Here is a 143,273-nt window from a genome sequence, read left to right as displayed (position 1 = left end):
CATGAGAGGGCTTTCCTTCTCATTTGAGCTAAACTTGAGTGCATATCTCCTGCTGAAGAAACTACAGGATATTCTTTAATAGGAAGTAATACAGAGGTTAAAATAGCAGCTTCAGCTCTTAGCAGTTTCAGCGAGCCCAAAATAGCTTGTGCATGTTTCTCTTGTGATAACTTCAGGAAGTGGGGTGATTCCTTCTTCCTCCCTCTCTTTAATATTTTTGGTGAATGCTGTGCTTGAGTGGTGAAATCCTCTTGCCATGAAGAGCAGGCAGTGTGGAGCAGGCTTCTCTCTCTGCGTTTTCCTGGACCCTGACTTAACAAGACCAGAAGTGAGCCCTCAGAAGAAATCGTGTTCCTTGGCTTGTTGTACTGCTTCCTACAAAACTTGCCAGTAAGTTCCTGCGTGGTGAGGGTGGCCAGCAACTGGAACTGGTTGTCCAGAGAGATTGTGGAGTCTCTGTCCTTGGAGATGGTCTAAAAACAGGACTAGACAAGGCCCAAGCAATCTGCTTTAAGCAGGTTAGCCCTGCTCTGAACTAGATGAGATCCAGCAGTTCCTTCCAGCTGGCTGTATGCTATGTTTCTGCATTACTGGATAAGCATGGCTGCTTTTGTCTGTCCCCAGAACATCTGGGAATAAAAGTGGTCTCAAAACATCCAAAAATGACCTTGAGAAGTCTTTATTCAGACTTTGAAAATTGGAGTGCATAGAGAAGCATAGTGTAGGGAAGTGACTCCCCAAAGTCTCATAGCAGCAGGTCGGTAATAGTGCTGGGAGAGGATCATAAATCTCCTGACTGGCAGACTAGTGCTGGAGTAGCTAAAAGATGTTGTCTTTAAACATAAAACCATCTCCTTTCCCTACTCAACTACTTTCAGATCACTCTGCAACAGAGGCTACTTTTACCCTCTGAAAGATCATTTTCATTTTTTTTGCTTTATCTGTCATTCATAGGAGTTTTTAGTGCTAAAGAACAGTTTATTGCATTGACTTTTTCAGGAAACACCGAGAACATCAGATCTGGAAAAGAATTTGGTGAAATAAAGACAAGAGCTGCAAAGGAAATTTTTAGAAAGTGATGTTATTCCCAGTTTGCTGCATAACAATTAATCTCTTATTTTTAAGAGAGGAAAAGAGCAGAGGAAGCTGTACACTGAATCCAAGTTTGAATCTCTCTTTGTTTTAAAAAAAAATCACTTGAAGAAAACTTTTTAAAATCTGGAAGCTGAGAAGAACATAGATCAGCATTTTAGAGTACTGTGGAAGGAGTTAAGCTGTGAGTTAACTGCATCTGTGTTTCAAATCCAAATGCTATGAACAAGGCACCATTCAGATCTTCAGTTATAAGTTATGCTGAATTCGTTATGCTGTGTTTGTCTGAATTCTGTTGAGAGGAGAAAAAGAAAATCATGGCAGATTAAAAAAAAAATCATTACTCTTGTTTTGGTAGCTGGTTTCTGAAGTGATGAAGCAGGATTCTCCTTGCCCAGCTTCTTTTTTTTTGTCTAGCATTTATGCAGGTCATCTGCTAATTATTAGCAGCTGTGAAACTATGGAGTTACATAAGCATAACTAAAAGTCAGCGGAGCCTTGCATCATTCAGCAGATCTGTCCATCACTTATTCACCACAATAACAGATCAGTTTTGCAACTCACTTGACACAGCTATCTAAATACGAAGAGGGCATCAGCAGGCACGGAAAGCTGGGAAATCCTTTGTCATAAAGTCAGAGAAATCAGATAAGATAATGTGTTATTTTATTGTTGCCACAAGCTGTTGTCCAATTATACATGTGCATTGCTGTTCTGTGAAGAGCTGTGTGTCAGAGTAATACCCTGTAACAGCTGAGCCTGCCAGCTACATAAAGCTGAATTGTCTGGGCAGCTTTGCTTGCAAGATAGGTATGGGTGCTATGCCTGGTGGCAGAGGAAGCAAGACAAGTGTGAGTGCTTGTGAATATATTCCAAATTAGCCATGCTCAGTGATATGGCCGAACACAACAAACTGTCTTAAACCTTAGAAAAGGCGTCTTTACAGTGGGACACATGTAGAGCTGAACTTGGTATTTCTTGGCAAGGGAAATACCTGCAGCGCACATGAGTGTGCTGGCACAGATGGCCCAAGGCTGACAGGCCCAGACTCTGCCCCCAGGTTTATAACACTGGCCCAACACACCACAGGATTTGGTTAGCAGCATGAGTTTCTTTCCACTGAACCTTGAGGGTATATAAAACTTTATCTCCTGTAGTTCTGAGTATTAAATCATAGACTATGTAATGAATTTTCTGATCCAGACCCTGGTTTTGTTTTCAGATATTTTTTTTTGTCTTCTCTTTTGCTGGTTCAAAGATCTCCATAGGCAAGAGGGACTGTGAAAGGGTGAGTGCAGTGTTATCACGCGTGCGAAATACGATCCTTAGAATACTTGGTCTTGGGAACTAGGAAGGTAAAATGAGTTCCAGCAGATACGGTGTCCCTCCAGACCAGTCTGTGTTTCCAGTGGCTCAGAGCTGTGCCCTGGCCCCTTTTTCAAGAAGTGAAAGGAGTTTGCCTGAGCTTCCATTTTTTTTTTCCCCAATTCTTTTCTCTTTTCTTTCCTTTTTTCTTTTTTTTAAAGCAGTGATGTGAACAGTTAAGTTTGAGAGCTGGTGCCCTAGATCAGTGGTGGCTGCTATTTCTCCTGGGAACAACAGATGGTGCCTCATTAGCTCACCTCACCAGCAGGCTCTGAAAATGGTGGGACCTTATAGCTGCCCTCAAATTACCCTGTCCCTGAGGAAAGATGTAGGTGCTTGGAGGCAGCTTGCAATCTCCAGCTGCTGAGGTAGCACTCCAGAGCTATAAGAGGGTGGCATGAATCAGGAACTTTCCTTTTATGAGACATCTAAACAGGATGGTAACTAGTTTTGTAACTAGCATCAGCTAGGTAGCTTTTTAATATAAAGACATGGATGATGAAAAATATTGTGGGGGGAAGGGAAGGATTGCTTATTCTCCCCTCACCTCATACCTGAAGAAATGTTCCTCAGCTAGTAATTCAAGGATACTACTTTGACACTTTTGCATCAATTTGGATTGCAGTTTGGCAAATGTGGACAGCATCAGCCATGCAGTATTAGGCTCTTCAATTTACCCCAACTCATTAGTCCTCCCATGGCCATCACATCAGTCACTGCTCTCCTCGTGTCCCAATTTACCCAACATTGACTGCCCACTTTGCCTAACATTTCCAAAAGTATTTTTTCTGGCATGAAGATGCAAAATAGAGAATTTTCACTCTTACTTTCACATTTGAAGCTACTGAAAACCTTTTTTTAAAGGAAGTATTAAATGTAAACTGTAAAGGATGCTGTGTGTTGCATATGTTGTAAGTAAACAAGCCATGTGTTCATGCACATAAGTGAGTTTGTATGGCATCTCTGTTTGGTCAGATGGTCCTTGTTTTTCACGTGGTCATACATCTTGTCTTTGATTTTAATACCTCTGAGATAGGGAATACATTTGACCAATGCCCAGTAGAATACACTTTCTATTCCAATGGGATGAAATGAAAAATCAAATGATAGCAATGTGGTGGTAAGGAAGGTATGCAAGTATGACTATTTCTGTTTCAGAGAGAATGCTATTCATCTGAGGCCACAGAGGCAACCCCTACCAGTATATCATCGTTCCTGTCTGCACATTGCATTTTCAAACCCCCCTGGACTCATACTACTTTGAAACTGAGAGAAAATATTTCTTAAACATACAACTCTTCTGATCTATAGTTCTGGTGGCATCTTGGAACCTGAAACTCTCAAATGGCAGCGGACAGCCCCAAAACTTTGTTTTAATACTAGGCAGCAACAAACCACAAAGAAATAATTCTCCCTTGGACCTTCCTACTGTATCTTCAAATACAAGTTCTGCATTTGATCTGAATAGGTGGCTTAGGGAGAGACAGAAAATTTGCTTCATGGCACAACTTTAAATAGGTTATTCTTAATTGAATTGACTAGTGTCCCTTGCGTGTAAGTGAACAACTCATGTTCTTGTCTTGTTTAGTTTTAATTTCAAATAAGATGATGCTTTTCAAAGTGAAGCATCTTACTCTGAAGAGTTGCTGCATACTTATACTTACTTGTCCCCTTAAGTGGAACCAGAGCAATATTTATTTCCTCATTTATTGGTTATCCTCTTCCTAGCAGCTCTCTGCAGGATCAGTGTCTCCAAGTTTTATTATAGCTTTTTCTTTTTTTCATTTGTGCGTCCTTAAAAAAAGTGTGCATGCTGACTGGAGTCAAGAGGAAGACACATTAACTTGAGCTGCTATAGGGAACTAGAAAATGAAGTGTTCCATAACTGACAAACAGCTTGAGATGACTGGACAAGTTCCCTCTTTATTCATCTAAAATGTGACAGTTGTTTAGCAGAACATCCCTGATAATGTGAGTGAATTGCAGGGTAAAACCCAGTTGGATGTCGTCATGTGCAGTACTTAAATGAGAACACTGAGGGATTTTGTGCTTCCAAGGGAAAGAACTGTCATTGTTGTCTTCTGGTTTGTGTTATTTTAAAAGTTCCCCAAGAAAGTTTCCTCTTAGGAGGAATAATGGTGTTTATAGTTGTTTACAGTAAGAGTGGTATATGACTGCTCTTTTTTGCTTAGACTGAAAGCTTTTATTCTTCTCACAAATATGTTTGTTCACCGTCCACTCGCTAATCAGTGAGACTGAGGCATTAAAGAAACCATGGTAATGATACCACATGGTATATAATACCACAGCATTTACAGCTTCCAAGGCCTTTGCTCCAGGCCATCTGCTGTATGGACAGAAGCAAGTGCAAATAGAATGGAAAAACCCTGTAAGAAGGGAAAGTAAAAAAAAAAAAAAAATATAGTGTATTTTCACCTTCTTCCCTTTATATAGAGATAAGGAAGGATCCCGCTGCCATTTCTTAGCTAGTTGTGACTTTATGCCCTAGGAAGTGAGAACAGAGACACACATACACAAAATATCACTCTGGACTAGCAAAAGGGCTGGTAGGTGCAACCCTGGGTCCAGTCCTGCCCTTGATGTAAGGTTGCTGTGGGGGATCAGCGCTGAAAAGAGACCAGCAGAGCAGGATTGCTCCAGGCAATGTCAGGACAGCATTTCTTGGGGCTTTCCTCTGAGCTGTTTTCCATTAGGCTTCTGGAGGTGCTCCCTCTGTTCTCTGGTGGATATTGCTGGTTATTTTTGGAAATCACCACCCTGAAGGTAGGATCACTCTTTCTTCTGCTCTAAAGCTCCAGTGCCCTTGACATCTTTCTTCTAAAGTTTTGGTGGGTTGCTGTGATGTGACTGTACTGGGGAGGAAAAAACCCAGAGTATCTGCAGGCATGTTTGATGCAATAAGCCTCAGTTCTGTCCAGTGAAACTGTCACAAATTGCAGTGTCACTTCTCTGTATTTAACCCTGGCATATTCAGGTCCTGGTTTCTTCATTTCTCAACGGAGCACATGAGCCCTGATATGACTGTCACTTTCTGTAATGTGCATCAGTGCAGGATCTCAGACCCTGTCACTGAGGAATCCTGTCTGGTATAAGGGCAAGTAAAAAATAAGGGATTTTTAAAATAGTTCTTAAGGATATAATTATGGAAATAGCCTCATGGACAATCAAAGGTCTTCAAAACCAGAATCCCCAAGAGTGATGTGAAGTGGTAGCTTTGGCGTTAGAAGTTGAGAGAACAGTCCTTGTCCCATTTAGCAGCAAAAAGCCCAAAGTTAAATATGCCACAAAGTTTACTTAAATCCAAACTATTAACATTGTGAAACCTCAAGTAGGTATAAACAGCCTGTATCACAGCTGGTGTAGCCGAGCCCCCGCTGGCAGTGCGTAGAGACAGGGAAGCGGGTGAAGAAACACCTTTAGACTCCCGCAGCGTGTGGGGATGCTTCGAGGCGTTGCCAATGAGAGCCGGGGAGTATCAGCTCACAATTCATCCTGCGTGAGGGACCATGCTGGGATGTGCTGGCTCTGCTGGGACATGGCCCACAGACCAACTGGAAGCATTGGGCTCTACCGAAATGCCCATGACTAATCTTCTCGCCTCCCCCAAGGGGTCCGTGCTGTAGTCTCCCCTTACCCTGGTGCAGCTGTAATTTTTCAGGCCGAGCAGGAGGGCTTTAGGAGGCCCCTGCCACTTTCCTCTGCGCTGTTCTCTTAGGTCCCTGCTGCAGCGCAGCCTCGCAGGGGAGCCAGCCAGCTTCGCTGAGTAGTCTAGAAATTGGACTGTAAGGCATTTCTGCTCTGTTAGCAGCAACCTTTCAGACAGCCATGCTTCAAAATACACAGAGCTGGGCTTTTCTGTTGTGCATAGGTAACACCCTCAGAGCCATAAGCCATATACTTAGCTATAAATTTAATTATTCTGTTCTTCACTGAATACCTGGCTTTTTGCTATTCGGAGAGAAAAGAAGAAACAGAACGCGTGCAGAGTGAGATACAGACAGATGATTACAAGTTCATTCTTGTAATCTTGTGTGGAAGATTATATTCTTGTGTGGAACTTCTGCTAATGAGGGAGACCTGGTTCCAAGCTGTTTCGAGCCAGAATATTGTACTACTGCCTCCACCCTCAATCTCAGCCTGCACATTTGGGGGCTTATCCTGCTTGCCAGTTCTCAAGTGTGTTATGGGAACTTGCATAGCCAAGGCATCAGAAGCCCAGCTCCTTTTATTTGTCTAGCTGTGGGGACAACAGCGTAGAAATAGAGGTGTTGCTTTATGTCCTATGAGTGTGGTCTGCTGATAACTAACTCCGTTTCAGCAGTTGATGAAACCAGGTTTTGATGACTGGCAATATAGGGCACTTTATTTCTAGATCAGCAGTTTATCCCTAAGCCAGGTGCGCTGTGACTAAACATTGCTTTCTATCAGGTTTAGCATAGTCTAAGTGGAATGAGTCAGTAATCCTGGGTCTGCAAGACAAAAGTTCCTCCTCAAAATGGTATTGAATGACTTCCACGCTGAAAGCCATCACAAAGTGGTCAGATTGTGAACGAGAGCTGAAACTGTTCCCTGATGGCTAAGGAGTGATCCTGTGAGACCAGGGCCAACGCTGGGCATAGTGGTGTGAGCAGTCTCAGTTGGATGTGTCCCACGTAGCTACCCCCTACGTGCGAGTGAGATGTAGGATCTCTCAACAGAGCTCAAGTTTTCACTATCTAAGGAAACAGAGACCTTTAGTCTCCAAGGCTGTTATCTGGATGCTTTCTGTGTACCCTGCAATTCCCTGTTACTTTTTTAACTACTGCTCTCCTAATTTGTAGTAATAAACTCTCCTAATTATCTATGCAATTACTATGAATTAAATGACAATGTGGCATGCAGTAGATATACATATTCATATACTGAGCCTTCCTTTCTCCTGTTTATTCTTGGGAGAATATTGTTTTCAATAAATACTAATGAAAGAAAAACACATGATCTGATCTTGTTCACCTTACTCGGGCATAGTTCCAGTCAGTGTGGGATTGCTGGCACTTGTACCTAAGCAAGGAATAAAAGATCTTATCCATTATACAGCAGGCAAGCTGGTTCTATCTTATAATCATCCAGCAAGTATCCACAGACTCTGATCTGTGGCTATATTTGGCATCCAGATATTCCTGATGTGGAATATACCACCCTTGGGAGAAATGCAAGAAGTGGACTAAAGTTCCCACTGACTGGGACTTGTTTTCCCTTTAAAAAAAAAAAGTAAAAGGGCATGAGCTTTGGACAGGATGCCCCTACTATAAAATGGTGCACAGATCTTTTGTCTCCAGTGAAATCATGCCAGTATATACTCCTGTATTCTCCTGCTTGTAGCTAGCTCCCTTTCTACTTCTACCTCATCACAAGTGTTCGGTCCTTCCAGTATCAAGATTCAGAACGTAAAGGGGAAATAAACTAAGCAGAACTAACAGCTTGAAACTGTATGGCCTGTGTCAGATGAAAAATTGCTCTTGTCAATGAATATTGTTTTTGTGGCTTTAAAATATGTGGATATTGTGGTAGGTTATGATTTCTAAGGTGTAGATTTGTTTATCTTTGTGTGTACTATACAAGTACACAAATGCTGATGGGAAGTTTGAATATAAAGTATTATTCAAATTTAAGTGTGATCTTTAAAAACTGTTCATGTTTTCTACTGAAATAACCAAGTATATAAAAATTCTTCATCAAATTGTTCATACCTGAAACTTTGTAAACTTTAAGACTCATGCTAATAGCTAAAGACAAATTGCTCGGTAGTAAATATCTTTTAATATTGCCATCATAGCAATGCTCATGTATTGAAAAAGGTACTTGCAGACTAGGCATGCCACTGGCAAAGTATAACAAACACTGCTTTAGAAAAACAGCTAGGCAGTTTTTACTAGACAAAAAGTGTTGAAAATACTCTTTGGAAAGATAGCATACATTGTTTCTTATGTTGGTGGACCTGTTGAGTAATCCCATATTCTTTGATCAGGTCAAAGAGAAACTGTGTCTCAAGCTTATTATATAAAAAAAGCTACAAACTAAGAAATTAGGTTTTATGTGAAATTAAGCATTGTAAGCAACGATCGGTGCCGTTCCTTTTAATAAAACTTCCTTTTTGGTTCCTGAGACCATATTAAGGTTATTAGAAATATCTACAATGATATGAAGAGACTTCTGCAAAGATAGAGGTCTCCTTTTAGAAATATATCTTATGATATAAATCATAATACATGTGCAGTGCAGAACTTTTCTTCAGGAGTCTGTTAATGTATATTATTGGGGCAAGGAGGACAAGTAACTTTCTGAGAGCAAGGTTTGTCAGTTCAGCAGTTTTCACTGAAGTCAAGAAATACGTAGGCGTTTCTAGGCATATTATGTTTTCTTATTAATGGCTTTTGTTTACATGGCTGTCCTCTGAAAGGGTAACCTGTGGCTAAAACCAAGGGTGATAGCCGGAAATGTAATGTCTTATATGCACGTAGCTGTGTAAAGGGTTTTGTCCCAGAGTTTGGTTGGTTGGTTGTTTTTTCCTGGTTCCAGACAGGACTGGAGCAGTGTGAAAACTCTTCATTTTCCACACACATGTGACTACAGAGAGGGAATTCGCCAGAAAGTTTTTGACCATCAGATTTTGTTCACATCCTGGATGAAGGGCAAGATACATTCTCTGTTTTATCTAGTATGATTCTCCGACCCCCAAGGAATGTGTTAATATTTCATCATTCTGAAGAAATGTAGTGGGCAACATTAAATATTTACATCTCTCTACGAAGTCACACGGATGCCACCAGGATACTTAGCTCTACATCACACATGCTCTAATTCACCCGAAACACCCACTGTTTACTAATCTTCAGCCCCCGTCTGTGCTGATAATGAGCAAGAGGAAATGGAAACAGCAGGGATTATATGCTACTGAGAAGTCCCAGTTTCCATCCCTGGTTCTAATTCTTTCAACAAACTCTTGCCGACTGTGTTCCTGCTTTGAAGTTTGAACACCTCTGTATTAGTGCTTGGCTCTGGTGATTTGGCAAACACATTTGGGGTTGGGTTTTTTTTGTAGTTGCATATTAGCAGCTCCACATGATGGCTTACTTTTGCACTTCCATGTGTTGTGCCCACTTGAGGTCAGGAGGAGTACAGATTGTTTTGTCCAATCGCTGAGATGTTAATTGCTCATATTTGCTGGTGACAGGTACCAGATAGAAAACAGTCCCCACCACATCCCCTGTTCTGTGTGTGTGTGTGTGCGCATAGTCTTAGCCGTATCGGTGAAGGGTGTGAGTTTCCATATAATGAATAAATAGGACCCATTTGTATAAGGCAAGTGGTATGTATGGGTTTTGGATGCTGGGATTCAGCATGCTCTGTTAGTCTGGATCACCGTGTCCAGTATACTCAAACGTGTGGATGTAGGGTAGTGCACGCTTCTATCTAAACAAAAAGCCTCAGAGCCCGTGATTGCCTTTTTATCCCCGTAGCACAGGACAGCAAATTATTTGTGTAAATAGCTTTACAGCTGTGTCTATTAACATCCCTGTGTAGCTTATCTGTCAGGCCACTGTGCAACTTGTTACTGCTGCTGGGGTGGTCCTTTATCCATAAATCAAATGCTGTTTGATCTCATGGCAAGGGAGAGGAAGTCAATTTACGGTCTTAAAAACAACTTGTGCCATCTGCAGGGTTACTAGCCTGGTTACATGTCTCTATTAGGTACCCAGGTGTACATAAGGAAGAGCTTCAGGTATGCTTTCCACTCAGAAGATAGAGACGGTTTTGTCTTGTGTATACACAAGGTGAGATACGCATTAGTTACAAGCAGTTGGCCTATCACGTAAGATTGCTGCCGAAAATCCTGTCGAGGCTTTGGTCCTCTGGAAGGTGCCAGTCAACAGATTCCTCATCTGTGACAAGGATGGAGAAATAAGTGGTTTGTTTACAGAGGACAGAATTTATCAGGCTTCAGATGTTTCCCTTCATGTCTTAATGGTCTGTGGTCAGAGCTGACAGATCCTCTGGTGTCTGTGGTGGCTCAGCAAACCCCACAGCGTGAGAGCTCTGTGGACGTGGCGAGTCCCCCCTCTGTCACACAGCTGCCTTTGCTGTCCCTGCAGTGCCTTCTCTGTGGCCCCGCTGAAGGGCACGCCAAGGTGCTGCTGCACTCTGAACTTGGCTGAAGCAACGCCCTGGGAGGCCGTTTTCCTTGGGCGTAGCTTAAAAGCGGCTGTGGGACTGCTGCGAGTCACCTGCTGGGCGAACAAATTCCTCCCGTCCCAAACAACCCCGAGTATCTGTGAAAGTACGTTTGCCCCACCAGCGACTCCAAGCACAGCTCTGCCACAGTCCAATATACACGGCTAGATCCTCGCAGGGTAGTTGACACATTAAAAGTGACTTTGTAAATGTAGCCCCTTCTCAAAATGGAGCGAAATAACCCGTCTCTCGTGAGGGATTCAGGCTGTCTGAAAGCCCCTGGGCGAGCAGCTGGGGGAGGACAAAGAGGCAGTGTGCTGAGAGCAAACATGGCCACTTCCTGAACTCTTCAACTTCCCCTCGGCGCCTCTGAAGCTCGGGGTCCAGCATATCGTGTCTCTGCACGCTTACCAAGGGGAAAATGCTTAAGCTGCATGCGTCTTGCAGTGCTCTCAAGTGTCTTCCAGTGTAAATAATACCTTGGCCATTTGGCCCAAAACTTTAAATGGCGGCAGAGCAGGTGCATCTGCGTGTTTGCACATGCAGTCCTGCTACAGCCACAGGAGCTCGGATGTGCATGCACAAGTAGGCGTGTGTGCATCCAAAAAGAGTCTGATGCAAAAGCATCCATTTTGTGGACTAGTCTTTTTTCAGTCATGCATGTATTTCCGTTTGTGTGGGTATCCTCTGTGTGTTTACACTTAAAATACTTATATCTCTTTTATTAGAGGTGTGTGATTTGTTCAATACTTAGCTGCTGAAGTTCCTTGAATTGGAAAAGTTTGTGCTGGTCTCACCTTGTCAGCCTGAACGGATCCTCTCCTTTCCCGAGCTTGTCCCTTTATCCAGCAACTTTTTATACTGTGTCTGCCAGCTTCCAGGGGAGGTAGGATTATCCTTGCGCAGTTACTCTTGCATAAGCACAGAACTCGGCAGCCAGCGACCCCGGCGGCGGGCATGTGCTGCTCTGAAATCCTGTTGTTTGTTGTAGCTTCTTTGTCAGAGGTCACTACTCCTGCATCTCTGGGGGTAGGAGGGACCCTCGAAACCATTGCCACTCGACTTCCAGTGGGATCAGTCAGATTACTTTAACCCACCGATAAAAATTGTTGGAGCTAACTTGGCTTGTTTGATAGTAGTAAACTAGGGAGAGGTGGTAGGAAGCCCCAAGGCAGCAGACAGGGAGATAATACTTGGCTGGTGGTCACCAGGAGGCTGCTCACAACACTGATGTCTTCATCTGGCACAGTTTAAATTAAAGATGACATTTTTAGTGGAAACCTCTTAATTTATGTAGAAATTACATAGAATGCATCAACCAATGGGCAAAGAAGCAGCTCCCATTGGATTGCTCTGGGCCTCTCACCGTAAGCTGTGGTTTTGCGTTACAGCCTGGGTAACAGCAGAGCCAGCTTCGTGCTAGCAGTTGTCCCCTGCTGCCTGAGAGTGAGAAAAAGAAAAAAAAACTAATCAACTTTTGATCAATAGATCAGTTCCTCAATACAGTCCATGGCACAGGCTGTGGAACCACTGTGCCAACACAGCTGAGAGCACCGTGGGGCATGGTGGGAGAAATGAGTGGCAGTGGGAGGACAGCCATAAACAAGCGTTGCTGCTGAAAGCTTTGCATCCCAAATGTGCAGCATCACTGTCTGTTTGTTCACTCTTTTCCTGCCTTCAGGTTCTTCACACCCACACTTAGGTGCAGCTAAGTCCAATCAGTGCCCCAGCATGTATGTTTGCAATCAGTCTCCAAGGGAACCCCTCTGGCTATGTAACCCATCCCTCTTCACTCAGTCCTCGCCAGGCTGATCAGTGCCCCAGGCACTGGCTGTTGTTATTTCAGCTCTCTCTAAATAAAGGGACACTTAATTGATCTCTGCCCCTGCCTAATTGAAGGGTGTTTAACATGCTCCACAAGGAGCATCTTCTAGCAGAGCAGTATCTCCTTGCTGACCCTGCTAAGACCGTTCTGCCTCGCCTCTGACATGGTAGTCTTCAAACTTTAGGCTGTGTCAGCATTTCTGGTGTTGGTACCACTTAGGATTAGATTGCCTTTCCAAAATTCATGTGTCTTTAAAAAAAATTCTGCTAAAGCACCACCTATTGACTAGTCCTGTAAACATACTCCTCTAATCCAGGGCTTGACTGTCCTTCCTTCTGTGACATATGTTCAGGCCTGTTTGTCCTGTCACTAGGTGACAATATGTGGATGCACACTGCTACAACTGAGAAGAGAACCTCTACTCTTCTGGAGTCATAAACTATTTTTCATAGAATTCAAACTCCTGTGAAAGCTGTTTGCCATGTTCAAATGAAAAATATTTCTGAAAATTGCAGATAACTGCATCTATTCAAATACATCAACTCATTACCATTCTGAAAATTTGATAAACAAATATCCTTGAACTGAAATTTCCCACGCCTGCTGTGTAATTGCGTTCTCCACTGTTGTATTTGTTTCCTCTTTAAAAGAAGCGGGGGGCACTGACCATACTGTAACAGAATCGCATTCAGCATTTCGTATTAATACAAAGAAATAGTACAAAAAGGTCCATTGACTCATGGAGTGACTCAGAAGGCAATAGAGGAGGGCTCTTTGGCTATGCAGAAATGTCAGTGGTTCAACATGAGAGCAGAAAGTTCTTAAACATGCTGTAAGGGGCAGTTAGTTTCTTCATCTGGTATTAAAAAGTAAGCGAAGCAAATCTAGCAAGGTGCGGTGAGGAAGTGTGGTGTCACATGCCGCTCTACAGGAAATGAGATTGAAGCTGCTGGGGAAGTTCAGAACCGTGTGACCTCCAACGGATTCAAATAGCACAGGTTAGTCCTCTTAAAATGTCTCCTTAACCATCCTACAGTGGTTCTGTGTACATATTTTCAGGTATTTTTGATGGAGGTGGATAAGAAGTGGTCCGTATGGCACTTGTGTTAGCAGGTAGTAAGCGACGTGGGCTTTCAGAGCAGGACCTTATGAGGCAAAAATAGGAAGCTCTTCTGTGCGTTAGCCCGGTTTGTGAGAAGCTTGGAGCCAGCCTTGCTGTACAACAGCAGTGTGGTCCTAAATCACGTTAGAAGTGTGAATGGAATCTCCGTCTTGTTCCGACTTTCATATAATGAGCAACAGGTCTGGATTTTTAATAGAAGTGTTCAGTGTTAATAAATACCAGAAAGTGCTCTTCCAAGCCTGGTTAAAGCTATTGACCATAGTGAGAACTTCATTTTCTTTGTTTTGGCTGAACTGAGTATATAGCTGTTCTGTTTGATTTTATTGGTATAGTCTCTTGTTAAGGTTTTCTTTCATTCCTGGTGATTTCTGGTGAGGAATTCTATCCCAGCTTTTCGGTGCTGGAGGGTTTTGGCTTGGGAACGTGCCATATCAGGAATGAAACGGCACCAGTTTGGTGCTGGAGAACTTGGAGCTCTCAGAGGGAGGCTGTTTAATGGGATGTACATTTTGTAGTAGTCCTACACAAAAACCTATTCATTTTCAAATGAATATTTTTAAATATTACCAGATATTTTTATTTCTATTTTTAAATATTACCAGAGAGTTGTGATTAATTAAGAATTTTGAAGGCAAAGTTGGAGTGAAAGTTAAAGTAAACTTCAGGATGATAAAATGTAGAACATAGTAGTAATGCTTCACAGAATCTGAACTAAAACTAAATCCCAGCGCAGGGCACACGTGGTACTGGGAGAGCGTGGGGGCAAGAGGAGGTAGCGGCTGCGCAGTCTGTGCCGGCAGCTGAAGGCGAAGGTGCTTGCTCCATGCAGAGACTCCCTGGCTCACTAGGCAAGGCCACGGCTTGCCAGGTGGAGGGGCTCGGACAGTGGAAGTGGTCGTGATCTAGCACAAAATGCAGCTGTTGGGGATGACAGATGCTGTACCAAGGGCATGCCAGAGATTAAAATCAGAGATGTGTCAGGCAAGTATTCCTAAAACGGTCTATACTTCTCAAATCTTCTAAAAAATATTTTCCTGAATCTGTAGAAAAACAGACTAAGTTGCACTGCTGTTTTACCCTCCTCGCATCACTTAGTGCATTCATCCTGATCTCAGCATAAAAACATCTACGTAAAATGAATGCAGCGGCTCAGGAAGGACCAGGCTGCGCGAGCGGGGAAGTCCTCACCTCCTCCTGCCCCAGGAGGCGGATGCTGGGTCTGGCTCTGCTGCAGGGCACTGAGGGTCTCAGCAATTTGTAAATAACGGGGCCCTCGTTTTGGCAGTTTACAGCTCTGCAGCTTTCATTAGCTGCAGCCTTGCAAAGCTTGCTCTTGGGTTTTGAGCTTTGGAGTTTCACATGCAGACGGCTCTGGCCTTAGCTGGGCTTTTTGCTTCTGTAAAATGGGCAAGTTTTGCAAAGAGCCAGAGTTCTGCACAAAACTAGCCTTTCTGCTTTATTAGGGTTTATAGCCTTCACCAGAACACTGTGAAACTCAACTCTGTTTAACTAAGGATGTGATTTAAAAGCAATTTAGTAAAATCCCACTGCAGACATCTTCATTTCAGCCTAATCCTACCTTATAGCGGCTCATCTCAAATAGATTAGGAGTTGCTTTAAGATAAATATAATGGCTCATAAAGAATATTTGAGCCTCCACAGAGTGGTTTGCACCAGGTATTTGAAACTGAATTAAAAAATAAATTGATACACTTTCCTAAATAAATAAAGCCTAACACTTTTACTCTGCTACCAGGAGTGAGTACAGACAAGCAGGACTGAAAGAGGAGGGAAAGAGTAGGAGAGGGGGAATTTCTGAATGGGCCCGTTCTACCAGCTTGCATTATGAAAACCAGGGGAGGAATGTTTCTTTCCCTAACAAATTAAAAAGGAAACCTGAAAAAAGAGGAAAGGGAATAAAGACTACAGACTAAACAAAAGGAAATAAATATGGATTGGAATGAGAGAGAAGGAAACCAAAAAAAGAAAATAGTAAAAAATGGAACCACATGGGGACAAATTCTGTGCTCAGGAAAAAAAACCTCCTCTTTTATGGAACTTCAGAAGGAAGGGAGAATGTGTTGTATGTGTTTGCACATATTCATAGCATCTATGGAAGAAAAATTAATTTTTCTGTATGATTTTTAAAAAATTGTTTATTTTGGTTTCTTTCCCTTGGACAGTATTAGTGTAGAAGTTTGTAAGTTTGAGAGCTTCAAAGTTAGATGAAAGCAACTTTAAAGTATCCTTAATTCTGCAAACAGAATAAACCACTCAGAATGCCACTTTAATCACTGGCCAGTTTTGCTCCCCAAAAACTACTCAGCTGCACTGCTCTGTTGACTTTGTGTCCACTGTGCACTTGGATCCACAGTACAGGGTTGTCCTCCTCTCTGCAAGGGAAGAAATAGGAGTTAAGATGTGCAACATCAACTAATGCAAACCTGAACTGCATAGGCCAGCTTCAGAGAGTTTATAGCGGGATCCCCTTGTGGGTCTCATTTTGCCACAGAGTGTATGCAAAGGTTTCATACCAGGGAGAGATTGGAGTCTCGAGACTTTGATCTCTAAATAGAAGTAAATCCATAAAATACTGAATGGTTACTGTTCTTATATTTTATTTTAAATTGACTTGATTGTTAAAGACATTTTGTTCTTTTAATATTAAATACATCAAATGGACAAGGGTATCTTTTGCTGGGACATTATTTGCAGCACGTCACTGTCACGTCTTGCTGGCCATTCCCTCCCCCTTCCCCCCCCCCCACTTGAATGCAAGTTCTGCAAATCATTTCTGTAATTAGCTGTTAAAAGGATCTAGAGGTTGAAGGAGGTCAGTTTTACTTTTGTTTAGTTGATTTGTTTCAGCTTGTGCATGCTTTTTTCTCTAGCCTAAACTATAGAAAACTCCTTATTACAAAGCTGGTTGAACCATGGCTCTTAAGAGGAGCAACTGTAGCAGTGGATAATGCCGTTCAGTCTTACCACCACATCCATCCACACATATTTTTAGGCTTTTCTGCTTTCATTCCACCATTTATATTGGCTTTTACTATGCTATGCTGAAGTCAAGGGAGTTCTCTTACATTTGTTTGAGAACAAATTGAGCCCTTTGGCCTCAGGGACTGATAGGGAGAGCACAGTGAGTGTATTTTCCTGTTCTGATTCCTCTTTAGATGGAGGCAGGCTCCTCTGTACACGCTGCCAGTTTCTCATGCAGAATCTCTACTTACGCAAGGAGAGGCATAATAGATATGTACCTAGGCTCTGTGGTCCCCAACATTTTGGTTTTGCAATTAATAGTTCTTTTTTTTTTCTTCCTTGCAGGAATGTACAACCTGGGAAATGTTATTGCAATCTAATTAACTTCAGCAAGTGGGTTCTGGACCGAATTTGCCAGGCCTCCTATTCTGTGCAAGCATTTCTCCTGCTGGTGACGAGGTACAGAGCCCGTGGCGTTTGCACGGGGCAAGGGATGGAAGTGGGGAGGACTCACTGCCTGAGCAGCAGTATGGGGAAAGACCTCTCTGGCGTGTGTCATCCCTGGCCTGTAACAGTCAGAAGGCGTAGAGCCATCTGCTGTCTTGATTTGCAGTGTGACAATATAGGAGTCATTCTTCTCCAGGGCAGGATTAATGGCAATGCCAGTTTACTGATGTGGTCCAATGTGGCACACCTTTCCTAATGTCAGATGTAGGTGCTTTAGGTTACGTCAGATTTTCTGCCAAATCCACAAGCTTTTAACAGGTGCAGCGGGGTTTTTTCATTCCAGTAGCACAGGGCTAACAGTGGAGGGATTTAAGACTTCACAAGTAGGTCAAGAGACCTAAGGTATGATTTGACCAAGCACTGTGAATTCATAGTTGTCCTGACTTAAAGCAAATGACGTTACACTTGAAAACTGTACAGTGAAGGCTGCAATGTTCAGAGTTTGGTGCTAATGAAGAGAAATAGTATGAAAAGGTCCACTGAGACACACAGTGAATCAGAAAGAAAGAAATAAGTGAGTTTACTTTTAAATTTCTTTTCATTGCAGCAGAGGCTCAATCAGAAAGCATGTGCTGTAGATAGGCTGCAACATGCTGACCTAGAGCTGATGCAGTCCAGCAGATCAAATATTATTTCCTATCTCAAGCACAGTGTGTTGTAAGCCCTGACTGTGGCTTCTTTGTCATTAGCGGATGTCACGGAGGTATGCTGAAACTAATTCAAACGAGGGACAAGCTTAAACAACTTTATTTCACAAAACAGCCAAAACCACACAACAGAAACCAATGAGAAACACAGGTAAACTGAGATCAATCAACACTCTGGTAACGTTTAACATATAACAGGCTCGAGGTGTCAGTTGGGGGATTGTTTCTACACGGCAACACACACAACGATGATCCAAAGTGCGCGCGCACACTCGCTCACGAAGGGGGAAACTCTCTCCCTCATGGGTACCCAGAAGATCGAATCGCTCGCCCGGGGCAGGGGGAGGGCTCACACCACAGGAGCTGAGGGCACTCGGTCCCAGGAAGTTTCCTCAGGCAGCCTCCCAACCCGAAGGGAGAGGTCCCGAGCACAGGCCCCCTGCTCTGAGAAGACCACTCAAAGGGGGTCTCTGGCAGTGCCCCATTTGTACCCTGGGTTGGATCTGCGCTGTGGTCATAACTGGTCATGATCTAGAAGCTTCTCCGAGCCCAGGCGCCTCACTGGTTACGGGCCCTGTCTGGTGACCGAGGGGTCCTGCCTCTCCTGCTCCCCTGCCGAGGTGTGTGCGTGCCTGGGACATGGCAGAGCGCAAAAGGTGCAAAAATGAGGCACGAAAGGCCGGTGATTGCCATGCCAAAAGCCCCGGTCTTTATTGTGGGTGGGGGGAAGCGTACCTGTCACAGTGGGCCAGGTAGGAACTGATGCTGGGAGGGTCCCAGAGGTGCGTGGTGTTTTGGTTCTCTGTAGACATGAGCATGAAACCATTCCGGGCTGCTTCTTGATAGGGTCTATTGCTGGTCCATGTGGGTTGATGCTTTGGTGTCGTTTCAGCCGTGCGCTTGCTTTGGAAACCGCAGTCTGGAGAAATCTGGGTGCTGGGCTTGGGAGATGTGAGAGGGAAGAGTTAGCCCTAGGAGCAGTAAACGTCTCGCTTCACTGGTGGCTCCACAACTCATACCAAGCATGATGAGCTGCTGCCAGGATGAGGGTTGGTGCAAAGCCTAATATTTGGAGAGTTATCCTACATTAGAGGACCAAAAAAGATGGTACTACTGTGTGATCAGTAGCCAAACACACTTGTTTGGACACTGCGGGTTAGAAAGGATGGCCTGTTTGCGGGAGGGAGGCATGCATATAGGGAAAATATGAGTATTTTTAAATTGACATTTATATTTTATTTCAAATTAGTAAATTGGATGCTGCAAAAGAACATACAGTGCAATACTGAGATAAAGATGGTGAATTGTGTCACCCTCGCCCATTTCAATATGATGTGGGATTATGGAATGTCCTAGGAACCAGCAGTAATGATGAGAGATGGACCAAATACAGCCCGTGAGGAAAGACTGGAGGAAATATGATTGCTTAGTCTAAAGAAGAGAAGATCAAAGAGGCATGTAAACAGTTTTCAAGTAGCCATGAAGAAGAAAGGAATAAATTATTCTGCACATCAGTTGTAAATAGGATGAGAAATAGCAAATGAAATCACAGCAAAGGAGGTTTAGATTAGGTACTGGGAAAAGCTTCATTAGCTGTAAGGCTAATGAAGTAGATGACTGAGGGATATCGCAGAATTTCCATCACAGGAGATTTTTAGGGGAGAGGAGATAAATACCTGCCAGGAATGATATAATCGATAGTGACAAAGGGGAAGGGTAGATGCCCTCTTCCAGCCCTGCTGTCTGTTGTTCTGTATTTCAGTCTCCTTGTTGACAGTGACTTTAAATTTTTCTTGTTATTGATGAAAGCTGAATCATTATTTTAATGGCAATAAATGCTTCCATATGTATGGTACCATATATCCTGTACTCCACTTTTCAGGGAGGGAAGGTGACACGCTGTTCCTGAGTTTCCTGAGGAGATTTTGCTCTTCTAATTTGGGAGTCAACAGATAAAATGAGAGCATTATACTGTGCACTGTGGGAAAGTATTGAGTTATCGCTAGCAGTTGGCAAGCTAACTACCAGGCCTGTTCCTGGCATACGAGGGAGACCTGAAAAGGCAGGCTGTGCTGCTTTCTCAGGTGAACAGTTACGGGAAGACAGAAAACTGCTCGTTTTTATCAGGGATCTCAAAACTCTGGTACTAATGGCAAACTTCAAATTCATGCTGGCTGTGAAAAACCAGTCTGGTCTGCATTGAACAGCGTTTCCTAATGGCAAGTTTTGATGGATCAGGGCTTGCCTGAAGCAGCATTTGGCTGCAGAGTTCAGGCTTTGTTCACGTAGCAGCCCTGATGCTGCCATAGCCCTTCTGCGTAGAAGTGGGGCTTTTCCTCTGCATGGTGGTGCCTGGACTGGCCCCACCTGTAACCCAGCCCTCTGTTAGCCACCCTGCTTATAGGGGCCTTGGCAGATGCAGAAGAAAACAGTGATCCTTTGCACGATTATTTGTTTGAGGACTGCCAGTCATCAGGACTGCAGTTTAAGAGAGAAAGTAGACTTCGTGAGAATAATAGTCATATGACCTGATAAAAACAACGCAAAGCTTCCTTTCAGCTGTGGGTTTGATCCAGATACAATGGCTTTCTGAGTTCAGAAGAAATTTTGTTTTTATCTGGAAGCTTGTGGCCTCAGATCTGAAGTGGTTCTTAACTCTCCATTTAATTACCAATTCTGGTTTTGAAAGCAGAGATGTTAGGAGTCATATTTCAGTCTGCCATATGCTAAACTTGGTCTTCAAACTTACTTAAAATAAACCCAGTTTGGTTTTGCCTATGCAAGCTAGCCAAACCGTTCAGCCCGTTTGATCAAGGTTTCAGCTGTATTTACAGGATTCAGCAGCTTCTTGATTCTAACTTTAGCTAGGGTTTAACAACTGTGACAACCACTCTTACTACAAAGAAATCGAGGGGGAAATTGGCTGCCACCCTCCAATACCTGCTGTTTCAGGGCACCTGCACTGAGCAGTCCAGCCTGCGGTGACTGATTTGTTTTCTCCTCTGAGCTTCTGGTAGATTGGCATTAGCAAGGACAAATTTGAGCAGTCCTGTGGAGTAAGAGGACTTGCCAATGAATGTTCTAAAGAGGAAATGCAAGTATTTAATGATGGTATGTGGCTGCTTTTGGTTTTGTGGGTATGGGGTTTTTTTGTGGCAGTGGTATGCCATACATACTTTTTTTTTAGATTAAACAGCACCAAAATACTACTTTTTATGCAAAAACCTGCATTTGGAATACCAGCAGGAGCTCAGCTAGACCTGCTGTCTTGCATGGAGGCAAAAAACCTCCAAAACCAGCAGCTCCCTGGGCTCCCAATGAGCTCCTGCATGGCCTGCTAAAACAGCGGTGCAATGCTGGCTGGGCACCGCTTCCAAAAACCTGGCAGGAACCAGGAGCTGCTGCCCAGCCCCAGAGCAGTTGGCTGGGGTACCTTGTCTCTCCTCAGCAATGACTTGCAGCTTCCACTGGGTTCAGGCAAGATGTGGATTTGTCCTTCTAGTGCGTTCACCTGTCTAGCACGTCTGCCCGGGCCTGACTGACCTGCGCAGTCAGCTACATGTGACCTCATGTGTGATGTCACTACAGTCCCCTGGTAAACCTGTGCCCTCCAGGGCAGGCACCAACATGGCACATTGCCTTTGACTACACTTGCTGCATGGAAACACTTGGTTGTCGAAGGTCATGGAAAATGGTTGGAGGTATAAATATTTAAAATAAAATGCAGATAGCTGAATGGAATCTCTTTCTTTTAATTAACAATGACTTGGGCAAATGCTCTCTTTTAATGTGCGTGGACTCAACCACCTTCGCAAGTAGAAAGCGGGGGGGCTGCAAGTTTCCACAGGGTCCAGCCCAGGTTGCTGCAGAAGGCAATGAGGCTGGGCTGTATTGCTTCTCAGGAAGGCAACGCAGGACGTGCCTCCCCTTTGTGTAAGGGAAGATCGACTAGTTCTTGTGCTAAGCCACAAAAGACTTTGCCCTGCCTATTTTTTTGGCAGAATCCATCAATAATCATTCTTTCCAGCTTCCCTTCTTCACTCGCTAGCTAAGTACTTGCCATGTGCAGCTGTAAAAAGTTGTTTCCAAAGAGAAATAAATTGGAGCAAAGACTTCTGTAATTGGAGACATGGAGGAAAGCAGAAGGGCGTTTTCACTTTGTACTCCTTGGTTGCTTTTGGTTTGATTTGTGCTGTGCTTTAAACTAGTCCCCTTTACAGGACTTTGGGCCCCCTTGCTTGTCCCCACATCAGTGTCCTCCCAGTGTTAGGTCTAGTGGCACCAACTCGCCCCGTGTCCCTCCTGGTGCCAGGTGATGATCAAGGCAGGCAGGAGTCAGTAAGAGAGCCCTGTGCTGGGTCTGCAGCACTATGTCAGTTCAGTAGCAAAGCTAGGAAGACATAAGCCTCTATCAATAGGATTTCAATGCCTAAGTTGGAAAATTTTGGTTTGGATATCAAAGTTAATGATTGCAGTTACAGTTTTTCAGGACATTTTTATTTAAAAGCTTTTCTAATTAAAACCATCAGTTTCTCAAAACCTTTTTTTTTTCCCCTGAGATTGAAGGTGAATTCGGTACAAAATTTAAATTTCAGAAATTAGAAAGTTCTAAAAATATCTTTTAAAAGAAATTTAAAATACCTAAAGCAAATGTAGGATCTGCTGAAATTTGCACTCCTAAGAATAAAAAAGTAGAATTTTTCAATTTTGTTAAATTGAATTTTTTTTAATCTTGGTTGAAATATAAATATCTTCATGTCTCAAAGTTTGATGGGACATAAAATTAGTTTCCCACTTCTTTCTTTTTTTTAATCCCAAACCCACATTATTAAATCCTGTAGTATACCAACATACACAAATTTTAGTGCCTCTCCAGGTACAACAGGGAATCTAAATTCCTAGACTGCGTTAGTCTGTAATATAACATTAGAATTGCTTTGAGTCTAAAAGAACCACAGACTGATGCAAAACAGAACTTGTACCTTGCCATATATTAGATAATTGCCAAGATAAATTGAGAAGGATATTTCATAAATGAAATCTTCAGAAAATATCTTTAATTATAGGGCTTTCAACTGGACAATGAAGACATTAGATTAAGTATGGACACCTTAACTGTGTGCCCTTACTGTGGGTGTTTAAATTGGCATCCTCTGCTGCAGATGTGTACTGTGTACTCAGATGCATATGTGCAAATTTCATAATCCCAATATCAAGGCAGAGTCTTCAGCTGAAGTGCCAGATGTAAAATCTGAACCCTCTGTTTCAATGTCATCTCCCCTATATTTCATATCTATATTTCATAATATCAAATCCTGCTGCAACAGTAGACAAAATTCCAAGATGTATGTAAAATTGGCTTTACAAAGGTATTTTGAGTTGAATTTTTGTTGTAGCTGTACTCTAGTAAATGAAATAAAATGTAATAAAATGTAATTGTGGTTGGTCAATGCTCTCATCTCTGCTTAGCTTATAATGGTATAAATATGAAGAATATTAGCATTGCCTGCATTTTACTCTTTGCATTTTGGCAGCTTTTCCATGAAATAATTGAAACATCTCTTAGCTGTACCTTTCTTTTCCAAGGGACTCTTGACATTTTTTTCTTGCCAAAAGGCAGTGTTGGAAATACTTAACAGAAAAATTCATCCTTGTATTACTCAGGATGTTTTCCAGATTGGACCAAATGGAAATTGTCGGTGATAGGGAACAGTGCATGAGCACCGCGAGTGACTTGCACACATGCAAACTCAGATGCTGAAGGCTAAGGTCTCTCCTGTTATGCATGGAGAGGTATTCAATGCACTGTGGATTAGATTTTTACTGCTTTGCAAAGAGCTGAACTAAATCCAGAGGAAGCAGAATTTCAGATCTGTCCTTCCACCACTCCAGCTCTGAGAGCACAGCCACTAGGGCATCAGGCTCCTTGCCTGGGGATCTCTCTAAACACCAGTCCACCACTTCTACCTCCCTCACGTGGTTTCAACTCACAGGGCTGACCTAAAGCTCATCTCCAGGCTGGCCAAAGAGTGGGGGTGTCCCCAAGCACTCTCCTGCCTTCGCTCCTCCACCCATCCCTCCGGTTGGCCCCTGGCTTGGAGGTGACCTTCTGCAGGGCAGTCACCAAACCACTAATTTGCTCTGGAGCCACTCTTCCCAAGAAACGAGTCTAGAGCAGGAGATCCTCTGCAGGGTTTCTAGATGTATTTCCATTAGGTAGCAGTTTGTTTCATCCAGTAACAACTGGTCTTGGAGGCGGGGAAGTGCTGGTCAGCTCAGAATAAGGCATATGGTGGGTTCAGTATCTCAGGAGGACAAGACAATTCTCTGTCTTTCCTGCTGGTAGTCTGCTTTTGCCCTAGAGCTTCAACTGGCAGCCCTCATCATTTATCATACAGATTCACATTACTACTTTTGGACCATATCTTTCTCTGGTAGAAGACTTTGTAGGTCTGGAGTGAAACTAGAGCAGTTCGTATCAGCTAAGGACAGCTGATACATTTTTTTACTTTTATAAAAAAATTAGACTTTTAAAATTAAGCTTTTCTTGCTGTAGTAATAAAGGCAGTGGATCAACACAGTTAATATGGGTATGTTATAAAATCAATGTTTTTTAAAATAGAGAAAAAGATGGTGTGATATAGTAGATTTTATATATGATACAAAGAAGAAAACAATATAGAGATAATGGCAACCTTCAATCTACTTTACTTAATGGTTATCTGGTCTGTTAGTTTTGTACAAGGCATCTAAAGATAGTTTTTGAGTTGTCTTATTGGATAATTTTTAATAGCACTATTGTATTGCTTCCTCTATCTGTTTCTCTGAAGTAAGTTGCAGACAAAGTTTCTTGCTGGATTCCAACCAGGCAAATAATCTGGTGATGCAGGAACATAACATTTTGGACTTGTTTTTAATGTGGATTAGAACAAGACATCATTTTGCCACTACTGCCAGGATATTTGGTGATCGTGTAAATTCACATGTGAAATAATGTGTTTTCAGTAACACTGTTGCTTTTCTTTGTTGTTTTTAAATGAATCCATTTCAAACCAAAGTATGTATGGTACGATATTTAAGATTAAAATGAATCTCTTATCCTTAATTCACCTTGGGTTTTGGGGTTTTTTTTATATTGCTTTAGACACAGTTTCTAAAGTTTTGTAGACCCTTTTGAAAAGATGATCACCTTTTGGCCACAGTATCTGAGTAGTTTGGGATGAGCTAAGGTTGGCTCCAACATGAAGAAGGGGCAATTGAAGTCCTGGAGTTTGGGGAGGGGAGGGGTTGTTTGCTGAAGCAGACCCTCTGTTTGTTTCAGATTACTTTTTGCCTCCTCTTTTCCCTTCCCTTTATTATTTCCATCCTGATTTTAAAATCTCTTCCACAGATTTGGTTTTATATTGCTGAGAACCTTTAAAAATAATTACTGAAACCATAGCAGCCCATCTGAAAGCTTTCTGAGACACAGTATGAACCACACAGCAGGCCAAACCTCAGAGGGCAGAGGCCCTCTTCCAAGCAAGCAGGAGCGGATGCTGTGAGTTGCTTTGATTGCTTGTGCAAACGGACGCTTTGTTGTCCAACTCCCTGCATGTGCAGATACCCAGCGTATGTTGCCCAGCTTCACATACGTCAGGGTTTTCAGGCTTTGAAAGTGATACTCATTTTTAATTACTGTAAGCTAGTTGTTATATAAATTATGTAAGAGAGTTTAATTTTGTAGCTATTCTCAGAGGAGGATCCATGATAAAATACCAATCATAGTAAATACTAAAAACTCTGAAGTATGCCAAGTAATGGTATATTTTGTGTATATTCATTTATACCTCAGTAAGCTGAAAATTTTCCATTGCTTTATTTGCAAACTTGCATTAATTCCTTTGGGATTGTGAATTATAAAAAAGTAAGTGTTTTGTAACAGCCCAGCAGAGTCTACAAAGAACTTAACTTTCCCTGGCCATGTTACTGCAATAAGCATTTAAATGGCAGATCAAATGCTATTTTATAGCTTTTTGCATCGGAGGTCAGAGAAGGTTTGCGAACACAGGGGATACAAGTCATATGCAGAATGAGTCCTTATTTAGTATCTAGTCAGTTTGTAAGGTCTGACCTGAGTTTCTGTTCAGTTTGTGGTCTGTGAGCAGGGCACAGAGGGAAAGTTACAGGGAGTTTTTCAATAGGTTGTGGTCCTTTGAGACAGATGACAGTGTATCTTGCCGGTTGCTCTCCCCGAGTTCATGAAGCAAGATACCAGCAGTGCTGAACACAAGGGACAGCATCTCTGCAGACTGTGGCTGTGGTCCTTGCTCCACCAGCCACGGTGCTGCGGGAGCCAGTGCCAACCTTGACTGCTGACTGTGACACTCCTCAAATTCATTACTTATGTGCAAATATGATTCAGTGCCTCACACGTGATCTGGTTTAATGACTAACCCTGAGCTACAGTGCAAATGCCTGCACAGCAGAGAACATCAAGGGACTTCGGGGCATGCACTCTTCTTAACCTTTAAGTCTGATCATCCCAAATAATTAAAACACTTCCAGCAAAGCCATAAGGTACAATGGGTCTCATCCAGCCGCCTCTGAAAACTGGCCGGAGCCTTTCCATGAACTCTAATGAGAGTAAAATCAGACTCTCCATCTCCACCCATTTTAGTGGAGGTTTGGAGTCTCGGCACTTTGCAGCCTCAAATCATCCAAAATTAACTTTCAGAATGGAAAATAAGATTTTTGTCTTTTTAATTAAAATCTCTACCAGACCTAGGTGCCTGTTTCTCACAAAACTGATTTATGGGGCTTGCCACACTGAACCGAGGCTTTTATTGACAGTAACCTGGCTCTGAGGTGGTACTCATTTTTCTGAACGGAGCAGGCTGCTTTACATTATGCAGATCTGGGGCTAGGTTTTGTTTTGTTTTTCCCACACTCCAGGCAGATCAGTCTTTGATTGCTCCTCTAATGACAGGTATTCAAGTTACTCTCTAATTCATGTTGACACCTGGCTGTAAAAACTCTAATGCACTCTTGCTTGTGTAGTTGCTCTTTCCCTGCTGACTGCCCAGGCCACTTAACTTTTTCTTTGGGCTTTTGATGTGAAATCTGAACTAATCTCTGTGCACTGTAGTTTTTCAACATTCTTATAGGAATATTGCAATATTTACAAGACAGAGGGATTGGAAATGGTGGTTTAAATTCATTCCACATGTCTGGCCCTTATATGCCTCAGATTTCCCCTTTAGAGGTAGTCGCTATTTTAATATTATTTTATAGATGCTGGCTTTAGTAGACCAGTCACAGTTCACTGTGGGTTTAGGAAGACTTAGTTGATTGTGTTGAAGAAAACACTTCATGTTAAAAAAGCCTATTTGAATGCTGATACCAACAGAATTCTAAACCTATGCCTACTGAGAAGTAAAATAATCTGACAATGTGTGAGATCCTTGATCCTTTTCTGTGTGCCTTCATTATAGTAAAATGCTTTCGACTGCAGCTTCATGTCATCTTGTTGGTCACAAGAGAAAGGTGAATGAAGACAGCTTCAGCAACAGCATTACGCATGTCACAGCGTTATTAATTTATTGCCCTGGGCATGGAGGGGATTCGGTGTGGGGTGTCCCAGAGCTCCCGCGATGTAACCTGTGGCTCCAAACAGGCTCTTTTCATCCCAGCCTCAGGATTTGCAGAGAGAAGCCCCTCTCCTTATAACCACTGCTGTGAAGAGGACCCACAGCATGCCAGCGGGCAACTGTAGTCAGCAGAAGTCCACCAGCAAAATCCCAGGGCTTGCTCACCAAATTTGGTTCCTATGACTTCTTTCCATGCTGGCTGAAAGTTGCAACAGCTCAAGTGTCTAAAAAAACATTCAGACTAATTTATGATACTTTTTGTCCTGTTATGCCATAAAGCAGTGGAGAGAAGGGAAAAAAAATCCTCTAGACTTCTGTCAATTTGATTCAAATGGCAGAATTGCTTTCATGCTACACAAAGCAAACAAGTGGTCAGACCTGTAACATCCTAAAAAAAAAAAAAGCAATATGGCAAAGGTGGGGGATGCTAATGTGAACAAAAGTTATTTTTCCATGGTAACAAGCTGGGGGCTCCGAGGGCCAGCCCATGCCTTTCCGCCTCTGGGTCAGCAGGTGTGGGGTGCGGGAAGCATCCCTTCCTGCTCTCCGCCTGCCTCTGCACCCACTGCCTGCCACCATCAGTCCACGAAGGACCCTGGCCCGTCAGAGAGCTGAGCGGCGCTGCGTTGTGAGGATAAGCTGGTGGAAGAAGTCCTGAAGAACAGGACTTAATGCAATGCTTTTTGTTCTTAATCAACTTAATGCAACTTAATCAACTTAATGCAATGCTTTTTGTTCTGATTTAGGACTGAATAAGCTGGAGGCAATACTCAGAAATCCTTAATTTCTGAATTAGCTTGTTCACCCCACCAACAGCTCCTAGAGCTCAAGTTTTGGGGAGAAAGCTGTGCAGCGAAGCGCATGCTGCTGAACAGCCACATGACACTGAGTGATCAGCTCTGCAGTAATGAGACACTGGAAAAAGCAGCCCCTTCGGGGAGAAGCTCTCAGGCTATGTATTAGGAACAGTATTTTGTGACCACAGAAAGTTCACAAGGAGGAACAGGCGAGGGAATAAGATGGAGAGAGACGTCAGGTCCTTGTTGCCCCGGGTATGTTGTCCTTATAGCCTCTCCAGAGCACCGTAACAGGGGTCCCTTTCTTTAGGGCTGCATGCTGAGGTTGCCTCCAGCCTGGGTGAATCCCTCGCCGGCTGCGTTGGGCAGTGTGCCTATGATAACACGGCCTTGTGCGTCATTTCAAACATGCGGGTTGACTAAAGGCTGCCTTGGATGGTAGGTGATCGAATATTGCAGGCAGCTGTGCTCTGGACAGCTGAAGTAAGAACTCAGGCACAAACGGCTTGGTCCTTAACCATCACTTCTGCCTGGGAGAGAGGGTGAAGCTGTTTGCTATAGGGCTTTTCTTTGTGGAGGGGTTGGGGGAAGGGCTTTTCATTTTTTGGCAGGGAGGCAGGAGTGGGGAGGGAGCTGTAGAGGTTGCAGCGTCTCAAGTTGTGTCCTCCTGTCCTGAGGGCTGGGATACAGCCCAGTAACTGTAGATCTCTGTGGCGTTTGGCCCCGACCTCCTGCTGAGGAATGACACACACGTGCTTGTTTTGAAGCACCAGCAAGACTCCCTCCCGCGGTGCCCGATGCAGGGGCTTGGCTCCAGGCGCCATTTGCAGGGCTGAGGTCCCGCTCCCCAGGGCAGGGTGGCTGTGGTGGGGGGTGTGAGCCAGCTCTCAGAGTCTGAGCAGACAGGAGTATTTCTGTACATCTCCTCTGAAAGCATTGACTGAAAGAAATTATAGGAGCATGGATTAGATGGAAGCAATTTCTGTTTTCAGTGAGTGAGTCAGAAAGATACCTTCTGCTATAGTCTATTTGCTCTTACATTATCAGCTTTTCCCAAGTCAACATCCAAACACTTAAACTGACCAAAAGCTTTGCTGCTTCTTCCAAATAGTGACTATATTGGTGACTGAGGGCAGTCCTCCAAAGCTAGCCATTGCCAGTGATCCTCTGCATATCTTGAAAAATATGTCACTGAAAAGAAAGAAACTTTTTAAAATATTTGGATTAAAACAACATTCTGACACCATAGCGGCCAGTTTCTTAGCTGTAATTTTCCATGGATGCAGCACCACTGGATTTTCGCCATATAACTCCTGGTTGCCTTTGACAGATGAGGTTTGCTGGATGCAACTTGCCATGGGCCATGAGTGCATCTGGCTGTTACTGCTCTTGGCGTCCTGCAGTCATGTGCTGGCTCAGTGGTTTGATAGTTCACTTGCCACTGACACTCCACAGTAACCTGCTTTGTTACTGTTTTCCTGTGATGGTAAGAAGTAGATCGAAAATGTTTAGGGGGTTTTAAGACTCTGGGGAATTGCCCAGTGTGAGCTGCAGCCAGTGCTGCCTGCAGGGTCACTGTGCTTGGCTGGGTGCTCAGGGATGAGGGAGGTGAGCATGAGGGGTGGAGGAAGATGGAGATCCCATAGGGTTGGCAGGGCAGGGGTGCCTGGGATAACAGAGATGTGAAAGCACCTCACGGTATCCTCTCATTTTTTTTCTAACTAGTCTTGTGCTTTGTTTGCTATTGTGGTTATTTATCCTACTGCTCCTCACTAGCTCCCCAGCACCTGCACCTTTCACATAGCTCAGTGACACTGTTGTAAGAGGTAAAGATCAGAACTCTGCAATTTACTGAAAAGGGTATGTCTAAAACAAAACAAAAAATACATCATCTCTCTGCAGGCTAAGTAGGGCTGAAAAAATACTCACTGTGATACTGACTTGACATGTGTTTCTTCCCCAAGAACGGCCGCATGCACTCCTGCCAGAGACCTCCAGGCTCTTGCTTTCCTCCTCTCTCCTTTTTGGCCCCTGACCGCAGCAGGATGGCTTGGGGGATTGCATCCCCCAAGCTGGTCACTGACGAGTTTGTAAAGGTGCAGTTCCCCATGGCAGATCTTCCTGTTATTGCCAGTTCCTGTGTGTCATTCAGGTTGGGCTAAGTCCTATTTTGGGGCCACACAAGCCTCGTCCGCTTTACGCATGTGCCTGTGAATGAAGCCTATGATCCGTCACCGCTCCGAGGGCCATTTGTGGAAAGAGAAAGGAAGCTCTGACTCGGGGTGCAGGCAAGAGCTCTCCAGCATCGCTGGCACTGGCCACTTTCTCTGCCCTGGCATTTTGCGTAGGGAGTGGCATTTTTCAGTCTGAGTGGCAAGTCATACTCATACCACTCATTTCAGGTACTGTGGAGTTTCTTTGAAATGCAAAAAGTCCCAAATAAAGTTGTCTTCCTCTTTCTGGCAGCGGCAGCTCCCCAGAATTTCCCTGAGTCTCATGCATCCAAAGTAACTTCTCTTCTGTTGGTCTCTCTTTTGGCTGTCCGGTTCTCTGCAGGTGGTTTTAAGGGTGAAATGTTAGTGCCTCCTTTCGCTACCACAGTTTCCTCTGGACAGGATAGTATAATTTGCATTCTCACACCCTTGTAATGTCCTTTCTCAGGCCACAAAGTCTTGTAATCCCTGCACCAAAAGGAGTGTCGTTTCAGCCAGAAACCATCCTTAAAAGACCAGTCACTGATGTTAAAGGACCCAGAAATACTGAGAGTAACATTTTAGGTGCCACTTTCTTACTACGGAGCTCCTTGGCTTTGAAAGGTTTATCCCACTTAGGAGGAGGAAAATCCAGGCTCTCCTGCTGAGTATAGGGTGGTTATACAGCAGCCCCCCTGTGTCTCAATTAAAACTTGTATCAGGTTGCTTCAGTGCCTGTCAGGCTTTTCACTCCTCTATGTGCGAGTGACTGAGGCCAGAGCGTCTCCTAAATATTCTTTCTTCCCCCTATAGGGGAATTCCTCTTCAGTATATTCAGGTAGCTTCATGCTGTACTGGGTTTGGTTTGGTGCCCTTGTTGAATTCTTTAGGGGCTTAAAACCATTTATCTGTATATTTAGGTATAGGTTTTTGCATATTTAGAAGCTTTAATAAAAACAGAAGAAGAAAAATACCCGATTTTTTCAGATGGGATTTACTGGCATGGTGTTGCATGGGAGGAGTGTCTTCAGCATCCTCTAAAGCTCTCATTCAGACCTTGCCGCCCTCCCACACTGACTCTCTTAATGCAGACAGCCCCTCTGGCCTTTGGAGGATACGGTGGTGGAACGTGGGACGTGCAGACTCACTAATGACTCGGGTCCACCAAGGAAAGTGGGAGCAGGAGGACTCGAACAAATTTCATGCCATCACGGTCACATTTTTTATCAAAACGGTTTAATAGTTCTGTACTGTTAAAAAATGGCTCATGAAAAAATATTGTGGTCTGTATGAAACTGATTTTAAACGATTTTCCAACTGCTTTGTAATTTGTTTACAGTAGTTGTCCTTTTTGTTTTGCGAGCTACCTTACTAAAGTATGTGGTAGCCTAGCCCAATTTCCTCAAATTCAGATTTTTTAAAATCTTCCCTTCTTTCATTAGCAGGAAGTAATGCATTTTGAAAGAATCAGATCAATACTGGTTTGGAAGTTAGGTCCTTTTGCATAGAGGGCCATTCAGCATTTTAATTGGCGACTTCGGGTTTTTTTCCCCTTAAGTTCTATCAATTCTATTTTATTTCTACAGTTGTTTGTTCCTTCCTCTTTTTTTGCTTGGAAATTAATCATGCAGGAAATGATTAACCACAGTGAGCTGTCTGTCTGCCTCTGACTCAATATGTTTAAGAGGGGGCACCTTAAAGCAGCTCAAAATGGCTGACTAGATGCAAACAGTGCACTTGCAGTCCAGTTGTTCACACTGTCCATCCCACGTTAAACATCACATTTCTTTTTAGCATTTGTAATGCTCCTGAAATGATTTCTGAAGTACCAATTTAAATCTGAAATGCACAGAATTTGTGTTTCACGGAATTCAGTTTAGTGCCACTTTTGCTTATTGCTCTTTATGGATTACTTCACGGAGCAAGGGGCTCTTTGCAGAATGCAACATACACTTTCTCTCTCCTCTATTTTGGTTTTTATCATGATGTGTTGCATATCATAATATTTTAATACCATTTCTGATAGTGACTGCTGGGTGTGCCTGGTAGCTTGCAAAAATCAGAGCTTCGTTATGCAGCCCTGACGGTATGATTTACCTGGGATTAGGCGGGCAGCTCTGGGGCATCTCGTTTGCTAACGGCTGGGGTGGCTTTCTTAAAAGGCAGCTGTGTGCAGGCTGTCTGCATGCCCATCTCGAGAAGGTTGCCCGTGGTCTGCAGGGAGGCTGCCCTGGCACTGGGGTTGTAGCCGAGGCGGTGCAGAGTGAGCACGAGGACTGCGGTGGGGTGCCTGCTCATAGCAATGGCAGCCCCGGACGGGGCTGGGCCTCCGGATGAAATGGCAGCGTGCACGGCGCTGCTGGCGCCTGCCTCGCCGCGGGAGAGCAGCTGCCGCCGCTGCTGCCAGCTGTGGAAATCCTTCTCTCTTGCTGACAATACAGACCTTTGTCTGTATTGGGGCTCAGGGGCCGACGCTGTGGTGTACGTGTGTGGGTTAGTTACAGTAATCCTTTCTGCTGCACCGCCAGTGCTCATCTAGATACAGCATTTCCATATAGCTTCTTAAAAGCTGTGATAATTTACACTACTGCCTAGAAAATATGCAAAGATGTGCGTCCTGGGTTTCAAAGTACCGATATGCCTTCGGCCTTGGTCTTTTGGAATTGCTTCCTTTTCAACACCCTGCAGCACCGAGTGTTATAAGCAACTTGGCTGTTAACAGATTTGGTAGGTAAAATTTATTACTGGGTGGATCGGTTACTATTTCAGGTATTTTATAGTATCAGCTGTTAGCAAATGAACATAATGTCCATTTTTTAAATCCAGCTCTTTCCCACTGACCAAGAGCAAATAATGAACTGAGTCCATTGCTGAAGTGTAGGACAGTAACCAAAGCTTTCTTCTAATTCCAGAGTTACACTTAACATCTTAGGACATCTCTCTGCTCTGCGCAAAACAGTGATCCTGCGAATTAGTCATGAACAAAGCAGCTGCAGCATTCAAGTTCAGCGTTGTGCTGACTCAGCTGCTTTTCTTCTGCAGCCCGAGAGGTGCTGCTCATCCCAGGGGTCATCCCCAGCACTGCGCTGTGCTGTGTGGGCGAGCCCCCAGGTCGCTGCATCTCTTCAGTACATTATTATTCCTACACGCTTATAGGGATCAAATTTAAAAATCCAGAGTGCGCCCTTTTTTTTGCTTACAAAAAGTCAGACAAAGAAATAGATTGTACGAAATCTAACAACCGAACAGCAAGGGTGAGTTAGAGCTTCAAAGACAGAGGTGCCGCTTCTTGCTGCAAAGTTTCAGCTTGAGTTTCTGAAGTTCTCTTTCTCAGCAGCAGGAGCAGAGTCAGAGAGTGACAAAAGTAAGAGTGAAGCAGTGTCGTAACTTGCATTTTAAGCTAAAATTTGACAAACTGGGGTATTTTACTGGCTCTGTAAGTGTATGCATTATACTTTTGTGTGTGGGCATGCAGGTTTCTGAGCCATGCCATATGATCTCTTTTCTGATGGCTCGTAAAGGAAGTGTGTGCTCTAGAACATCATGAGTAAACAGCTCTGCAGGATGCTTGCATTAAACTTCAAGCCAGTTCTGCCCGAGTTTGGCCTATTACAGAAGCTTGTCCTGTGCTTCCAAAATGCCATTTTCCAGACCCCCCTGCTAACTGCCCTGGGGGCTACAGGGCTTGTTCAGCAGTAGCTAAATGCGAAGCTCACCAGTGTGAAGCTGTATACCTAATTTCCACTCCTGTCCTGTTGAGAAAGCCCTTCAGTATCGGAAGAGGTACTAGCTTGTGTGCAGGTGGTGACTACAGGTACATCACAGGATGTTATCCCTCTGGAAGATAGGATAGGGAAAGAGGGGACACCCAGTGCCTTTCTCCCCCTTACCTCCTTGCAAATAATGTGTGCAGGGAAGGTTTTGGAGAGGCTGGATGTGTCTGTGGGTAGTGGCTTCCCGTTAGAGAACTCGGGCTTCGAGCATTACCTCGCTTCCCCTCTGTTCTCCCCCCCATTCTTGAAGAAGCTGATCTAAAACAACCCAGTTAAAAAGAAAAAAAGTGGAACAGACCAGCACAAGCATGCAGAAAGCAATCACTTAACTGACAGGGAGGTAGACAAGTTATGGCATTTGCAAAAATACTGCTTTTTAGAGAAAGCGCTTCATAGACCAGCTGGCTCACTTGCTGCATTCAGGTCTGAGCTGCCTTAAGGAATTAATTTAAAAGTCTGATATCAAACCAAACTTTATTCTGCCTGCTCCAGAAACTTTCCCGTGGCACATGGAGTGCCGAGGAGACTCACGGCGCATTATCCAGACTGCTTTGGCCTCTTATCAAAGCAGTGCAGAGAGCAGAATTTCTCTTTCTCTTTTTAATCAGTTGAAGGAGTTAAAAGCTTGCTGAAATAGTCTAATGGCACAGTTATGCTAGAGACAACTGCAGCTGTGAAAAGACTGTGTTAAGAAACAGGATGGTTGTGGTCTGCTGTAAGAAATAATTTTCCTGTTGACTATTTTTTTAAACAGGAAGCTGAAGAACAAAGCAGCATTAGTCTTGGTGCTTTTAATAGGCTTCAGATTTCAAATATTGCATTTAGGATAAGCAGATTGGGAAGGGATAGGGCTTTGTGCAGAGTTTTATGTAACAACTGAGAGCCAGAAATAAGGAAGACGGGACTATAACTGAATTCAAGCAGATCCTCTGAACGTGAAGCTGATGCTTCTCTGGAGACGCCGTAAGATGCGCAGTAATGCACCAGAGGACTGATGAGAGCACGCCGGTCTGTTTGCAGGACTTTGCGACTGCGTGTGTTTGCACAGCACTGCGTAGGCTTGGCTTCACACAGTTTCCTCTTTGTCAGTCAGTCTGTCTGTCCGCCAGCTTCCCCTCTGCTCTGCTTGCTCTTTCGCAGTAACCGGAAAGAGAAACAGTTTCTGCAGTATGGGAGAAGAAAACCTGCAAACCCTAGAGACAGTGGTAGTGCCTCAGGCCACTTTGAACTCCATGTTTTTTTCGAGATAGTCAGCCAGAGCTAGATGTGTCCGACTCCTTTCCAAGCCCTTTCCTCCCTGAAGTTTTTAGACAAAATCCATAGAAGTCTTATATCAGAAAAGCTTTCTTCTGAGGAAGGTAGCTCAGCAATTCTTTTTTTTTGGGGGGGGGTTTACAGCTGGATTCTAATTCTTTTGAAGCATGAGCATCTGACGAGATAAATCTGTACTTCTAACCATTTTTTTCTCACACACATATCATGGATCATCTCAGAGCCATTACAGACTTTGTAGGTGTTGACTGACCTCAAACCCTCACTGCAAATGCCATTTTGTTCCATTCAGAACATTTTCCTAATGCTCATTTAAACTATAAAGGGTACTGTACCTAGCATGAAGTCGATTTGGCAGATACTGTGCTATTACAGTTCTCCTTGGTTTTATCAAAAACAATTAAGTGACTTCAGAAACTAAGAGCTGTGTTTTCTTGTAAATAACTGCCCTGGGGACCTCAGCCGTTAGCCTGGGGTTGTCTGGAGAATAACCCTTATTCCTGTTCCCACTGTGTTTACCTGTCTTGTGCAAACGTTATATAAATGGTGGCAAATCACTGTTACTAAAGCTGGCTCAGGTGAATGGGCGAGAGCAAAGCACATGCTGAAATGCCATAGCACCATTAGAAAAGCCCTGGAGCCTCCGACAGGCACAGTTCCACTGAGCAGCGTGCCAAAATGCCACAAAAAGCCCTTGTGACTTGAAAAAAATTCCTTGATGCTTGTCCTTTCTTTTTTTTCATTTAATATTTTCGTTGCAATGCAGTTCTACATCTCAAGTGTGACCCTCCTAGGATTGCCCTAGATTGGAAATTCTGCTTGGGGTGGGGAAAAGCGGGAGCCTGGTCTCTGGCAGGGAAGCTCGGGGAAGGCTGAGCTTTGGCAGCCAGGCTTTTCCCTCTGCAGCAGCCTGTGGCTGAGAGGCCGGGCTGGCTGCTTGCTCTTCCTCCTCTGAGAAAGTGCACAGAGCATGACTGTGTGCTGCTCCTGAGGAGGAGGAAGGTGCATTCAGAGGTGATGATGGAGCTTGGAGTCTTCAGAATAAGCAGGGAGAAAGGAAGAAGCATGAGTCTTTCCTAGAGCTCTGCTGTTCCATAATATGTGTGTGTGTGTGTATCTTCCAGAAATTCAAGGGCTTTAAAAGGTCAGTAGCTCTTTCTGAGTATGATCTTAAAGAGATTATGCCTTCTTGAAGTAAGGGTTGATGGTATAGCTATGGGATTATCCTGAAGTAATTCCACAGGAACAAGATTGTTGGATTAAACAGAGTTCAATTTTGTTATTGCATTTTTGTGCATTGCCATCCCAATGCATGGGTTGTGTATGTGTGCAAAACTGAATATGTATGTCTGTGAGTTTGTATGGCAAAGGGAATCACGTAGGGAGCCCCCATTTAAGGATGCAGCTGGTTTCCATCCAATGAAACATGAATTGCTTTTTACAGATTATTTAGACTTAGAAAATGTAGCAGATAAACCTGTTAGCTGCGAGGATGTTTTTTAACTGAGTAGAAATTTGTTTATCAAGATTTATTAATCTCTGGGCCTTGTGTGTTTCTGTGTTGTGCTATGCAGGTTTCTTAGCAAGACCAGACGGAGCTCAGCCTTCCACCATGCCCGTGCCTCCCCCTCCAGCTCCCCCTCCACCCCCAACACTGGCCTTGGTAAGTTTTACAGGAGGTAAATATACCATATACACTGTCCTCTGTTGCTGCTTGTCATACTGAACGGGACGTCCAGAGGCATTGAGGTATGGACGAGGGTATGCATGATATTTGAGGAAAGCTCTCTGAGATTTTGTTTACGGTTGATGATTGATCCTACAAGAGGGACAATCCCTTCCAGTGCCCATATGGATGTCACTAGCCACATTGACTCTCCATCCTTCTCTTCCTCCCGCACTGGTGGTTTGATCTGGTGTAGGGATCCCGGGTGGAGAGGCACAGCTCCTCAACAGCTTGTCTAAGTCAGGGGAATTGAAATCTTGCTCTCCCCTTGCCTTTCTACAGCCACGTACTCCCACCTTCTCCCCTGTTCTACTCTAGTACATGACCTGAGCTGGAAAAAATCAATCCTATTGTTTAAATTTGGTAAGGATAGTTCTTAGCCAGCATAGGTCCCTCAGCTAGCCTGTGGTATCAGAGCACAGGATCCACTGCTGCACAGCATGGTGGGTGAGACTACATCGGACCTGACTTAAGTCAGCTTAAGCTGGAAGAGAGCTTGTGCTGTGTTTGCCCTCCGACAGTCAGTCACCTCACTGACAAGAAAGAAAAGGCTTCTTGAAATGCTGTTGTAAAGTACCAGATATTTTCATAGCAAAACCATAGCTGGTTACACAGCTAGGTTGGACTGTGCCGCTGAAGAGTCTTTCCCTCATTTTCCACCACAAGTAAGATACGGACTCTGTGCTTGGTCCCTCCATGCCAACTCTTGCCACCTTTCAGGAAGTTTCCATAACACTGATCTGGTAAGTTAGAAAGCTTTTCAGGAACCACCATTTCCTAGAAGAAATAACCATATATACATGCATGCATGTGTGTGCATATATGTGTATGCTTGGGTTGGGTTTTTTTGTGGTTCTTCCTTGAAAAACTGTGTCACCAAAACATAAACTGAAAAGAGAGGACCATTGAGACAAACCTCATGCATCTAAAGGTTTTATTGGTTCTATTTGAAGAGGTCTATATTGTTGAAGTGGTGATTGCCATTTTAAAGTATTTCTATCAAAACTGTAATAGTAGATAAAGCTCCATCTTTCTTCTGATTTATCCAGAATTTGTATATTAGGAGTTTTCACTACAACTTTCAAGAATGTCCACCTTTTTGTGTAATCAAATTATGTGTGTAGACTGTTCTTGTTCAGTCTCCAAAATGGCAATTTGCCACAGATGTGCCTTGGCTTTAAAAAAACAGAGACTCTAAATCTTGAGTTAAAAAAAAGTGAATTCACATAGAAGTGTTCTGTTTCCAGTGAACAGTGTGGGTTAGAAAGCAGCAATGTTTGGGGCCTTGAGTCGGTAACAAGGCCGGCTACCTATAACATAATTCACAAAACCAGATGTGGCATGCTACCCACTCCAGTGCTGTTAAAACAGAAATTGAGGTCTCAGGTAACTACCATATGTAGCTAGAAGTTGAGGTTTATTTTGCCTCCTCATTTTTAATTTCATTTTGCAGGCAAATACTGAAAAGCCATCCCTAAGCAGGTCAGAACAAGCAGGGCGAAATGCTCTATTATCTGATATTACCAAAGGAAAAAAGCTAAAGAAGACTGTTACTAATGACAGAAGTGCTCCAATTCTAGACAGTAAGTATGATTGTGCATGTTGGAGTTTCTGTATGTGTGAATGGTTCTACATACCTGAATGCAGAAAATTATTTTATATATCATCAGATGAACTGCCATGAGAGAAGTAGGTAAAATAAAATGCCAGAAGTTGGCATGCATAAAAATAAATTCTGTTCATCATGGATTAAGTCAGCTGAGAAATCAAGTACTGCTTATGAAATGCGGGTGTTAATTTGTTTGCTTACTCTCATAAAGCAGTTCATTTTCTCGTTTGCTTAAATCAGAAAACTATGCAAACCCTACTAGGAGCTCTGCTGAGGAGCTGCAGCAGATCAGGCAAACAAATCCCTGTCAGGCCTGAGGAGAGCACAGAGAATAAAGTGGAATTTCAGATTCTACGTTTGCATATAAACATATGAAATATAACAGTATAAAAATAAAGGCACCGCTGGCATGACCCCATTGGCTTGTTAATGGCTCCAGTACCACTTAAAGCAAAACCAGAGCCAGGAGCCACAGCCCCACCTGTGTGTCACTCTGCTGCACGCAGTTTTGCCGCTCCTGGAGTGACGCAGTGGTGTTATCTTTTTGTCTGAGCCTTGCTGGTCAGCTGCCCAGCAGTGCTCTGGCACAAGGCAGCAGCTCCACTTACCTGAATGGAGACAAGGTCTCCATCCAGCTGTGCTGCTGCTGTGTCTCACTGTACATCCTGGCAAGTGCTGAGAGGAGGCTGGAAAAGCCCATGTAGCAGAAGTATTGGGAAGACGGAACAGAAACAGGAGAAGAGCAAGGAACAAGGGCCTGCTACGTCAGGGGAACAGCATTTATTGCCTAGGAAGGGAAGACACTTCTACAGACTGATTAGCAAATGTGATATAGCTCAGTCCAGGTCTGGCCATGCAATTAAAGGCCGGACTGTGATAGGAAGATGATGAGGAAAGAAGGAAATGCCCAAAGGAGTGTGACCAAGTAAGAATAATAAAAAAAATAGATACAGTCCTGCAGTCAGCCAGGTACTTAAACACTTGAGTATTATCTCTGAAAGCAAAGTTACGTGTTCTAGCTATTGTAATGAGCTGGAGTAAAGCATTTAATAGGGATTAAAGGAGGGGTAAACAGTAAGATTAAAATGATGTGGCCTATTATCTTGTTTACATGAATTAACAAATCATGATGAAAGACTAAACCATAGTAGCAGCATTTCTCCAGAGGTTCACACCCTATGTGAGTCAGAGCTGAACTGAGCTAACATGCTTAAGAAAAGAGAAGGATGATGTGAAACATTCCCCCATGAACATATTCTTCCTTCTTTTTTCTGAGTGGGATTATTAGAAGTGCTTTTCATCCACAGGTTTTAATTACTTTAAATTCAGTGACATTTTTACCCACCCAAAGTTGTGGAAATTGAGATGCCAAGAAATTAAGCAATTGATCCTCAGTCATGTAGCCCGTCATCTGAGAGCTGATCTCCACAGATATCCCAACCTGTGGGCCTGCTCATTTTGCAGTGATGCTCTGAATAGGGCTCTTTCCTGTATTTGTAGATGTGGAAACACTTTTATTTTACTTTTAGCATCTCAGTTGTCACAGCAGAAATATTGACATTAGAGAAATGGGAGAGGAAAGGGGCGGGGGCTGATAAAATAATTCCTGCCTATTGGAAAAATTAGCAGCTAATGATCTTGTCATTGCATTTCTGGACCTACAGGAAAGTAATCAGAAATGAAATCTCTTTCCCCACTAGGCTTTGTTTAAATAAATAGATATGTTGCAACATCATCAATAGTGACAGAGTTCTGTGTGTTCCCAAAAGTGATCACCAGAGACACCTCCAAGAGGAAGGACACCTCTGTCTTCCTCCTTCCTTCCTCATTTCCTGTGAGATTGCCCTTTCTCTCGGTTTGCTTATGGAGAAGTGGAAGGGAAAGATAAGAGAGCAAAGAAGAAACGGGAAGCAGCTACAAAGATGCTAACAAAGACCTCTGATACTCTCAGAGGTCCTGTCCATGCTCAGTTCCAGATTCTCCATAGTGACTGGTTCTCTGCTTTCCAGTCCAGAGCACACTAAAGGAAAGTGATGGCTTAATAAAACACAGTGGCTATGTTTATTGCACCACCTCTTCCATGGTGCAATAGTGGTGGCGATGGTAGCTGTGATGATCCAACCTGAACAAGGGCTTGTGTGTTTTGAAAGCTCGTCCATTTTTCCCCAGCTACAAGCGTTGCTCTAATGACTTTGCAGGACCAGTCTCACTTCTCTGCCTAACATGGGGGATTTTTTTCCCAACAGAACCCAAAGGACCAGGTGGAGGTGGTGGCGGTGGCTTTGGAGGAGGTGGTGGTGGCAGCGGTGGGGGTTTTGGTGGTGGCGGTAGCGGCAGCTTCGGTGGTGGTGGACCACCGGGCCTTGGAGGCCTTTTTCAAGCAGGAATGCCAAAGCTCAGATCTGCTGCAAGTCGAGATGCCGGTAAGAAAGACCTCGCAGTTCCAGTGTGAAAAAGTAAATGAAATGTAATTTTCATCCTGAATGTTGTTTTATTCTTAATACTAGGTTTTATGAGGGAGAAGTGAGACTCCTCTTTCTACCCATCCTCCTAGTTATTGATGAAAACTAAAGATCTCAGCAATGTTGAATTGCTACCTGCAAAGTACAGTCAGGCAGACTAGGTCCTGCCTTAGCTGTGGGTGTGCAGGACCATAGGGGAGCATAAGAGGTTTCCAGGTTAATTCCCCCTTGTGCAACAGGAAAAAGGATATACTTTCCAAATGGAAAGTACATCTGCGTCAGCTCCACGACAGCATGATTTAGCACTTAGGGAGTGCATGAGGCATCCCAGCTGGCTGGTACGCACACTGCAGTTGGAGGCTTGTCTGGGGCACGCACTATATTCCTCTGGCTGGCAAAACAGCTGCCCAAAGCCTCGTGCCCCCTTGAAACGAAGGAGATCTGGGGCGAGTGAGTTTTGTAAGGTTAAGGACGTAGGTTTTCACACTTGTTGAAGGAGGACTGGGCAATGGGGGTTGTAGGGCGTTACGAACTTTATGTATTTTATAGACTAACATAATTTTTCAGCACGTGTGCAAAACAGTCTGTCGGAGCTAGTATTTTCTATTGTGTCACAGTCTATTTTCGGAACTTTTATTAATACAAAAGTTCCTGGCATCACAGAACGGTACTTCTTCAACTGCAAGGCTGGCTGCCTTCTTCCTGAGGGGCACAAGTACCTCCTTGGATAACAGCTACTAGAAAGGGCTGAAAGGAGCCTTTTGCCGGACTGTTGTTGTTAAATGTCATGTAAAAGCTAAGGTTTCTTTGCTTTCACGTTGATGGTATCAAATACTTGCCCGTGACTGTTTCACCCCTCCCCGTGCTATTGCTTGCCGCGTGATGGCTGCCTCAGTTGCGTGACCTTGCGGCCACTTGGGTCTCTCACGAGTCGTCCCTCATAAGCATTATCGGGATGTAACCTGCTACTCTGGAGCGGTTCCCCAGCGCTATCAGAATCGCTGCTCGCTGTTCCTGGGTGCCAAGCCCTGAAGGCTTGCGTGCCCGGTGCCGGGGCCGACCCCCTTAGCGTTTGCAGTGCCTCAGGACGCAGCCCGTTAGGAAAGCGTGGGGCGAAGCCCCTGTCCGATGGATGCTGATGCCCTCTCCTGTCTCCGCAGACGCCGGGGGAGGCCGCCCGCCCGCCCTGCCACCCGGAGGCCGCTCCGCAGCCGCCAAGCCCTTCTCTCCGCCGAGCGGCCCGCCGCGCTTCCCGGGGCCGCCCTCGGGGCCGCGGCCCTCCGCTCCCGAGCCGCAGAGGAGCCGCATGCCGCCGCCGAGGCCCGACGTCGGCTCCAAGCCCGAGGCCGTGCCGCCGCCGGTGCCCAGCACGCCCCGGCCCATCGCCTCCAGCCTGCACAACAGGGCGTCGCCGCCGGTGCCGGGCGTGAGCCGGCAGCCCAGCCTGGGGCCCTCGCCCCCGCCGTTCCCGGGCAGCCGGAGCGCGGGGCCGGCCGCGGCCCCCCGGCAGCCCGGCCCCAGCGCGGCGGCCCCCTTCTCCGGCCGGCCGCCGCTGCCGCCCACCGCGGGCCGGCCGGCGGAGGACAAGCCGCCGCGCCCGCCGCCCCCCGCCGGGCACAGGCCGCCCGCCGCCCGGGAGGCGGCTCTGCCCCGCCGCCGCCGCAGAACAGCAAGCCGCCCGTGCCCTCCGCCCCCCGGCCCACCCTCGGCGCCCCGGCCCCCCCGCCGCCCCCCAGCAGGCCGGGGCCGCCGCCCGTCCCGCCCGTCCCCGGCGGCAGCGACGAGATGCCGCGGTTGCCCCAGAGGAACATCTCGCTGGGGTCCTCCTCGGCGCCCGGCGGCGGGGCGGGCCGCTCCGGACCGCTGCCCCCCCCGCCCAGCGAGAGGCCCCCGCCGCCCGTCAGAGACCCCCCCAGCCGGTCAGGTAGGGAGCCGGGGCGGCGCTGGAGGTGGGGGGAGCCGGGGGGCCGAGGGCCCCGAGCTGGGCGGGGTGGAACAGATGAAGTGGCGGTGCTTTACGGAAAGGGGAGTTTTCCGTCTGCCCGGCGGCGGCGGCGGCCGCGCCACCGTGGAGCGTGACCCGAAATCTTCAGCCGTCCTGCCCTGATAGAGCCCCGCAGGTGCTTCACCTGCTGTGGCCCAGAAGGAGCAGCAGCCTCGGATAGCTTCGGCGGGGCCGTCGCTTCGCGGCCGGGTGCCGTGCCCAGAGGCGCTGGCGGGCGGCGGGGGCAGCGCCTTCCCGCCAGCCGCTGCCAGGCTCCCACCGGCTGTGCGTGGGCGGCCAGCGGTGCTGTGGGCACGAGGGGTTCTGCCGCTGGGAGTGCGGGTTTACGGCGTCACGGTGGCTTACGGGAAGTCACTGTGCATCACCAGCCTGCTCACGTGTGCTTTCGCAGCTCTCAGCGACTTTTCGCTATAATTACTGTAATTGCGAAGGGTTGCAAACAGGAGGTTTCCCCATGATGTTCTTTGATGCAAAGAAGCTGTTTTATCTAGCTTCTGATAGGTGACAGCATTTGCCTTCCTGAGTCAACCGGCGTGAGTTGATGGTGGCGTTCTCGTGAATGGAGGTTTGCAGAACCCGGCCTACTGCGTGTTGGGAGATGCGAACGCTTACAGCCAAATACAAATTATTTTAATAAAAGACCTAGCCAACAGTTGTTAAATGTAATGGCAGTTGTTACAACGTGACTAACTGCTGTTACTTACCGTATGCAGGTTTCAAATAAGACTAAAAATAGAATTGTCTCCTCTGAGTTATTTCATAATATACTTTGTCCTCTGTGACAACTATTGTTCATAACTTTTAAGAATTGCACATCGTAACTTAGCTCTCTTAATACCTGATGGTTCTCCCTTTGGAGATGAGAGAATTTAGGCACAAACAGCCAGGCCCTGTAACATCGGGAAGGGAGAAGCATTGCACAGAAGGCGACGCTGGGAAGCTCCATAGAGTTGCCTTTCATTTCATCCTTTGGAATAAGGATCTGGAATCATCTAAAACCTGCCCAATCCTGGGCAATAGAGATGAATGTCATGGGAGCTCCCACAGGCGACAGCCATCCGTGTTGCTTTCCAGATCCTTGAACCAGCCTGGATCTCCTGTAGCACAGCGCCTGCAGCAGCCATGCAGCTACAGAAAATACTGGCCCCAAAACCGTGCTTTGTGGAGCTGGTTGCCAGCCCAGAGGATGGCACGATGCCAGCACAGCCTGCAGTAAATAAATCAGAGAAATCTTGTCACATTTGACTGGGAGCATAGATCAAAGTTGCAGAGAGTGTCTGCAATTATTCAGACACTTCCAAGAGCTTCCACCAGTGCTTTCCTGGTTGGCTCTTTTCTGAGGCAGACGGTTTTAGCAAATCTGCGCTACCTTTCTGCTGGGTTAATAAGGAGAAGGAAGTTGTAGCAATAAGTTATGAATGTAAATACTCCTGTTCTGCAGTGGTTCAGTATAGATGATGGGGTTTAGGCAGGTTTAGAGAGAGAGCAAGTAAAACTATTCTGAAAGTGGCTAAATGCTTCTCATTCTTAGAAACCATTCCCTGAAGGCAAACTTTAGTAATTTGTAAAAAAAGAAGAAAAAAAGAAAAGAAAAAAAAAAAACCTCCACAAAGTACAGCATGTTTCTTGAAGCATGTTTCAATGCTCGCCACTGGATACACAATATGTGCTGCTCTCTTTTTCCAAATGCACATCTGTAGCTAGATTTCATCAGGACGAGGAAGCATTTCATAAAAATGAACATAATTGTCAGTTGCCCAACCGCACCACCAGAGGCAGTGAGACCTTTGAACACGCATAGCACTCCACACCCTCTGCTTTGTCTCCTCGTGTCCTAAGCATGGGTGCCTCTCTCCCCAACAGCAGCAGCAGCTTTCTTGCCTTTATTTACTGGCTCCTCTCAGAGAAGCGCCCTTCCCCTGCCCTCAGGACAGCCCTGGTCCTGTGTTACGTGGGCTGTGCCTTCGTATTTGACCTGTCGTGTCACCACGCCAGTTACTCAGATACACAGACACTGGGAATGCCAGTCTATGTGTGAGGTCTGTTTCCAGTTTAGCAGGAGGTGAATACGCACCAACTACCGAAAAACCTGGCGTGCAGCACGTATGTTTATAAATGAGCGAGCTGATGCCATGCTGCTTAATGCTGTCACTCCTGGGCTGAATGTCCCTGTGTGCCACCGCAGACCCTGGCTATGACACCCAGAGGGGACCACCCCTATGGACAAAGAGCTCTTCTGCTACATGTCTTCTTGCCTTGCAGTGGTACATGGAAAGGAAATGGGCTATGGTTTGGACCTCCAGAGTACCCTGAATTCCAGCTGTAACTTCTGCTTGTGGGCAGTACAATTTAGAGTGGTTTAAAAGTGGATTCAAGGACCAGCACCTCTACAGAGGCTTCTGTAGCTGAGGGAAATGGGAATATGGTCACTGAGGTGTATTTATGCCTAGATATACCCTACTCCCCTGATCTCTGCTCTTCAAATCAGCACCAACTCCCTAGAGAGCCCTGGAGAGCAGGGAAGTGGGTGCTGAGGGTGATTCCCCCTCGGGGCCGAGGGTCCCAAGCCAGCTCACCCTCTCTGGTTTATTAGCGGGAGGCCATGGGATGCAGGCAGCAGCTTACCACCAGCAGAATAACCCCTGGTGCAAACGGCATTTGTGTGCTTGCCTCTTGTCTTGCTCCAGGCCCCCTCCCACCACCTCCTCCCATAAGCAGGAATGGAAGCACTTCAAGGGCTTTGCCCGCTACTCCCCAGCTGCCTTCCCGGGCAGGGCTGGACAACCAGAGAGCTGGACCACGACCGCCGCTTCCCCCCGACCGGCCGGGCTCGGCAGCACCGCCGCCTCCACCGCCACCTTCATCAGCTGTCAGAAACGGCTTCCAGGATCCAGGTGATGGTAAGCCATCCTCCTAGTTGTTTGCCTTTGACAGAGACCGTGTAGTGGCTTTTGGCCTTAATACATCAAAAAAGGTTTGGGATAGAGGCGTTGTTTCTAGTGCAGACGACCTTTGATTTCTGACCAACAGAGGTGTCATTTGGGTCTTGATGCCAAGTAAGAATGGAATAAATATGCCATATATATAGAGCAGAACTGCAAAGTCATCAATATAGCCTCCAAAATAACCCCTTGAAAAACAGCCTGAAAAAAAGAAACGTATTCACCGTGCTTTGCTTTGCTACAATACAAAAATAAGACCTAAGGGGATTGTTCTGACTCTAATAAGAATTCAAACCGTAGCTACCCTAAGACTCTTTGGAAGTCAGAACAAGTTAGATGATGACTCAAAAGCTGAAAGCTGAAAAACAGATGAGGGAAGAGATTGTCAGAACACTGCTGAAAATAAGTATCTCTCTTTTTGCTAGTGTTTATTGAAAAGGTGAGGTCCAAGATCGCTGTTTTAAAGATTTGTGTTTTAAAGATTCATTGTGCTTTTCTTTTTAATTGTTTTCTATTTGCAAAGGACAGATAAATCTTTCAGCTAATTATGGGAGGCCAAAATTGGTATTTCTGACATTTATAAGTTTAGAAAAAGCAAGCAGAAAATAAACTGTAACTCACGCTTTTGAAGCATCTTCACACATCAGGTAAGGCAGGTGGGTCACAGACACATTTTTTCCTACACAAGTCATTTCCAGGGTTCAGAACCTGCAGCTCCTTTACACACTGGTTTCTAATTGCAACCATTGGGAGTAAACATAGAAAAACTGGATCCCAGCAAATAACCACATGTACAACTACCAGGCAAAACTTACTCAGCTGTTCATTACATTATGCAATAAAATATAACAGTATTGCAAGAAAGTTATGGTTGCGAAGTCCCGAAGCAACCAAGTGAAGAAATGACGAAGTTTAATATAGCCCACACTTTCTTTCTTGGGCCTCCAAATTCAAGTGCAGAACAGAGCTCCGTAAACGTTTCCTATTATTTCAATGAAGAAACTGATCAGCTTGCTTTATTCTTTAGAATCCTGTAGACTCAGTAAGTACATCAGTAAGGCCCCTGTCGTCTCAAGAGATGTAGTTTCAACTGATACATTTTTCCATTTTTGACATGAGTTACATACAGGTTTCTCTGTCATAAATTTTATCATAATGGTCCCGAATTTCTTTTTCCTGTATAAAAACTAAGAAAGAAAAAACACCGCTTATAGGTCAGTGTGCTTTTAGTGATGCTTTTGAGCTCTGTATATCAATGAAGTACAAATATCAGAAAATTCTATACCCAGGAACAAAATAGTGTTCTGAAATAGGAGATACTATGCATTTCTGGTAACACATATATAGGTGTGCGTGTGTTAAAAAAGCAGATCTATTATACATGGAAGGGAACATAGCACTTATTTCAGTGGAATTATGGCCATTTTCCTGATCTGTGATTTTGTGTTAAATTGGCTAAGTGATCAGTTAAAGTTAATAAGAATTTTCATTCTCAAACTAACCTAAAGCATCTTCTTCCCTGACTTCCCAATAGGATGCTGGTTCAATAATCAGCTATGTAAGCATTTTGCAATACAAAACATGTATTAAACGTGATGTTAATGTCTATTTACTTTCCTGAAGCTATGTCACAAAACTAACGAGTAAATTGCGTGGGATTTTTTTCAGATGAATGGGAAAGCAGATTTTCTTTTCATCCTATATCTGATTTGCCACCTCCAGAGCCATATGTACCCATGAACAGAAGTTATCCCAGTAAACTAGCAAGAAATGAAAGTAGAGGTAAGTTTGTTCCACCTCTGCTGTTGGAATTTCAGTGTATTGTCCTAAAAACAATGTGGATGGGGAAGAGACTGGATGCTGGCTGAGGTTGCAGAACTTCTCAGACTAACAGCCTGGTCACCTTTCCCCACCACACAGAAAAAGCTAAATGCAGGTTCACAGGCACAAGCCCTCTTAAACTTGTATTTGAGGGGGAAATTGTTTGTTTTTTAAGTTGGAACATGTATTGTAAGAGACCACCTTTGCCATTATAGTCAGGCCTTCTGCTACAGGCAGCCAGAACCACAAAATCCCCTAGGACTTCCTCCTCATTTCCCATCTAAATTCATGCACAACTCATTTATTCTTGTGCCAACATCATCCTTGAGTTTAGTTATCCTCCCTCCTTGGTGTGTTAAACCCCTAATATTTTTTAAGACAACAGTCATATCCTCATCTTAGCTTTTCTTTTGCTGGGCTGATTTAATCAGGATGTACTACACTCTGCTTCCAAGCTATGTTCTCTGATCATCAGGGTTGATTCTGTATACATTTCAGTTTGATTTTGTCTTTTCCAATCAGTGTTACATGCTGTTCCAGTTCAGGTCTAAACCATGTCTTCTACAGCAACATAAATGTTTCCTATCTTCATTAGTGGTATTTTGCCTGATACACCCAAGGATCAATTTACTTCTTTCACAACCAGTGACATTGGTGGCTCATAGTTATCCTGTAATCATCTGTACACTCAGATGTTTCTCCCTCTCTCCTGTTTCCAAATTATGAGGTTTTGGTTTGGAGCAGAAATTCCTGTTAGTCTCTGACCCTTCACTTTGCCCTGTTCGCTTTCATCCCATTCTCGTATTACTCCACAAAGAAAGGCAAAGTAATATGTGCATTTTTTATGTTTCCTTTAATGAGTTTGCAATTAAAATCTTCATATAGGGAAAAACATGAAGAGCTTTGAAATGTTACTGTATTTAGAGCTTGCCACTTTCATTGAAATTTGCATTTGTTACAAGTAGCACTGAGAAGGTATGTGTTGGCATAAAATAGTAAGGCTAACAAGAGCTATCATTCTGTTTTGAGAAGGAGACAAAGGACTAAAATACATATGCTTTCCAGACATTTGGGGATAGCATTAGTTAAAAACTTTCTTTTACACTGTTTGAAGTTCTGATGTTGTTTAATAAACTAACCAGAAACTCTACAAAGATTTTTTAGTAAAATGGCTAGGCAAGAAAATTAGTAGATCTTCACCAGTTACTGAATTAATGGCTTGGATGTAAACTCCCACTTTAAAAGCATCCAGGAAGAGTAACACAAAAAACTTTCTTTCTCTTTTAGGTGGCTCTGGCCGAAAAGAAAGAGGTGCCCCCCCGCTTCCGCCTATACCAAGGTGAAATGGGTTCTGGCCCATCTTTGGGCGACGTCTGTTTTCAAGTTTCCTTCGAGTCACCTCTCCTGTCCACATCATTGGAAAGTTGTCTGTTTTGCTTTATTTCCACTTTTGGCTTGTCGGCTGGAACAAACTTCAGTCTCTAGTACAGAAGTAATAGATGCAGCTTATGAACTATAGTTGCTCAAAGCTATAAATTTTATTTGCTTATACTGCAGGCAGTCATGAAAGGCATTTTGTGGACCATACACAACATACGTGCATCATGCTTACCATGTTCAGCCCTGTCCCCTTGAGAGCTCCACGGGAGGTCTGGCTTTGAATTTAATGAGAGCTGGAACAAAGCTGTTTCATTCACTTTGGGTACAGTGGCTGTATTATTTGAATGATAACGTACAATCTATTTGCTGTTTAAAAAACAGTTGCTGGGGAAAACCATGTAGTCAAGAGTCCCCTGGATCCTTCTTTGCATGCCTAACTTGGCCCATCTGCTTCTGCAAGCCATAGACCTACTACGTGGTGACCAAGATTTCATCCTAAACCTTTTTACTTCAGCTTAGCCAAGCAAATCTTATTTTAAACAATAGATAGCACATCCTGCCCCGAGGATGGAATGTGTCTGGTCTTGTTTTTATCTGCGGAGAATCTTCCAAAGAAAAGCACAAGCAAAGAATTCAGCAGCATAAAAATATCTTTTTTTTAATCCCTCTTTCCATATTTTTTAATAGTGTTATGCTTTTAGTCACCTAATTCTTTCCTACTCTGATGTGGACCAACCCACAGTCATCCGTGTCCTGGATTATTGTAATGGCCTCTACCTGAGACTACATGCGAAGAGTCCTCAGAAAGTAGTCTTGGTGCAAATGCAGCAATTATTGTAGTTGCAGGCTCCTGTAAAGCATCGCTAACACCAGTGCTCCACAGACTGCTTTCCAGTTGTTTCTTAGGTACAATTAGATGATGGGTTTTGACTTAAAAAGCTTCCTAGGGTCACAAGTCTCAGCGAGATTGTATTTGACTTGCATTACAGTAGAGCAGCTGAGGTAAAAAATGTGCGTAAGTGAAAGCCCTTTGATGTAGTGAAGGAGGTCTGGGGGTTGTGTGTTCAAGTGGGAGCATCAGCTCCAAAATTTGCTGTCTGCACTGGTTCAAGAGAAATGGGAATATTTGGCCTTCTGAGTTTACCATGCCTGTCCTTTCGAACTTAGCTGAAAGGAGTCTCCGCAGAGAGCTGCAGGGCTTACATTCATAGAAGAGAGAGTAAAGTATTCTAACATTGTGCAATTGGTTAAAGTGTTTAATGGCTTTTGAATTTTGTGTGTGAGAAAAGAGTTCATTGTATGAGTGCATTTTACAAATTGATCTAAATGCATATAAAATGTCTTTGGAAATTAGAGGAAGATTATAATTCTGGATTTGAAATATTGCTGAATGATAGCTCTTTGTTAGTGGGACTTCTGAAGGTTAGCTCTGACAAATTTCTCCTCTGTCTCCTTAACAGTTTCTGTTTCTTTAACATACTCCTTGGGATCCCTACCAAGCCTGTATCAGCAGCCACGCTTCACAGGGTGTTGCTCAAAAAAAAAAAAAAAAGAAAAACTAGTCATGTAGGCTAAGAAAATGTTTCTCTAGCATGGGGAGACATGATCCTAAGTACACTCTGCAGCTAGAATGAGGTCAGCCCTTGAAAATCTAGGGAATTTACCCGAAGAGTCTGGACCCCACTGAAGTGTTTGTGTGTAGGGCTTTTTGCTCTGTCAGTGGGCGTGGAGGGGCAGGTGCCCTTTTTGCCCAACAGCCTGGACAGTCACAGTGAAGGGGATGAGACAGTTGGATTTGGCCAGATCAGATTTAATTTGGCCTTTTCAGTGTTTGTTTACAAAATCTTGTTAGTGATAGCATTTGATTATGTACCTGTTTTTTACATTTTTATATCTAATGACCTATTTTAAGTTACTATTTATGGTCTTGAACCTGCAATTAATGCGCAGGCGCAGGGATGTATCTACATCTAATTGCAGGATCGTGGCTGTAAGAGTTTCTTAAATGGATATTAGTGGGACCTCCATGTGACAGGTGCACCTTGGGATCAAACCTAGCGCAATACTGAATTTGTATATGTATTTTATGGATGTCACTTAAAGTGCCTGTCTCTTTGGGATATTATTATGTGAATAGAAGTCCAAATAAGATTTTTAGGATAATAACTTAAAGGATAAATTATTGTATTCATGTTTTTCAACTGAAGCACTTATAACTTTCTAAGGACAACATTTTGAATTTAAGAATACAGTATTTTCAGTACCTTGACCTGCCAAATCCTTATTAATATCCAAATAGCTATGCAGCCCAAAAACCAAAAAAAACCTCCAGAAACTATACCTTTTTAGTAACTTACCTGCTTCCAGCATGACTGTTTTACTTTGAGTAAGTCAATGAAAATGCTGCACATTGTTCTGCCAACTCTCTGCATCATTCAAAATATCCTATATTTGATGTTTTGAGCAAGGTTTTCTGACCAGAAATTCTGGACCACTACCAAAGACTTGGCAAACCAGCTTCAGTCTCACTTTAGAATGTGCTGTGTAAAAGGGCCTCAGTCAACAAGCCAAGAAACTTGAGCTGCTTTGGTTTTAGAACTTCTTTGTACTATAGAAACCTCTTCAGAATGGATGTTCGGCATATATGTAAAATAGCTTAACAATGCAGAAAGAGGTATTTTTTAACCTAACAACAACTTTACTATTTATATCTTTTGCTATAAAAGTCCCTAGATATATTCCAGAACAATGCAGCATTTTATCATTCAATATATTGCTTCATATATCAGTAGCTAATTAGAATATGATCAGTATTAAAGTATTTATTTCACTATGAAGTGTTAAAAAAGAAGAATGCAAGACATATTGAATCAGTGGTGCCTTATGACTTTCTTAGTCAACTTTTCTGTGTCTCACTAGAAAAATGAATAGGTGTTGCTTGTCCAAGTCCTCACGTAATGTAAATAGTGCCAACAGTAGCATTATGCAGTGTTTGAGCCAAGTCCTGCTGTTGTAATATGCTCGGTCTGCCAACTTCAGACGGAGCTCCGTGTATGGAGAGACTATTGGATCACTATTGGATCTTTAGGTGAGATGGAGGTGGGCACTGGTTAACCTCACAATCATTTGTTGGTATTGCTCTGGAAATTCAACTCTTTCCCAAAAACAGTGTCTCACTCTGCTGTCCATACAGCCCAGCTGACTTCAGCGTGGTTGCATAGGTTATTAGAGGACTAAATTTGATTCACTGTTTGCATATAGGATTTAGTGCGTTTGCTTCAATGGCATTGTATTATAAACCTTCACACCTCAAACTATCTTTTTATGTCATCACTAAGACTCACATTGTGTGACAACAGCCACGGATGTTCATTTTTGTTTAATTGAAGTCAGTAAATAAAATGGGAATAACTTCCGTACCATGTGGCAATAATTTCTGCTCAATATTTTTGAAGAAAAGCACATGTTATGTCTGTTATGACTTTCTGCACCAGCCATTGGGAGAACAGGTCACAGTGATTGATGTTCAGAATTGTTAAAGGAAACGCAGCTTGTGATTCAGGAAGCATGTATTTCTGTAAATGAACTACTTCTTAAATAAGGTCGCAAAGTTCTTGTTTAGAAGCCAGCATTTCCCAACACTAACAGAATTATAAGAACAATTTTTTTTCTGCAAGACTGAACTGTTAAAGAAGTTCCTTAAATTGTCACTTAAAAAAATGGACGGTAGTTTCTCCTTGCAGCAACAACTGTTTACATGTCACTTGTAGAAGTAGGTGTCTGTTGCAGCAGAAGATGAGGGAACTAAACTGCTATCGTGCTTCACATGTATTATAACAATAATTTTCTGTGCAAGAGTATGCAAATAGAAAGGGTACTTTTTGCCTTAGGAGCAAAGAATGGAGTTGAACAATCAAACTGGGATTATTTCAAGCAGAATGTCAAATGTCAAGAGACCTAGAGAGGGCCCCTCAGCCACAGGACGCTGGAAAGGAGAAGAGTGCTCAAGGAAATACAAACCAATTGGCTGAATGTTGCTATCAATACTGGAGTACAAATCATGATCTAAAATATGCATGTATGTAATACCACATCGCAGTAGCGTGAACACCGTTGTCTCACAGTCAGGTGCGAACAATCTCTTACGGCGGTACATTGACTCTGTATAACATATGTTGTATGAACTTTAATCTTTCTAGCGGTATTCACCAGAAAAGAAGGAGAATCTCTTACCTGAGATATCCAGTAACACATTAAGTGTCGCTAGTTCATGGCATGGTGCTTCATGTACATAGGAAAAAATGGGGATCTTCTAGCCTGTAAGGTGGAAGTGTCTGGACCATTCAGTTAAAATGTAAACCTGGAGCACTGGCAAAAAGGGAAATGTTGGAGTTACTCAGCAGAAGCAGGGCACACATTCTCAGTTCTCAGTGACTGAATATGCGGCAGGTAGGTAGGCAGACTAAGCGAAAAAAATGGAAACCGCATGTCTTAAAAAAGGGAGTAACCCTTCAGTATGTTGCCATTGTGAAATACAGTTTGTCTGTGAAATGTTCCTTAGTGTAAACTAATGCATGCAAAGGAAGACCTCTAAATTTGGACTTCCAAAGCCACACAAGACTGTGAAAGAGAGAGAAACGTAACTTAAAACATAGGCCGAGCAGAAAGTAACATGTTTTTATCAGATGCTTAAAGTTTGAGCTTTTTATAAAATATTAATCTAGTTCTGTGAATATTTTTTTGCTTAACATTTATTTTGTATGTGATTTTGTTCTCCTCATTTTTCTGTCCTATGCCAAATAAATTTTACTTTTATTTAATTGGTGGTGCAGGCTGTTACATTGAGAACAACCACGGTTGCTTCCTTGACAGAAACACACGTCGGCTTTAGCAGGAGCGTAACAGCGAGCCTGGCGGGAGCTGGGGCGGGTTGTTCTCCTCCCCGCCTGCCTGCCATTGCGCAGCAGCAGGGCGGTAATGCCCAGAGGACTGTGGGCCTCCATACGGTGAAGATCAGACACCTGCAGATAAGGAGAAATAATGAGTTGAGTTTAGGATAAAGAATGATTGAAAATCTGTGGTCAGTGGCCCGTGCTTGTAGATGGCTGTTGTGTGAGCTACGGGTATTGGCTCTTGGCAAGGCAAGCTAGGCACTTGCCATGGAGAGGTGACACGGACAATCACTCTAGTTAAGCACAGATTTTTGTTCCTCTTATCTCCACTCACTAGGCAGAAGGCTGCCAGAGAATATCAAACAAATGAAACCCTCCTTTTGACTTTGGAGCTTTGTTCTCGATCTTGGATGTTAACCTTTTCAGATAATTTGGACCAGGTTCATCACAGAAAGGCCCTTTGACTAAAGTCCAAAGGAGGCTCAAATTCAGGCTGCACTTCCAGCTTCTCCTCAGAAATTACAAAGGTCATTTGAAACCCCGAGCTAAAAAGCTCTACACTGTAACTCACCTATCTTGCAAAGACTTAAGCAGCAGGTTTACTCCTACACAGATGGTGGGTCCTTGGACATCTGTGGGGACTGCTTGTTGATACTTTCATTTTACAGGCTGACTGGGACAGAGACCTCTACTTTCTTAAAAGGCCACAGGCAGTCATGGCTCAGATGTAGCCTAGAAGCGCACCGGTCCCGGTGCCTGGGCTGTATATACAGAAGAGCCATGACAGAGGGCGGAGGCTGGGAGTTTGTGAGCTGTGAAGGAGGTGGCTCAGCCCACTGAGAGACCTTTGCTTGCAGATCTTAGCGGCAGTACCCTTGAACGAGAACTCGGAGTATGAGTCTAATGATCAGCTAGTAGGACTGTCTATCTCGTGTTTTACCAAAGGAAACATGGTTCTTTCTGGTTTTCAAGAAATTAAATTACTTGCTTGACTTCAGGAAGAGGGAACTGAACTGAGCATGCTGTGACCTAGTCATAACCACAACATAGTCCTGCCTCCATTAACTCAAAAAATGCTGTTGCTTTAAAATAGACCCACAGACTACCCTGTAAAGCAGTTCTGACTGCTCCCTGCAGTGCAGGAAGGCTCACGTGTTGCACGCAGCACACACAAAAATATCCAACTCCTTTGATCATGGTTCAACAATTTCCAATGACCTTCCTGCCTTGTACGCACAGGCTGCTCCCTTCTGCCCTCTCACCTAGTCTGACTCTATTTCTCATTGAAAAAAGCAAACTGGTCCTAGCCAATTATCGATTTGGGGGCTAAATATTGGCCCGTACATCTCTGTACAACATTTAATGTATTATTTAGGTTAACTAAAGAAATAGATCAAGAGCCTTCAGGATTTGTTTTTCTCTGGCTAACAGCAAGTTATAATGAGCAATTCTTAACAGCTGTTTCTACTATCTTATGGTTCTCTGAGAATTACCCAAATATGTAACATGATTTAAGCTTGATTCCAAGTTTAATTTTCTGTTACGCTCTTAGAGGTCCTACACCTTTTATTTTATACATAATGAAACTGTGTGGTTTACACTTTTAAAAGAGCTCATCCTTTTCACTTGTTGAATAGGACTCTCTGTAATCCTCCTAAAAAGTTCATACTTACTCTTCCAGGCTGTGAGGGTCTGGTGCATACAGTGGCATGCCAACTTTAAAATATTTTTTTTTTCACAAGCAAAAATGTTTCTCCCCATACACATTAACTTCTATCTACAAACAGAGCTGTGCCTGGGCTCCACTCCCCCTTTCAATTATATCACAATAAAAATTTTGCAGAGCACATGAGGGCCTCAGTAGCCTTTTCTGCTGGTTGTTATGCCTTTGGGGTATCTGTGCTGCTTGGTCTACATGTGTTTACACAAATACAGACTGCTAATCAAAAACTTTGGTGAAGCGTAAAAGTAAACAGGATGGCACTTTGTCTCCACACTGTAGATATTGCAGCAGCCCTGGGAATAAAAAGCAATTCGGATAATTTCTGTTTCTGATGTGAGCTAGTAAAAGCCTCTGAACACAGGGATTACATCCACTGACTAATGTACAGGTCTTATAAAGACACCTCTGAGCAGAATGATTGTTTCACATGAGCAGAATGATTGTTTCACATTGTAGGATGAGGCACTCGACTTCATCAATAATAACTTGTCTTTTCTGTAACTCCTGAAAGCATTCCTCTAAGAATTAATGCTGCCATAAGTCTCAGAAGATGCTCATCTGATGACTCCCTCCCATTGCCTTTCTTGTGCCTAGGAAATCTCCCAATATAAGCTTCGTTAGTCCAGTCATTTGCATCCTAGCAATGTAAGTGCACTCTTATTGTGTAGCAGACCCATGGTAAGCAGCCCTGCTATCACTCCCCAAAATGAGGCAAAACTGCTGGTTTATCTTACAGCCCCCAAAGGCTGTAAGGTGGCAGCTTGATGGAAAAGACGACGTCTCAGTTGTGTTAAACTTTCAGTTTCAGTGGTCAAAACTCTCTGGGAGACACTGCATAATGGATTCCTTCTGTAGTGGATTTTTCAACTGTTAAATTAAAAAAAAAAGCTACTGGTTTATTCTGTTCTTTCATAGGTAATGGAAACATATTTATATGTTAAAATTTTTATACCCAAGGATCGTCATTTCAACAGAATTAGGACACAATCATTTGAAACAGTTATGAGCCTGCACTTTTGTTATTTCCTGCATTGGCAGTCAGGCTCTTAACCTATCTAAAAATTTCAACAGCAGTCCAGGTACAGAAATAATCCTGAGAAAAGGATGACTGACACAAAAATACTTTGATTAAAACACAGAGAATAAATTGGGTGGCTGCTGCCAATGCTACCTGTGTCCAACATCAATCTGTCTACTGAACAAAAACATCAGTTCAGATAATCACTACTTCAATCTTAAAACACTTATTTATGGCTTAAGATACAGCAGAAGCTACATTCAAAATGTAAAATAGAAATCTATCATGAATGCTGTCCATATGATAGTCAAACTTTCTACTCCACTACAATAGGGCACTTGTTAATTTTCATAATTTTTCCTCTCTGTTTTTACCATTCTTTTTTTCTTTCTCAAATAAAAGTTACTTCTTCAAGAACGCTAGGGTTTAGCCTACAAATACCTTTCTCATTCTGAATATGGGACTGTTCTTGTTATTTAATTTTTTGCTGGAATACAGCAGGCATTTCTGCCTAAGCACCTCTAGGGCAAAGGCAGGCAGAGGGGCTGAGGACGGAGGGGCTGTTGGTTGCTGCTCATCCTTCCTCTCGCCCAAACAGGAACCGCTGAGCCCTCCCTGCAGCCGGGGCAGGGCTTTATCACTCTGCAACTCCCTGTACAAAACCATTCCCTTCCCAAAGGGGACCGCTTTGGCTACGTTTTACATTTACCTGTGTGCACAATTGTTTGGCTCCAAGCTTGTGTGAACACCGTACCCGATAAGGCGCATAAGCAATTCCCTTCTGAAAATGCTTTTGTGTTCACGCAAAGATGGGTGTTTAGGTAGTTCTTTATCTCACATCCTACCTGACTTGAAGGAAGCACATGAAAATGAGTCTTCCCTGTCCTCTGTTCTAGCAGAAGTTTTAGTAAATTCAGAGTTACCGGTGAGCCCTCGAGTGCCCTGTTGAGCAGCAGAGGGCACAGGGAAGCACATGCGGCTGAAGGCCGAGCACTCCCAAGCCGTGAGAGCGAAAGGCGGCTGAAGCACTCAGAGCGCTTGTGAAGAGAGCAAGGTAAAGGCTACGGGTGAAAGTCTAGGCTTAAAACCCAGCCTCCATCATATGTATGTTGATACTGGAACTAGCGTACCTCGTAAATACTGTCCATTCAGAGCCCGCAGAGCCCGTTAATACTTTCTGCCCTGCCCAACCGCCAGCCCTTGCTGCAGACTGCTCAAATCCTTCTGTTGACTTTTTTTTTTGTGTCCCTATTTAAAATAGAAACTTTCACTTCTGCTATTTGGCCAGTAGCTTGGGTTATTTATGAAACTCTAGGACCTTTGTTTGAAAACATACAGCTATCCAGTTTGTTTCCTCTAAATATACGGTTTATTCTCCTCAACCGCGCTGCTGGACTGCTGCTGCGCCTTCATCCAAATGCCTATCAACTGTGGGGTTGGTGTGTTTGCTCCATATTATTGCTGATTTAAAAACAAAAATCCTGCTGTGTGGTTTAAGAGAATCACCACATACCCTCCATGCCAGGACCTTCATTCCTCCCTCTCATACGCATACTGGCCACTTGTGTAGTGAGGGGGTTGGAGGGGGAATTGTAAATCCATTTTTTAGCTGCAGACATTTCTAATATAAGTCCAAGTACAAGCATGCATCATAAGGTGAGAAACCTGGTATGTTCGTGTTTGCTTTTAATTAAGTGGATGGGAATAGGTATGATGCACCTCCAGCCTTGGAATGTCTCTTTGTGCGGAGAAGTACTCCGCCCCGATGCAAGAGAAGCTTTGTGTCCTGTAAGTTATCTAAACTTTGCGTTCTAAGCACTCAGAGGCTCGATATGTTATGGCAGCGCACGTTTAGACAGTCAGTTAACAGCAAGAACATTCCCTGCAATCATCACCAGGGAATTGTATTTTAAATGCTTATTTCTAGAGCTCTCTTGTTTTATTATTTTAACTAGCTTTTATTAACTAGCCCCCCTATTTTCATATGGGGAATGATTTATTTTTATGGAGGGCTCTCGTTTCCACAGCAGCTGCCAATTTTGAGCCCGATGGCATAGTCCGCCAAGCCCCGCTGAAGCGAGCAGGGGCAACGCGCCCGGCCCCGGCGCCGGGCCAGCGCTCGCCGGCTGCAGCTGGCCAAGCAGCGGCTGCGGGCGCAGGGCTGCGGGCGCAGGGCTGCGGGCGCTGGCGCAGTCGCAGCAGCTCGTTTCCAAAGCACCTTTGCTCGCCCCGCCGGCCGCTCGGCAGCCCGAAGGGCCGCCCCGTGAGCTGCCCGCCTTGCCTTTCCCCCTCGCCCCGCTCCCTCCTGGCTCGCAGCCCCGGCCTCCCCCGGCAGCCGCAGAGGCCCCCGCGGCGGCGGCCGCCCCCTCGCTGGGGCGGCGGGTGCCGCGCGGCCGCTAGGTGGCGCTGTGGGCCGCCGTGCGCCATTTTGCGCTGCCCGTCGGCGTCAACGCCGAAGCCTGGGGCTCCCGTGACTCGGAAGTGGTCCGGCGCTGTTTCATTGCTCGTCTGATCAGGCGTGCGGGAGCTCTGGTCCCGGTGCTTCGCTGCCAGCAATTTTGACTGTGTGGTTTTGGCTGTGAGCACAGTGAGCACAGGGCGACGGGGCGGCGTGCAGTTCATCGTTCTGGGAGCCCTGCGCCCGGGTTCGCTGGCGGTACAGCAGCGTGTTCGCTCCAGACGTGTACGGCCCGAGCCGCCACGCAGTTGCCCAACTCTTAGGCAAGTAAAATTCCAGTATTGGCGTAGAAATGATGCAACAGAATAACACGTCTGACTCTCCTCCCTTTCAGTTCAACCGAAAGCAGCGTGCTATTAGACCTAAACAAATAAAGTCTTTAACAAATAAAGTTTAACTGCAGCTGGAGAAGAAGGTAAGAATTAAAACAAAATACCTTCTTGAATTGAAAATGACAAGTGGAAGTAACAGGTAGTTGTAAGAAAGCCCCTCTGAGAATATTGCAGTCTTAAAACCAATATTTACTCAAGTCTTTAACAGAAGCAAGAAATTCCTTTGTATTGTGAGTCAAAGAAATAGAAAACACAACCAGTCTGGCAATCCGTATGAGATTACCGTATTGGCCATGAATTTAAATGAAATGCCAGATTGCTGAACGTAATCAGGAAAAGGTATGAGGAAGAAACAATGTCAGGGAAGAATCTGTAGGTTACAGAGGAAGGAGTACGAAAAAAGTATAGGTACAGTAGCTTTATGCAGAAGAACGCAGGAAGAAGAGGGCATGTTAATACTCTCCTATGACAAAGTAACAGAAGGGATCGAATGCTATAGCAGTGGTAAAATGAAGAAGAAATAAATGAACAAAAAGCTACTGGATTTCTGCCAAAGGAGACAATACACTGCAATCAATACATTAGTTGGAGAACATTTAAACTGTGTTCATGTAAGTAATAAATAGTGGCTTGAAAAATGGTGATATATGATGTGATCACAAATGGAAACTTAGTCAGTAGAGAGAGTTTACAGAGATTTGGGTCATATTCCGAAAATGTTTCCAAAGCTTTTAATTTGTGATGCCAAAATCGGGTTTGTGGTCTGTTTGTTTGTTTGTTTGTTTGGGGGCTTTGGGTTTCTTTCCGAATCAATTGCTTGCTGAATAAGCAACAGGTGCAGCAGATGACACATCAGAAACAGCTTATTTAATCAGTGCAGCTTGCTTTAACACGGTTTTCCTGAACAAAGCAGCATTTACTAACTTGTGTGCAATGCTGACAACTCTTCCATTTTTTTGTTTTGGAGGAATCAGGCTGAATTTGAGGAGTCTTACAGTGACTAAGCAGTAAGAGTACTGAGAACATGTAAGTAACAAGCTGTCTATATCAAAATGAATGAATGGGCTTTCTTAGGTCAAGAAAGAGCTGTAATTCTTATGTCCTGTTCTTAATAATTTCACCACATGCTGTTAGTCATGTGGGTATGTGAAAATGTAAAAAAAATATTGTAAGTGTCTACATACAGTAGATACAGCTTGAACCATAATAGGAGGCAAATGGACAAGACTTGATAATCATTTTCCAGATAAAGCATTTGAAACCGCTATGTTAAAATAGCAATTTCTTTGCGTGACTTTTGCATACTTTTTTTTTCTTTCCCCCCCCAGTCAGACTGGTTAACTTCTTAACTCATCTTTGAGTACTTGCATCTGACTTCGGCAAACTTGCCTTCTTGCTGAGCCAAGTAACAGGTTGATACCCTAGCACCAATGATGGAATTTATACATTTAGGAGGTCTCTGCAACATTGCTTTGTCTCCACTGAAAGCAGTTTCAGAAAAAAAATCTAACAGTATTGAAATCATATGGGGCTATTCTGAACTTTATGTATTCAGTGCAATCTAATTTGAACTTTTTTTCTTTACTTTTTGCTTTAGAGAGGTGAATTTCACCATGCACGATGTTTACCGCTCTTGCTTACAAGAGCGGTCCATTTCAACAGACATGAACATATATAATTATTGCTGAAGTTTTAGTTTGACTTTCTGCAAGCTGACTGTATTAGCTTCATACATTTTCTTTTGGCAGATACAATATTTTGAAGACTACAATTGCACCTACAGCTCTGTGACATAGCAGTAACACATGCCCTTGTCTCAGCCGCAGAATGAAGTGGAAGTGAGTGAGTGCGGTACAGTAAACATCGACTTTGCAAAACCAGCTTGAACGTATACATTGTCTTACAAAAGATACTATACCAAAAATACCAATTAAGTTCTCGTAACCAACGTAGATAATGAGGGGTACTACTGTGAAAATGTAGATGAGCAGATAAATAGCTTTGCTGAGAAAGAACATGTTTTACAAAAGTGTTCCAAGGTAATCGAAGTGAATGTAAACATCCAGTGCATCCCTCATCGTTTCTGTGTTAACAAGCTTCAAGCTTATGGGTAACAGCATCTGGGCTAGGCATTCTCCTGGCCTCTGGGTTAGACTGCTCTCAGGGACACAGATGCTGGATTCTTCATGGTGCTTAAGACTCAAAAGTTTGGGAAATTCTTTCATGGGACTGTTAAGCACCCTCCCTTTGACACCCCCCTCCAGAGAAGAAATCCAGGGGTCTGTTGCCTGTCTACAGATTAATTTTCCTCAGGTTTCCCTTGTTGCTTAACTGCCTCATCAAACATAGGTATATTGTAAGCTATAGTTTATTTTCCAGTAACCATGTGAGTCAGTGTAAGTGATCAGAAACATCTAGATAGAGATAAGCACTTCAAGTTCTTCCTGAACATCCTACGCACAACTGCAAGAGAACAGACATCAGAAAACAACTACCTTTCCGAATCCTGAAGTACATTTTTAGATAACCAAAGTTAGACATGCATTTTCAGATGGAGTCAGCTAAGAAAATTTAACAGAGGTTGAGCACAGGTCCCTGCCTTGTGCGTTGTATCATCCATTTACCTGGTACGCAATGAGCAGTATGAGAACAGTACTTCTTCCAGTACTAGTTACAAGGCCATGTTGTCTGTAGGCATAACTCCCATTTTCTTATAAAATTTGGCTCATTGTCAATAACCAAGGAGCATTGAGTAAGTATTTTTCCTGTAATTGAATATAAGGATATTACTTAAGAAGCACTAGTCTCTCCACCCATTGTTGTAATTATTGTGTTAGTAAGATATTTAAATTTTTCCAGGCTGTTGAAAACTAGGTGCACAGCTTTCTGGAAATTGCACTGAGATTTTACCTGTAGATTTTCGGACAGATTTCATGCTGATGCATTTGCCAACATTCTTGCTGTCTGCTCATGCTCTGCATTCTTATTTCTGTCTATTCTTGGAAAAGTCACTTTTTTGTAACATCCTACAGAGAGGTTATTTGGAGAGATGTTGGTGCTACATTTTCAATTGATAGTGCTGCTTTGAAGCTCACCTAACACTTCCTATTGCAAGGCAGTGCTGTCTTTCAGTTATCACCATACCCTAACAAGTTGGCTACAACTTCCATGCTAGCTCTCTGACTCTTTCTAGAAAAAAAAAAACACTGTTACTTCTAGTATTTTCAGAAACAAACTGGAGAAATGTACTTGCTTACAGTAAATTCTTGAGGGCTTTTCTTCAGAATACTCCAGCTTTCAGGCTTTGCAACAAGCACTTGCAGTTTACCAGTAAAGTGCCCTTCACATCAAGTACAAAGATACATTTTTGATCCCCTGAAAATCTGTCCAAATTGGCTCAGTGGTATGCCTTTGAAAAATATGTTTGCACGTGGTCACTGCTAGATCTTAAAAGCTAAATTACCTGAAGTCTGCTCTCATTGAGAGGGTTAAGCCTCTTGCAGCTCCTGTGTGGGGCCAGCCTGTGTACATGTTAATTGTCGTAGGTAAATGAGTATGACGAAAGCCACGGGTCAGCAGGACAACTCATGTAATGGTTGCTCCAGTTGCTTTTCACTGGTTGAGCTGTTGCCCAGATCAAAAAGCAGGAACTGTCTCTCCCATACACTTGGTTGACAACTTTGGTGGGATATAAATGGATGGAAACATCTGATTTGAGTGAAAACAGAACAAAAATCAAGGGCAAAAGCAGTTCATTATTATGTAGTGAGTGGTATGGGAATGCTCAAGAGGATCAAATTAAGATTTTGGGGACAACTTTCAGTTTTATGTTTATTTAGTAGCTATTGGAAAGTTTGGCTTTGCAATGCCAGTAACGGTGTTTTCTGTGATCTACAGTTAAACTGTCGAAGTTGAGTTGCCAGTTGTGGAGGATAGCTGTGATCAAGAGCTGATGGAGTGTATAAATCTGTCCTCTCAGTAGTCTGTAGACAAAAATCTCGCCTCTCCCATACATTAGTCACACTATTATAGTTACGGTCATTGCTAGTCCAAATGTTAGGGTTTTTTATTAATGCGGGGGGGATTTGATATTTCTATGGGTTGGGTGAAACTCCATGAGAACTGGTGTCCATGACTGTCACCCTTAGTTTACAAACATCTTAAAAGGAAAGTAAATTCTATTATAAACCCAGGGTGCTGGAACACAAAGAGGCTCCACCCAAAACAAAGGTACATTCAAGGCCAGAGAAGAACATGTGGCTCAAAGAAAAAGTCTACAGAGCTTTGATTAAGCATTGGGTGAGTCAGGGGGAGGTGTCAAACAGTGAGAAGATATTGTCCTTTGCTGTTCTGGGAAGCAGGACTTTGTACAGTCTTTGGGAATATGCAGGAGTATCCAGTGTATTCAGTACTGCATTTGAAAGAATTCTTGACTTCAACATTAAGTTACCATTGCTAATTATCCAGGTCAAAACATGGTAACAAACTGTGTTCCTAACAGTTCCCAACCAAGTGGAGAACTGGTCCTGTAATCCACTGTTTTAGTTACTCATGGTACTGTTCTGGTGGTAGTCTGGTTAATAAAGATTTCATGTTTCTTAACAGGGTATGGGGTCAATTCCTGGTGCTCTTCTCTGCTCATCTCAGAAACGGCTGCATGTCAATGACAGATAGTTGCTAAGCTGCTTATAATATGTTTAAAAAAATTAAAATCGTCAAGAGGAAATACGCTATATTAAGTCCTAATTATTTATTTCCTTGCATATCGTTTTCCCTTATTTTTTTCTTGGACAGCAGCTATAATTCACACAACTTTCTTTAAATGATCTAAATTCTAAATAGAATTTTATTGTATTTTTTCTATTTTTTTATCTCATCATGTGCCTTTGGTACTACAATTTCATGCTCCTCAATGTTCCCCAAAAGAAAACACAAGACCCAGGTCAAGTGCACTTTCCTGATCTAGGAGTGTGTACATGCTAGAGCTGAGATGGAAATACAGCTTTCTCTCCGTCACTGCTCATCCCCTGGAAAGTCATGCTGTTGGTTGGTGGATATCAATAGTAATCAATGAGCAGCCTATCCAGCCAAATGTATGCTCTTGTAAAATAATGCACTGAAGGATGATCGTATTTTAAAATACTTTATTAAATGCTGAATCACTAGTGATCTTTTTAAGAGGAGGAAATGAGTTCAAGAGAAGGGAAGGCATAAATTCTTACCAAGATTTCTTAGTACAGTCTGGTATGCCTCCCTTGCTACTCTCCAGAGTGGCTCATGTCACTCTAAGGCATGTCATTTCTATAGGGAAGAGTGCAAGGCAGAAAGCCAAAAAATCTGAAAGATCCTGTTATACTGTATTTCCGAAAACTAATCCAAATCAATTTTGTCAGGTGCCAAACAGAGAAACTTTAACATTGAATAAATTAACAAAAGAGTCTTCTTCATTAGTGTTTGCACCAAAAAAAGTCTAACCCTAATGTTACAGCAGGTGAGTGTTACCTAACAGGCTGTACCACCTTCCAGCAATAAACATGTATTTGTTGGCATGGCTTTGGTACAAGCCCTCACCGATCTTTCAGTTGGGCTGTGTTGGCCCGACGTAGAGACAGGATGGGGACAGGAATGAGAGGCAGAGAGGAGGCCCTGACTTCTGCCTCAGCACCGCTGCTAAATGTCAGTTGGGGTCTGTATTAAGTGTATACATTTTTAATACAGCAACACAAAAGTTAACTCATTAAGCATCAGTACCTTTAAATTAAAATGAAATCAGACGTACAGTGTCAACAATATAGTAGCTTCTAAAAGTTTCCAACAGTCATTTTTATCCTCACAAGTTTCTATTCCTGTCTGCATTCTTTATTGGATTTTCTTAACCCTTTCCTGGCCTCCCATTTAATTCCCTTGAGTGTTATTTTTGTTGTTACTACATATTAAGAGCAGCGATATCAGTAGTATCTGATTTGTTTCTGGTAAGGTTCCTGTGCATTTTTTTGACAGTAGACCTTGTAAACTGAAACAACTATGACTGAATTTATTAGATCATATCTGAGACAGTGCTTTATAAATTGTCAATCACATACATCTTTTTTTGGTTGAGATGGTTCTCCCTTCCCTTCTGTTTTGGTCTCCTCTGGATGTTACATGAAAGGGGAAGAAGAATGGTTCTTTTTTTGCTTGGAGTTCCCAGTTTGGAGGGGGAAACTTCTGAGCACGCAGCCTCTGGATGGCATCACATCTGCCAGGAAAGCCCATGTACTCCAGTTAGGACTCCTATTGCCATAGGTCTCCCCCACTTCACAAGTAAGACAAGCTGGTTTGGGTCAAATAAACTATGGAAGAAAGTATACACTAGACAGAATTTCACACTTGTTCTCTTTGTGGCAGCAGTATCCAGCTTACTTCCTAGAAAATGGGCAGCTCAAACCGCTGTGTCCTCAATTGCATTAAAAACGGGAAGCCATGAGAAAGCTGGATCCTCTTTTTCAGCACGAAAATCTTTGGCTATTACCAGCTTTTAGTCTTTCCTGGGGAAATCATTCACTGTCTGACCAGCCTGGAGGAACTGATGCCATGTGGAAAACATGGAGTTTTATTTCTGTTTTTGTTTCTAAGCTCTCTAACTGCTAAAAAAGTTGAAACAAGTGTAGAACGTTCTGGGGTCGGGGCTGCCCTCACACCGGGAGCCAGCCCTGCTATCGCCCCATGGCAAGCTGAGGGCGGCAGCCCTGGCTCGGGCAGATAAATGCCGGTGAGCCCCGCACTGGCCTCTGCTGAAGGCGGGGGCTGTGTTTTGCCTCACATCTGTGAGCGGAGGCTCTGCCCCGAGCCTTCTTACCCCCGCGGCGAGGCGCTGCCTCGCCGCGGGGCCGGGCCTGGGCCCGCCTGAGGGCAGCGGGAGCTCCGTCTGCCCTGGGCGGAAGCCGGAGGCGGCGGGGGCTTGTTCCGCTCCCGCCAGGGAAGGCGGCTCCCGAGAGCGGGAGGTGCCCTCGGGGTAAAGGACACGGCGCGGACAGGCCGCACCCGGGCCCCCGCCGCCGCCGCGGAGGTCTTCGCCCGGCGGTTGAGGGGCCTGGCCGGGCGCCGCCGCCATCTTGCGGCTGATCCCTCCCACCCGCCGGCGTCCGCCGCGCAGCCCTGCGCCCCTGCCGGCCCGCGGGCCCGCACGGCGTGGCTGAGCAGCGGCGGGGGGCGGTGCGCGGCAGCGGCGCTCCCCCCGGGGCGGAGGCCCCGGGGCCGGCCCCGCCGGGTGCTGAGCCGGCTGCGAGTGCCGGGCTGCCGCTGGCGGGGCGGGCCGGGCCAGCCCTCCCCTCCTGGGCCTCGGTACCGGCGGCCTCGGCCTTGGAGAGGCTCTCACCTTGGCAGAGTACAAATCCTGTATACGTATCCGTGTGCGGAGGCGCCTACCAGAAGCTAAGTAGGTAAGCTGTCCACTCCTTCCCCCGACTTCTAGCTTTATTTTCTAATGAGACAGCTGTCGCACAGGATGGTGCTGGTGTTTTTTTTTCTCTCGGGTGTTCCTGGGTGAAATGCTGTGTGCTCGTAGCTGGAGTGACCATGGAAAGGAGAGCAGTGATGAGCAAGGAAGGGGCAGGCGAGAGGCATTTGTTTTGTTGTGGCTTTCTCACTGTAAGTCAAAGGATGTTTTATCCCTATTTGGCAAGTAGGGTAAGTGAGGCACTTCTTAAGGGGTGCCAACAATAAAATATAATCTGTATTTTGAAAAATGTTTTGTCATTTACTTCAAAAGTATATCTCTATCAGTTGACAAGCCCAAAGGTGAGCCTAATTGAAAATTAAGGGAAGGTATGTTTCCATTCATTTTTCTGGCTTGGTATTTTGTGCTGTTGGCAACTGTTGCTTCATTTGGTCTTGTCTGAACACCTGCACTGACAAATTTTGATGTAGCTTTAAGTGTTGCTGTTGTGAGCTCAGCCTGTTGTGTGCTCAGGGCAGGCCTTGGCTTTGCTGGGCTTCCTGTGCACGCGGCTTCCCCCGCTTCTTCCCTGTCCAGGTGCTTTCTTCTAATGTCAGCATAGAAAAAAAACTGAAAAAGGAAATGTGATCTTGAAGAACAACTGCTCAGAGACATTTGAGGTCTGATATTTCTTGTCACATTGTCTGGATTTCAAGCTAGTGGTGGCCCACTTCTGGGGTTAATTGCCGTTACAATATTCTCCTGTACCTGCTTTCTTAGCCCAGTAGAGAGAAAAGTAAAAATTGAGGTTAGCTTGCAGAAATAGGAACTGCAGTAATAACTTCTTCCCATTTTTATCACTGTAACTCTCTAAAGTTGCTTCCTCTTTGACTTACTATACAAACTTTTACGTGAACGTGCATATGGTACGTTCTTACCTGAGCTGAGGATGAGGTGCTAGAGCTGCTATAAATGGTAACTCTTCCTGCCCCAATTCCCCTTGCAGCCTCCTGAATAAAATAATGCGTCATTCTTGGGATGTTTCTACATTGCATTAAAGTAAGAAATGAGGTCACGTTGTGGGATGTAATTTATGAACAATGTGCACAGCCTTGCCAGTGTCACCAGAATTATGCTGAGAGTGATTGTCAGCTGAAAGCTTCAGAGTGAGAGACCAGAGAGAAGATGTACGTTGAGGTATCTCTTCTATTGTCTCATACCATCTTTGACCTTCATTAAAAAAGAAGATGAAAGCCATTTTCCTGCTGGAAAAAGAGACAAATTCTCTTATTTTGGTATTCAGAGAGGAACCTGATGTTTTAACTCACAGCTGCTGGACAATTGAGTTTCTGGTCTGGTGAATTTTAACACTTTACAAATATTGACAACCTACTAGAGAAGTATGCAAATATCAGTGCTCCAGTTTGTTTCAAGGGAATTGTAAACTGCACTTGTTCCTTGCTCTCTGCCTGTTGTTGGTCTTCATACCAGGCTTCCTCTCATGCTGGCTGCACTGTCCTTCCTTATGAATGCAAGCTGACAGTCTGGCTGCAAGCAGCTATGCTTGACACAGTCGACAGCAGACAAGGCAGCGTTATTCCTAAAAGCTTTGTCTTCATTGGCCTGCAGTTCCCAACAATGCTGCTGTGTCTGAGTTTTCAAGGATTCAAAACTCAATCCTCAATCCCTGAAGGGATAACGACAAATCATATGTCCTATGGAGTCAAAGCTAAGTGCTTTTCTTTGGGATTGTGTTATATTTCCTTAATTTAGTGTCATTTGACTAGTTAATTTGTTACATCTACTGTAAGAACAGATTAATTTCTGTGTAGAATATATAAGCTTTTGGTTTTGTGTCAGATCAATATCTTTGATTTCATTAAGAACTGTGAATTGAAGACATTTTTGCTCATGTGAGATGCTAGTTTGAGTTAAGCCCCAGGTGTGATAAGGCTGTATGTTAAATCTGCGTAGTCATTACATAATCTCACAACAGTTATGTAAATGCATGTATCCTATAGAGTAAAAGGGGCCGAGAGATGTATTCACTGCGTTAAGCGGCACGCTGTGCAAGAGCTTGCATTTCTGGAAAATACCCACAGCTCTGCAGTAGATAATCTGTGTTAAATGTGAATGTTTTGGGATGTGCACATCTCTGCAGTTGAAGAGATGATTCACACTCAAAGCCCTCTGAGGAGTGCCAGTAGCAGCTTTACTGTGATGCAGTTTCTTTCTTTGAAACTCATGTGGTTCACCAAAAATTGGGCCTGACTGACTTTACAAGACCCCTTGTAATGAAGTTCAAGGTGAAGATAGCCTGAAGGAAGGCTGCAGGAATATTTGTGGCACTTTAGGTTGTAGGATGTGTGGGTGTATATCTGTGTCAGTTTTGATCTAGTGAGGAAGATACAGGATTTAGCGCGTGCTACTGACTGGTACAACTAGAGAGTCGGTCTTCTGCATATTTGTTTAAGTCCTGATTTATAAAACAGGGACAAAGGCACGTCTATATTTTGTAGCGATTTTATGAGGAGAAATAATAATTTTAATACAGAGGGAAGAGAGATATTTAATTCGTTTAGGCACAATTTTGGTTTAAAAGTGTGGGCTTGTGTAGCTATATTGATAGACTTGCCTGTGAAGGCTTAGTCTGTGCAAGCAAAAAGCCTGGATAGCTCAAACCACTTTTCAGGAGAGAAAGAGAGGAAGGAGATGTTACAGTGGTAAAAGTCTATATAACTGTATGTAGACTGTGGCTTTTGTGAGTAAAAATATCAGAAAATAACTTTTGTCATTAGTATTGACATGGTGGTAAAAGATACTGCCTTGGATAGGAGGGCATGGGGGATGAGAAGGAATGGCAGAATTTAAGGATAGATACAGCCAAAGCACACTTCCACTGCAGATCAAATGTTGCATTTGGTTAAAAAAGCTTCACGTGTATCTTATTGCTGAAAAAATACCTCAACAGAGCAGGGAGTAGGTTGAACATGTTGCATTGCCAGGAGCCTTACCTCTATGTAGTGCTGCAACCTTGAAGAATTTGAGGTGGGGCTGCGCCAAAAACCTGCTTTTCACCTTGCATCTAGTGTAGAATGTGGCTGTCTTCTTTCAAGAATTCAGTGTTGGAAATCTGCCTCTGATCCTCTTTTGGACATTTTGCAAATCCCAACAACTTCCTTAAGTTTTGCTAGTAGAAGAAATGGTTTGTTGTCTGCTTTATTTATTGCAAGTTTTTCCACCGTTCTGTGTTAAATAATACTTTGGGCTCGTCGTTCAAATCCATCTAGATGAATGTATCATCTACAGCATAAGAAAAATACAACCTTTAAAATAAGCTCTACTTGGAGTGAGACTCATTTGCCTTGGGAGAAGAGGTAGCCAAGGCTACTGGACAGATTTGAATTATTGCAGCTGCTCGGTCCAGATAAATTGCAACAGCATTGTAGGGTTGCTTACTAAAAGCCTCAGGCATAAATAAAAGTAATGAGTCAAAGAGTTTATGCCACATGTGATTATGTGTATGCTGGATGCCGGGGTGTGAAGTAGAGCATACAAGATCTCATCTTTCCTCTGACTTGATTTGCTTGCTTATTTGCCTGGCTGTTACGAGTTCTCCATTCCCTGAGGACAGGGTACAAAGAGGCTGGGAAGACTCTTAAACCAGTTGTTAATTTGCACAGATCTAGCCATTGTGCTGTACAAAGCACTGCTTTGGGAATTGGGGAATCTCAGCTTTGCCACTGATATGTTAAATGGCTTATGGCAAATCAGTCCGCCTTTGCCTTAGTTTCTATCTCTACAAAATGGGGTAAGTTATCTTGACTTCCCTTCCAGAGTACTTTAGGACTTAGTCACGTCAAAATTTTATATTAGAGTTAGCTGATGGACTGCACATGTTTCAGAGCTGTATCACCAAAGCCATATTTGTTTCTGGCAAGACATTGCTACTGGCCACCGACTATTGGTGTTTGATGTCCTCTCTCCATCTGATTTGCAGACTTTCCATGTCCACTTGCATATAGAACCTGCTGTGTTATAGTCAGCCCTTTCAAAGGGGGTCGCAGGTAACAATGGAAGATCAGGAGTCACAAGACATATCTGTTGTACATAAATACATAATTTAATGCATACTTAAAAGTCACTGTTATGGGCCTAACGAATTGTATGTAGGAATATGGGTAAGCGATAGCATGATGAATTAGATCGTTGGCCGTTGCATCATATGTGGATCCCTTGCTAAATGGAAAGTGTATCATTAGCATATGATACTGAAACATTGGGAGAGGTCAAAGTTGCACAAAGCAAGGTACAAGCCTGAAGGGTGATATGATGATTTGATCTCTCAATAATTCTCAAAGATAGAGAGGGCCTTGCCAAATGTTTTTGTGCCAGGGTGGAGAAGCTACAATTCTTGGTCAAATTTATGTTCCTTGCCTGGCACTCATGTTCTTGTAAGGGATATTCCTCTTGTTGTTCTGTGATAGTTTAAGAGGGCATAAGCTTAGACTGTAAAAGAATATGAAAGCAAGGGTTTTTTGATGTGTGGAGAATGAGTCTGTAGAAGGATGTACAAAAAAAGAACTGATACTAATAGACTATGAAGATTTTTCCTTGCAACAGAGTTATAGATGAATATGAGTTCAGTAAGTTTGCATTTCTGTTGTTGTAGTAGTCACTTTAGCATTAGTATCAAGGCTTGTTAAAGCCTTAGGCCACAAGCTGTGGAGTTTCACCCAGATTTGCTGACCGTGCACTGAACTTTTACTTGGCTACATGAAGGAAGGCCCCCAAAACCGGTGCAAACCAGAAAGATAAGGAGGCTTCAACCTTAGCAGAAGTTGCAACCTTAGAGATAAGAGAAGAATCGGCCCGCCTAGAGACAACGAAGGGGCCCAGTGAAGAACGGGAAGACCCCAGACCCTAAAACTACCCTTGGTCCAAACTGTCTCGTGAGGGGAGGGGAATTTAAATTGTAAGAGTATAATTGCCCAGGGATTTATTTGTTCTGGGTCCCTCTCCGGAGGCACTCAGCTCGAGCTGTTTTCACCACTGTACCAATCAATAAACTGGTCTGGCGTATGTTGTATCGGAGACTCTGCTTTGGGAAACCTAGGGTCGAGCCAGAGGGGAGAGGAAGCACCCGAGAGTGAGCGTGTGTGTGAGCGAGGAGTGGAAAAGGGGCACCCGTCAGCTCAGTGGAGCTGCCCGCTGCGAAGGGACTCTGGTCCAAGCAGTTAAAGTCTCGGGTGGTGTGTGTGCGACTCCCTGAATGGTGTGTGAGTGCTCGGGCAGCGGCTTCTCCTTTAACAGTTTGGTGATCCAGGTGGGACCCTAGGCCAGCGCCCTCGGATCCTTCCTCCTCCAAACATCCAACTGCCGGCAGCGGGTGGATTCACCTGGGACCTTTGGAACAGGAGGCTGCGACAGGTGAGTGTTAAAACTCCCTGAGCAGACTTGAGACTAGTGATCGGTGCCTGGTCAGCGTAAAGCGCACAAGAAGCAAAAGTTGGTGCGTGGCCTGACCAATGTAAAACGTACGTAAGTGAGACCCTGATACTAGGGGAAAAAAAAAAAAGAAGAAATGGGAAATGTACCCAGCATAGAAAAGGGGACACCCTAGGCTGAGGTCTTACAAAATTGGGAGGAAACTTATGGTACAGCAGAATTATCTAAAAAGCGTGCAATCAAATTATGCCAAGGTGAATGGCTGTTTATTACAAGAATGGGTCCACACAGATTAATGTATTTAAGTCATCGACTGGAGGATAGGTACCCATACCAAATGGATTACTGGTATGTATGGCATGCATGGTCTGGGGAAAGAAAACTCCCAGGACAAAAGTATAGGCGCCAGCCTTGAAAACCTAGTGACTTAGCGTTGTGGGGAGGTAAGATGCCCCACATAAGGGAAGACACTGAGAGGTGTGCCCAGTTATTCTCGAATATATGTACGGAGTATATCCGAATTGGAGTGACACTCAACTACTGTTAAGGGAACTCGTTCGCCCTGATGAAAGAGAGAAAATAATGAATAAGGATGCTGAATTGGCTCAACAGGAGGGAGGAGACAGAAACCCCTGGCCAGCAAATGATCCAAACTGGGAGTATAATCATGCAGGGGACCGAGCCGTTTGTCAGACAGGGCTCCGGAATTTGGTAGTAGCCATTAGAGCATGTGGGGAACTAGGAGTGAACTGGACTAAAGTACAAGAATGCAGGCAGAGACCTGATGAGCATCCTAGTGATTTTTGGGGATGACTCCAAGCTTTGTTAAAATATGGAGGAATGATGCTGCAGAATTTTAATGATGTGCTTGCGATTAGCATCTTCGTGGATCAGGTGGTACCCCGATATACAGAATTACTTTAACGAACACATGCCTGGGTGGTAGAGAGAGAATTTGCAAAGGATTTGGAGTATTGCTGTGTTTGTATATGATGGGTGTGAGGAACGGCAAAAAGCAAAGCAGATTAAAGAAAGGGGAAAAAAAACCCAAAAGAGCAGGAGGCCAATTTACCGGCCTTGGCTTTAGCAAGGAATTAGCAAGATGGTGGGGGGAGAAGGAGGCTGGATACTAGGTCTGAGCTAAGATTTGGGAGAAAAGAAAGGGGATCAGGAAGGAATGTTGGAAGGGAGTGTTATTATTGTAGGAATTTAGGGCATATACAGTGGGAATACCCACTCCAGCTGCGGGAGAGGGCAAAAGAAGGAAATTATCATCGGGAAGAATTACCCGAGGAAGACTCACAATCACAATGACCAGAGGGAAGAAACCCTGCAGATCTTGAAGGGGAAGCAGAAGGACTGGGAGTTTAATGTGTGGGTAACCCAATTGGATCAGCAGGGACAAATTATAGGTAAAGTTGATGGTTATGAAGTTGAATTCTTGATAGAAACAGGAGCCACATTATCCCTTTTGAATTTTACCCTGAGAGTGTCTCGAACCACAGGCAGAATTTTAATACATGGAGTCACAGGACAGAGAGAGCAGAATTTGAGCAAACCCCTATTAGTAACCATAGGAAACAAGAGTATATGGGGACAATTTGTATTGGCAGAGGACTCCCCAGTGTGCCTGTTAGGGAGAGATCTCTTGCAGGTTTTAGATGTAGAATTACACTTGTCGCCCGAAGGAATAGATTTAAAAATCGTGGGAATGACTGTAGTCACTGGAAGCCTAAATAATGAGCTAAAAATACCGGAAGTATTGAAATCTGTACCAACAAAGTTGTGGAGTAAAACTAGCATGGATGTGGGATTACTAGTTTCAGCTCAACCTGTAAATATAAAAACAAAGAGAGGACACCCCCCTCCCACTGTGAAACAGTAGCTGATTCCCCAAGAAGCTGAGAAGAGCATTCAAAAGCAAATGGATTGGTATTTAGCCCAAGGAATTTTGAAGGTGTGTGTGTTACCGTATAATACTCCTATACTCCCTGTAAAAAAGAATAGATTAAATGAAGATGGGGACCCAGAATACCATTTTGTGCAAGATCTATGGGTAGTTAATCAACACGTAGTGACTCCTCATCCAGCATTGGGCAAGATATTTTACTGTGATTGATCTAAGGCTGCCTTCTTTAGCATCCCTTTAGATGGGGACAGCCAACTTTTGTTTGCATTTATGTGGAAAGGACAATAACTAACCTGGACATGTCTCCCACAAGGGTTTGCAGGGTCTCCCACAATTTTTTCACTAATACTGAGAAGTTATTTAGACATTAAATTACCGGGCAAATCAGCCCTTGTACAATATGTAGATGATTTGCTAATAGCGAGTAAAGATGAGGACGCCTGTATAAAAGAAACTATACATCTATGTAGTGCCTTAGTGGAGAAAGGTCATCGTGCATCTCCATCCAAACTTCAGCTGTGTCAGAAGGAAGTTAAATATTTAGGGTTTATCGTAAGGGAAGGGCATTGAGTAATAGACCCAGAAAGAATAGAAGCTATAATAAAGCTTCTGCGTCCGATCACAAAGAAACAGTTGTGAGGATTCCTTGGAGCTGTGGGATTTTGTTGACCATGGATTCCTGGGTTAGGAGAATTAACGAGGTCACTGACAGAAGCAACAAGAAATGAGGAGGTAGAACCTATTGCGTGGGGTCTGGAAAGGGAGCAAGTTTTTAAAACAATAAAAGGAGCTTTGGCATCAGCTCCCTCTCTTGGACTCCCAGACTACAGAAAACCCTTTAATTTGCATGTACATGAGCAAAAAGGGATAGCCAGTGGAGTAATAACCAGAGACTGGGTCCACATCACAGGCCAGTCGCCTATTACTCAATTCAGCTTGATCCAGTGGCAGCAGGGGCACCAGCTTGTATTAAATCTGTAGCGGCAGCAGCGACTATATTGGAGAAGAGTCACCCACTTATCTTAGGACATCCAGTGACCGTTTATGTACCACGTGAAGTAGAGATACTATTGAAGCGATATGTGACCCAAGCATTGTCACTGCAATGGGCACATAGGTATGAGCTAATTCTACTAATGGCAGATAATGTTACTCTGTGAAGTTGCAATACCCTGAATCCTGCAACACTGTTACCATTGCCTGATGAAGGGGATGAACATCATCAGTGTGAAGGAGGAGTGCTTACTTCTAGCAAACCACAAACAGGTTTAACTGATGTTCCTTTGCAGAATCCAGATTTGGCTCTATTTGTAGACGGCTCATCCTACTACTTGCACGGACAACAGCGGACTGGGTATGCCGTGGTCAGCCAAGGACAAGTGATGGAAGCTGAACCACTCCCAGCAAGGCTGAGCGTGCAAGAAGCAGAACTGGTAGCGTTGACACGCGCAGCTCATCTAGGAAAGGGAAAAACGACTCAGTATTTACACAGACTTTTGGTATGCCTTTGGGGTACACCATGCAACAGGAATATTATGGAAAGAACGAGGATTTTTCACATCATCAGGAAAAAGATTATCCAATGGAGAGGAAATACACAATTTGCTGGAATTGGTCCAACTACCCAGAGAAATTGCTGTGATACGTTGTCCAGCCCATACCAAAGATACTACAGAAATTAGTAAAGGAAATGCTTTAGCTGATGCAGCTGCGAAAGCTGTAGCCCAGCAACCTCTGAAGGAGTGTATGGTTGCAATCAATGGACAATCAGAACGAATGGCCAAACTTAAGAGACCCCAAAGCGATATATGAAAAGGACTCTACAGCAGAGGAAAAGAAACAATGGGAAAAGTGGGAAGCAGAACAAAGCGACAGTGGAATATGGACAATTGCAGGAAAACCAATTTTGCCAAAGAAGTATTTAATTACTGTGGCTAGGTGGTTTCATGACAAAGCTCATGGAGGAGCAGAGGCAGTGGCTAACCAGGTACAAAAAATATGGACAGCACCAGGAATTTATGCCGCCGCAAAGAGGATCACCAGTAGCTGTCCAACCTGCCAAAAGTTTTCAAGTATCAAGTTGAGCTCAGAGTTAGGGGGACGATCATGGGCCTATTTCCCTTTTCAGTGATTACAAATAGATTACGCAGATATGCTATCCGTCAATGGTTACAAACATATATTAGGTATAGTAGATCAGTTGTCACGTTGGGTAGAAGCATTCCCCACAAGAAAAGCACACACAGGAGGAGTTATAATTTCCTTCAATAATGCTTTTATACCCAGATATGGAGTTCCCGAATCAACTGAATCAGACAGGGGTGCCCATTTTACAGCGAATATAATCAGTCAACTATGTAAGTTGCTAGGTATAGAGAGGAACTTGCACACTCCCTATCACGCACAATCCCCAGGACAGGTAGAAGGAATGAACAGAACCTTAAAGGAAAAGATAGCAAAAATATCTGCAAACATAGGTTTGAGGTGGCTGGACGCATTGCACTTAGTGCTATGGGATGTATGAAATGCCCCATGACAACCCATAGGGCTAACACCAGCAGAAATTCTCTTTGGGAGACATTTGGCCATGCCAGGGACTTATATCCTAGCTAAGACCAGCCTGTTGGATGGAGTTGAACGATTGACCCAGTATATTATAAATGTTAATACGGTATTTGTCAACCTAACTTGAGAAACTACTATGCCAGTATTGACAACTGTCTCTCCAACCACATTACATCCCGTGATAGTAGTATTATGCTTAGCTTTATTGTGTTATTTTTAAACATCTTGTATATCAAACATGGTGGTTAATTGTTTGTCTTGAAAGAATTCATAACCTTTGTCTGACCTTTGTCTGACATATTAAGCAGGAATGCTTGATTAAAAAAACAAAGGGAGAACTGTTGTGGTAGTCACTTTAGCATTAGTATCAAGGCTTGTTAAAGCCTTAGGCCACAAGCTGTGGAGTTTCACCCAGATTTGCTGACCGTGCACTGAACTTTTACTTGGCTACATGAAGGAAGGCCCCCAAAACCGGTGCAAACCAGAAAGATAAGGAGGCTGCAACCTTAGAAATAAGAGAAGAATTGGCCCGCCTAGAGACAACGAAGGGGCCCAGTGAAGAACGGGAAGACCCCAGACCCTAAAACTACCCTTGGTCCAAACTGTCTCATGAGGGGAGGGGAATTTAAATTGTAAGAGTATAATTGCCCAGGGATTTATTTGTTCTGGGTCCCTCTCCGGAGGCACTCAGCTCGAGCTGTTTTCACCACTGTACCAATCAATAAACTGGTCTGGCGTATGTTGTATCGGAGACTCTGCTTTGGGAAACCTAGGGTCGAGCCAGAGGGGAGAGGAAGCACCCGAGAGTGAGCGTGTGTGTGAGCGAGGAGTGGAAAAGGGGCACCCGTCAGCTCAGTGGAGCTGCCCGCTGCGAAGGGACTCTGGTCCGAGCAGTTAAAGTCTCGGGTGGTGTGTGTGCGACTCCCTGAATGGTGTGTGAGTGCTCGGGCAGCGGCTTCTCCTTTAACACCCTCAAATTAGAGGTTTTGGTAACCTTTGTCACTCGCCTCTAGGTGAATAGATAAGCAGCACAGAGTAACTGAAAGAACATCTTTTTGGGAGAGTAGGAGAACAGTTTCAGGCTCATTGGACTTGAATTGCCAGCAGGATATTCACAAAAGATATTTTGGAGATAGGCTGAAATGATAGTTATAACGGAAGAAGATAGGTATGGATTAGAAAGAGAGATCTATGACTCATCTATTTATAATTGAATAAATGCTTATGAAAATACCCAGGCAGAGGATGTAGGGAGACAAAAGAGGAACAAGGAAGGAGCCCTATAAGCACCCACAGAAATTTAGAGGGATCCTCCTATGTAAACGTTATAAGAACAAGTACAGATGGGGTGAGAATTAGGACGAGCTGTAATTACAAAAGATATGGTAAGGCCAAAAATTCAAGATGATGATGATAATGATAAAGGTGTATGATGGTCACAAAGGATGAAAATGGAACACCAATTCTGAAAGTTTAACAAGATTTTGGCCTCTCAGGGTTTTGATAAGAGCTGTTTCAGGGGCAGAACCTGGATTAAATAGGATCTAAAGGTGGAGGTGAAGGAGGACTCCTGACCATGTGTAAAGCTGAGTGTGTGGAAGCAGAGGTGAACAGCAGTAGCTAAAGGGAGGTCAAGGATGGGATTTTAATATTGGGATTTTAAAGTGTATTTTTATTGTGAAGGAAAAAGAACCAAGTAGGACATGGTTTAGGTAGGACCTGAAATAAGATGTCCTGGGGCAAACAAAAGGAGTTAGAAAAGAAAAATAAAAATTTGATAGTTGAAAGCAAAGAGTGTGTGAGAATTGTAGTTGGGAATTGACAGTGAGCTGAGGAGGTAAGAAAGATTACAAGCTGCTAACGAGTATGTGAAGAGTCTCATGCTTTCCTGTGAGAGAGTTAACTAGGCTTGTAATGGTAGTCCAGGAAAGCAAGGAATGTATGCTGAGAATTTAGCACTGTTTTCTGAAACAATGAGTGGAAAGTGCTGAAGGGCTGTAATTTATTCTAAATTATGTTTAGATCCTAGAATAATGACAAAAACCCCCTGTTATATCTCCTTTCCTTCCAACGGATTTTTTGCTTTTTGAATGTTCAATCTACATTTAGTTTTAATATTTCAGCGTTACCCTCAAATTTCTTTGGGAATTTTTACCCTCTACCCATTGTCTTGTTGGATTGTGTGGACTTGTGAGAAGATGCGTGAAGATGATGTGTGTATGGAATGATTTTTCAATTTCTTCTTTCTCAGGGCTGTTTCTCTGTAGCTACTTATTATTTATCTCTATTTATTTGTAATGCACTTGTAAGTGTAAACTCTTCTGTCAGCAAGCCTGATACCATAAATATTCACAAACACAGTTTTGGAAGTTAATAAATAAATACCTTTTTTTTTCTTTTACAGGTGAGATAATTTCAAGCTCTTTTTTTGGAAGAGATGGTCAAAGGAAATGGATAACTATTCAGACTTCAACACAAAGAACCTCTCATCTTCAGCTAATATGTCTGTTCCTTTGCCTGGACAAGTTGGACTCAATACCACCGGCGGTACTCCTTCTATGTCAATAAGCAGGCTTTTTCCAGCCCTGTTAGAATGCTTTGGAATAATTCTTTGTGGCTACATAGCTGGAAGAGCCAACATTATCACAACAACTCAGGCCAAGGGACTGGGAAACTTTGTGTCCCGTTTTGCACTCCCAGCTCTACTGTTCAAAAACATGGTGGTACTTAACTTTTCTAATGTGAATTGGTCCTTCCTGTACAGTATTTTAGTTGCCAAAGCTGCTGTGTTTTTCTTAGTCTGCGTTTTAACGTTGTTGGTAGCCAATCCCGAGAACAGATTTAGCAAAGCAGGTTTGTTCCCTATTTTTGCTACACAAAGCAATGACTTTGCACTGGGATATCCAATAGGTAAGTAGTTCCTTACGCTTTCTTCTTTAAAACTTTTTTTCAGTGTTCTAGACATGTTTGCTTTTATTTTTCCATAATTTGAAATTGACTTCTGAACTGAAGTTATGAGCTATCTAAGCCATTTCTCAAGTCACATTTCTTGACCTCGGACCACCTAAGGGAAGAAAACTGTCAGCTGCTATGAATGAGACAGAATTTAAAACAATCCCACTACTGTTGTCTATGTGATCTTGTCATGTTAAATGTAAATGTAAAATACAATTTCAAAATCGGTATAAATTACCTTACACTTACTGCAGGTTAAGAATGCCCTTATGGGAAATTGCCAGAGTTTCCCTCAAGACCAGAATTTCTTCCTTTGCAAAGTATGAGTCTGTACCTGTGGCCTCTGAAATAGCTGTAGTGGGTTTTTTACTTATTTGACATTATCTGTTGGTTTAGCTCAAAGAAAACATCTATACATAATGTTGGTGCCTACTGGTTGTGGACTGTGTGTGCAAACTTTAAATCTGTTCAGAAGAAACTTCTAATTTTTGTGCTACTTAACATAATTTATGTAGCCAGTCATGTTTTATCCCTTAATCTTTATTCTATTGTGGCCAGTAGGCATGCTTTAGGATATAGTCTTGGAAGAAGTCTGTCTTTTAAAAGCAAGATTGCTGCGTGATTTGTGGTAACTTGCATTTGTGTATCTCAAATTGGAATTTTATGCAGCTGTGGTGCCATTCTTGTGTATGTGTAACTAACCACTAGTCCAGTGGAGCTAGAAAACAAGCAAACAAAAAACAAAGAGGCATTCAGAGTATAACTTGTATAACTGTGTACTCTTGTTCTTGTAAGCCTATATTCTGAATTCTAAGCAATATCAGTCATTAAACTTAATTTTATCCCAATCTGCAAGGCTGCTATTTTCTTTCCTTTTGTTAAGGAAGATTTTCTTTTGTATAGGTTTTCTTAATGGTGTGTTAATATGCTTTTAGCCATACATACTATCATACTTAGGAAGCGATCTGGAGTTGTAGCAGGCTTCTCCCACCTGCTGCTGTCTGAATTGCAGTGCTATTTACCTGCCTTGGGAGGCTCTTTTGTGCCAAGATAGCTTTCAGTGCTGCCTCTCCCCAGGCTGACCCGTGTGGCTGGTGTGGAAATGCACACTGCAGGTATCAGGATCTTCAAAATATACCTCGAGTGGAAGGCATTTGGAGAGGATGCCTGGACTACGTTTTATTTGTTTGCTGCTGCCTGAAGAGAAGGTACTCTGTGCCTCTCAAATTCTCTTCAGATCACTCTTATCATTCAGACAAGGTTAAGAACAAAAAAAAGAAAGCAAGTTTGTTCTAGCAAAGCAAAAGACAAGATATTTGATTACCGAATTGAAAATACAGTTACAAAAGAGAAGCTTAAACATGCAGTTCCAGATAATATGTAATAACAAATAGCTCCATATTTTAGATTACTTGAGGAGTTGGCAGTCTTATTCTTCCTATTCCAGGGCAGCATGCTCAGGAGAATCTTGAATCTTTCTTACTCTTCAAATTTGCTGGATATGTATAAAATACAGACAAATGCAATTGCAAACTTTTTCTTCCCTAGATGAAAATACCTTGTTTCCCTCAGTTGCATCTCCTGAGAATTATTCCTCTTGAGAGAAATCAGAAGTGTATCACAAATAAGGCTGTGAGGATTATGTCTTTGTTTCTTGGTACTGGATTAAAATGCCAATTAGGGTTTCTCTTTTTTTTTCTATTTTGAGGTTGTCTGAACATATTTCCATTGTATTCTTTCTACTTTGAATTACTTTCTTATCAGATTGCATTTTTCTTCAAGTATTTAATGACTTATAAAATATGATTCATATTTCTTCTATGTACAATCTAGCCAAATTCACATTTAGTTCATTAAGAGCTTTACTGGAATACTTAATGCAGCAGTAATGCTGTAGGCACTTAAGAGTTGTTAATTTCTCAGAGCTGTTCATTTCCTTTCCTGTCCTTTCCCTTCTCCCATCCCCAAACTTTCATCAGTGTTTGGTTCATGCTGTCAGGTGTGCAAACTTTTTACTGGTAGTGGCTTCTCTGAAGTGTTTGCAGGACTAGGCAACAAAGACTGCCTTGCTTATTTCTTTTTATGTATGATGATAGGTACTGTTTTGAGCAAAACCTGATCTTTTAATGGAAATATATTTTTAAAGGCTGCTTCAGTTGAAATTTGTAAAGAGAAAAAAAATCAGTATAGACAAATCCATGTATTATAAGAACACTATTTAAAAAGGCAGTTTGAACTCTTAACTCAGGATGTAATTTATCTATTTTTCATCCCATGTAATTTTTTTTCTTTAATAGCCACTATGCTGTTGAGCAAAGATTTGCACATAGGAAAATTAAAATACAGATTAAATTTTCAAAGACCACCACTCTGTTTTTCTCTAATCAGTTATGACAGTTCTAGACTACAAACTGATGTTGGTTTGGAGTGAAAAACAACTGGTACAGAGATTTGCTAGCAGACCTGCCTAATATAGATAGAATTACGTGATAGAAAGCTTTGTCTGTCTGGTTTTTATTACTAGGTGAGATGATACAACAGTGACAGAACAGCTTCATCTACTGTCCAGTGCTGTATTGTTAAACCATAGGTGTAGCAGAAGTGTGTCAGTTACCATGACTTTAATGGTGCTAACTGTGTTAAGCATGAACAACTAGTGCGTGATTTATACGTAATTCTGAGCAGCTGGGATGTGGAAATTTTTTTTTTTTAAAGTCTTAAAATATATTTAATTTCATTTTTTTGTTTTGATCAGCAAGCAGGCACCTTATTTAAATAAAAATAAAATTTTTCATCGGAGATAGAAGTTGTGGATTATTTTCACTGTCTTAATGATTCCTTAAGGGTGATTTCTTATTTTTTTCCCACTGACTCAGAAATCTACATTGCTTCCACTTTATGCTACCCAGGAAAATGCACTGTGACTTCATACATCAGTTAAATTACTTATAGAGCTTAATATATTGTATTAAGTATGCAGTTTCACTTTGCCAAAAAATAATGATTTATTACATTTTTCACTCTGACATTATTTACATGTGACTTGTGTTGAGTTGCATTTGATTGAAATGGGCATTCTGCATAAAGCAGCATAAAAGCATTGCTCTAAGGTTTGGGGTTTTAGAAAATTTTGACTTACATAAAAGGTGTCCAGCATGTTTAAAGTGGTTTTATTTATGAGAATATATTTAGTATTTAAAACTGGCTTGTTAAATGCAGTAACTAACCACAAACTTGGTAGTTCTGTTCAGCAGTCTGTTCAGGATTTTAGGACAGGTAGCTCTTGTATAGGTACTTTAATCATAGCTTGTAAGAGGAAAAGCACCTTTAGTGCTTTTTCTTACATATTGGAAATCAGCTAATTGCGAATGTCAGTTTATTCCATCTAAAGAGGAGGCCATATAGTAAATGCTGATTTAGCACTTAGTAGATCCTGTCATTCCAGATGCTTAGCTAATATGAAGGTAAAAATCTTTTGGATTTTGAAAAACATAGTCACGAGGGAAAACTTTTTCAGAAAAAGAACAGGTTTAGTATACAGGGAAATGGAAATACCTGCAACAACTGGCTGCTTAGTGATCTTAAACTTTATTTAGTACTTTAAGAGTGCTAAGTTATCCCATAGAAAGGTATAGTAGGTGCATTTAGGCAATAGTGCTTCCTTGTTTTTATATTCTTTGTATACACATAGAATTACATCTGCATATTAAGATACTTCTGCCTGGGGAAGAATGTGTTTCTCTCTAACTTGGGTAGGAAAAACTAAAATGGAAAGCATTACTTTGCATATTTCTGAAAATTATTGGAAATAATAACATTATAAAGCAGGTAGAAGGTAAATGTTATCTTTCCAAAGAAGTTTGGAAAATTAACATGGCATTCTTACACAGATAAACTCTGTATTGTTAACCAGATAAACAGCAATTTTGGTGGATTTAATTCAGCATTTAATACATATATAGGAAATACAACAGTATAGACCTAGAAGTTTTAAAATAAAGTAATTTCACTTGAACTTTTTGTTTATAAAACACATCTAAAATGCAAACATGAAGCAGTGATGGCAATTTAAACGTTATTTTACTGGCAATTTTACGTTATTTACATGAGCAAGTGCTTGATATGCATCATTTCTTATTTTCCTTTTCCATTTTTCAATATGAAGGAATGAAATTATGATAGGGAGACCAAAACCATCTGCATTCTGCAGGATTCAAGACATTGCAGCTTTAAAAGTGACTTTCCTGCCTTTAATATAGGGTATTATAATTAAAAGAAAACAAAATCCTACTGTAAAAATATTGGGGTTTTTTTTAATTCTCCCTAGGATAGAATCTTGTATATCTTTCCAGAGTCTTTTCATGATTTTTGAAGTGCTGTTAGCACAAACTTGAAGTAAGAAGCAGTTCTACCTTGATTCACAAGTATGTAGCAGCAATGAAAACAAATGTTCATGATTTAAAGTTCCTTGAGGGACCAGAACTACAGCGATAACTCTTGTCCTGAGTAGTCCCAGAAAATGATCTAATAATTACGTGCTAATGTATTTTTTATTTGGTTGTTGCTTTGCTGTGTAGTACGGAATCAGTGTGGAAAGATTACACCTGGTTTACCCACTGAAAACTGGTTAAATTCCAGAGATGTGAGGCTCCCCTAAGATGAGAAGCAACTTGTGTCCTGCAAAGATGCATGTAATTCTCCATGACTCTCATGTTTCTGGGGAGAAAAAGCAATTCAGCAAAAACCCAATTTTTTTCAGCATTTGGGATGACTCAAAGGGCATGTGGGATTGTTATATTATTTTCTTTTTTTCCTGTAAATGTTGAATATTCATAGAATCATTAAATAGTGTCCGATAGTTAATCTTTGATCTTTAATGTGCTCATTAGATGACTGTGGCCTAACAGTGATTGGGCATACTTCTCTTACTACATCATCTTACATTGATTGTAAATGTAGTTACCTCTGAAGAATAATGAAATAATTTTTCTCTAGTTTTCAGACAACAAAACTTAATTTCAATATTAATGTATTTTTGTACTGAAATGTTATCACTTATCACTTTTCATTTCCTGTCTTCTAGTTGAAGCTTTATATCAAGCCACTTACCCAGAATATCTGCAGTACATTTACCTAGTGGCTCCAATATCTCTCATGATGCTAAACCCTCTTGGGTTTATCTTCTGTGAAATCCAGAAGTGGAGGGACAATCGAACTGTGTCACACAGCAAAATCAAAATAGTGGGCCTAGCACTCCTTCGAGTTTTGCAGAACCCGATTGTATTCATGGTCTTCATAGGAATTGCCTCAAACTTTATTCTTGGCCAGAAAATTCCCGAATACCTTGAAAACTTCCTTGACGGACTGGGCAGTTCATTTTCTGGCTCCGCACTTTTTTACCTTGGCCTAACTATGGTAGGACAAACAAAGAAACTGACAAAGGGTATGTTTGTTGCACTGATCCTTCTCATCACAGCTAAACTGTAAGTTTGATTTATGTACTTCTTAAATTTTGTTCTCTAGATGTTTTAACCTCTGAATATACTGGTCAGATGGGTTTTCTCTCACAGTCATTATAGTGATAGTATGTTTCACTGCCAGTATCTTGGGTGAGTGCTTCCCAAACTCTGATAGTATACAACTGTTAACTTTTAAAAGAAATTTTGCACACCACAAACCTGTTGTCAGGCTCTGCAGAGAAAAAAAATCAGGGGTGCTGTGGCTTCATGGCCTGCCCGCAGGCCAGCTGTCACAAATTGGGTGTTTGGGGAATTACTAGCTTAAATTAAATTTACTAGTTAAATAGTTAGACAAGAGTGAGTTTAAGTATTATTTGATTAGTATTTCGTATTTTCTTTGGATTACACAATACATCTCTAAATTCATTGGTTTTCCTTGCTTTGTCTATAAATCTTTGAAACTGCTATATTGGAAGAGCTTAAAAATGGTCGCTTTACACTCTTGAACTGTCTGACTTTTAAGCATGGATAAATGACAAGTTGTATTTAGAACTTATGCCATCATTGTCTTCCCTTGAATATATCTCAGTTACTGGTGAACTAAATATTTTATTTGCTACTGAGCTACAATTAAGGTAATAGAATGATTGTTTAGTAGTTAAGTTTATACTGTAAAATTTGAAGGAGCATTTGAATATCAGTACAACTAACTGGCAAACTTAAAGACCTAGTTTGTAAACCAGCTCAATGACAAATTTTCTAAGAACATGAGGAAAAAATGGTTTTTAATGTTACCACTTCGGCTTACTGGTGAGTTTATGTAATTAGCCTGTGTAAGGCGTATATAGTGAGTCTATGTGAGATCTGGGGTATTGCTAAGGGTAAACAGAATAGCATTGATGCAGGGGTGTTTTTGCCAGCCAAAACTTTCAGAGTGGGATACTTCAGCTTGAGCCCTTGTTGTATTTCAGACAGCTTGCAGAAAGGTGGTCTAAGTTTCAAAGCTGCTGACTGCTTATAGCTACTATAACAGTTGAAAAATGAGGGGGATTTTTGTATTTTACCTTTCTAAATCTGAGGTTTATACAAAGAACATGTCTGCACAATCAGAGAATGTGCTTTATATTCCAGAGTTTTTTGTCATTTTTACCATTTTTTTTGTGTATGGGTTTTTTTGGTTGAACTTCTGACAAAATTTTTAAGCAGCTGGTAAGTGTCATGGTAACAGTAAAAGTAATCATCCAAAGTGATGTCAGTATTTTGCTTTTCATAAAAAGTATTAAAACAAGCCTTAAATTGCCTTTTGGTTCATTTTCTGAGTAAAGAAGAGTCTATTGCTATAGCTTGAGTAATATTTCTTTTTTAATTACTTTTTTCCCCTCTCTTTCCAGACTTATGATGCCATTTCTCTGTAGAGAAATGGTGGAACTCTTGGACAAGAGCGACAGCGTAGTCAACCACACCAGTTTATCAAACTATGCATTTCTTTATGGAGTTTTTCCAGCAGCACCTGGTGTCGCAATATTTGCAAGTCAATTTAATATGGAAGTAGGAATTGTATGTAGTTAGCTTTTCCCAAACATATACTAACTTTGAGCTTAACTTTGTTGATTAAATACTTAAATAAATAAGTAGGCTTGATGAATTTGCTTTTCTGTAGTATAGACTCCTTATATTTACTTCTACTGCCTAGATGTCAAATATAAATTATATTTTAGATTATTAGTTAAGCAAAGTACTCTTTCCTGATGTCTCAAGTGTCTTGACAGTACACGTTCATAAATAAGTCCTCATACTTTTCTTAGTCATTACTCTAGTAGGAAGAACTAGGATAACTTCAAATGTAAAGAACTTGTATCTTTGTTGTGGGTTTGTTGTTTTTTGGTTTTGGGTTTGGTTTTTTTTTTCCAAAGATCTTATCTTTGAGCTACTGTTTTCGTAGGAAAAAACAGAAATTATGTTACTGACTTCAGTAGGAACAGTGTTAGCTTAATGCTGAAAACTTCTGGAAGAACTTATGCTTTAACTGATTCTATTGTGTGGCCCTTCAGTTAAATCTTGTGCTAGAAATGCATTTTACTTTTTTTTTATAGTAGAGGGAATCAATTATCTTTTCAACTTAAAATACAAATTTTATAACTGTTTCCTTTCTTCCACTTGAAGTGACATTAAAACATTCCTGTTGACTTCCATTGTTTTTAATGTTATCTATTTTTGGTTTGTTTAGTTGTTGTTTGTTTTTTTTTTAAAGAAAAGGGAAAAAAAAAGGACACTAAAAGTAAACCTTACAAGATAGAATTTTGTGCCCAACAAACTCAGGAAATCTCTTTAAAACAGAGATCTGTAGTATCTGTAGTATGAGTAACAGTTCACACTGCCATCACTGTGCAAATTCTAGAAAGCAGAAAAACAACGAGGAGCCGAAACAGAAGTCACTTAAATGTAAATATATATGGCTTCTTCTCATGAATTGGTACATATTAGTATTTTTATAACTACGTGGTTTTTTTATTTTTTTACGGTGTGAATCTTTGCATCCAAAAGTAAATTGTGACATTGTAAATCCACCCCTAGACTGTAATCATTAGTATATTTGAAACCGATGAAAAAGCTCTGTAAGAATTTGCAGTATTCCTACTCTATTCCTACTATTTCAGAAGCTTGTTAAAATTTTCAGTTTAGCTGTATGTATAAAATGGATGCTTTCTGGCTCAAATTCTAAATTATTTCTTATGGAAACAACTCGGTGATTTCTTAAAGGTCTATGTATGTTTTATTCAAAGGTACAATTTTACCAGTGGTTGTATTCTTGAAAGCAGATTATTTAGCCTGAGATATGATTAACTCTGTTCTTGTTTCTGTTTGACTCTTTTTTGCAGATTACCTCAGGCATGGTGATAAGCACTTTTGTGTCTGCACCTATTATGTATGTTTCTGCATGGCTGTTGACCATTCCATCTATGGACCCCAATCCACTGGCATCTGCGCTCCAGAATGTTAGCTTTGACATAAGTATTGTCAGCCTCATTTCTCTGGTAGGTGTTGAAGTGAAATACAAAAGCACACTGTCATGTCAGGGTAGTGTTAATACATAAGCAGCAAATCAAGTCATGATAAGATGACTCACATTTCCTTGTTGCATCCTGTTGCAGAAGGATGAGGAAGGAGTTAAAAATCATCTTGATTTCCAGCTTGATAGAGCTGGAAAGCTGCACTGTAGAGAAAGATGTGTAAGTGAATTAGAGCACTAGTGCAGGGCTTAAGAGTTTGTCCTTTTCTTTTTCTTTTTTCTTTTTCTTTTTTTTTTTTAAATAACTGTGTGTGGGAATAACAGTACTAACTTACACCACAGGGAATAATTACATCAAGCCATGTGAGGTGCTTGGATATCACAGTAATGGAGGCTGTGTACAAACTTCAGCTCCAGAAATGTCAGTGAATATTTGTTTAATGAAGTATCAGTGAGTATTAATGAAAGTGTTTAACTTGGCTGTTTTAATTTAGCTTTATCAAATTCCTTTCCTAGAAATTCTGGGTGCACAGTTCTTAAAAAGTGGGTTGATAATCCAGAAGTCCAATGTGAATTGTGTTTTGGCTTTATAGGCAGTATGGACAGTGTGTTTATTTTGTTTGCTTTTTTAAAATAAAAACATCCATGTTGGAGGGAGTTAGAATATTCTTAAGTTGTTGTCTTACTGAAGTCCTCTTGTCTTGAAACTGTGCCTCAAGGGAAGCCACAAGTGGACGCTGCCTCTTGCTGTCACAGATCATTTTGGGAGATTCAGGGGAGGGGGGGAACTTTAAATTCTAAATTGGCAGGCTACTCTGTGGTCATTTATGTCCTGAAGAACAACCAGGCTTCTGTGCACTAGAGGCAAGCTCTTGGTGCTTCCTGGAAATATTTCACCATCATGGTGAAATATTTCACACAAAGATGCATTGCTTTTTCTGGCTGTAGTTGCTGAGGCATAGGGACTGGCAGCAGATGGTGTGGAGCTGACTACAGTAGTCATGTTGCTAAGAAACTTTTCAGGAAGATTTGTTGCATATTTAATTTCACTATAGTCTGCCAGAATACACATCTTGTGCCTTCACATTTTGTTTTACTCTTAAATTCAATTTTTTCTTGTATGTTACAGATCTGGTCTCTTATTGTTGTTCTTCTGAGTAAGAAATACAAACAGCTTCCTCATATGATTACAACAAATCTATTTGTTGCTCAGGTCAGTAGTAAGAATGCTGTTGTATGAGTTTTGGGGGTTTTTTTTAAGTCTTAATTTTAACTTTTTTACAAGTTTGGTTTCTACAGTGATACCTTTGTAACCATCTGTGGAGGGTAGGGGAATCTAATGTGCAACTTGTCTAAGCAATTTCTGTGCCTTAAAATATACCCTTAAAGAAAATGATAGTTGATGCTGGTACTATGATTTTCAAACAGAACTATAAGCAATCAGAATGGAGAGTGGCTTCTGAAATACACTTTTAGCATTATAAGTTTCTGCCTAACACTGTTGAGTGCACTTCTGTATCAATCTGTGCCAATCTGAAGTCAGCAATGCCAGGATCAGCAGCAGCATGTGTTTGACTCTATGGTGACCTGATTCAAGGAGCTAAATAGAAAACTAATCCCCATACTGGTTTAGCGCCCTGAAGTGGCTCGCTGAGGGATCAGACGGGTGCCAGTGCTGATGCAAGGAAGGGATGTGGGAATGCATGGCTGGTGGCTAGGGAAGGGCAAAGCCAAATAGCTCTGGGTTAATTGTAATTGTTATTTAAACTGAGAGAAAACTATAGAGTACATGTTTACTTCTTTCCTTGAAGTCAACTGCACAACTGCTGTTAAATTCAGTGAGAGCAGCCTGTGCTTGTAATATATCTGTGTGGTAGTGCTTTCTAAAGCAGTTTATAAAAAAATATTTATATAGTAAACTCTCTTGAGGTTTGATCATGGAGTCACATTTGAAAAAAGTCATGTATGAGAGTTGCAGGTGCTTCTTGTCTATAACAGCAAAGTTAGCTTTCATCTTAAAAAAAATTTGAACTACTGTATTATTGTTTCCATAATATTTCAGCCTATCTTTTCAGATTCCTTCAGTACTACAACTGTCATATATGCAGTATCACTGGGTGAAAACTTGTATAATTCTTGGCTGAACAAACATCTGTTGACCTCAGCTTCATGTCCAAATCATTTCAGATAAACAGCTTGTACTTAACAAAAGCTTTACATGTTACTTATAATAAGATATATAAGGATTGTATATTTTTTCTGACTTGCCTTATTCCAGTTTATCTGAGCTATATAATTGCTGTCAAAAAAACCCCCTCCTGAAAATAGGGTACTGTAGTCAGTAATACTGTGTTTACTGCTGCACTGCTTTACTGCTATGAGAACTATCCAATTCATAAAATCACACTGCAGTGAATCTGGGGGTGGAGTTTTGAAGCTTATTGTAGCTATATTACACTGTGTTCAGTTTTTCTTGTCATCCTGCTTTCCCAATTTAAATGATGGCATCTTACCTTTCTTTACAGTTTATTGCTTGCATTGGAATGGTGGTATGGAATTTCATTGTTAAAGAGAAAGACATCACCATGCAGATCCTAGTATTTATATTCCTCTACAGCTCACTTTATAGCACCTACCTGTGGACAGGTATGATTTTTCTAGGCAGAACCTAGGTACTGTAATAAAAGATTAGTGTACTGAAATAATTTATTATATTCTTCAGAGTAATTGTTCCTTTCACTTGTATGTAGTTCTGCAAATATGCATACTTGTAAGCTGTGCCAAGCTGCAGCACTAGCAACACAGGGCTAAGTGTCAGGCACTGCTTCTGCTATTGGAAGCTTCTGCCTAGGTAGGTCCTGTTTGTCTTTGCTAGATACAGCAGCCTTGCTAGCTTGTAACAAAAGACAAGAACCTGCTCTCAAGGCAGAAGCGATTACAAATAGAAGAATGTGGTGGGTTGCCCTTCAGCTAGTCAAAATCTTACTGGCGATTTTTAATTAATGTAGAGTTTAAGATTTTAATTATTCAGCATTAAGTAGATTTAAAAACTTTGTGCCTCAAAAAAGTAGGAAATACGGAATGAAGGGAATACCAAAGTAGCTTTAACATTTCTTTCCCCTGGCAATTGTAATTTCTAAAAACAATGTGTGTTCTGCAGGTGTAGATGATTAATGAAGGGATTACTTGAAATAGGCAGAATTGAAAGATGCATCAAGAAGCTTGGAGAACCTTACATGTATGATTATAAATGAGACTTTGGGTATTCAGGAGACTTTTTATACTGTTCTTGAGTCCAGAAGTCTAAGGGTTTAATTCCTGTGGTGTTTTTGTGGAGTAAGTTGTAGCTGTGTTTAGCTGAAATAGGTAGCTCATGATTAGTATAGCCTAACATAAATACCAGCTTTGCTTTGGCATGGGGAATGTTGCTGAGCTTCTGAGTTGTGAATGGAATAGGCAGTTCCAGAAGATACTCCCATTTATAGTTATATATGTAAAAATACATAAAACTTTTTTGTTAAATTTATCATTGACTTTATAAAGGACTAGTCAGTTTTTAAAGAAGTGTTATAACAGAATACAACATTATTTGTTGGTTACTTAAGATTGCCAGTCTAGAACAACTGCTGTTGATACCTTAAGAAATTAGTTACTTGTGTCTTAAATGTTCTTATGACATTTTATGCACTTATGAACCTTTCTAAGCATTTGGAAGTGGATGTTTAATATAAAATGTCCTGGAATTTCTTCAATGTTTCATTATTAATATGATTTTTTTAAGATAATGGGTGTTTCTATTTTACTTTCTCAGAATACAACTAGAAAAAACAATTTTGGACTATTTGAAGGTCTGAGAAGAGTATCTTAGTTATTGAACGGGTCACATCATAGAGTTTCTAGACTATTTATCAGTTCCTTTTTAATAATAAGGCATTTCTTTTTGGGTTTTTTTGGTAGGTTTTCTATCTTTGTCTTTATTTCTGTTGAGGAAGAGAGAAACAGTAAAGATTCCCATCGGATTTATTATCATAGCTGGATGGGGGTAAGTTAATTCAGATGTTTCCCTGTAGAATTAGTGGGAGCATGCTAAATATGTCACTTCGTTCGTATTTTGGTCTTTCAGAGTCCCAACACTTCTGGTAGGAATCTTACTAATAGTTGGTGAACGTAACAACACCAGTATTGACTCTGCCTTTTTCTATGGAAAATATCAGGTATGAACATGTTCTGTCCTCATCACTTCAGACTTAGGCCATGTCCAATACATTATTGAGAAATTGTGTTCTCTGTTTGCTTCTTATGTAAGTAGCTATCAGTCAAAGTACAGGCTACCATAATAACAGCATCATTATAGAATGCTCATAGATTGATACAAAAATGTATTTCTGTAATGAACCATTAGGAAAACTTGTTTGAACAAGGACCTTCACGTTTAGGTAGCTATGACTAAGAAAAAGAGGGAGTAGGCTTCCCAAAGAAAAGACTTAGGAGTAGTAATGAATTGCAGAGCCCTTCTCCTAGTGACTAATTTGTAGTCTTGCTTGATAATTATCTAAAATTGTTACCATCCAATAGCTAATTAATGGCTTTTGGCCTGTAATAGATCTACATTACATACACATAGGATCTACATTACATGTGTAGCAGTAACTGCTTGCACTGTGGGAGACTTCTCTGCACAGTCATGGGTTGAAAGTCCCTGAGCCTGAACTATAGTTTTTACCAATAAATAGTTCCTCTTATCAGAGGATGTGAAGTGCACTGGCATAGATCTTTGTTGTGTTTTCCTTCTGTCTTTCTTATGGATAGAGAGGCTATGAGTCTCTCAGGGTTATTCATGTGGCACTTTCACAAGTACTCAAATAGCCTCACAGTGGACTCACAGTGGTATCAGTGGCAGATTATTAGAAGGAAAAGTTAATTAATGGGATGCTCCCCATTGGACAAAGCATGGAAATTAGAGCTGTGCCAGAGGGTGACAAGAGCACAGTCCTCTTTGGAATTAAAAGGTACCTGAACAGAATTTAAACTGGAGCACTAATGATCCTGAGGGGAAAGATGATGATGATGAGGGGATGGTTTTGGATTGCATGGGAAATAGGGGTCCCTACTTAAAAGAGAGCTGAGTTACTCAGGCAAGGAAAATTAGTCTCGTATACTGATTGCTCCTTCAATGCCACAAGATGCAAGAGCAGTAAATATAGAAAACTCTGTCATATTCCGATGCACTTGTTAGTATATTTAGGAAAGTACAGGAGTTAGACAGACAGATATATGCAACTATTTTCCTTTATGTTGTATTTAAGTGTATTTTCTTTGCTCTCTTAACAGATAATTACCACAACAGTGATCCTGTTCATCAGTATATTGATGTCAGGTATCTCACTTATGTGCATGAACAGAAATAGGCAAGAGTCAAGCTATGAGGTATTGAACCCATATTCACTGCGTAGCCAAGTGGATGAGGTTGAAGTGGAAGAAAGTGCGGGGAATCAAGTTTCAGCCACTGTGCCTCAGCCTCCTGCAGGATCTTCTGCACAGCCTTCTCAAGAATCTTCTGCACAGCCATCTGCAGAAAGAGGTAGGGAAAGTAGATTTGTAAAAGAATAAATGGCTCGGGATACAATAAAATAATGTTCCAAATTTAATTCTGACCTGGGAAGGACAGTTGTTTACACCTTCAAGTGTTATGCTAGGACAGAAGAAAATCTAGATATAACTGCCCAAGGATTTAGGTTTATGTTTCTAAGGAAAGTTTGATGGTTATCGGAAAGGGTGGGGGAAGTGGACAGGAAAAAAAAGCATGTGTATGGTTTTTATGTAAGTGGTGGTACCTTGATAAGGATGTGATAAATGCAGTCCACTAGGTATCTTAGATTGTTTACCCACTAAACTGTCCCTCTGAGAATGAATTATATGCCTGCAGCAACGCTACTCAATGTGTTTCTAATCCTCCTTGTTTGTATATAGCCTTTTTGATCACTTCCCGTATGTTTTCCCTCTAGCTAAAAGTGCTTGTGTGCATGGTGGTAGTGCTATGTTAAATATTTCTATGTATTAGTAGTGTAACCCATTTACCCTCTCCACAAACTGGAAAAATTAAGTCTGCTTTCTCCTTTTGGGTTATTTTTGAGCATAATAGTTAAAGCTGTATAGAATATGTTCTTATACTTGGAAAATAAATTATGGTAGTGAAGGAAGCTAACTATCCTGTTACTGTATACGCTTAATAGGTTGCTGTTCTTGTCAAACAACAAATGGTGAATTATCCTGTGCTAGAGAGAGCAAAGCAGTGTCAAATGCTGTTGAAAGCAAGGTTCCTCCAATTGAGACAGGTAAAGCAGTAGTGTCTCCTTGTTTTAATACTACAGACTCTTCCACAACATTTATGTGTGTTGTTCTCACAGAGAAACTGTTTGGGCTATTGTTCTCTCAACTCTACCTGGATAACTTATATTTCATAATAAATTCAAGTATTAGGCAATATGTTAGATGTTTGTTCTCTTCTGCCTGACAGTTATTAGTACTCTTTCAGTGCTCAAGATAGACAGTTGTTTTGGGTTAGTTTTTTTTACCACTAAGCTACTTTAACACGTCCTTCTGAGCATTTAGATTTTACCTGTCCATCATTGCCTTGTTTGGACACTGGGATGCGTTTGGACACTGCTGAATGCGTAACCCCACTTTGCCTCAAGTTTTCAACTTAAACACACTTTTTTACATTCTCATATGTGATTCTTGTGTCTTCTGAAAAAGCCTTTGAAGCCTTTGATGTAATCATGTACGAGTTTTGAATGAGAAACTTTAGATATAGAGGAGCAAGCACTTACTGCAGATTAGGTCAAATGTCCATGCTACTGTATTATCCATGTCTAGGGGAGAGAGATGGAGAAAATTGACTAAGGGGGCCTTAGGGGTCACTGAAATAGAAAAAATGGATCAAAGTGACTGTTCAGCACCTGATGGAAAACTGCATGCTCAGCCCATTCTCATCATACATTGCTTTCAATAATCAAAGCTAGCTGCAGTGCAACCTTTCTTTTTTTCCTATTTTCTTTTTCTTGGGTTTTTTCATCCTTAACAAGGAAGATCATGTCCTTATGCTTTGTTTGGATGCAGCATAACTTTCAACAAATCTAAATATTTCACGCTGAAACATACTTAGTTATGTCTCCTCTCATAAAATGCTAGCTTCCCACCTATTGCCAACTATTTTATCTATTAAGTAATTCAGACAAGCATCATAAGAATGTCTTCCAATGATAGAGGAAGGCCAGTTTAATTTTCTTATCCTAAAAGATAAGGTAGAAAATATCTTATGATTCAGTGGAAATTTTTTCGACCTACTGAGTGAACACTTCAAAACTATAAAGCAGTAAAAGCAAATTGTAATGGATACTCTTGTGTAACTTTGGCTGCAATAATTACTAATCCTTCTACTATCCCATTGAACTGCTGTGACAGGTATCTGGTGCAAATACTTAGGTGTGTCCTTCCAGGAAGTTTTTCACTGCCATCTAGAGGAAGATACTCAGAATTCCTTAGAACTCTAGCTGGAAGGCAAGGATCCATGCTCTGTGTATATGGCTCTTTTGATAGAATTAGGACAGTGTTCTGATATACCATGTGAAAAATACAGTCACAGAACTGAATTAAATACAGTTGATTGTCTGATCTAGAGCTCAACAATGCTGAGATACAGAGTCAGAACATTAGAGCTGATGGTGTATTTGAAATATTTATTCCAGAAATTTATTCTGTTTAAAAACTGTTCTGAGAAAATGCTATTTTTTCATTATTTCTAGTAGTGTTTTCTAAATGTTAGCCACAACTGAAGTTTGCATTAAACCTTTGAAAGAAGGTTTCTGTTGCAAAAAGTTTCTTCATTTTAGGAGCACATGTAAACTACTGTTTCATTTGAGAATAGATGTCTGAACAGGTTATTGTCAAAGCCAGTATTAAATTTTGTGTGTGTGACTTCAGTACAGATACTTACAAGGTAATTTAACTCAGCAAGTTACATTAACAAGTTTGCTCATGGAGTTTGTAAGTTAGAAGCCTAATGAAAAATTCTGCTTTGTTTTTCAGCTGATCAGTGTGTGAGTCATTGCAGTGCTCAAACCTGTGTATTGGCTCAGGAAGAACAGCTTCTACAGACCGGAGACAAACAGCTGGCCAGACATGTGCTGCTGTGCTTACTTCTTATTGTTGGCCTGTTTGCTGTAAATATTGTTTCTTCCCATGTTGTTTAACTCATTGAGGTGGAATGATTTTTAGGAAAGCTATGTAGACAGTCCAGTAAAAATTTTCCAATTCCTCATGTTATGATTCATTAAATAAATCAGAGGCTTTATTTTGTTCCATTACTGGAAGAGGGATATCACAGAATTAATTTTTCTGTGACACATCATAAATTAAAGGCAAGTTAAGATTGATGATGTTAATGAGCAAAGCACACTGGACAACCCTGGAGGGAAAAAAAAAAAGGAATTGGTGATTAATTCATTGCTACCGCCCCTCTTCCCATTTTCTCAAGAGCTACTCTTATTCCCGAGACAATAATCAATTAAAAATATAAAGTGAATTCTGCTTCTGAAGGAGACTGTACAAAAATTGTTTCCATCTGATCATGCTTATATTTGGAACTTGGATTTCTTTGAGGTGCTTTAGTAATGAAGAATAATGTAAGGCTTTATTTGAAATGGGAAAATGCAGTTTTGTTGCTTTTAGTGATAGTTTGGAGGGCAACGTAGCTAAGTTGGTATTGCCAAGCATCATTACTGACTAGATCCCAGCTGTGAAGGTGGCTGCTCCTGTGTAAAAGTGTAAAATACCAGAATGTAATGGATTAGGGATATAATTTGAATTTTTACCTGTGACAAATATGAGAAACAACTCCCTCTGTTTGAATGTAATGCTCAAAGTTGAGTTTCTTGTGGATGACAATTAGGAGGGAAGTATTTTTATTTTAAATGGAAAATACTATGGCACAAATGTGTAATACTGCAAAGCAGGACAGTGTGGCACAACTATGTAGTGTAATAGTTACTACTGTTGCTTTTCAGGTCCTGTTAAATTACAAAATGGAAGTTTTCCCTTTCTCAAATTTCCTGTATCAAATATTCCATGCTAATATATTTTTACATCTTCTATATTTAAGAGGTGTCTCAAATGTTAGCCTCTATTTTAGTTGTATCTGAATGATTACATAGATGCTATAAAATGAGACCAGTTACATTAAAGAATTAGCCTTTACATCCAAAGGGGTTAACTTTGGAGATTTTTTTTCCTTCTGTCAGGCATCTAAAATAGCTGAAGTGGTATGTGCTTCGCTTAACGCAATCTTAACTATGCAGAAAATATGTAGAAGGCACCGGTCTCAGCTAAACAGGCCTAAAGACAAATACTGCAGATCTGTCTGGGCTAATATTGTCTGTGTTAAGTTGAGTACCTAAGTATGCTCAAGGCAAGTTCCTTGTATAAACATGTAAAGGGGCAGGACCTCTACACTGGTGCGTTTTGCATTATTTTGTTTAAAAACAAACAAGCTCTTCCCCCCCCAGCTATTAAGCCTAATTGAAATGATGTTTTAAGGTGTTTATTCCCTCTCATTTGTTAAATAAAGACAGTGAAAATTGTTCAAGAATCTGTTAGCATGTGAAGAGTAAGAAAGTACTTTTAATTTTTAACAGTCAGGTTAGGTTTGTGGTTTTTGTTGTTGGTTTTTTTTCTTAACAGAACCTTTCCAGTTGTTTGTGGTGGCTGTTCAACCGAGAGCCTGGAAGGCTCTATGTGGAATTGCAGTTCTTCTGTGCTGTGTTTAATTTTGGTCAGGTACTTATCAATGCTTGTTCCGAAAATGGCTTTGTTAGTGGGTGTTGCAGCACATGCTGTTACAAGCACTGTAAGTTGAAGTCCTCAAACAATGCTGAAGTCACCAGCTCCTTATGTTGTTTTGCCTTTTTTTCTCAAGCTTTTTCTTTTGGTTTGATAGCTTTCTTATCATAATGCATGTCTTTTATGTGCATGAGCATGTTTTATGTGCATAAACACTTCCAAAGGTACAAATGTCAGCTGAGTGCCAAATGCCTATGGAAATTGAGTAGGATTTTAGCCTTATTTGTACCAGAAAGTTTCAGCAGTGTCGCTTCTGTGGAATTACACCAGTATAACTAAATAGGTGCAAGATGGCTACATGGATACTTTTGCTATAAAGCTTTAAGGTATTATCTCTTCAGTTTCAGTTACAGCACCATTGGTGTATGGCGCTGACAATTAGATGTATAATTGTTACAGCTGCACATAGCCTGTTTCAGTGCAAGCTGACACAGGATAGCTTTGTTATCTGTGAAGGTGAAAGTAAGGCAGTGTTAATACACGTACTAGAGGAATGTTTTACAGATCCATGGACAGGTGTGCCTACAGATGCACTGCAGTATCAAGTAATGGTAGTAGTTTTGATACAAAAGCGGCACAGAAAAATGGATTAACTAGAGAGCATTCTAGCTTTCCAATTACACTAAGTCAGTTCTTTTCTTGACATTAGCAAAGACAGATGTAAATAACTGGCTATGTAAGGAAACTGATGTTTTCAGTGGCAGATGGCATGTCACAGCATTAGGTTTACTGAACTGTTTCTTGAAGAGTTTCTTTGATGGACTGTTATGTATTGATCAGTCTTTTTAAGGCCCAAATGAAAAATCAAGGCAGAAACAAAATGCATTTTGAATTATATCTAGAGAAGAGGGATACTTCTCAACGTCTGTTTTGGCAATGAGTTTTTAACATTTTATTTCTGTTCTTTAGAAACCAAAGTTTTTGCTTAATGTTGCTTTTTCTATATTTTTTTCCTGCAGGGCTTCATTTCCTTTGGTATTTTTGGCTTAGATAAGCATTTAATCATTCTACCATTCAAGCGAAGGTAAATAGAATCTTTAGACTTACACCTATAAACTTAGTTATTAAAGATAATAAATTTTAAAGGGTATTGAGTGTTCAGTGCCATTGCATTCCATTTCTTATTTGTTTTATCTTCCAAATTTCTTTTCCCTCCCAGTTGTGGGGAGCTAATTGCAGTTCCCTGTGCATGAGTTTTTACTGCTGTCCGAATGATGCTCCCAAAGACAAAAATCCCACAGGCTCCCTATAGATGAAATCTTTGGCAAATGTTGTGAAGTATGTGATTGGATCAGTGAGATGATGGATCTGCAGAAATAATTTCAGCTGATAAATTAAAACTTAGATGTGAATGCTGAACCAGATTCTATCATCACTGTTTTAGAGTCCTGTATTCATAACCTCATGCATTGTGTAGAGGGACACTTTCACTGATACCTCACTGTGGAGGCGTAAGTTGTACAAAGCCGCCTTTAACTTAGAGCTAGCTGGCTGCGGTGTGAATCCAGCAGCTAAAGCTGGCTCCCAACTACTCTCTGTCTTTTCTTCTCCCTGAGCCTAGATTCAAAGGCCGTACAAGTTTATTAGGAAGATTGTATAGAAAGTATTGGGCACAAAAAGAGTAAAACAGTTGTGATACGCTTCCTATGAGTTCTGTTCTGTTATTTGAAGTGTTCTTAAAAATGCCTCTGGTTGATTTGCTGGTTTTCATTTATTTTCTTCTGTCTTCCCCCCCCCCCCCCCAAGACTTGAATTTCTCTGGGGAGGAAGAGAAGCAGCAGGGCATACAGATCCCTCTGTACCTGAGGAAATCAGGATGACCTGTCGACAGTTTGTTCGTTACCATAGAGATCACTGTGTCAAAAGCATTGTTAGAGGCAGAAGGTAAGGTTCCTCCCTGCACATATAACTTGTTACAAAGGTCGTAGCTTACCTTTTGGAAATAATGAAATGCAGTTTAATCTGTCTGTGGGCAATTCCTATTGTGGCATATTTATTCAAACCTCAAGGTGAGGATTAAGAATTTAGCAATAACAGAGATGTTTCTAGTCTCATTGAGGTGAAACATTGAGGTGCAAGTTACCACATTATCCCATCTAGGTTTTATATAAATTATAAAAAGTTTTATATCATTAAGGCATGGCCCCAGTTTTTGCACTTAGCTGGAGTTCAGGAGAGAAAATCTTTCTGAAGAAATTTATATGGTCATGCCTGTAATAGAGTGTGTGTGTCTATGAGTTTTGTCAAACTTGAGACACTTCATTTGTTTCGTTCTGAGATTAAGAAGGTCTCAATATTTATGTGACTGAATGTTTACTAATAAATAACTTTTACAGGAGGCGAAACTATTGCAACTGATGTCAGTGTGTACTCAGAGGCCACTCAGTATGTGAGATTATAGTGTTTTTAGGACCTTTACACCTTCTGAGTTAATACAATTTCTTTTGCTCATTGCTCTCGTGAGGCCTAATCCGCAATTTGTGAGATCAGCAAAGCTTTCAGATGCAAATCATGATACCCAAATCCAGGATTATGTATTCAGGTGTGTGTAGGTGGATGAGAAGGGAAATGCAGACAGAAGCAGCAGGAACAAGAAAAAGATTCTGCCTTTATTTAAATATTTACTGTATGAAATAGAACAATTCTTCATGTCTCCAACAGGACACTTCTACTTTCCTTGTTATGTGAGCTTTTAAGCAGGACTAGTTTGGCGAGATGGGGTGGTCTTTTAATGTTCAGATAGTCCGAAACCACATTCCAGAACTGTTTTTTGACAGCATCATGATTTCGTTCAGTCTCCTCAGAAATCAGTAATGTTCCATAAGAAACAAAGTAATAAAGTTATCCATTTAGGAAAAATGAATGGCAGTTCGAGGACTTGCTTCTTTTATGCCAGACAGAAAAGATGTATCAGAAAATGTTTGTTTTGAAATAGGACAGGTTTTACAGCTGCTTTTCCTGTGCCTCTGCTGCTATTGTGGTTTCTCGGGCTTTGGGCTGTTCATTTGGTTGGGTTTTGTGTTTTTTTTAATCATGTATCACCTGAGAATACATCAAAATCTGACATTTGTTGCTGCATTGTTTTAATACTATGTTTGTGTGGAACTAGTTTCATGTCTTATTTCTCCTTGTGAGTTAAAAGAAAGCATTTATCTTCTCTTTTTAAATATTCATCTAACTTGATCCCATCCTCTTTGATTTAAACATACTGTAACTGAGATCTTGTAATCATGGATTTTTATTTATTTTAATTTCTGCTTCTCTGCTAATAGATGTTAACACTTGCTCTGTGTTACTGCTGCTTTTAACTTAAAAAAAAAAAAAATAGAGAAAGAAGTCTGTTTTTTGCTGTGTAGCTGTTAATCATCCTCAGAAACCCTGCGCTTTGGTTCCATAGAGCAGATTTTAGATAACCAGAAACATTCATTGTTGCAGGTAAATTTCTGAATGGTATTTTTACTGCAACTACGTAGATGTTAGTGGCATTGCCTCATAAATATGTAAAAGAAAATTAGTTTAGTCTTGTTGTAAAGGTTTTGTTTATTCCGAGTACTGCCTGTGGGGTAAATATCTAACCGGATATGCAAGTTAAATAGTTTTTGTTTACAATGTATGTAAGCAGTTAGTGTCTCCGTAGAGAAATTACAAAACGGAATTAAAGTGCAGATTGAGTTCCTGTTGCTGCGGGCATGCTGCACTCAGATCTTTTGTTGCAGAAATGGTCATGCTAATGAGTACAGGGGAAGCCAGTATCCAAGAAATAGAATTACATTGTGTGTGTTTTTAGGAAAATTGCTACTTATGTTCACTGAAGTTTATTTGCACGAGCCTAAAATAACTTTGTAGGTACATTTTGCTTTGCATTGAAGTGTCTGTAGGAAAAGGTAGTGAACATTGGCATGTCCCTAATATACAAAACTTGCAAATTCTCTTCTAACATGCTCTTAACTATCATGATGTCTTTCCTTGTTTCCTGCTATTTTTCCTTGCCTTTCCCCATCGTGCAGTGGTGATACCAGATTTACAGAACATGTGGGTGAATCATTCCTTTGACATACAGGTGTGGTGCAAAGATCTCCACTGGCATCTTCTTTGGCTGTGACCTGGTGAACTGGCTCATGCAAGTTGGCCTTGCTTCTGACCGTGGTGAAGCCGTGATGTATGGAGACAGACTGATGAAAGGAGGCGTCGTCCAGCATATTACGAATGAATTTGAATTTCGGGATGAATATTTGTATTACCGCTTTATTCCTAAGAAATCAGTTGCAGTTGAGAGCCATTGACCTGAGCATGTATGTAGAGGACAGGCAGTTAGGGGTGAATATGACCATCTCCTCTGCCTTCACCACTGAAATTGCAAGTATTTCTTTCTCAGGGCTCTCAGAGAATTGTGTTATTCTCTCTTGTAAGGTTAAGAGATGTGGTTCTACTTGTGTCTATTCTGAAGGAAATGGTAGCAAGTGATATTTAGTGAGCGTTCCAACCAAAATGCAACTAGAACAAAACAAGATGCTCTGGATTTAGAGCATTTTTTCCATTTTGAGCAGAACAAATAGTAAAATGATATGTGTCACTATTGTATTATAGAAGCATTATAACAGCAGCTTTAGTGACTGGTGCCACAATGGAAAAAAAAACATGAATGAGAGGTATTTTTCATGTTGCTGTATGTTTTCCATATTTTAGTGTGATGAAATATTGATTCCTGTCTATGGTCAGGCTTCCCCCTGACTTCATAGAAGTAGGATTTCTTCTATCATACCCCAGTTTTTACTACTCTGCTCTTGTCTAACACCAGGAACTTTTTCTAGCTGTTTACACCTCAGATCAGGTGGTTTGTTTCTCCCTTAAAGATAAAATCCTCCATTTGTAAAAGTAGAATTGTTGTGAAGATGATTCCGATGTCAGAGGATTAAAGCTGAGGAAATATTGAGTGGAATAAATAATGGTTTTGTACAAACTTACCAAATCTTAAAGACATATAAAAATACCCACCGCTCTGCCAAATTAGGAAATGATATAATGGAATTCCATATAAACAATTGGTTCTGAAGTTTTGCCTGATGGTGGTAGTAACAGCTTTGTCAACAGTAGATTTTTACCTTCTGGAATGAGCCTTTCCAGTTTAATTCAGAAGTGCCAGCCTCAAATAAAGATGTTATGGAAGCCTTGGATACCTGTGCAAGTCAAAAATTTTATCATATCATAAAACCTTTTAAATGAAATACAATGACTTCTAAGCCTATTATATAAAGAATCCTAACTGAACATCCAAGTTAGGGTTTAGAGTAGCTAAAGATCCTAAAATTTTAGTATTGGTTGCCTAACACAGGTTTCTAATAAGTCTCAGGTATCCCCCTACGATGTTTAAGTAGTTACTCTAGAGTCATTCAGATTCCCGTGCCACTAAAGGCAGAATCTGAGAATCTGTGTGTCTTCTGTAGTATTTTTAAAAGGTTAAAGACAAACTGTAGTATCTGATAGCCATTATGCTGCCCTTTTAAAACTGCAAGAACAGCATTTATGTCTATATAAAAATTTTATATAGTGAGGGAAAGGAACCCAGGTATTAAAACAAACAAAATTATTTGCTGAAGCATATTAATAACTCTTCTCATCCTTTTTTTTAAAAGTCTTTCCCTTTTTTCTTTTTTAGTACACAGATTTTTATTATAGCTACTTATGCATCTACTTTGTATTAAGAATTAAAAGTGATTTTAGCAGCATAAACTACTGTTCAAGGAACAGTTGTTTTATGGTAGCTATAACTCCATGCAAAACTTATATTGGAAAAATAATTCTTTTTACTGTCAGTCTTATTGCACATCTGCAGTGTGCACAGAAACATAACTGCATCCTACTGCATATGTATGCTATACAAACTGACATATTTTAATGTTTTCCAGCAACAAAATAATTGACATTTGTGTCAGGCTGTGGCCACAAAGGAAAACAATACCGTATTTCCATTACAACTGCTGAAGACGGCTACATCAAATATTTTGGAATAATTAGATACATGTGACTTAAGAGCAGAAGCCGTGAGTATGTCTGGCTTCTAAATACTGTAACTTGTCAATAAACCAGTTACTTGATTTCAGAGTTCTGAGCTTTGATGTGATGTGAGGTGTGGGAGGGTTATGTGTACGTGTCAAGATTTACAACAAATGTGTTTTTCTGAGAGATTTGTTAAAGTGGTTCTTGGGTTTCAAATTTGGTATTTCTTAAATCCACCGTTGATGCTTTTTAAGTAGGCAGAGGACTTGTTAATGGGTGTTCACACAAAGATACTGGTTTTTGTCTAACAGCCTAAACAGATCTTTAGGAAAGTTTCACATTATCATCTACTTACCAAATACTTTTTTTTTTTCCTTTGAAAAATTCTTCGAATGTTCAAGAAGTTGATCTTAGGTCAGTTTCACAGTCCTATGCAGTCATTGTTCTTGCACTCTTGTCTTTCTCATTTTCATCATAAAGTCCTGCACTTGCCTCCCTTTTTATAATGGCTCTGCTGTTCCCTACATTTGAACACAACATGTCTGTTTTAAGTAAGGAACAGCTCAAAATCTCTGCTTAGAGAAGGCTCCCTGTTACAAATCTAATGAAGAGAACAGCTTTAATTGACAACTAACACCAAATTCTGTTAGATTAACTGTTACAACATTGTGACTGCTGGTATCATACCCATTAATCCAATGAGAGTCTATGATGGTTAATAAATAGACTAAAGAAACTATGAATGAAATACAGGATATGATAATCTATTTCTAAATCACTGGGTACTTCTGGAAGCTAACAATAGACTTTGAATAGCTTTAGAAAGTTAAATAACTCTTTTATCTGATAAATATTTGCTTCCACCAAGGAGCACTGGCAAGTTTTAAAATAGTTGACAATTTGATGTATGTCAATAGTTGATCTATAGTGTGAATTTTTGGTGGTTAGAAATAGCTTTGCTTTAAAGATGTGGTCAGTGGTGCAATGAGTTCTTTTATTCTGAAGGTGGATTAGTTTGGGATAAGTCTCAGTTAACTTGGAAGTTATAGTTCCACAAAAACATCCACTGAACAAGTAGTCCAGGGGAGTCTCCCGTGAAACACTGGATCTTTTTTCTAGCACTAATCTCAAAATAATTGCGATAATGGACAGGGTGGATATTAAACTTTTAGTTTTCTAGGTAGCAATTTTAGTACTCTTTTTTTTAATAATGATCCTTCATAAAGCTCTAGACCTTTTAAAATAAGCTGCAAGATGTATTCCTAGATGAAATACATGCAAAGATTGCCCTCTAGAGGACATTCTGATTTTTTTGTTTGTTTGTTTTTAAATGCATAGCTGTGGGAGAGAGGGTTATTTTTTCCTCCTGACCTCATCTAAATTTTCTGGTTTTACACTGCATATGTTCTAGGAGGATGAAATCCCAGGAAAAAAAGGTACCAAAATACCCTGTACTCTGTTGGCCATCATTTGATCTATCTCCACACATCACATTGTTTTTACTTTGTATCCTGTAGCACAGAAACTAAAAGAACAGTTGGACTGTATCTGCCTATATTACCAGACCGATACGCTTAACCTGGTCAATTGCCACCCCATGATTAAGTGGCCAAGAAGCTCACTTGCAGGTGGTGGAGCAGGCCTTTCCTACTTTCATTCCTGTATTAACTTCGCTATGTTTGCATTGTAGCATAAAATTGTTTCTCTTGTTTTGCTATGCTACTTGTAGATTTGATTCATACCTTGGTTTCCAGCACAGTTTTACCTGGCATTTATTGCTGCTCTGAAGTTATCAAAGAGCTAGTGTGGAACAGCTGATGATCCAAAATAGGATAAAGATACACGATTGTCAGATATAGACATCCATGAGGGAAACAGGTAAATACAGCAAAATTTTATTAAATATACCTTCCAGTTCACGAACATCCACTGTACTATTGAACAGCAAAAAAAAGAAATTTTGTTGGCAACACAGGCACAAAAGGTTCACAGTCACCTCAAGCTTACTTTCAGTCTTACCTGCTACTTAATCTTACTTGCTACTGCCACTTGGTACATGTGGGATCACTAGAACTAGAAAGTTCAAGAACCTTTCCTGACCCATTGGTTTCTTCCTGTGGATCCGAACACAGTATCCCAAATTAAATTCTACTTTCATTGTAGGGTCAGGAAGAACAAATTCTGACAAGCTCTTAATTTTCTTACTCATTCTGCAGACTTCACTGTGTATGTATTTCTTTTGTTTGCCCATACTTTTTTTACCAGTGGGGGGATAGAACAGTTTACAAAATGAGTAAACTGCATGTGTGTAGCCCCATCTTTAGCATCTGAGATGATTCTAGAAACTGACCAAATACAGAAAAATCACCAAAGAATGGTCTTTCTGTGGGGATGCTGTGTCATGTCACATACTGCTACTGCAGCACTAATGCTCCATTTCATGTTACATGTTCTCTTCTGAAGGTTTGCATAAGTGCTGTGGTTTTCTGGTTTGTTTGGTTGGTTTTTTCCTTCCAGTCATACTTTTTATCCTGCTTGATCATGTAGTAAAGTCAGAATCTTCTTTGTTGTTTGCTCAGTTTGTCCCTTGCCACAGATAATAAAAGTAGCGTCACATATTGATCATTACTTTTAAACAGGATCAAGGAGGAAGAATTCCTGGCAGGGCAAAAAGCTTGATTAAATCAACTCCATAGTCTAGTAATTCTGGCAAGACAAGTCATGGTTAAAAGGCTTTATATGAAGTGAAAAAAATTTAAAAGTCCTTTTAAGTGGCCTGCTGAGTACATGTATATACTTATGTACCCCAACCTCTTCCTTTCTAGTTGTCCAATTTAAAAAAGTAACAATTCAAGAACATGAAAAAACTCCCACATGATGTTATAAAGTGTATTGCAGAATTAATTTGACAATAATCATATTGTATGTAAATAAGTTAATTTATTTTTCAGTATCAGGGTAGGGAAAATAGACAGGGAAGTGAAAATTGTGTCGTAACTTGCAGGATGCTTGCATTGTTGAATTCCATGTAATCAGATTTCACAACAAATCATGGTAAAATTGTAACTGTGATTTTGTTTTAATATATCTTGAACTCTTAGCCTCATTTTACACTGAAGGAGTAGAAGGTTCATATATGAAATGTATCTTAGAATGGTTTTATCAAACAACTGAATATCAATCTTACTTGACTTGCATATCACTGTCCTTTTTATTCAGTGCAAGTAATAGCTTCTACATTTTAGGAAGTCCTTCAGCATGGCCATTTTAATTCAGGCAATGTGAAATTCTGCTATGATTATCTTGACTATAAAAGCTACATGGGTGTACACTAGAAGCGAGTTCTCCAAATCTGAGTTCGTGTTCTTCATCCAGAGATGGGGTTGTTCTGCAATTTAGTCAAGCTATTACATTCTAATTGCATCTGTTGACGAAATCAATCTCTGCTGACAGCTTTATGCCATATACAGACAAAGCCACTGCCTAGCTCTTAAGAGCCTTTTCAGCATTGCTTCATACAACCAAAAGCTGTTTGGCCTGAATATGAATCCGCATCTTTAAAACTGTCCATACTAACTGGTATATTGAAAATAAGATGTAATCTATATAGCCACTTAATTAGAAAAGTTAATCATAAAACTGAATTTTACCACATTCAAATAGTAGTTTTAGCTATATATTTTGAGTTCTTCTTCTACACACTGTGAAAAAAGGTTAACCACTTGGTTAATGTCAAGACATCCGTTTTGCAGGATTGATTCCATTTCACTTATCTTCTGTTTCTCCAACTCCTGTATCTCCTTCAGCATCTTTTTACCTTTGCCCTGCAAAAAGAAACATCTGTATTTCACTAAAAACTATACAGAGTATGTAGTGTTCACCCTAACAAAATTCTGTTCTGCTGTCCTTATTTTAACCTCTTAATAGCTTCTAGGGTACCAGTTAGTGTTGGTAGAATTTAGCACCGTGACAGGTTTTCTTAGACATCTTTCCTAATATCTAGCACTCACTTCATCTCCCTGCATCCTTGTCCAATGGATTGAAAATAAACAAAATTAAAGCTGCTGTAGGTATTTATGCTACCAAAACTTAAGTGGGCATATGTCTTATTTTTTAGAACATGTACCAGTAAATAGGAGAGATGCTACTGTTAAAAGTAAGCAACTACCTCCCTGCTTCACTTTTGTGTCCAGCTATCTTCATGATCTCCTTTCCTTTCCATACCAAGCAATGATAAAAGGCATGCCCTCCTTACCGCCTGAGACCAGGGTCCTGAAGAGTTTTAAGCACTCTTATCAGGAGCTGTATATTTGCCTGTAGCTGCTCAAGCATTTCCCCGTTACCTGACTAGTGCAGGAGTATGTGTGGCCTCCTGCTTTTCAAGGTGAGCAGTACAGATACTTGCCTGGGGGTACAGCAAAGTGCTAGTTGCAATTTTTAGTGTTTGAAACATATGCCTGCCAGATGCCAAGACGATGGGCTTCTGGTGCACTGCAATGTTCTTCACAATCCCTCAAAGGGCATTAAATGGTATCACATTAACAAAATGTGAGCAAGGAGCTTATATAAACCACCTGCTTGCATTGAAATCTAATTTAATCAACATACCTCGATAGTTTCCATAACTACAGCAGCACTTTCATGTTTTTTATAGAGCTCATGTCTTCGATCTGGCTTATTCTGAAAACGTGGTTGCTTCTTAACTGGATCATTATGACCAAATGTAGGGGAGCTAGTTTTTAATAACTGAGTAATATTGGGCACAAAAATGAAAGGCTTGAATACAGACCTAGAAAGAGAAAATAGAACAGAGATCCTTTACTGATACAGTTTTGTTAAAATGGTTGAGTCAGTAGATTGCTGTATTTTTTCCCCATTTTTATAATTCCTTCTTTTAAGAAAGAAGTCTTAAAAAAACCCCAAAACCAAAAAACAAAAAAACTCCTAACTGATGTTTAAGTCAGTGTCATAACAGTGTTTCACTAAGTAGGTTGGTAGATAGCATTAATGTACATTATGTTCCTCCTACTTTTTGATTGTGCTTCTTCAGGAGGAAAAAAAAGAAAAAAAAAGCAAAGCAAAAAATAATATAATTAGCCAAATTGCAACACTTTTCATTTAGATATTTGCAACTTCTTATCCTAATTACTTGCTGCTACATCACCTCGCAGGATCTGGAGTTCCAGTAAAGAAATGAATACATGGCAGATTAGGCCGCTGAGGCAATACAGACACCATGCTTCCAGTTGTCATAAATCCACCTTCCATATTAATGCCACTTTCTTTGTCACGAAGGATTTCCATCATTATTTCAGAAGTGATAGATCCTATTTAAGATACAATACAATTATTTACACACAGCACTGCTTATAATACCAACTAAATGGCATGTTCTCTACAACTGGCTGCTTTATTCTTTAATAGGCAATGCCAATTTTAGTTTGTCTGTGTTGGCAGGAAAAAAAATGAAATCATCCTAACAGCATACCTTAATATGTAATACATTTAAAGATATTATTGTTTTCCCCAAAGTATTTATTTCAAAGAGTAGGTGATAATGAGCTGTAACATTTATGACTTAGAAAAGGGGGAGGAGGACGATGACACACGTTGTTTCCCAGAAAGGTACAATACATATGGCTAGCAAATGGTTGTTCACACAGTAACTATTCAGATAAAAATTAATAGCTTGGATTAAAGGCTGAACTTTCTGAGCACTGTGTGGAAGTTAAGATAAATCACTGTAATAGTTACTGGTATTTGTACACAGTTAATACCACTAGGTTGCTTTGGAAATGTAAAAATAATAACAACTGTGTAACTTTGAAAATGAAATGCCAAGACTGTCACTTCTTTTTTTTTTATTTTATTTTATTTATTTTAATCATCTGACCTTCCAAAGCACTTAGGCTTCAAGTTGACAACTGAAAGGATGCACTGGAGTAACAACATGTTCTATACTCAGAATCAACAGAAACTACAATAGTACATCCATTTGTAAAGAAGTCTTAATCAACTACCTATGTGAGGTATAGTGCCAAATGTCTCTATGAAATAATTCTTTCTTCTCAGTTAGGTGAAACAAAACCCTTTCCACATATGCCTCTGCATCTAGTGTTCAAATGATATTGCTGTTCATGTAGTGTACACTGAAGCTTAAATACTGGCATGGTATCACTAGGCAATCCAATATTCTAACAGGCAGCACTTGCAGTTTTCTTTTCCAATTTGGTGTACCAGTTGAGCATATGCTCATGGCAGAAAAACATTAGTTCATTCACTTTTTTTTTTACTTGAAGATATCATCTACCATTTAATATTTTAGTGTTTCCCTCAGTGAAGCTCTAGCTCCATAAAGATTCTCTTTTTAAACTGCCTTCCTGTTTCCTCTCAAAATAATTGCTCTGCTGCTAATTCAGATGTCTCCAATATTATTTTTTAATATACAATTCAAATTGCCTGTAGACAGGCATGCAGCACTACATTTCAGCAAGGAAACACTCTTAAGTATTGCCACAGTTGCCGAGGAAAGTCAGAGGATTCAAGAAATCAGCAAGCTAGATGAATCAAATAAATTAAAAGATGCAACAGTCAGTTTGTCAACTGCAAGTTGGCAACTTGCCCAACAGGAAAGAAGGTATTGCATGTTTTCCACTAGACTTTTTTTATTCTGTATTCCTGAAAAACATTCCCTGTTTCTGAAATATAAATAATGTTTATCTAAAAATGGCCTTCACATGGTAGGCAGCCTGGAAAAGAACTGCAATGCCACTGAGTGAAAAAGCTGGGAAGGGTAAATTAAGAAACCAGTGATTTTACTGATGCTCTAAACCAAATAGCTTTTAGTTAGGGCACCTATTTAAAATAAATCTAAACAAACTGAAACCATATGACGCTGATAACCTGAACACCTAGTGTGATTTTTAAAATGGCTTAGGTAAATGCCTGAAAATGGGGATTTAGAATGAAAACACTGTTAGAATCTCAGCATTGTTATAATACAAGTAAATACAGGTATTATGAAAATGCTTTCAGTATTCAGAACCTGCAATTGCCAAGGTGAATGCAGGATTTACATGATCACTAGAGCAGGATAGCAGAAGCTAATTCATTCTGATGCATTAACTAAATGCTAAACCTGGTCTGGCAGAGCTCAGCCAAATAAATAAAAAAACACGGGTGCAATGTAATTTTGGTTCAGATTAATTACTTCAAATAAGCAAGTGAATACTGATGCAGTAAAAACCTGCCAGGTGGATGCAGTTAAAAGAGAAGTAATAGCTTCTTTCTATAGAGGTCTGAAAAATAAGCGAATAAGTTAGTGATTAGGAGCACCTGCTTAGAGTACAGAAAATTATTTTATTCTGCTCTCAGTGTGTTTTGCTAAACTACACAAGGTTAGAGTAGCAGTTATAGTGAAACTACAAAGATTTAAAAACCAATCTCAAAAAATAAATGCAAGATATGTATCTGAATGCTGTGCTGTTGTCTTAGGCCTATATGAATAGTACCAGACTGAAGTTGTTCATAAGGTTCTGTTTGTGGCTGCAAACCACTGGGAGTCTGTTTTAGCCTCTTCTTTTTTTCTTAGATGTACAGTAATAATAATATAGCCTATTAAAATGTTTAGAGCTAGGTCTTACGGAGTATTTAGTGGTATGGTCATAATGTGACCTCTCGATGTTGTTACTGTAGGTGTGTGTGTTTGATATTTGACCCTTGTTTTAATTTTTCCTCATCAACAAATTGGCAAAAGTGGATAGAAAACTTCAAGTTCAGTGCTCCTCCTTTAGGCAAAAAGCTATTCTAGTAAGTTCTGGTTCACCAAATCACGTGAATGATTGCCGACATCAGATGTCTAATCGCTTATGACTTAATGCAGCTCACTAAATGCTTTGCATATCTTAAAAAAAATTATTAAAAATGATACCTTTGTGTTTGTTCAGAAGTTTATAGCCTTCACAATATCGGCCTCTGGATGTGGTCATTCTGGCAGTATTTACATAAGAATATGTGGCAGCGAAATCAAATTCCTTCTCCCCATCCCACCAGCCCTTGCTTTTGGCATATTCCCTCAGTTCCGGGTGTTCTCTGTCAATCTTGGTTGTGATAGAGAGCTGGTTGGAAATATTCCGTACACCTCCTGTTTGTAAGGTGAGGAAAGAATCATTTTAATACATCGAATGCTTTTTCTTGGTATTTTGTTTACTGAAGCAAATTATGCACTGAAGAGTTTCCTATGAGATCTGCAAGTCCTGTGGTTTATTTTTGGCCCTCTCTCCCTGGTTATATGTATCCTTTTGATTGAAATTCCACTGCCACTCAGTTCTGACTCATTTACTTCTATTGCCAACATCTTATTTCAGGTTCTGTCCTGATTATTGCCATCTTTACATTCCTTCCTCTTGGACCTCGAAGGACATGGCTTGTCCTTCTAAGTCCACTGGAGGAATCAGCTACTTCAGGGCCCACTGCACCAATCCTGTCAGTATTACCCTGTCACCAAATTAAATTGTCATCGATTGCCACCATCCTTAACACCATACATATGGCTGTCATTCTCATGATGACCTTCTTGCTGTCCTCTATTTTCCAAGTGCAGAAGTGGTCATCTCTGACTCTGAAAAGGCTCCCTGTGACTCAGCTCCTCTGAAACTGCTAGCCTCTCCACACTGATGCCCTAGGAAGCAACTCCTGTTGTTTACAGGCAGATGTACATATCTGGAAGCTAGTTTGATGCCTTAATGAAATGGTAAATGAAAAGTGGAGAACTGCTAATTGTCATTGCATTTGAAATGTTTAAAGCGAAGAGCATCATCCATACCTTCTACTTTTTCTGCTGCCCAGTATTTTCCTGATGTCTCCAGCACCCATGCTTCCTTTCTGTCGGCTATCAGAAAACTGTTATGGTACGTAAATACCATGTGGCTCTCCATACAGTTTCCTCCCTGTCCATATTTCTCTAGCAAATCAACTATGACGGTAAGAGCCTTTTCAGCTGTGTCCGCTCTCTCAAGTCCAAGCCTAAAACAAAAGGAAGACGTTATTTTTGGAACTATAAACTTTACATATGACTATTCAGCCTGAGTATTCAAATTGAATTGGAATATAATTTCTATATGTATTTGATGCTTGTAGGATCTGGTAAGAGAAAGGAGCAAGACATTTAAAGGGCCTGTTTGAAGTAGGTCCTGTGTGTCCCTGATATGGGGAAAAACAACCAAATGGAAATACAGGGAGAGGGCTCCTAGGAAGTGCCACCAAGTCCCATGTGGGTATTGGACTGGGGGGAAACAGTACCAAGAAGAATTGACTGACTGCTGTAGGTTAATGAGAGTTACACTGGCACCCAGTAAGGCAGGCAAAAGAACCTTGTCATTATTTACGTGGAGATGCATGGCTAAGATTGAAACTTTAAAATATGCATGTAAAAGATGGGGGAGATGGGAAATGAGAACAGACCTTAGAAAAAGGCCCAAACGCTAGTTCCTGAAGTCCAGCTGTGCTCTAGTTAGCAGTCTTGTTTCAGCTTAGTATAAACTTTGTAGAGAGAAAAACATTTGATGATTTCCTTGACTGATTCTGTTCTAGCACCTGATACCTCTCATGGGCTCCCAGCTCCTGACAGAGATCTAACACCTGTGCCAAGAAATACTTACTTTTAACCATGGCTAGAACAGCAGAAGAGACAGACGTGTCTTCTGACAGTGAAAGCACGTATTTCCCCATATAACTCAAACCAAATGTTTTTAAATTATGCATTCAGTAGCATTTACCAAAATAGCCTGTGCAAACCTTACGAGGTCCATGCCGAGGAGAGCTTCGTCGTCGCAGATCTCCTCTCTCCCCCACACGGCTTCGTTCCCGATGCACACGCCGTGTTCGTTGGCCCCCATCTCTGCCCCCCAGAGCCAGGAGGGACGGCTCAGGACCACGGCGTGGGTCTTTTCGACTTGCTCAATTTTGACGTAGGTGCACTGCAAGAAGTCAGAGCACGCAACAAATTATCTTTCACGCCATCGCTTTGGCGAGCATCTCCCCTTGATTAATCGGCCCAATCGCGGGCTAAAAATAAACGGAAAATAGGATGAAAGGGCGTTTTTGTGCCGTCTCCCGAAGGACTCGTCGCGCCCCGCGGCGGGGCCGCCCCCGCGCCCTCACCTCCAGCGCGGCGCCGGGCGGGTGCGCGGCGGCCGGGAAGTGCACGACCTCCTGCACCTCGTCCGCCGGCCGGTCCGAGTTCTTCCCGAAGACGACGCGACCCCCCGCCGCGGCGGGCGGCAGCGCCACGAAGGTGTCGCAGGAGCGGGGCGGCGGCCGGGGGGCCATGCTGGCGGCGCGGGGGGCGGCTGCCGCTCCTCGGGGCCCGGCGGCGGCGGCGGCGGCAGCGGCGGGGCGGGGCTGAGCGGCGGCGGCGCCGCAGCTCGCAGGAAGGCCCGCCCGCCGACCCGGAAGGCCCGGCGGAGGCAGCCGGCTGAGGGCCCGTGCCGGGAGCCGGTGGCTCCCTCCCCGCCGCCGCCATGGGGAAGTCGTTCGCCAACTTCATGTGCAAGAAGGATTTTCACCCCGCCTCCAAGTCCAACATCAAAAAGGTGAGGGGGGCCGGGGCGGGGGGCGGCGGGAGCCGTTGCGGCCCTTGCCGGGCGGCTGGTCTGGGGTGAGGCGCCGCGACCCCTCGGCCGGCCGGCCGGTCAGTCAGTCAGTCAGGCCGCGTCCGCCGCGCACCGGGGGAGCTGGGATGGGGCCGGGCGGCGTCCCGGGCGGGTGACGGGCTCCCGGCACCGCAGCGGCATGAGTAGGGCATGTCGGCCTTCCTGTGGTGGGACCAGCGTTGTGGCAAGGGGGTTGGAAGAGGCAGAGAAAAAAGTTAAATACTTGAAGCTTCAGGTTTACTTGCTCACTGGTATGTATAACTATCGCCTTTTCCTGGCTCCAGCTTTTCTACACCTGGTTCTCTGGATAAATAGTGTCTATTTGATACTATATGCCATCCAGTAAGATGCCCGTCTGTCACGGTGTGCCCGTGTTTTCCCAGTATTTCACACCTGCCTTGACCTGCTTCCAGGTCTTTCTTTCCTAGAACTGTACCATCCCAGGAGCTCCCGAGAGAACCCGGGATTTGGGGTCTGGTGAGACTTAGGTGAGGAAGTCTCGCAACGGGGAAGACAGTGGCGCACCCAGGGTGTTTGCTGAGCCTACTTTGCATTACTAAACTTTCCTATGTCTTTTCAGTTCTTAAATGTTATTTGGAGTTGTAGCCTATCAAAAATGCTGTTTCCTGTGAAGTTTGTTTGTTGAAATGCTGGATGAAAATATTTTATGTGATGTGATTAGAATGGTAATTTTCCCCTATTAAATATTTTCAATAGACTAAGCCAGTTGAGTATTTATATATTAATGCATTTTGTGGTAGGTTTTGTATTTGTTTAAAGTAGAAACTTGCTTGTTTTAACTAGGTATGGATGGCGGAACAGAAAATATCGTATGATAAGAAGAAACAAGAAGAATTAATGCAACAGTATCTTAAAGAACAGGAATCCTATGATAATAGGTGAGAATTGGCATAAGATCACATACTTTTTCTTGCTGTCTCTTGTTTTCATGGCAGCAAAGGACATCTCATTGTGAGTTATTTGAAATACTGTCTCCCACTGACCACAGCAGTAGGAGAGGATAGTGACTCATAAATTGACGTCTGATTAGGCAGAGGTCACAATAATTTCTTTCAAATGGCTTGTGTGTGTCATGTAATTAATTTCAAAATATGTTATGTTGCACAGAACAGCAGGTAACCTTCTATAGCAACATATTTGGGTCACAGAAATGTGGACACAGAGTTATGTTTCAGTTGTGACTGAAATGTGTGGGTTTTGGTACACAGTGGAGCACACAAGTATTGACTGGTGTCTCAGGTTTTTTGATATTTAACTCCTGGTACTCAAATTAACAAATGAAAAAAATGCCAGTTGTTATCACAATTTTCTGCTGCACATTTATTCTTTTCTTCTTTTTTTTTTTTTAAATAAGTAATACCAAAGTGAATGTTTCGTGTGTAAAACGCCAAACTCTGTCCTTTTTATTTAGATTGCTCATGGGTGATGAGCGTGTGAAGAATGGTCTTAACTTCATGTATGAGGCCCCACCTGGAGCAAAGAAAGGTATTCTGGTTTCCTGATCATGAGCAGACAGTACTGCAAAGCTAAAAGCCCTCTGAAGAAATAAATATAGTGTCTTTTATTTTAAAATAATGTGTTCATAGTGAGGTGATGCTAGAAGGTATGATTTTTAGTTCTTCCTGTGCGCATATGCAGGGATATATAGTATGTAATAATTTTGATATCTCAATATTTTAATTTCTTTCAAACTGAGAATGGTTGAGGGTTGTTTTTTTTAAGGAACAGTTCAATGTGAAGGGAAAAGCAGATAAAATATCTTTCCTGGCAACAGCAGAAATTCTGTCCTTGACCAGAGGTGTTTCTTTAGCCAATTATAAAACCATTGGGTGATGAGGACTAGACCTTACCAAGGCAAAGACTCAGACAACACAAACCTGTATTTTGGCCTACTCTCCTTTTTAGAAGTAGCAAGGTCGCTTTTGCTTAAAAGTTCTGCCCGTAATTCAGCTTGATGCATGTCAAGCACAGGAAATCCCAAAGCAAGAAGTTAATTAGTGGAAGTTTTACAAATAATAAATACTGAGAATCTGTAGTCAAACGTACTGGCTGACCCAACTCTGATGGGTCTGACTATGACTGTATTTAGTAGATTGATAAATGGAAGTTACTAAGTACCTGGTGGATGCTCATATCAGTCATGTAGTTTTAGCAAAATCTGAATGTAAGTGCAGAACTAAGAAAACATATTCCCTTTAAAAGAAAACATGTTCCCTTTTAAAATGCATCTTTCCCATTTGCATTAAAACCCTTGGAAATGCTTGGATGGGCTCATTCTTGTAGAGCAAATTTTGCAATTATTTAGCTTTAAAAGCTCTTAAAGTAATCCTTAAGCTTAGAGCAAATGCAATTGTAAACTAGTGATTTTTGCTAAAAAAATTTTTTTTTTTAAGATTTTAAAATTAAGTATTGTTGCTACTTTTGCAAAAAACATGTAAAGTTTTTTGTATTTGTATATCAAATCAGTATAGTTTTAAAAGGTGATTCTGGTTTCACAGGATTTGTAACCATATACTAGATGCTGATTATTTATAAGTGTGCTCTATTTAAATAAAGTTACTTTCTGAGTATTTGCACTATTGTGTTAGTATAAACCATAAAACGTTTTGTCTCCAGCTTAAACACCAGCTGCATTTTACATGTATAATTAATGTAGAATTTCTTTTCCTTCCATGATTTCTGAAAATTCAAAGAGGAAACTAAAGAGGTATTTCATTACATCATTTCTTTACTTTTTCTTCCTATGTACTTAAAATGTATTAAGAAGAAAAATTTCAAACTTACTATGTTTTCTATTTTATAGCAAGAAGGAGAGACTGAATACAAATTTGAATGGCAAAAAGTCGCCCCTCGAGAAAAGTAAGATGTCTAGATTTTAGCCAAATAATTTTTTTTCTTCTTATTTACTTTTCATATCCTTTTCTTTTTTTTCCTTTTTTTTTTCCCCCCCCTGTTTTATTTTTGAGCAGGTTACTTGGGTAATCCTGTCCTGTCCTGGCAGTTAATTAATAAAACCTGTAAACTTGGAACTATTTCCTTGATCAGCTTAGGTTTTGTTTGAATTTTACATCTGTATTTGAAAACACATTAAAACTAATGTTTATCGGAAGTATATCTCTGAAATGGATACACACTTAACAATAAAAGGTAGTTTTGTATATGCTGGTTTTAAAAAAAAATAGTTAATTGAGTATTTGTTTTCTTTTGTGTTTGTGTAACAGATATGCTAAGGATGATATGAATATCAGAGATCAGCCATTTGGTATCCAGGCAAGTTACATAAATTTCACTCTGTGGATGTCTTGGGTATATTTCAAATACTATCTAACTGCAGAACATTCACATGGACTCTCTTAATTTTATCATCTGTTTCTCAGTGAGTTTAAAAGCTTCTCTCACGCCTAATAACATCGACATTTCTGTAAATGTTAAGCTATATTGTTAACTAAATTATGTAATTTTTTTTTCCTTTTAGGTGCGGAACGTGAGGTGTATTAAGTGCCACAAGTGGGGTCATGTAAACACTGATCGAGAATGTCCCTTATTTGGCCTTTCCGGAATTAATGCGAGTTCCGTCTCCAGTGACGGTTCAGGTAGGCGGTGAATGTCTTTTAAAGTTGCTGGTTAGAAATTTTGGGGGAACTCATCACGTTCAATTTTAGAAGGTTTAAGTTTATCGTATTTCAAAGAGTTGATGAAATTGGGAAAATGCTGCTTTATTCCAAATGTAGGATCCACAATTTCAAGTTAATTATTTCAGATGACAGGGACCTAATTTTCTAATTAGCAACACATTTAAAAAAGATTCCATAATGACTGTTGTTTTGATTCTATCTGTGGCAAAAATTCAGAAGCTGCAATGAGATTGTTTGTTTATATCAGAATGACAGTATTTGTGTCACCAAAAAAAAATTAATGTAATGGATTGTCAAAGACTGTCCCAGTTCAGATTCAGGCAAACTGCTTGGAAAAGCTGGAATATATCAGTATATCTTTGTTAACCACTTGGAAAAAAGGAGATATTTGGGTTTTTTATATATGTAATTGTGCTTCTATAAGTGGACAAGCAATTGAAACCTAGATTTCCAAATGCCTGGTTTCCTTTCAGCTGGCTTCTTGTTGCTTCCTGAACTACAATTTTTTTCCTCTATTAGCTTTCCTGTTACTTGAAGTCACACAGCATTTAGTGTTAGATGAGGTTTAAAGAAGTGGATATAAACATTCAAATTGGATAATTTTTTGCCTACAATACTTTGTTTTCTCTAAGTTGACCCAAGTTTGTAACACTTTTAAGATTCTCAAATTGTGGCACGTTAAAGAAACACCTGGTAACATGGGTGAGTCTTCAGACTTGCTGTACTGCACTTTAAGATCATGTGCCATGTTCTGTATTCAATTTTGGAGGGATACCATTACAATAGCACACTTGATAACATCTGGTTTTCTTCTGTCTTTCCTCAGGTTATCTATTTTATGTAGTAGCTCTTGGTTTTATCACATATTTAGCCTACCAACAATCTTGCTTTTCAGAATTAGATCACCTAGATATGTCATTGCTTTCAGATGAGGCCTGGAAGACTTAAGTTAAAGGAAATAGTGCCTCTTACACTCCTCTGCTTTTAGGCATTGTCTGATGATTATACCATTGTATTAGCCATCCTGTAATTGACATTCTCAGCCTTTATATTCAGTAGGTTATAACATTAAATAATTTTCTTGCCTCATTCTTACCTTGGAAGAAATTGTGCTTGGAGCGTTCGGCGGTGGTGGAATTATATTGTGCAGCTCCTGCATGTCAGATATGCTTTTGTGCTGCAGATCTCGCCCCCGCCCAGTTCAAATGATGTGGGTAAATTTTAGGAGTGTTTGGCTGGGAAAGCGGAAAGTATTTGTACATGCTTGCACAAACTTGCAAGTGGACTCCTCATTATTCATAACAGTGTAATACGGACACTTTGCAGTGTCAATATAAGGCTAACTGCTTGTTTCAAACCTAACTTAACTAACTATCTAGGTGTAGGCAATGTTTGACTACTGTGGGTGTTTCCTAGGCAGAGATGTTCTCTGGGTAGCTTTCCAAACCACCTTTCTAAGCCGAAAGAGAGGGATTTAGCACATACGGTGAATTTTGCATGAAGGAAAGTGCTGTAGAACTACTTAGATATTCTCAGACTGCGCCAATGCCCTCTCATTTTCAACTCTGGAACTTAGAAGACAGTGTGCTATGCTGAGCATAGACTTTTTCATAGGCTGAGGAAGGATTTCAGAATGTAGGGGTGGGCAACAGATTAGGGTTTGTATATATAATTTGTAAGACACTGTTCTTGGATTTGAATAGTCAGCTGTAATGATACTGCTGCTTTCTCTTTCTTTCTTTCAGGGAAACTATATGTAAAAACACTGTAGGTAAAGTTTAAAACAATTTAAAGTTCTTGATTTAATAGCAGACACGAGGCTTATAGGAAGTGGTAATATCGTTAATTAGATCATCAGATAAAAGGTTGTCTGCTTTTTCTAACCTCAGGAATACAATCCTTTCATCAACTTTTTCTAAAACTTCATCTGATTTAATAAGAAGCTAAATTACATTCCTTTGACTTCTAGAAATTCTATGTATGTAAATGAAGCACTACAGTTAAGTGAGAACACAAGTTACTGAATTCACTGATTCTCTTAAGACTCATAATCCATCCACATGGCGTGTTAAAGCTTACATCACACATTAAAAAAACAAACAAAAAAACCCCCACCTGATTTGTTTTAACTAAACCCTGACACCAGACACTTAGATTGTCTAGAACTGCAGAAAATACTGCTTTGTAAGGGACAGCAACTTTTTATGGTATCAGCTTTTTATGAAACCTTTCTGTGTTTCATGAACTGATGATTAGGTTTAAAAAAAAAAAACCCAAAAGCCCTTGAATTGCTTCCCACCCACCCCACACCCTTCCCGCCATGTGTCACAAATAAGTGTCTCCTCATGCTTAGAAAACTGGTAAAAAACCATGTAAATAGTCCACAGTTTTCATTTATTGTGATTGTCAGCACCAAAAAAAAAAGTACAAAACCATTTGGCTTCTAAGGTCTGAACTCCAAGGAACAATTTTCAGAAGCTGTCTGTTCGTTTCTAGAATGTATAGAAAATATGTGCCTCTGAAGGGAACAATGAATAGGGATTTCAAGGATAGGGAGTGATTGCTTATAGTATTCAGCAAGTCTGGAATGTGTATTTAATTTATTTGACTGGGTTTTTTAATAGATAAATGTGTAAAAAACATGTTTGCAACTAGCTCTCAAGAAAGAGTTGAAAAATGTTGGGCTAAATTATTAGAGCAAATAATACTTCTAAATGTCAGGAAGTAATTCCATATGTAGAAAGTAATCTTTGAAAGTTTGTTCCTAGCTTGTGTGTCAGGAAATTGAAATATAAATATTGTTTCATAAATGAAAGGGTACATCTGAGAAATACAGATATAATAAGAAATAAAGGTGAAACCAGAATAAAATTTTAGTACAATAGTCAATATACCAGGACTCCAATTAGTTTATGAGATTAATTGTATTAAAAGGACCAAATCTAGGCTATAAATCATTGGAACTTTTTTATTTTTAAAAAGAGCAAATCTTCGGAACTTTTTTATAAAGTCTTTGAAAAGAGCTCTATTGCTTTGAAGTGATTTACTTGGTAGCACTGTCTTTCCTCTGATTTATAGTCTTTTCATTAATAAAAGATGATCTCGCATCCTTTTCTTGCAAATGGAACTGAATAATTTTTTTCTAGTCAGTGCATGGTATTTACACTACCTAAATTTAGGTTAGGATTCTTCAAACTTTGAAAATACTCTTCCTTGTTAGAGCACACCATGCATCAGCACAGTGTTGGAAGACGCTAGTCTGTGTACTGCAAAGCATCCTGGCTGGTAATGAATCTCTAAGCAATCAGCGCTTGGGAACCCTTGGCCTCATGGTTCTGAATCTGATATTGTAAGGACATTGGCATCGCTAACTTCTGCAGAAGTAGCTTTTAAGAAATGGTCTGGCTTCCCTGTTAGGAGACTTTTAACAGGCCTTGTTCTGAAGCTTGTTCTTTTGCTTTAGAGAAGCACACTTAACACACAGGGAAAATAGATGACTTTGTTTTCTTCACTGCTGTCTTCATGCATTTACCCAAATGTGTTTCTGTCCACAGAACAGTAATGGTAGAAACTTCAGATGCTCTGCTGTAAAGAAGGACTGAAACATCTCATACATACAAGTTTAGGAACCACAGGAGAAGTTTATTATATACTAATTAGACTCATGACTGAATTACATCATAATAACTTTGAAGTCTTTAAAAATCTCTAATGTAGAAGGGTAACTGCTCTCAGGAACATTACTGAACAGTTAATTAACCTGGAAAGGAAACAAGGTGGTTTAGTCCAGGTAGGCAACTCAGCACCACACAGCACTTGTTCACTCCCCCACAGCAGGATGGGGGAGAGAATTGGAAGGGTGAAAGTGACAAAAACTCGAGGGTTGAGATAAAGACAGTTTAATAGGTAAAGCAAAAGCCGCACACACAAGCAAAGCAAAACAAGGAATTCATACACTACTTCCCATGGGCAGGCAGGTGTTCAGCCATCTCCAGGAAAGCAGGGCTCCATCACGCATAAGGGTTACTTGGGAAGACAAACGCCCACGCCACCCCCGCTTTTATTGCTGAGCATGACATCATATGGTATGGAATATCCCTTTGGTCAGTTGGGGTCAGCTGTCCCAGCTGTGCCCCCTCCCAGCTTCTTGTGCACCCCCAGCCTCCTCATTGGCGGGGCAGAGTTATTGATTGCCTACATACATTTTTTTTTTTTCACATCATAAAATAACCACCAATATAGACTTTTTCTTTCCCATAAATTCTATAAGCTCTGATTCTCTTATTTCAGCAGAAGAATACTTGTCTTTAAATCTTACGTGAAGACTGCATTGTAATCTTCCTCTTTGTACATAAACTGATTGGCAATTGCTGTTTTGGATTCAGTGTTGAATATCTTGTATGCAAAGACCAGTCATGGACTTCAGTTTACTCCGGTGGAACCACTGCAGGGTGAAAGCATGTCCATGGCATAGAACTGTGTTCTGTGGGAAAAGGCTGCTGTCTTTCAAGATCTGACATACATGGCAGCGCTCCAGCAAACAAAAATAATTACAGTTGGTACCTTAACTTATGCTTGGTGGCTTGGTTATTTTGCTTCTGGGACCACTTTACTACTCTAGCTGGTAATTCATACCAAAAAAAATAATAATCTTACCATTAAAAAAGCACCTATTGAATAATATCTCGCCAGTGAATAGAGATTATTTTTGCAATAAGGCAATTTCAGTGGATGTGGTTATCATGGGATAATCACACCCCTGGGGTACAGCCTTATCTGTAATCTCCCAGGAGTGTAATTATTTCATGATAACTGCACCCCCTGGTGTTGCATTATTTCCATTATGAAATTCTTAGTTTTAGATATAAAGTAACTTACTTTGATCACTGGAAACTGCAAAGTAGTGTTAGAATGTTCCAGCTGTGAGGCTTACAGAGACCAACTTATAAGATTTACTTCTCCTTTACAAAGATAAATTAGGCAATCAAAATGCTTCTTTGGGCTAAACTGATTTACAGGGGTTTTTAACTGATAAAATCCTAACTTTCAAAGTTCAGACAAGATGAAAATATCAGTTGTGGTTCTGACTTTATGTGCCACTGTGTATATATGCATGTATAAAATACGTAATATATACAGGAAAAAAACTCCAGGTCACTAGCATCTAAAAGTTTGCCTGTTTTTACAATCCTTTGTTATCATTAACCAGCAGCATCTGTTGATTTTTGTGCTTTTCAGTGCTTTTTTTGTGAAGCCTGAAAAGCCTTTGACTTTCCTAGAACAGAGACTGGTAAGTTTCCTGTGCAAAATGTTTTGAAGTAATACTGTTATTTCACTTCAAAACTGCCTGCAACTTTCGTGGTCAGGTAAAGTCAGGATGAACTAAAGACCTCTTTTTTTTTTTTTTCTTTTTTTTTCCTTTTTTCCTCCTCTTCTTCTTTCCTCCAAGCAATCTATCTTATTCCATGAGGGTTGGGGAGGGGATTGCTAAAAAGCTATGAAAGCTTAAATGCTTACAACTTTTATCATATGTTTTTAGAACAAATTACCTGCTAAGAATCTATTACTATCTTATGAAGAAAGGTATTACTATCTTAAGAAATAAGGCTGGTGTCTCAAATGGAGAGGTAATTTTATGAATGGTTTAGTTAGAAGAAGTGGGATGCTAAGATTAAAAAAAGTTCTTACGCTCTTGGCCTATGAAACCTAAGCCTGGAGAGTGCTGGGCATCCTTCTCTGCTATGGACAACTTTGAATGTTTTACAGTTGACTGGCTCCATATGTGATCTGTCCAGTGAAATTACTGAGAAGAGAGTACTGTAAAGTGATTAGTGTGTTGTGGAAAATTCAGGCAAATCATACATGTTGCTCCATTACATTTTTACCATATGTATCTAGTGTCTTCTGGTCTTTGACAACACAGAAATTCTAGGTATGTCTATGCAAATGCAGCCTTCTAAAGATTTGTTATCAGCTCCTAGAGTTTGTGCCCTCTCTTTTCATCGCCTGAGTGCCCATAAACTAATTGTGGTTGTGGTTTTGGTTTACATCACTCTATCACTTAGTGTGTTCAACTGATCTTTTGCTTTTGGGTGAAACTCCTTTCTATAGTAATCTTGAAATTGTCAGTTACATGGAGACAGCAAAAAAGGAAATCTATGTCTATGTTATGTTATGTCTATATCTCACTGCATTTTTTCCATGACAAATATGGTACTTTTTTGTTTCCCAACAGATAAAAATCTGCATTATATCAGGAAGGCAGGAATTGATTTAAGTGTTCTCTTGAATCTATAATAACAAAGAAAAGCTATTTGAATATGTTAACTGTGAATATTTGTATAAATGGTCATCTGTAGAAACATACAGTGTATGAAACCTTCCTTTATGATCTGCAGCTGAGACCTTTGATTGTGAACAGTAGGAACCTTAACTAAATCTTCACATAGTTTAAGAACTGTCACATCTTAGAATAATCCTCCATTTATGTTTCAGAAGCCTCTGTATTTGGTGTGAATGCATAAAATACAGATTTCGATTAGAAGTCTTGTGCTTGGCATTTAAGCAATAAATATGGATTCCTGTAGCAGTTTGATAATGTTAAATGGTTTTTACTACTCAAAAAAAGTAAAAAGGAAACTCAGAATTCTCTGAAATATCTTATGACAAAAGCATGGCAAATTATACTGAAATTCTGTGCTGAAGTTAAATTCAGTTAAACTGCAGACCCTCTGAAGAAGAGCTAATTAAAAGCCAGAGTTTTTTTATTCATTGATTTCTCTCAATGCCAACTGCAGCAGTTGCTTTGAAGTGTAAATATGGTCTGAATGCAGTCATCTCTGAAATAGATGAAAAAATTATTGGTAAAAAATGATCAATTCTGAATTAGTGGAGGCAGCATAAATTTGCTATGGTCTTCATGACCGAGATCATGATCACGTATAATCTTGACAATAGCTCTTTGTCCTTTAGATAAATAAGTGTCTACTTTTATCTCTGTCACAACCACGATAAAAGTTCACAGACGATACAGTGTGATTAGGCTCAGTCTGTAATTTTTTTCCATTTTTGTTCAATTTCCTTTTAAGCCATATGAAAACAAAAACATATGAAACTCTGTGGAGAGCACAAAAAAAAGTATATGGATGTGTTGACAAAACTGTCTATGTTAATTTTAAAGTTAGTTTCTCTTTTAAAGCAAAACCTAAAAAGCCTTGTATCATATGTTATGCCTTTGCTACTGCCCAGAAAAGGCAGCGTTCTGAATTCAGAGTATATTCATCCTTCATGTGATTGTGTGCTAAACTAAAACCCACTGGCAGAATGGTTTTCTAAAACCTAGTTAATGTGGAAGAGCTGTTTGCATGCTCCCTGGAGTATTTATTTATTTATTTTTCAACAGCAGAGCATAGCTTTAGTATCACTTTTACATAGAAAATCAGATTTCAATTTGGAAGAGTTATGGCCTCATGTTGTCCAAGATGCATATAAGAAAGAACGAAGGCAACATGATTTAGGCCTACTTTGGTAACAAAAATTATGTAGTAATAAAGGATAAGTCTTGAAAGTATCTTGTCCTTGATTCATAAATTAATTTTTAAACATGGTAGAGTGGAGTATACTGTGTGTGACGGGAATACTGACGAATTGATAGCAGATATGCCAGTGTGCTTTGTTTACATTTACGTTCATGTAAATTATCTCTCTATTACCAAGTCAGGAGAAGTCTGATGGTATGATGATGGTGATATTTTTAGATGAAAATCATCACATCTGTAAACTAAAAGATGTCCCACACCAGAACACATTCTCAGGAAGCGGAAGCTCTAGAAAAGCCCTATTTTAAATATTCTGTTTTGATGATACACAAAATGAGCAGCATTAGTTAAAATAAAGGTAAGAAAGTTGTAATTAAAATGACACCATGAAGAATCTACTGCCTTTTCCAGTAACTTTTATATTGAGTAGTTAATTTTGTTTCATAACAATATATAACTACAGCCACTATCTAAATACAACTGGTTACTGTAATTTCCCCTGCCACAGGTCGGAATAGTGGTTATACTATTACTGCTTCTTATCTCATTGCTTTCCATATGTATTCCACAATAAAAATCCATTTAAAATGTAATTGAGTGCAAAGAATAATTCAGTTTGCTCACCTGCACTGGTGATAACAGTGAAAGCTTTTATCAATAAATTGAGCAGATACTGTCAAGACTATGCATCATGAGTAGATAGAAGTAAAACTGCTATTTTTGGTGATACTGGCAATCATAACATTATGGTCTGTCCTTACTGCCACTGAAACTGTTCCAGAAAAAGTGGTATTTGACCACAGTCATTATGAAAAGAGGTTTTAGCATATTGTTCTCTAATATTGGATAATTTGAAAAATGTGCTTTAGACATTTTAATGGAGGCCTGCTAGGTGGTGCATTACAGCTAGCATTGTCCTCCTAAGAGGAGTCCTGTGCCCATGCCTCTTAGAGGAAACATTCTGGCAACAGCAGAGCATTAGATACACTCTGCATTTGTAGCTTCAAGAGAAGTACAGACAGAATCGAAAATTAATTGCAGCTATAGGTTTCTCTTGTTTCTGAGATGGGAGTGGGGGTAGTAATGCAGGGTGGGAGAGCTTGCTGTAAGCGAGGTATTTAAGTAATTGAAATCCAGACTTATATTTCCCCCCTGGTTGTTTAATAGAAGCAGAACTGATTCTGATAAATTGATCTCAGTTAAGTGTGATAAAAAATTGGAGTGTTCTTTGTTATAAAAAAGCAAATTTACAACATGTTGTAGAAATCCTAGTATGATATCCTTCTGCAATCCAGTATAATTGATGCTCATATAGGCTTCAGAAAAAAATCTGTTTACAGTTCTTCTGTTTATTTAATTGTACAAATATTATAAAGATGCACCAACAGCTGTCAAGCTAAGGTTGCACTGAGGTTGTACTTTGTGAAGGCTAAAATCGTTCTTTTCACACTTAATTGAATGGTTTGAGTTTCCAGATTTTGTGCCCCAACTCTTTGAGTCAACTGAGCTATGTGGATTTTTTCCTTAAATAGTATCTTAAACAGAAGATAACAGAACTTATGCAGCAAGAACTTCTGTGGGAAGGAAGAAACTGTAGCCTATTTGCTTAACAACACTATTTCCTGAGAATTGTAAAGGCCATGAAAAAATATTTTAAAAATCCTTTGGTGGGTCTTTAACTATGGAGCCTCTTTTGTGCAAGCCCTTAATATAATTTTAAGTACCTGTAGCTGTAGAAAACTTAACAAGTTGTCAGTTGTCTTAATGCATAAGTATATCAGCATGCAATTAATTCCACTATATGGTAAAAAGCTTTTCCAAGACTATGAATTAATTTTAAAGCAGATGAATGTTTTAGTTTTAAACAAGTGTCATCTGGAAAAGTTTTAAAGGTTCTTTTCTTTTCTTTTTTTTCCCTATCAAAATGTAAATTTCAGAAAATAAGCTTGACAGTCATATTCAAAAATAGCAAGGTACTGTATTTGACTTGTTTCAGAAAGAATAAGAAACAGATGATGAAACATTGTAACTTTGAACTTATTTTTAGTTTGCTGGTGGAAGAATGCTGAGAGACTGGTTGTCAGAAGTTGTAGCAATCAGCTATTTTTACAGGATTCCTATATCTAACGTTCTGTCAACTCATGGCATAGTGTCATCTCTAGATGTTTTCACCTGCATGAGATCATGCAGGTAGCTTCTTCACAGACTGTCTCACAAGTCCATAAGGAATGCATATATGAGGACATCAGTTTTCATAGTACACAAAGTATTTTTCTATGCCTGATGCAGGAGTGATTTTTTGCAAGTTGATGGGTACTGTTCAAGAATACTTAGCTAACATCAGTGCCCAAGATTTTAGCCAACTGAGAGCCTCTCAGCTCAACCTTACTGTCTGTTTTACAGTTTATGACTTAATTGGAACTTAAACAGATGAAGATACATGGCTATCGGGTATACTTAGTACTGCTCTGTCTGAAAATCTTGGAGGGTGATGACCTAAGCATAGTCATAAGCGAAAGACAGGCTGAAAAGATTTACCTCTTTGGCTTACCAGGCAAACCAGGTTTGCTCAGGCTGGGCATAGTCGCGTCTCCATCAAGCAGGACTCCACAATCAATTCACACCAAGCAAAGGAAGAGGCCCTCTACCAGCCAGTGTACTGGTGGCTCCAAGATTTCCGCTTTAGCTCCTAAACAAGGAAGCCAAGGACACTTCTGAGAAGTTGTGTTTTTCAAACCTCTGTTAAGTGACGTTCAGTGTTGGAGGTTTCTTTGACAGTTTTTATCTCCCTCGTTTGTATTAACCAGGAGGAATCCCCTACTTAATTTTATAGTGTGGAAATGGGAATGCGATTGTTTGCTCTCACATTTAGGCATCTACATCTTTGAAGACTCTGTGAAGAAGCAGCCCAAAAAGAAGTGTGTTACAAGCCTCAATGCTGTCACATAACACAGCTGTGCCCAGAAATCCTGGAAGACCTCAAACTATCACTGATATTTCAAAGAAAATCAGCTCTGCTTATCAAAATCATTAAAGTATAAATCAAAAGCAGTCTGTTGAGGCATGGATGGGAAAAGAAGGTCACCAAGCATTTGATTCCTTTGATTCCAATAAAACAAGTTTAATTATGAGGATAAAAATTCTCTTGATTCTTATTGTTGTGTGGCAGAAAGTAGACAGTAATAGAGGTTTGCTATTAAGCTGTGCAGCCATTGTCAAATATAATGCCTTAATTGAACTTCTCAGCCTGGACTTGTAACCAGATAGAAAACAATCTCTTTAGACTTCCCCGATCAGATACTGTTTTCTCCCCCCTGTGGTCTAGCATTGCTACCTGAACAAATGTAGCAATGTAGTCTTGCTGTCATTGGGCAGCAGCAGTTCAGTGGCATCAGCTGTTCAGAAAAAAAGCGTGAGCAGGTTCGCCTGTGTCGTCCTCTCAAAAATGTTTGTGTTTTTTAAACTGCAAAGAGAGTCCTCCGTAATCGACCATAGTGGACAGCGTGCTTGTGTTGTGCCTGGCTGGGGTCTGCACGCAGAAGGGTTGTGAAGTAGGACTGTGTTTTGACTCTACTTTCATTTATGGGGTTGGTTTATTTTCTGAATCTCATTTCCTAGTGTTGTAGAAAACCTTTAATTACAGTAAAAATAATGTACGTAATAAAGCTTCATGGAGATTCTTGCATCTCCTCACAAGCTAGGCTGAACCTAAATTACAGTTTCCTTCACCACAGTTAAAGGGAGACCAAAACAAGAATAATTTATTTCATAAACCATTCTCAAGGTTCTGTAGGTGCATTTGATGTAACTTGTACACATCCACAAGACAGGAATAACAGTGATTTGTTAACCCTCCTTGTCATGGTAATACCATGTTGCAACTAAAATATTGTAGGTGGAGCTATGAATGTCTCCTTGATGTCATTAATAAACAAGGAAACAGAAGTCATAGAAATTTATTTTTAGCCTGGCTTGCTTTCCTTCTAAGCTTGCCTGAGTTTTTATTTTTTAAACTGAATGCTGATTTCCCCTCTAAAAAGCATATGGAAGCTAACTCAAAAGTTTGCATGTTGTTGTGTTGGATCCCAGCTTGAGCAGCCCCTCTGACAGGCCTCTTCTTCGCTTGTATTGATCTGTGCATTACAGCACAACTGATGTCCATTGGGCACAAATGCACAAAAAGCAATAGTATTGTGCATTCATTATAAGCTTTTTATGTAAAAGAGGAAATGATTTTGCTTACCTCTTTCCAGTGTTATGTACAAAGAGTGCCTGAAAGGTTTGTTTCTAGAAAATAATTTTGAACTGTATTTTTGAAGGCTGATATGCCTTCATGCCTCTCTCGTCTCAATTCTGCCCATAGTCCTCGTATGGAACCACAAAGTTAGGGCTTCTGTCTTAGTTCTTTTGCAAATCCTGTATAGACTTGGACAAGTTGTATTCCTCTATTTATCTAATCACACTAATGAGAATAATTAGGTATCCAATACACATCAAAATGTGTACAATGCTGAGACGCTGAAGGGGGAATAGCTGGCAAATAAGTTAGGTTATTTTGTTAGGCAGTGGTTCTTAGTGCCTTTGAATAACAAGGATTCCAGGCTTCAGTCTGGTCACGTTTTGGTTTTTTTGGTACGGTGAAATCTTCTTTCATGACTCTACGCTTTGTCTCTGTTCCGCTTCCTCATACAGGGCTTGGTCTTGGTTTAGTATGTGACTGAATTGTATGGCTGGTTTATGTGGCCTTTTCAAATCAGGACATCAGCGGGTACCAAATTCTGTGGTTAGGTTTATGTCTAATGCCAGTTTCTGTTCCAGCCAGAGTAGATTTGGGCAAGCAGAGCAAGGTTTTAAATTTGAAATAAGCAAAAATGTAGACACTGGAGCCCATATACAGTAATTAACTATCGGTGAGCTTACAATTACACTGTAATACGTAAAAAGAAAAAACACTTTGGTAAAATATAGGGGAGGGAATAACTCCCTACTTAATAAAAATGTAAACTCAAGGAAAGACTAAAAGGTATCTCATTAGAAAATTATTTTGCTTGGCAAAATAAGGAACTTGTGAAAAGAAAGTCAGTAATGCAAGGGCTCCTTAAACCATTTTCAAAGTTTTATGTTCTTCCTTCCTGCTTTACACATAGGCCTGTTTGTTTCTGTAAGCAGTGTATTATACAGGAAAACCAAGAAAAAGTTGAAGTTGACTTTTTCTGAGGAAGTGCTATTTTACTTTCCATATATTTTCCGTAATAAAAATCTCCCTTTACTTTCCATACCTTTCCGTGTTCAAAATGTATGAGTTTTGTCCATCTCCACAACTAAGAAACTCTTAAAACTACAAAGCAGGATCAGTATGTTTCATAAGACTAGTTAATCTTATCATTTACAGTTAGTTTACTGAAGTAATAGTAATCGTTTCCTCCATGGTCTATTTTTCATTCCTTCTAATTTAGATTTACCTTATACAGTAGTGCTAATTCATTGATAGGAAGGTTAGTAAACGAACTGGTAAGGACGTTTACTGAAAGTGACCTAACAGAAGAGTGTATGTTTAGGGTGAAGAAAAAGTACCTAATCAGACAAGTACATGAGGTTTTGATGACCACAAGTATTCAATTAAAGCAAAAGAGTGAGTTACAGGGTTTATAAATTATGCAGTCAACTCTGAACGATGCAAAATACATCCCATATTTTGCTCCTTGTTAGATGTTTGCAAAGAAATATAACATGTGCCTAAGCCCAAACACCTACTCTAATGCAACATATAGTGTATTTTTTAAGCTGATAAAACAGAAATCTCTGAGGAGATAACAGCCTAGAGACCCAGCATATTTGGGAGTGCCTAGAATAAGTAAGGACATAGATAATTTTTTCATGTATTTATTTATTTTCCGTATGTATAGTGAGTCTCTAATAATGGTTACTTTCTACATGTAAGTTCAAAAATTTGTGTCATTGTAAAAAATGCCTTATTAGTGAGATATTAGAAGTGCATTTTCCCATTGTTTTAGGGGAGTGGAGGCACCTAAAAGTAAAGTCTTATTTAATTTACTTTCTTTAGGTTCCCTGTGCTTTTTTACTATAATAAAATATTAGACTTGCCTAAATATATTGTTTTCAACATGACAAAGTTACATAAGAGAATCCCCTTGTACTTAAAGAAAAATGCAATTATTTTCTATTCTGAATCTCCAGACTGCTGTTTTAGAAAATCATATCTGATTATTTGCTCAGCAGAAGATTATTGAGTTGATTTAGCTGTGATTTTACTTAACAAAGCTTCAACTGAATTCCTACTGGGGAGTCCAAAAAAGGTAGAGAGATATAAATGATACATTCAAACTGTGATTTTTGTGAACAGGGCCATCAATGCACCCCTCGGAGCTAATAGCGGAGATGAGAAACAGTGGGTTTGCACTGAAACAAAATGTACTGGGGAGAAACTTGACCGCAAATGATCCATCACAGGTAATGATCTTTTTACCAGTAAGCTGAAAATTTCTATAAATCTAAATGTGATTGTTTGTGAATTGCTACTTAATGTTTTCAAATATGCATATCTGTAGGAAAGCTGAATAGCTACACCAGTAGAAAAATGTCCAAAAACTTACTGTTTTCCAGCTTTTTTTTTTAGTCAGAATGGTGAATCATAAATTACTTCTTTTAAAACCACATAGAATAAATTAAATACCTTCTCTGGGTGACTAGAAATTGAATTTTTCATAAAGGGGATGGTTAGGGGGTTTGCCACATACATCTGATTTGCTAGTCTTTGGATGCAGTTTGAGGAAATATGCACAAATAATTACTGCCAGGAATGCTATATCTGAAGATTTTTTTTACTTGATTGTCTATTGTTACATTTATTATTTCTGGGAGTGAAAAATGTTTAATTGTCTTTACATAAACTGCAGAGTACATTTCTAATTGAGGTGCTTTAATAAAAATGTAAAGTGAAAAATTCATATACTCCTTGAGTGAGCCACCATGAAATAACCTTTGTTCATACGGCAGGATAGTCAAACCACTAGTAAAGAGGTGACGACAGCCCTCAGCTGGTCTTGAAACCTTGAGTAAATCAACAATTCATTGTGTCTCCACAGATGGATGTACCTTTGCATTTAAAAAACCTATGTACTCCAGAAAAATGTAGCATATGGGCACTGTTAAATGAATCACAGTAATATCAGTATGTTTGTTTTATGTTAGGCATGGTGGGGTTTTTTTGGAAGAGCTTTTTAATCTTTATTTCTTCTTTCCCCTCCTGAGTCTGGCTAAAATTAAGAACATCATGGTAGAGAACTGTAGTGTACCAGATGCACATAATTTGAAGAATTCAGGGTCTTCAAAGTAGCTATACTTTGCTGATCGCATTACTGTATGTAGATTATATGTTTACAATATTTTGCATTGCTAGAACACTGTGCTAGAACACTTTATGAACATTTGAAGACTAATAACAGTAAGGTAGATGTGTTAATACCCATTTTCCTAATGACTAAACCGAGACAGAAAAGTAATTTGCTTAAATTACTTGGGGTTCAAGCAGGACTAGCATCTTACCTATTCATCCAAGCATGATAACAATGGAGTGACTTATTGTGGGGAATCATGTGGGCTCTGAAATTGGCTCATTTTTATTAACTATTTCAGAAATGCTTCTTTCCCTAGCAGTGATTTTTTTTCATATGTTACTAATAACTCCTGTTGTATAACACCCACATTATAACACCTACTCAGCTTCGAGACAGAATGTGGAGGTTTTTTTCACTTTGTAGCGAGTATGCTGCTCCTTCCAAAGAGTCTTAAGCTGACTTAGTAATACAAATATATTTATGCCTGTGCAAAAATAAGGTATGTAGAGGCATCACTTTTAATACAGAAATCTGAATTAAGAGGTTATTTTTATATTAGAATTTAGTGTCTTACCACATTTTCTTAGGAATTTGTTGCAAGTGAAGGAGATGATGATCCAGAAGTTGAGTTTTTAAAATCACTGTCAACCAAACAAAAACAGAAACTTCTAAGGTAAGTGTGGTACTTGGAGGGGATCTGTATCACCAGTAGTTCTGACTCTATCATTGTCCCTGTAACTCTTCCATGCCATTGAAGAATTTAGCACCATCAGTACAGAATAAATCAGCTTAGTTTAACATACAGTTAACCACAAATGGCATGATGCAGCATGTTTTCTTTAATCCGGTTGTTTTGTTTTAATCTGGCTGTTCTAATCTAGTTGTGATACCTTTGTGTTGGGGCTCATTTCCAATTTAACTGGGATAATGAAATAATAATAATTGGCTTACTGAAGATGCTGTCAGTTGCTATTTTAAAATATTATTTTCCACTCCATTGTTTACAGTATCTTCTTCCAGGATTAAAAATTCTGTGTTCTTGTTTACTGGTTTACAACTTGGCACAGTTTATCATCTTCTCCTGTGCGGCTAAACTGAACCTGACGTTGCACCCCAGGGCCAAAGTTAGCTGAGCTCCACACTGCTCTCAGATCAGGGGTTATAGTTTGCTGCTGCAGTGTCGTGGTTTAACCCCAGCCGGCAGCTAAGCACCACGCAGCTGCTTGCTCACTCCCCCCCGGTGGGATGGGGGAGAGAATTGGAAGAGTAAAAGTGAGAAACCTTGTGGGTTGAGATAAAGACAGTTTAATAGGTAAAGCAAAAGCCACGCACACAAGCAAAGAAACCAAGGAATTCATGCGCTACTTCCCATGGGCAGGCAGGTGTTCAGCCATCTCCAGGAAAGCAGGGCTCCATCACGTGTAACGGTTACTTGGGAAGACAAACGCCATCACTCCAAACGTCCTCCCCTTCCTTCTTCTTCCCCCAGCTTTAAATGCTGAGCATGATGTCATATGGTATGGAATAGCCCTTTGGTCAGGTGGGGTCAGCTGTCCCAGCTGGGTCCCCTCCCAACTTCTTGTGCACCCCCAGCCTCCTTGCTGGTGGGGTGGGGTGAGAAGCAGAAAAGGCCTCGACTCTGTGTAAGCACTGCTCAGCAGTAACTAAAACATCTCTGCATTCAACACTGTTTTCAGCACAAATCCAAAACGTAGCCCGTACTAGCTGCTGTGAACAAAATTAACTCTGTCCCAGCCAAAACCAGCACATGCAGCCAAGCCAGAAGAGGGAGCTCCCCGTGGTTTTGTAGTTCTAATAAAAAGTTGATTAGGTTTTCGTTCTTTGCTTCTGTCCTACTGATTTCGTATGTCAGGTGAGTTACTTTTTTTTTTTTTTCTGTTAATTTGGAACATTATCTTGAAATTACCTGAAAATGTTTAAAATGAAAAATACTAACTACTGCCTGGTAGATTCCATACAGGTATCACTAGTTAAAATGGCCTTTTAGGTTAAAAGATGTTCTGTATATGGGGAGTGGGAGGAGGGGAGAAAGGTGAATGGCTAAGCAGGTACATGAGTAGGTAGGTACCTATGATATTTGCATATATAATAAATCATTCTCTGAAAATAGCTGGCATATTTTATGTTCCTTTTAAGTAAGAAATGTGTATGTAGTTTGAGTAATTTAAAACAGTATTTTGTTTGAACTTCTGCTAACCCAACACAATGAGATTATAATACTTTATATTTTGAAAGTTGGAAGTTCAGTAAATATTTGGGTCCTTTAGATTTTACTAGTCTGAAGGGATATTTTTTAATACACTCAAAGTAATTTCACTGTTCAGTCACCAATTTTTTGAGAAGAATAAACACAGAAAGCAAAATAAAAACCAGGTGAAAGCAGTGAAATATCAGTGAATATGTGAGCATGATGGTATATTGTACGTATAGCTAGAAAAAGTAAATTTCTAGTTGTGACAGAAGAGGTTATTGAAAAGATCAGTATTACTTGCCTGGAGAACTCAGAGACATAGGCTTTAGAGTCTCAGTTTCCATCATTAATAGAAAGCGAGTGCTAATGGCGTTTTTTCATTTTCAAAATGTCATATGAAAATGCACAAACAAAAGCAGCAATGATTTTCCAAAGTCTCCAGAGCAGGCTGACAAGGAAAAAAAAACACTACTGAATGTATTTATTCCTAGTTACAAGGCCAAAATTTACATATCTTTCTTACCTTTTTTTAAATTAAAGAATTAAAAAATCATATTCCTCCTGTTTTGAGGGAGCAGCTGTGGATTACAGGAGGATTCTTACTATAGTTAACATCAGGTTAGAAGTTTAAAAATAATGCTTTGATGAAAGAGGAGAGGAATTCAACATGTTTTTATGGAAAATAGTGTATTTACTGTGTTAGGTCATCAGAAGTAGCGAACTTTAAAAGACAATGAATTTGTAATTTAGAATATCTTAACATGTCTGATTGCGCTACTCCTCTATTTTGAAAATAAAAGGAAGTTGGATCGTCTGGAGAAGAAAAAGAAAAAGAAAGACAGAAAGAAGAAAAAGCAGCAAAAGAAAAAAAGCAAAAGTAAACACAAGAAACATAAGATGAGATCCTCTTCCTCATCCTCCAGCGAGACTTCAGTAAGCAGCAGTGATAGCGAGACTGACAGCAGAGATAAAGCAGCACAAAAGAAGATGTATTCTAAGAAAAGAAGAAAAGACAAGTTTTCAGAGGCTAGCAGCAGCAGCGATTCAGAAGGAAAGGCAAAGACGAGGAAGGAAAAACTTTATGAAGATCTCTCCAGTAGTCACGGTAACAAGGACAAAGATAGGGAGAAGTACAGACTTTTAAAGCAAGATACTTCTGCGGAGAACAACAAATGGAGCTCCTGTGAGGGGGAAAGAAAGTCCAAAAGCAGATACCATAGCACCAACAAGAGAGAGAGTGAAAGAAAGGAGAGGGATAGTAGAAGCCAAAGCATGGATGAGGGGAGCGGGAGAAGCCGTTGCACAAGTCACAGCAGTTCCAGGCAAAGGCAAATACGAAAAAGTCCAAGTCAAAGCCCTGGTGAAGAGTGGCACAGGAAAAATGAAACCAGAAGCCCCAGCACAGATGTGCAGAGAGAAAAGAAAAAATGTAGAGACACCTATGGGGACAAGTTCAGTAAAGTGGAACACAGAGAAAGGAGCAGACGCAGTAGAAGCAGAAGCAGAGAGAGGAAAAAAACCAGATAGTGTAGGGGACAGGTACAAACAAGAATGTCTCCATTTTTTGATGAATACCTTTAACAAGGGCTCAATTATGTATTGCTGTTCATTTTCCAACCTCTGTAACTAGCATTTCCTACATAAAGCCAATAGCATCATTTCTATAATGTTGGAATATTTGTAAATTAGGTATAAATGTTATGGTATTTTTCTTCCTGTATAAATATACTTGTTGGCAAATACCTCTTGTATACATGCAGTAATTCATAGACCTGATTTTAGGGTTTTAAAATATTTCAGAGCAGTATGTGACAGTCTTGGTTTTCTCCATGATGATTTCTGTTTAGATACAACTGTGAGGGGAAGCAGAGAGTAATTTGGGAAGAGTCCTGGGATATGTTAAATGATAACAAACGTTTGAGATAGTTCTGGATAAAATCACTGCTTCAGATATCAAAACATTGTATTGGGGGAAGGGGGTGATACTGAACCATGTTTCCTAAAATTCCCTGTAAGAGATCAATTTCATGAGTTAAAACAACAGAAAGACATAGTTCACATAAGTGTGTAGCCAACATTTTTTGACCTCCTGCAGTGTACAACTTGGTCAGGGCTATCTAACCATCTTGAACCCCTGTTGTTATGTGTCAGTACAATGTCAAGTTATTGTTCAATAATCTCTCAAGACATGAAAAGAATACTTACTGCCTCAACTGTTTCAGGTATTTTCATTGTTTGTGGTAGAAAGTTAATGTAAATAGTCATCCTTTTGTTTTCATGAAACACCTTTTTTTTAATGATTGTCGGTCATTTTCTGCACACATTGTTATGAAGATGAACTTCAATAATAAAATATCTTATTCTTTAAAAACAGTAAGAATTGCCTTCTTCTCCAGAGTTCTGAATCAGTACAAATGCACAAGGCAACACTTCACAAGGTTTTTATTGCAAAGGAAATGCTTCTCTGCCATTTCAGGGTGGCAGATGGAAGTGGACAGGTGAAAAGTCGTCACCGTACTCGGTATTCTGGCAAGCAACTTTCTTCTCCTCACTCACAGCACAAATGGGACTTTCTTGTATTACCAGTCCACTTCTTCTTAAAACAGCCACTCAGAAGTTTTTCAGTATCACACGGAGTATAATATATGGTGGAAGTGACCTGGCTTACCTTTTAAGCGCGTGTGAATGAGTTTGAAAAGGTGAGCCATTAAGGGATGTCACCTTCTTTTAAATGCGATTGCATCAGGTTGCTCCCGGCGTTCTTGCTGAAATAGCTGGGAGTTAAAGGACGTGCACAATTCCGTAGAGTCAGGCCCTGTATTAACGTGCATGTGGAAGCTCTGATTTAGAAAGAACAGGAGGAGACTGCCAAAACACCCGTACGCACAACCTAAACAAAACCTCTTGTGAAGAATTTATTATCCCTCTGTGTAAGAGAGGACAGACAGAGTAATGTGATAGGGGAAAAGGCTTATTCTGGTAGAGCATTTTCATGTTAAGTGCAGCATGAAAGATACAAGGAAAAACCAAGTACTGGAAGGTGCCTCTACTCCAAAGAAGGATCTCTTGCTTACAGGTCAGTCTGATCGTTGTGTGTGTGGCACGGGAATCTGCCCACCAGTGTCTTGCCAACTGCAATGCAACTGACTTCTACCTGAAGAAGGAAGGGCAGCTCTAGGCATTTTTGTGGGCTCTGCATTTTATTTGTTTGCATGTAGTTAAACTGTATGCTATGTACATCTTGCCTTTTCGCATAGGAAAAGACTGGCACATGGCATGGGTTTATTGTGACAGATGGCCACAGTGAATGAAAATTAAACCAGAAGAATAATGATGTTTTGGATGTATCTGTCTCAAAGACTACCTGTTGGAGAGCTTTGAAACAAAACACTCTGCCTTGCGACACCTTTCCTGCTTTCAGTGCAGCCCTGACAGCCTTGGGGAAGGTCGGTGCAGCTTTGGAGGCAGAGGCTCACTGCTCCCAGTACTTTCCTCAGGCCAGTTTGTTCCACCTCACCGGTACGAGGAGCCGCCCTTAGCGTCGGACAAGGCGGCTGTGGAAGGCAGGGGCCTCCTTCACCACCCTTGGGCCGGACGGCGTTGCGCCGGGAAACGGCGGTGGGTTCAAACCCCGATGAGGAGGAGACGGGCGAGGGTCGCCGGGCCGACGTCTCCGCGGCGTTCCCCGCACAAGCCGCGGGACCCCGCCGAGAGCCCTCACGGCGCCGCCTCCCCCGCAGCGCCGCCGCCCGGGGCGGCTCCGCGAGCCCCGGCCCCGCCCCGCCCCCTGGCCGGCGGGGCACCCGCCCCGGGCCCTCAGCGCGGCTGCTCGGCAGAGCGCGGCGGGGCCCTGTAGGAGGTGCTGTCGGTTCGCAGATGACGGTAAGAGCGTCCCTCTCTTTTTTTTTTTTTTCCTTCGTAAAAGACGCGGAGTAGGGTTAACCCTCTGCCGCACGCAGGGCTGCGCGGCCGGGGACCGCGGCGCCGTGAGGTGGCTCCCTCAGCCTGGCGGGCAGGGACGGGGCCCGGCGGCGCAGCCCTCCGCCGGGCCCGGGAGCTGGGGCTCCCCGGGGCCGGGGCGGGAGAAGTTAGAGCCGAGGGCGGGCCGGCGGCGCCCCGTGGGCCGGCGGCTCTGACGGGCGGCTCTAACGGCCGCTGTCCTGCCGCCCGGCCCCGGCGGGCCGGAGCAGGGGCTGGGCCCCGCGCTGAGGGCGGTGGCGGGGCAGGGCGGGCTCCCGCCCTCCCCGGCTCCGTCGAGCGGCCCTTGGGGCGGCCAGGGCTTCGCCTGGAGGTGGGCGGCGGAAAGCCTCCGTCCTCGGGCGAGGGGGTTGCCGGGCCGCCCTTCTGCTCTGCCGCCCCGCGGAACTGGGCGTTTAAAATTAATGCTGAACCGTGAATTATTACTGTTCCGAAAGTAAATAAACAGGTGACTTCCAGATCAGCTTCCTGCTTGGATCGTTACAATAAATATCCCTGAAGGAAGCTCTCTATTTATGTTGTCATTGATTAATTCTCGCTGCCTCATTTGATTTCGATTTAGAACGATTTGATTCTAATTTAATTAGCATGTAATTTGGATGTACATAATTACTGTAATTATGACATTCAGGTAAGGCAGCTTTAGGCTGAAAGGCAATTTCAAATTTTCTAGCAACCTACTTTGTACTAGGAAACGGACAAGGACTTCGCGCCCTGCCATCCAAGTAGCAATTAGCACATCTCGGAAATAGGCACTGCCGCGGGTTTGTGTTAAAACAGCGGCGCGCAGGCGGCGGCGGTCCCTCGCCCGGTGCCCGCTGGCGGGTGCCCGCCGGGAGCCGCGCCCGGCCCCCCGGACGGCCGCAGGTGCGGGGCCGGCCCACAGAGCCGCGCGGTGGGCGGGGAGCGGTGACCCACCCCCGGCGGGGTGCCGGCATTATGTGCTAAGGGCCCACCCGCCCCGTCAGGTGACGGCCCCGGAGGAGCCGCAGAGGCGAGCCGGCCACCCCGCCGCGCACCCGCCGCGCCGCCGTCTCCCCTCAGGTGGGTGCGCGCCGCCGCTGCGGGCCCGTCCCGCCCCTGCCGCCTCCCGCAGAAGTTTACCCCAGCCAGCCCGCCCCGCTCCCGGGGGCCCGGCCCGGCGCTCCCGCCCCCCCTCCAGCCGCCGCGGCCTCCCGCGCTCCCGCCGCCGGCTTCTCGCCGCGGCCCGGCCCGCGCCGCGCCGCCGCCCCCGCCCCCGCCCCCGCGGCGGGCTCCGGCCGCGCCCCCCCGCCTGCCGCCTGGCCGCGGGGGCGGCGGAGCGCGGGGCGGGGCGGCGCGGGCCTCTAGATGGCGCCCAGGAGCCGCCGTGCGGCCCCGCGCGGGGGCAGCGCCAGGCGCTCGCACATCCCGGTCTTGGGGCTTTTTTTTCTCTTTTTAATGTGCTAAGAACGTTATTCCTTGAGGAGATTTGTAGCTAAATTATTCTCACTTAAAATAAACACTTAGTGCACCAATTACCCAAAGGGGCGGGCTTGCTGTTAGATTCCCTTCATCTGCGTTTTGGAAGGGTGGGAGAGGATCTTGGCGAACAGATAATGGCTGCAAATAAATTGCAGCTCCCGCAGATAAAGTTTCCATTTGAATTGAAAGACGCAATTAAGAAACTGTCCGGGCACGGGATCGGGTGTTTATATATTATCTCATTAGAACAAAAACATTAATGTTACCTTTTAAGTGTAAAACGAGCCGTTAGGGCTGTAATTCGCCGCGGGGGACAGGGGACGCGCTTCCTGCGAACCGGGGCCTCGGCGATCGAATGACATTTACTAAATAATTTCTCCTGGCACTTTACCTTTTCCCGTCGGCTGGCGGTTGCTGTCGCTGGCCGGTTTTTAGCCGCGTTTTAACGGGCTCGAGGAGCCGGCGCGAAGCCGCTGTCCGCGCGGTGTGGGAATGGGAAGCCGTTGCTCGAGCGAGCTGTAAATGGGAGCTGGGCTCAGCTCACGGGCAAGCCCGGGGGCGAGCGGGGCCAAGGCGGCGGGGAGCCCGGCTCTCCCCTCTGCCTCCCTCCCCGCCGGAGCCCGGGAGGGCGTCTCTCTTTCCCGGTGCTTTCCTGCTCTCGGGTCAGCGTCTTCTCCCTAAAGAGGGAGAACTACGGATTCAAAAAGTGAAATCAGATTTATTCTTCGGTTCTCACACCGTCTGTTCTTTAGTTTTTCTTTGTGTAAAAGTTCCCCAGACCATATAATTATCGCCAACATGTACGAAAGAATGGTGTCATTTATTTTTAAAAGGGTGACATGCTTTCTATTTTCCTGGTTAAACGAACCGGCTCTGCGGCCCAGAGCTGCTCCCTTCTTCATTTCTGGGGAGTCTGTAAGTGATGGACGTTTTCTGACCCGAAGGGGCAAAGGCAATGCAAAGAGGTCCTTGATCATTGAGCTGAGAATTGTAACCCCGGCCTGGCAGAAACTGGACCTGGATGCTTTCCTTTGATGTGTTTTATTATAAATCGAAAACAAAGCTGACTTCTGCCCAGCACCCCGCGCGGGTGCATTCCTCCGCAAGCCCAGCACCACCCGGCAGGGAGGGGAGCCGTGTCCCGCCGCCCGCCGAGCCAGCCCGCTGTTTATTTCACCTCTGCCCGAGCACGTCCCCGGCGCCCGCTCCCCTTGTCCGCCCTCCCCTGCCCTGCCCTGCCCTGCCCTGCCCGCCGGGAAACCTGCCGGCACCCAGCCGCCGGCGGGGCGGGGGCGGGAGAAGGGGGACCTTGCCGGGGTGCTTTGGGCCGGAAGAATTCCAGCGCGGCCCTCGGGGAGGGTGCTGCGGCAGCCAGCTGCGCGGTGCGTCTCCCGGGAGGCTTCCTCGCCCCTGCCCGCGGAACGGCCCGCCGGGCTCCCGCCGCCGCCCCGGGGCAGAGGCGGTGTCGGCGCTGCCCGGTCGCTTTTGTGCAACGGCGGCGCGGAGGAGGTGGGACGCGGCTATTAGTATTCACGACAGATGTATTTTCTTTAACGCAACGTCTTTATTCCAGTTGGTGGCCGACAGCAGAATCCGTTTCCCGATGTTATTTGCATTCCCTGTTTTATGGGGGATTAAAATATTTGTATTCCTCCAATCTGTACCGGGCAGACTAAATTAACTTTTTTTTCCCTTCCCTCCCCCTTTTTTTTTTAATAACACAATTATCTCATTTAACAATTTGCCTTTAAAAAAATACTGTGGCTGTTAGGTTGGTGGTCAGGAGACAAAGGGAGTGAAAATAATTTTCATTTCAATAATTGCCTTCTGGTCAATTTAACTGTGCCTTATTTTGAAAGAGCCTGTCTAAATGAGATTCCTGTCCCAAATGTGTTCCCAGGCCTTAGCCCAGCCTTTAATTATTCCTGAGTTTTTTTTCTTCAGAATAAGACGCTGCACTGAGTAATCACAAAGA

At 41.4% G+C, this 143,273-nt stretch overlaps 4 protein-coding genes across 11 annotated transcripts in view; 3 read left to right on the top strand and 1 right to left on the bottom strand.

The window, feature by feature from the left end:
• The window catches only part of WIPF1 (WAS/WASL interacting protein family member 1), a 58,678-nt gene extending 4,507 nt beyond the window's left edge, over positions 1–54,171 (top strand). Inside the window, 8 exon segments of the mRNA XM_072874648.1 lie at positions 37,011–37,099; positions 38,616–38,745; positions 41,018–41,194; positions 42,394–42,878; positions 42,881–43,157; positions 45,926–46,138; positions 47,849–47,962; positions 49,289–54,171. Coding sequence (XP_072730749.1) covers positions 37,049–37,099; positions 38,616–38,745; positions 41,018–41,194; positions 42,394–42,878; positions 42,881–43,157; positions 45,926–46,138; positions 47,849–47,962; positions 49,289–49,344 — 1,503 coding nt within the window. The 5' untranslated portion in view covers positions 37,011–37,048 and the 3' untranslated portion in view covers positions 49,345–54,171.
• A 5,315-nt stretch (positions 54,172–59,486) lies between these two features.
• GPR155 (G protein-coupled receptor 155) lies at positions 59,487–104,559 on the top strand. 7 transcript variants are annotated; one of them, XM_072874550.1, is made up of 19 exons: positions 59,487–59,735; positions 59,807–59,887; positions 60,772–60,830; positions 61,553–61,642; positions 79,548–80,053; positions 85,182–85,581; positions 86,949–87,114; positions 88,437–88,592; positions 89,697–89,780; positions 91,093–91,213; positions 92,525–92,609; positions 92,691–92,781; positions 93,899–94,148; positions 94,801–94,902; positions 96,656–96,789; positions 98,306–98,401; positions 99,424–99,488; positions 100,211–100,348; positions 102,525–104,559. In XM_072874550.1, exons 5-19 carry the CDS (start codon positions 79,594–79,596, stop codon positions 102,745–102,747), a joined length of 2,571 nt encoding a protein of 856 aa, XP_072730651.1. In that variant the 5' UTR covers positions 59,487–59,735; positions 59,807–59,887; positions 60,772–60,830; positions 61,553–61,642; positions 79,548–79,593; the 3' UTR covers positions 102,748–104,559. The 7 variants fall into 7 exon arrangements, with proteins under 7 accessions (XP_072730651.1, XP_072730650.1, XP_072730652.1 ...); XM_072874549.1 differs by lacking the exon at positions 59,807–59,887; XM_072874551.1 differs by lacking the exons at positions 59,487–59,735; positions 59,807–59,887 and adding an exon at positions 59,986–60,415.
• Positions 104,560–105,874: 1,315 nt separating this feature from the next.
• SCRN3 (secernin 3) lies at positions 105,875–114,873 on the bottom strand. The gene is made up of 7 exons (XM_072874557.1): positions 114,623–114,873; positions 114,257–114,438; positions 113,286–113,485; positions 112,392–112,604; positions 109,626–109,788; positions 109,070–109,250; positions 105,875–108,285 (listed from the first exon to the last, which is right to left on the bottom strand). Exons 1-7 carry the CDS (start codon positions 114,788–114,790, stop codon positions 108,130–108,132), a joined length of 1,263 nt encoding a protein of 420 aa, XP_072730658.1. The 5' UTR covers positions 114,791–114,873; the 3' UTR covers positions 105,875–108,129.
• Positions 114,874–114,878: 5 nt separating this feature from the next.
• CIRSR (corepressor of RBPJ and splicing regulator) lies at positions 114,879–138,237 on the top strand. 2 transcript variants are annotated; one of them, XM_072874555.1, is made up of 10 exons: positions 114,879–115,053; positions 115,918–116,012; positions 116,546–116,619; positions 117,828–117,841; positions 117,938–117,993; positions 118,356–118,404; positions 118,610–118,727; positions 132,672–132,778; positions 134,253–134,338; positions 136,678–138,237. In XM_072874555.1, the coding sequence occupies exons 1-10, from the start codon at positions 114,982–114,984 to the stop codon at positions 137,402–137,404; spliced, it is 1,398 nt and encodes a 465-aa protein (XP_072730656.1). In that variant the 5' UTR covers positions 114,879–114,981; the 3' UTR covers positions 137,405–138,237. The 2 variants fall into 2 exon arrangements, with proteins under 2 accessions (XP_072730656.1, XP_072730657.1); XM_072874556.1 differs by lacking the exon at positions 117,828–117,841 and having other exon boundaries at positions 115,008–115,053.
• The last annotated feature ends 5,036 nt before the right edge of the window (positions 138,238–143,273 follow it).

This window comes from Ciconia boyciana, chromosome 10 (genome assembly GCF_034638445.1).
Source record: "Ciconia boyciana chromosome 10, ASM3463844v1, whole genome shotgun sequence".
Taxonomy (NCBI): domain Eukaryota; kingdom Metazoa; phylum Chordata; class Aves; order Ciconiiformes; family Ciconiidae; genus Ciconia; species Ciconia boyciana.
The sequence above is the reverse complement of the archived record's forward strand: the minus strand, read 5'-3'. Positions and strand labels throughout refer to the sequence as shown.

Bases quoted from the DNA above. Each gene is read 5' to 3' on its own strand.
- CIRSR (XM_072874555.1), top strand. From the start codon at position 114,982: ATGGGGAAGTCGTTCGCCAACTTCATGTGCAAGAAGGATTTTCACCCC. The intron at 115,054-115,917 runs GTGAGGGGGGCC...TGTTTTAACTAG, and splicing joins CCAAGTCCAACATCAAAAAG to GTATGGATGGCGGAACAGAA. The intron at 118,728-132,671 runs GTAGGCGGTGAA...TTTTGTGAACAG, and splicing joins CGTCTCCAGTGACGGTTCAG to GGCCATCAATGCACCCCTCG.
- GPR155 (XM_072874549.1), top strand. From the start codon at position 79,594: ATGGATAACTATTCAGACTTCAACACAAAGAACCTCTCATCTTCAGCT. The intron at 89,781-91,092 runs GTCAGTAGTAAG...CTTTCTTTACAG, and splicing joins CAAATCTATTTGTTGCTCAG to TTTATTGCTTGCATTGGAAT. The intron at 94,903-96,655 runs GTAAAGCAGTAG...TTTGTTTTTCAG, and splicing joins GGTTCCTCCAATTGAGACAG to CTGATCAGTGTGTGAGTCAT.
- SCRN3 (XM_072874557.1), bottom strand. From the start codon at position 114,790: ATGGCCCCCCGGCCGCCGCCCCGCTCCTGCGACACCTTCGTGGCGCTG. The intron at 113,486-114,256 runs GTTTGCACAGGC...CTTTTGTTTTAG, and splicing joins CTCGGCATGGACCTCGTAAG to GCTTGGACTTGAGAGAGCGG. The intron at 112,605-113,285 runs GTATGGATGATG...CCTTACAAACAG, and splicing joins GGCAGCAGAAAAAGTAGAAG to GAGGTGTACGGAATATTTCC.